The sequence below is a fragment of the Equus caballus genome, chromosome 22 (assembly GCF_041296265.1).
Source record: "Equus caballus isolate H_3958 breed thoroughbred chromosome 22, TB-T2T, whole genome shotgun sequence".
In the NCBI taxonomy this organism is placed as follows: domain Eukaryota; kingdom Metazoa; phylum Chordata; class Mammalia; order Perissodactyla; family Equidae; genus Equus; species Equus caballus.
The window spans coordinates 18,383,797-18,527,975 of record NC_091705.1 but is presented as its reverse complement, the minus strand read 5'-3'; the positions used below and the strand labels follow the sequence as shown (position 1 = coordinate 18,527,975).

The 144,179-nt window shown below is 40.9% G+C and overlaps 1 protein-coding gene and 1 long non-coding RNA gene across 23 annotated transcripts; both read right to left on the bottom strand.

The window, feature by feature from the left end:
* Positions 1-662: 662 nt before the first annotated feature.
* LOC102147763 (uncharacterized) lies at positions 663-8,866 on the bottom strand. Its single transcript, XR_289236.4, has 3 exons — positions 8,627-8,866; positions 6,191-6,578; positions 663-5,483 (listed from the first exon to the last, which is right to left on the bottom strand). It is a non-coding gene; the product is annotated as an uncharacterized lncRNA (long non-coding RNA).
* Positions 8,867-51,508: 42,642 nt separating this feature from the next.
* Positions 51,509-105,024, bottom strand: GPCPD1 (glycerophosphocholine phosphodiesterase 1). 22 transcript variants are annotated; one of them, XR_011430809.1, is made up of 23 exons: positions 103,768-103,854; positions 102,456-102,681; positions 99,393-99,469; positions 94,400-94,496; positions 90,043-90,127; positions 83,549-83,624; positions 81,638-81,679; positions 79,587-79,710; positions 76,281-76,512; positions 74,521-74,683; positions 74,094-74,226; positions 73,132-73,186; positions 70,616-70,708; positions 68,286-68,363; positions 67,532-67,571; positions 66,154-66,215; positions 63,779-63,844; positions 62,560-62,696; positions 61,940-62,075; positions 61,104-61,264; positions 55,355-55,485; positions 52,782-54,929; positions 51,509-51,883 (listed from the first exon to the last, which is right to left on the bottom strand). XR_011430809.1 is itself a non-coding variant. In XM_070247235.1 (21 exons), exons 5-21 carry the CDS (start codon positions 90,124-90,126, stop codon positions 54,737-54,739), a joined length of 1,875 nt encoding a protein of 624 aa, XP_070103336.1. In that variant the 5' UTR covers position 90,127; positions 92,218-92,493; positions 94,400-94,496; positions 99,393-99,469; positions 104,764-104,939; the 3' UTR covers positions 51,509-54,736. The 22 variants fall into 22 exon arrangements, 12 of the variants coding, with proteins under 12 accessions (XP_070103336.1, XP_070103335.1, XP_070103338.1 ...); XR_011430807.1 differs by lacking the exons at positions 102,456-102,681; positions 103,768-103,854 and adding an exon at positions 104,764-105,024; XR_011430811.1 differs by lacking the exons at positions 102,456-102,681; positions 103,768-103,854 and adding exons at positions 92,218-92,493; positions 104,764-104,917 and having other exon boundaries at positions 51,509-54,929.
* Positions 105,025-144,179: the final 39,155 nt, after the last annotated feature.

Here is a 144,179-nt window from a genome sequence, read left to right as displayed (position 1 = left end):
CATGGATACAAGATGGCATCACACTCAGGGCTCAGAGAACCAGTGTAGCCATGTGGGTGGAAGGAGGTTAAGGGCAGAAGGATTAGTGAGCAGATAGGGGTTGGGAATTACCTTTTTGATCACATTTCTGGCTTCAAGTCTCCTTTACCAACAGCAAGAATTTTCGGGCTGGTTTATACTCTAGATAAGGCAGGGGAGCCATGGATGGTATTTGAACCAGCAAGGGTGCTGGTAGAGCTGAGCTTGCAAAAGAAGAGGGAGGCATCCTGAGTGGCAAAACCAAACCCATTCCTTGCAGGATGGGACATGGTGTGCACAGGTCTGGTGGCAACTTCCCCGGACCTGATTTCCTCCTAACGGGGAAAGAATAGAGAGGAGCCCAGTGAGGCTCCATGGGTGAGCTATATCTGCAGGCAGCAGTTTGTTTGGTGAATGACACAGGGGACAGCGTATTCTTGTGAACAGGTGCACAGCTGCCTACCACTGTTGGCAAGGTCTGTTAATCTGGAGTTGGGGGTGTGTATTGATTCAGTCACTTTGGAAAACAGTTTGATCTTATGATTGAGTAAAATTAAACGTGGCTCTCTCCCATGAACCAGCAATTCTACCCCTAGATAGATAAAAGCATCATCTCAAATTGCTAAAAAGAATTCTCATATAAATAAATGGCAAGCACATGCCAAGATTTTATTTAACTTGTTAATGAAGTGAGCAGCATAATGCAAAATTAATTCAATGAGGACCTGAGTATTTTTATACAATCTATGGAGAAAGAAATGCTGAAATAAAATTGCTAAATTCAATACAAAACTGATTACTGTCCCCCAGGGCAATAATACTGTAACTTTTGGTGTTATCTCCTTTACTGAGTATTTAAAAATCAACACACCAAACCAGTTTTCTTTAGTTAACCTTTAACATTAGAGAGTTATAAAACAGAGTTCCAATTAACTGCAAACGCAAATCAACAAAGTTTCATTCCATGAGAGTTAGATGACCTTTAAGTAGACTTAACTGTCACACCATCATTTTTCTACTTTACTTCCAAATTTTGGATAAGTAGGCTGAATAGTTACGCAATCTATGGAAATTCTTGCACACCTTCCCCAGGACACATCCGAAGGACTGTTCAGAACAGCATTATCTTCATTCACAAAATCTAGAAACCACTCAAATGTTTATTAACAGAGCAGTGGAAACATAGCCTTTATGATGAAATACATCAATAAAAACGAATAAATTACAGCTATGTTCCAACATAGAACAATTCCGCAGTGTAATTTTAATATTATTTGAACTTTTGGCTAGAGAGTGTGTCTTGCTTTGGCCAATGTAATTAGTGGATATCACATAAACAAAAGCTGAAATGAGCTTGTGTATTTGGTCCTGTTCTCTTGTGCTTCTGTCTCCTGCCATCCGAAGAGCATGTGTCAGGGAGCTGTAGGTTCAAACAGACCAGAGACATGTGGACCAGATCTGGACGAAGCCTGGATCCTGGCTCTAAGCCCAGCTGAGCCCCACTGCCTCCTCAGTGGCATCCCACTGAGGTTTGGGATGACTGTTATGTAGCATAATTGAGCAATAGCTACATCAGACAGACATGCAGACCAAAACCATTTATATGTAATGTCCTGGGACATGCAAAAGCAGTTAATGATTGTGAATATACCCCCTAATGCAATAAAACCATGAAGAAAAGTGACTAATAAGCATAAAATTCAGGATACTAGTTACCCTGGGTGTAAGGGAGATATATTTGGGGACACACAGAAGACCGCAAGGATAGTGGTGGTTCATTTCTTAAGCTGGGAGGTGGGCACACAGTTTATCTTATTGGTACTCTCTATGGCTTCCTGTGCATATTATAAAGCCTCTCGTATATACTATCTATTTCATTTTCCTTCAGATGGGGAAAAAAACACAAAACCTTGAATCACAAGGAAATATATTAGAGCCTGAGACACAGCCCACATGAGACTTTTACAGGAATTTAGGGCAGGTAAACGCAACTCATTCAAAGATAAGTTATCAGAAAAGGATGAGCATGTAATATAATCAAAGATGAGACCAGAAAAAGGACAGGAAAATCATTTGAAAAAAAGGTTGCCATGAGGCAAATGAAAAGTAAGACCAAACATTTGCAATCAAATGACAGAATTAATGGAGCAGTCACCTCTAAAAGCAGGAGGCAAATGTTGAGATATGAGAGACTGAGGAAGAAATATCAGGGGTAAAGGATGAGATGAAAAGAGAACTGAAGGAGGTTAAAAAAATAGGAAAAGGTCAAATTATGAACAATACTTCGTCTGAGAGGAGACAGTGGGGGCAGGAGGAGGAAGTTCTCTGTGCGCCATGTGGAGCTATTTGCCTCTTAGAAGCACGTGAATTTGTCACTTGGGTTTTGAAAAATGATGAAAAGCACCTTTTCCTACCCATACCCCACGTTTGAGTCCCCTTGGCACTGTCCCTGCAGCAGCGTTTGGGCCTCCAGTGCCTTGCAGACCCCACGCTGATCCAGGTGTCTGCCCTGTTCTTGGACAACCCTCCAGCAACAGTCCTCCCTTGAGCTGGTCCTAACTCTGCCTGCTGGGGTCCCATGAACATTAGGATTCTCCAACTCATGCCTATATTCTTGTTTCCCAGCACAAACTTGGTCCCCAGTCTCCTGTTCTGGGTGCTGCTGCTCTTCTCCCAAGGTTTGAAGCCTCTGAACTCAGAGCCTCAGAGCTGCCAGCCCCTGTTGTGACTCCAATGCTGGCACTCCCAGGGTCTGGCCCCTCACCTTTGGGTTTCATTCCCCTTGATTCTGTTGATCACATCTGGAAATTCAGCATGGAATAGGATGAGAGGGGACATGGCAGCAATGAAAGCAGCAGGTGATGTTGATTTACCATCACCATGGAAACCTCAGGCCATGTGCTCGGGGTGGGGCAGCTCATTGGGACTCTTGGACATTAGGAATCCCTGGGAGGCAGCCCCGGATTATTGAGCCCTGGTTTCAAGGGTTTACCACACTGTCAACTCCATGTAATCTTAAGAAGACCACCCTTTCTGTGCCCAATTTTTTCACCTCTAAAGTGTGGGACACTTGCTGATTCCAGTGGGATGGAGTGAGAGAAAGGGCCAAGCTGGAAGAAGACAGGAGACATTAGGGATGGTTCCTTCTGCAACATGGACTCAGAGAGCAAGGGATCCATGGAGATGTCTGTGGATGAGTCACAGAGGGAAGGAATGGTTGCCAAGGTCTCACTGAGATCCAACCAGAGCAGGAGCTGGCTGTTGGCCAGGTAATCACTGAGAGGAGAGAAGAGTTTTGTGCCAAGCCCAGAGAGACACTGTCCAGCCTTGGCGCTTCTTACCCTACAAATTTGACTCTGCTATTGACTCCACTTGGGGCGACCAGGGCTCTGGGTGGCCTGGATAGCCAGGGTGGGAATGGCAGCTTCAAGAAGATGAGACACCCTGGGGATGAGGAAGGTGACAGGCAGTGCCTCAGTGGAAAGCTCAACTATTCAAGTACAAGCTCTCTTCAAGGGGGGGGGGGGGGCGTTCATGTCCCACTGGCCACTCCTTGGACCTTGGATAACAACTACCCAGTGAGACTCCCTAATCCACAGAACACTGAAAGGAGGGAATTGAAACATCCATAAGTGAGGTAAATGAGATCCACTACTCCTGGAAAAATATGAGAGGACATGAGAAAATGAGTCTTCAAATGGAAGTGCCTACACAAGGTCAAACTTGTTTGACCCCAAGAACCAGAAATACCAAAGCTTCCCCATAAGCTTAGAAGCCCTCTCATGTCTAAAAGTTACACACAGAGGGGATAATATTGGATTGCTATCGGCTACAGCCCCTGAAGCTCTCAGATTTGGTCAGTTGTGTTTGAAGTTTCAGGGGAGCCTATAATCACCATTTTTTAATTTTTTCACCCTCTGTAAATGATGACTCAACAGCGGCTTAAGCAGAAGCTCAAAAATGTCACCACAAAAAGACAAAAAGGGGTTAAAATACTATCAGATTATGAAAAAAGACAAAACCAGCAAGGAACCTTTTGAAAACACCAGTGTGGTTCATCCAAAGAAGCAGATTCCAGAAAAGAAAGAAAGGGAGGAGGTGAGCATAAGCTGTCAGGGGAGGTGAGCCACTGGAAGATAGTTACTCTGTAAGACCCTGTGAATGACCAGAAAGTGAGCCCAAAAAACAATGAGAATGGAAGAGAATGGAGAATAAATGAAATGGCCCAGCAAGAGAAATATTTCAAAGACCAAACCCTGTGATGCCATCTCCGGGAAGATCTGGTCATGAAACCCTTCCAGAGAGAGGTCCTCAAACCCAAATTAATGTTTGGGCTGAGCACTGCCACTGGCACGGTCCCGGCTACCCAGATCTTGTTCCAGCTGCCATGACCCTCTCCCCTTCAATGAGCGAGACCGGCTGAGGATTGAACTTGGGTTTGAAGATGGGCCTTCACTTCATCTCCAGGTGGTTACAACTTGATTACAACGTGAAGGTAAATGCAGCCCAGTCACATATTTCTGTCTCCTGTGATTAAAAACAAAACCAGACAAGCTCCCCAAGAAGCTCACCTGCTGAGTCTCAGGTGGGAGGTGGACCTCATGTCAAAAGGACTCTGACCTGGAGAGTCTGCAGGGAATTCAGCACACCTGGCTGGGGGGCCGTGGAAGCAAGCACTTGACCTTTACCTCATTTGACCCTCCAGACAGAGGCATGAAGATGGGGATGGCCAGGCTCTGAGAGGTCACCCTGCTCCACGTCTCCCCAGCAGCACATTGCGAGGAGGAGAGCCCTACCCAGAGCCCCATATCCCGCATGGGTCTTTGCAGAGGGATCAGTAGAGACCCCCACATGGCGTTGGCCTCGGTTCTCTTGTTATCACCCTTTGAGGAGCACAAAGGCACAGAGTAGTTTATGAAACTTGCCCAAGAACACACAGCCAGCAGGGGCCCCAAGTGGCCCTTGTACTCAGGCCTCTGCTGGGCATTATCAGCTAAATCCTGGCTCTTGGGCTTCCTCCCCTCCCAGCTCCCCGCCCTGCTCTCAGACTGTCCCTGGGCCTCACTGCTCAGGAGGAGGAGGAGAAGCCTGAGGCCCTAGAGCTCAGGAAGTGGACCCAGCCAGACGGGCAGGGGCTGCATTCAGATTCCAGCTTTCTCTCTGAGTCCAGGCCTTTTTCTGCAGGACGTGAGGGCCTAAGACCAGGTGGCAGCAGGGGGCAGCCCTGCTGGGCAGAAGTTCCCAGGAGAGGCTGGAAGATGCAGAATCTCCCCCGGGTCAGCCAAGTCCTGTCCTGCCCCCGGTGGGAGGTGGCATCTGGTCACCCACGGCCTCCCTCAGTGTGGGAGACGGAAGCTGAGGCCACAGGAAGGGCGCCGTTCCCCTTTCTGGGAGGAGGGAGCCAGCCACGCAGCCGCCTCCTTCAGCTCCCTCAGCATCCAAAGTGGGTCCACCACACCTGTGAACTGGCAAAGGAGAAGTGAAAGGCTTTCGTGATCCTATTGACTGTTGGTTCTCTGGGGTCTTGTTCTCTGTTCGTCATTTTCTGTTCCAAGTGAGAGGCTAAGATGGACGGTCAGGCGGTAGGGAGAGGAGATCCCACAGCCAGGCCTGAGTCTCCTCCCCTCCCCAGGCAGTGTGGCCGGGGCTACTGGCTCGGGCAGGAGTCACATGGGTCCAGCCTCCAGGAGTCCCCTCCCTGATGGTCCCTCTGAGAGTCTGACCACCTGATGCCTGCAGCTCAGTTGAGCACCAGCTGGAGCAGAATCAGCAAGAACAAGCTTGGTTCTGAGGACTACCTACCGGCTGACTGTTATGTTCGCAATGCCTCCCCTGTTTTCTTAGAATTTGGCTTTTCAAACATATGAGCATTATAAGAAATCATATCACAACCAACAGGTTAACAGAAGTTGCATTTTGTTTCCATGACTCTGGCTCCCTAAGGGGCAGAAAAGCAAGTGAGTGTATTTCTGTTATCTAAACTGCAGGGTCCAAGCCAGGTGGATTGCGGGGTGGGGGTGGGGGGCACAGGAGGGGTGGGGGACAGTGCTGTGCATCCTATGGCAGCCTGGTATTGCGGAAATCAGGTATTTTATCTGGGAAAATTGGTCCCTAGAGCAGAGTGGCTGCCCATCTGCACAATAGGGGAGCCAGGTGAGTGCTCAGGCCTTACCTGTCCACTGAAGACCCTCCGAGGAGTGGGCAGTGCAGGAGCAGCCTGGTGGGAGGGGCCGGGGAACCTGCAGGACCCTCTGAGTGTGTGAAGCCTGGTGACCCGATCCTTTAGTCCTGTCACCTCCTCTGAGCCTCTCAGCCCCAGGTCCAGGTGGTGGGTGTGTCTGGTTCTCCAAGTAACCATGGCCCTGTCAGGGGCCTCAGAGCTGGGCCTCCATCCATGTCTGTGTGGAGCTGAGAGGTGCTGGGGGAGGGGATGCTGGTCCCCTGTCCTCGTTCTTAGGGGAGCCTTTTGCTCCAGTGCCCCATCTCAGGGGCAGCAGCCCTGGAGGGAGGAGGTGGTAGGCTGGGACGGCTGGCAATGCAAAGGGAATCGTGGCTGATGGCTAGAGAAAAAGATGAACAAGACGTTACTCTTCTCCTGGTGAAGCTCAAATAGGAGCAGAAGACATATGCAGGCGTTCAGCCTGTGTGAGCCCCATTCTCAGTACTTGGCAGCGGATCCATTTTATTATTTCCTAGTGCTCTGTTGGAGGTGTTATGTGAGCCCCTTTTTCACATGGGGGTCCCTTTCCCTCTTTCTCTCCTATCCTCTTGGGGGTCCTTCGGGGTCCTGGTTGCCCTATGGGGCATTTCTAGGCAGTTTCCCTCCCCTCCTCTTCCACCCTACTGTCCCTACCACCCCTCTCCCTGCTCCACATACCCCATTGCCCAGCTCCCATGAGTTCATTATGGCCAGGGAGGGGAGGTATCTTGACAGGGACGTCCCCTAGAACATTCCTCCTGGATATGCTCCATGCAGGACCCCCTGCCACATGCAGCTTCTGGGCTGTGGGAAGGAGAGGTGGGTTGTGTGTAAATGTGGGTGTGTCTCAGCGTGTCCGTTGTCTGTGTGTACAATGTGAGTGTGTACCTGTGCCGCTGTCTGTGTGGTGCATGCTCAGCAAATACGATCCCTGCACTACGTGCCCCGGTGATCCTGCCCTTCAGCTGGACCCCTGGAGAAGAGGCAGGTGCTGGACGATTTCCTGTCATTGCTGTTCCCCCAAGGATGGGAAGGATCCTGAGCAAAACTGAGCAGTAACCAAGTTTGATTTCAAGATGACACTTTCCCATCTCCACCTCCACCCCATCCAAATCCTGCAAATATTTCCTATCAAATCTCAATATTTATTCTTTACTTTGTCAGTTCATGTTCTGCCTCCTCCGCATGCTGACCATGCAGTTTTGCGAAATTAAATTCACTTCACTAAGCCAACTCTGCCCCTCTGGGTGTCTACACTGGGGCTGCCGAGCCACAGAGGAAAATCCCGCAGCAGGGCCCACTAAACCCATCCACATCTGAGTACCAAGCTCACAGCCTGTTCAATGAGCCAACGCAGAGCTGCGTCATGACATGGGTGGGTCCGGACACTTGGGTCTGTCTGAGCCCCTTTCATAAAACACTCAAAAATTGATTTTATAACTTGTTGGTATAAATATGAATATATTAATACCACATATAAAAACATTTTCTTTCTAAGTTCATTTTTTTCCTCCTGATTTTAAAAGAAAGTGAAAGAAATTTTCATGGGCCCCATAAGTCTGTGGGCTGGGCACTGGATCTTTCATGCCCAGTGGCTAAGGGGCCCTCTGGCCATCCTGCTCATGGCTGTGCTGTCTTCACTCTCCCATTCTGCCCAGAGACTATTTCAGAAATTGCAGAGACTGTGACCGGCCCTGTGGCCAAGCAGTTAAGTTTGCGTGCTCTGCTTTGGCGGCCCAGGGTTTCGCCGGTTAGGATCCTGGGCACAGACACGGCACTGCTCATCAGGCCATGCTGAGGCGGCGTCCCACATGCCACAACTAGAAGGACCCACAACTACAATATACAACTATGTACCGGGGGACTTTGGGGAGAAAAAGGAAAAATAAAATCTTTTAAAAAAAAATTTCAGAGAGGACAGAGCCCCATATCTCCATGTCCAGGGATGGCTCCCAGGTCACCTCTGACTGGCATGTGTCTGCCCTGCTGCCAGGATGCTCTGTGCATGCTTAATTCCTTTACACCACCCGCCGACCTGTGTGGGTGCTTCCTGGGGCCAGGCAGTGCTATAAGTCCACTACTTTGATTAACTCTGGATCCCTGACTTATTCCCTCGCCACGAGGCTGTCATCACCCTACTTTACAGAGGAGGAACATGGGTGCTATTCTCATTCCCCTGGGGACAGGCAGCCCCCTCTCGACCCTAACAACTCGGATCCCAGGATCCTGCCCTAATCCCTGTGTCCAGAGCAGCTCCTCCTACCTCTTCCCAGGTCCCTAGTCTGTCTCCAGGATGCTCTGAAGGAGGCCTGCCCTCAGGTTTCAGGAGGGAGTCCAGCCCCGGGAGTCAGCCTGGTCCAGGAGGGGCGCTCATCCTGCCCAGCCCCACTGCATGCTGTCACTTCTTACCAGGCAGAGGGTGACTTTCCCCATCCTCACAAGCTCGTCTGGTGTCTGGACTTCTCCAAGGCTGAGGGCAGGCACACATTTTGTCCCTGCGTGCCCCAACCTGCTGACCTATCACTGCCACCCTGACCGTGAACTTTCCCGAACTGCCCTCCTGACTGAGCCTGATGAACAAACAGCCCTGACTCACTGAGACGCTGGGCCACCTGATGGAGCTTTGTCGGTTTAACTGATTCTGTCTCCAAGGGCCCAACTGCCGGATGATCCTGATTGGCCGAGCAGCGTGGCCCACCTGACCAACTGATGACCAACCAGCTGGGAGCCAGCTGCCTATCAAATGACAGACCCTCAGAGCATGGAGGGCCTAACAGACAGGAGTCAGACAGGAGAGAAGCGGGGTTGGAGGGGAGTGCCGGGGAGCTCGCCCATAGGCTCTTTGGGTCACTTTTCTTCTCCTTTTTTTTCTTTTAAACAGATTTATTGAGAAATAATCCATATACCATACAATTCACCCATTTAAAATGTACACTGGTGTTTAGAATATTCACAGAGTTATGCATCTGTCACCGCAACCTAATTTTACAACATTTTTATCACCCCAAAGAAAAACTCTATACCCAGTCATTGCCATTCACCGACACCCCAGTCCTAAATTTTAGCTCCATAGATTTGCCAATTTGGAAATGTCATCGAAATGGAATCATACAATGTGTGGTCTTTCATACCTAGTTTCTTTCACTCAGTCTGTTTTCAAAGTTCATCCTTGTTGAATCAGTATCAGAACTTCATTCATTGAATAAGCTGAAAAATATTCCATTGTAAGTATAAAACACATTTTATTCATCTGTTCACCAATCGATGGACATTTGGGTGTTTCCAGTTTTTTCCCCTCATGAGTAAAACTGCCACGAACATTTGTGTAAAGTTTTTGGGGTGGATATATCTTTTCGTTTCTTATGAGTATATACCTGGGAGTGGCATTTCTGGGTCGAAGTATAACTCTATATTTAATCTTTTGAGCTGCTTCCAAACTGTTTTCCAAAGTACCTGCCCCACTTCTCATTCTCAACAGCAATATATGAGGATTCCATTTTTTTCCCCATCCTAACATTTGTCTGACTTTTTGATTACAGCCATCCTAGTGAGTGTGAAGTGGTGTCTCGTTGTGCTTTTGATTTGCATTTCCTAAATGACTAACGCTGTTGAACATCCTTTCATGTGCTCATTGGCCATTTGTATATCATCTTCCAGAAATGTCCATTCAAATCCTTTGCTCATATTTTAGTTGGGGTTTTTATCTGTCAAGTTGTAAGAGTCCTTAATGCATTCTAGATAAAAGTCTCTCATCAGATATATAATTTGCAAATATTTGCTTCCATTCTGTGAGTTGTCTTTTCACTTTCTTGGTGGTGTTCTTTGCAGCACAAAAATTTTAATTTTTATGAGGTCTATTTTATTTTTCCTTTAGTCACTTGTGCCTTTGGCATCAAATTATTGCCTAATCCAAGGTCACAAAGATGAACTCCTATGTTTTCTTCTAAGAGTTTTATAGTTTAGCTCTTACATTTAAATCTTTGACCCATTTTGAATTAATTCTTGGATGTGGTATGAGACAGGGATCCAACTTTATTATTTTGCCTGTGGCTATCCAGTTGTCCTGGCACCATTTGTTGAAAAGACTATCCTTTTCCCATTGAATTGTTTTGGCATTGTTCCCAAAAAGCAATTTACCACAAATATGAGGGTTTATTTCTGGACTCTCAGTTGTATTCCGTTGATCTGTGTCTATCCTTAATGCCAGTACCACACTGTTTTGATTATTGTAGCTTTGTAAAAAGTTTTGGAACAGGAAGTGTGGCTTCTCCAACTTTGGTCTTCTTTCCCAAGATTGTTTTGGCTATTCTGGGTCCCTTGGATTTCTGCATGAATTTTAGGATCAGCTTATCAACTTCTGTAAAGAAGACAGCTGTAGTTTTGACAGGTATTGTGTTGAAACTGAAGATCAACATGGGGAGTTGAATTAGTCAGAGTTCACCAGAGAAACAGAACAGAATGTGTACACATATATATAACGAGAGATTTATTACAAGGAATTGGCTCACATGACTATGGAGGCTGGTGAGTCCAAAATCTGTAGTCTGGGTCAGCAGGCTCAAGACCAGGAGAACCAATCTTCTAGTTCTAGTCTGAAGGCCAGCAGGCAGAGCCCCAGGAAAACCAATGATGCAAATGGAGTCTGAAGGCTGTCTGCTGAAGAATTCCCTCTTGCTCAAGGAGGCCAGTCTTTTTTGCTATTCACGCCTTCAACTAACTGAATGAGGCCCACTCACATTATGGGAGAAATCTGCTTTACTCAAAGTTCACCAATTTAGGGGGCCGGCCCGGTGGCGTAGTAGTTAAGTTCTCACGCTCCACTTGGGCAGCCTGGTGTTCACAGGTTTAGATTCCGGGTGCAGACCTAGCACCACTCATCAAGCCACACTGTGGCAGCCTCCCACATAAAATAGAGGAAGATTGGCACAGATGTTAGCTCAGCAATAATCTTCCTCAAGCTAAATGCGGAAGATTGGCAACAGATGTTAGCTCAGGGCCACTCTTCCTCACACACACACAAAAAAACCCAAAACAGTTCACCAATTTAAATGTTACTCTCATCCAAAAACAAGCTGACACATAATATTAACCAACAGGAGAATATTAGTATCTTAATACTTAAGTCTTCTGACCCATGGATATGGGATGTCTTTCCACTTATTTAGAGTTTCTTTAATTTATTTCAACAATATTTTTTAATATTCACAGTATAAAAGTTTCATGCTTCTTTTAAAAAATTTATTCCTAGGTATTTAATTCTTTTAAAATAGAATTATTTTCCCAACATAATTTGCTTTATTCATTGCTGTTATATAGTAATACAATTAATATTTGAATATTGATGTTGTATCTTGCAACCTTACTGAGCTCGTTTGCTAATTCTTCCAGCATAATGGATTCCTTAGTATTTTCTATGTGTAAGATCGCGTGATCTTTGCATAGAGATAGTTTTATTTCTTCCTTTCCAATCTGGATCCCTTTTGTTTCTTTCTCTTGCCTAATTCCCTGGCTAGAACTTCCAGTACAACGTCGAGCAGAAGTAGTGAGAGCAGACAGCCTTTTCTTGTTCCTGTTCTTCAGGGGAAGGCAGCAGTCTTTCACTATTAAATATGATGTTAGTTGTGGCCTTTTTATAGATGCCCTTTATCAGGTCGAGAAAGTTCTCTTCTAGTCCTAGTGTCTTGAGTATTTTCATTATGAAGCAGTGTTGGATTTTATCAAACGCTTTTTCTGTGTCTACTGAGATGATTGTGTGTTTTTTTCTTTATCCTATTGATATGGTGTATTACGTTAATTAATTTTCACATGTTAAACCCATCTTGCATTCCTGGGATAAATTTCACATGGTCTTGGTGTATGATCTTCTTCATATGTTGCTAGATTCAGTTTGCTCTCATTTTGTTGGAGATTTTTGCATCTATATTCATAAAAGATATTGGTTTGTAGTTTTCTTGTTGTGTCTTTGTCTTTTGGTATCAGTCTCAGCTACTTCCTGGGACTTAGGGACACATCCAGCTCTCCTGTGCAAGACCCTGCAGTGCTCAAGTAGGAGCTGCTTCTGGAAGCTTTCTTGACATGAGATCTATAGATGAGCTTTAAAACAGAGACCACTGAGTCTCTCAAAATTTATTCAACATTGTGTGTGTAGATGGTAATGTACATTTTTCTGAGTTGAGAAGGTATAGCAATTATCTAGCTCTCAAAGATGGCCTTCTTAGACCTAAAAGATGTTGGGAGGCACATCTCGATGGAGACCTTCAGGAAGGTCAGGAAGATGCGAGAAGAAAACTCATCAAATCCCATTTCACTCCTGCTCCCAGAAACCCAAGGTGGCATGGAGGAACCTTAGTGGGTGCCAAGGCCTGAGCTGGAGGCAAGGGTGTCAGGGAGAGGGGATGGGGCCCTGGGCATTCCTCTGAATTCCAGCTGGGGTTCTGCACCCTTTAATCAGCAGTCCCTCCAGAGCAGCCCCTGCGCCTGAGGGGCACTGCCATGTAGGGGCAAGTCTTACTTCACTGTGGGTCTGAGACACCCGGGAGAGTGGAGAATTCCCACCTCGGTTCAGGTCTGAGGCCCCTTATCCTGAACTGGGATACCTGGCATTGCTTTTGGGGCAGGCGAGCTGTGCACCTGTGTGCTCGCAGGGAGGGGGATCACAGATGTAGGCATGCCCATAAGTGTCTCTGGACATCCACATGCATGACACATGCTGATACCTCCATGTGTTCCTGTCCCTGGTATCCCCTATTTATCGCTGAGAACCTGCAGTGTCTGCACAACGAGGTGGAGCCATAGACCCCCCACCATCCTTCTTATAGAAAGCTCCATAGGGTTCCTTCTGGCATGCTGCCTGTGACCATTAATGTGCTGGGAGAGGCAGGTACCAGGCACTCTGTTAACAAGCAGGTCCTTTGAAATCACCCCCACACATCCAAAGATTCTCACGAGGCCACTGGGTGGGGACCCCACATGAGAATCCCTGGCTGGTCTCTGGTACCAATGAGACGGTCATTTCCTTTGGTCTCTGATTTGGAATTTAAGGTTAGAGCCCTGCTGTACCCTGTGGTTGTCACCCTGGCTATGCACAAGGCCCACCTGGGAGCATGTCCGAAGTTACTGCCACTGAGACCTTGCTTCCCCAGCCCCTGAGACAATTACTTTGTGGTGCTGAGTGAACACCAGGAGTTTTAAAGTCTCCCCAGATTATTGCAATGAGCAGCCGTGGTTAAGACCCTCTGCTCCAACCCTTCATCCTTCTAGCAACAACTTCATCACCACTTGGCACCTCCCTCATCAAATACTTGTTGCCCCTGTGGTGACCAACTGTCCCAGTTTGCCCTGGGCTGAGAGCGGTTTCTCGGCCGTGGGTCTTCCAACACTAACACCAGCTCAGTCCCAGGCAAACCGGGGTGGCTGGTCACCCTAGCTGCCACACACAAATCCGAAGCCCCAGCCTCCCCTCCCCTCCACCAAGGCCCAGCTCTTCCTCCTACAGTCCAGCAACTTGTCCTCGGTGACTCCTCATTCTTATCCCAACCCTCAAACCTCATTCTTTTTTAACTCACTTGTGGTGATTTCTTTAGAAGTTGAATAGACACACTCCTCCTCACTTACTGAGGACTCTTTTCGCCTGTGATTGCCACACGCTTCCTGTACATGAGATTTCAGAGGGCCTCCGGGTTATTCCATGGAGCAGCCACAGTTGAGGGCCATGGTGCCAGCCCCATTTCCAGTGACCTCATCCCCACCTGACACCTCTCCACCAGAGAGTCTGGTGTCCCTCAAGAATCTCAACCTCAGCCGCTCAAACTCACGTAGTTCCTTGCACCAAAGCCTAAGAATTCTCCCACCAATCCTCCCATGCATCCTTCTCAATCCCCTACTTCCTTATCAACAGCATCCTCATCCTAAATCTCAAACCCCAGTTCTTCCCTAAGCCTCTTGCAGCTATCCCACCTCCAATCCCAGACACCCCCTCCAATCTAAAGGATGTTTTCAGTGCATTCACCACGTATTTCCTGTAGCGACTCCTGTGAGACTCCCCGAAGTTGCGCTCGCTGCTCTTGCACAGGCGCGCAGGGCTCCCCACACTCAAGGCTGGCCCGCCCTCTCCAACCTCTCAGCTCCTTGGTTTATCCCCCCACCCCACGTTCACATACATACTCAGTGCCGACTATGCCAGGCGCTGTGCTCAGCCCTGAGATACAGCCACAAACAGGGCCCACTGCACCCTTCCTGTGGCACAGACATTAAAAAGGTCAAAAAACAAATCAGGTATTTGGGAGGCTGAATTTGAGATGCTCATTAACATTTGAGTTTGAGATGCTCGATAAACATTAAGAGGAGATGGTCAGAAGCAGTTCACTGTTCAGGTCTGGAACTCAGAAGAAAGATGTAGACTAGAGGAAATCATTCAGGAGTGGTTGGTGTGGAGAGGGCAACTGAGGAAATGAGAGAGTCAGTGCGGAGAGGGCAACTGAAGCTGTGAGTGGGGACGTGCTTGTTATGAGAGAGGAGAAAACCTCAGCCTGATCCTGGAGATATGGCCATGTAAGTTCACGTACAGAGAGTTCGTGTGCCCAGTCAGATCTCCTCAGATCCTGTTTAGCAGTTTTGGTCAGTGTGTCACCCCCAAGGGCTAAAGGGCCTTGGCCTGGTGGCTCAGACCTACCACCTCCTCCAGAGGGTCACCCTTGAATCCCCTTGCTGCTGAGTGGGGGAGTTGCGCCAGCCATGTCCTCCTAGGCCTGTGGCAAAGGCCTGTCTGGAGTGAGGGGGACAAAAGCTGGGGTCCCTTGTCTGGAGCCAGGACAGACTCCATAGTGCAATCACACCCCACAGTACCCCAGGGTCAGGCAGAGGCCTGATTTCATAGCACCCACAAGCCGGCAAAACTCCCTGCTCCCTCCTTACAGTTTCTCCAGGGAGCAGCCCCCAGCGAGTCGTACGCTCCTAAGTCCTGCACCCAGGATCTGCTTGTCAGATCCTAAAGACATTCGAGGGGAAAAATCCAATGGGGGAAAACTAAAGTGGTAAGCTGGAGCTGTGGGAATGTGGTACCACTGAGGCCCAGGGCAAAGAGGAGTCAAGAAGAACAGAGTGATCACCCTGGGCACCTGGTCAAGAGGTGAAAGGTCAAATGAGGATAGAGACCTGGTAACCGTGGGAAGAAGGGGTGGGATGGAATGGTGGGTTCAGAGCTCAGATAGGGTTGGGCTAACACTGTTCAGAATTTGTTGCTGTCTCAAGAAATTTGCCAGTGAATGGAACAAGGAGTGTAAAGTGGGCAGAGAGGGATGAAAAAATCAGATGACTGAAATCTCTCAGTCCACAGCCAGAAGAGAGTTCCTGGACAGATAACTTAACCCATGCGTGCGAGGGAGACAGAGCACTCTCCAGGCAGGTCTGCAGATTCCTTTTTGATGCTGGGCCTCTTTACAAGTATTCATGTAATTTTAAGTCCGTGTAAATTAGTGTTTTTACCTTAATGATTCTGCTTTATTTCGTGTTTTTATTCATTTAATCATTTAACAAGTGTTTCTTGAATACCTACTACCTGTCGTCTCACACTGTTCCAGACCCCAAGGAACAGCTTTGAAAAGGCAAATTAAATCCCTGCCTCCTGGGAATTACATTTTAAGAGGGAGGAGAAAACAGCAGTAAATACAGATAGTGACATCAGGTGGTGAAAGTTGCTACTGCTAAGAACAATTTGACAGAGGAGGAAGGAGAGACTGATTCTTGTGAACAGCCTTACATTGCCTGTCACTGTCAGGTGGGTGAGAAGTAAAGGATTAATATTAGTGCAAAAAGAAATGTATTTGCAAGGAAGTAAAATGAACTCGTTTACACTGGGATTGGTGCAACCACTTTGGACAGGAGTTTGGCTTTATCCAGTGAAGTTGAGGATACAACTTTGGCCCTGCAATTCCCATAAACCTTTGTACGTGTGTTTTGGAGGATAGGTAAATCTGTTTTGGTTTTTTTTTTTTTTTTTTGCTGGGAAAGATTCACCCTGAGCTAACGTCTGTGGCCAATCTTCCTCCTTTTTGTTTTTTCCCCTCCCCAAAGCCTCAGTACATAGTTGTATATTCTAGTTCTAGGTCATTCTAGTTCTTCAATGTGAGCTGCTGCCACAGCATGGCTACTGACAGACGAGTGGTATAGCTCGAGCCTGGGAACTGGCCTGGGCCACCGAAGTGGAGGGTGCTGGCTTTAACCATTAGGCTATCAGGGCTGGCTCAGGTAAATCTTGTTCCAAGAAGCAAAACTAAAAACAATCCAAACAACCACTAACAAAAGAATGGAGAAATAAACTGTTGTAGAGCCAGTGTGGTGGAATACTTCACAGACATGGAAATGTGCAAATGACCTTTCTAGGAAGACCCCAATATGCAGAAAAGTCACAAACGAACTGTGGAGCAAGAAAGGGAGGCCAGAAAAACAATATTGTACAAAAATACGTGGAAAACTCTTCAGTGCGTCCTTTGCAAATACAAAGAATTGTAATCAGACTACACAGAAAGGCAATTGTGTGAGAACCATAAAATTCCTCATCACGGTTTCCGCAGCTGTGACTGGTGGCGGGTGCAGAGGGCCCTGCAGAAGTCACCCCGGGGGTCTCTTTATTTCTGGAGCTGAGCAACAAGACACAAGGAGAGATGCTGTGATTAGTTATCTTTCTGCCTCACATATGCAGTTTATATGTTCTTTCTTGTTTTGCTGCATTTCACTTTTTAAGATGGAGAAAAACACCCTCGCACAGAAACCTTGGCTTCCAACCACCGTTTATGAGAACCTGGGCCGCGGCATACAGTCCTCCTCTGGATGAAATTCCTGCTAAAAACCGATTTGGCAAGAACTTTCCTCGTTCAGAAATAAGTGAGAGCTGGAGAGGAGTACAAAAACTACACAAAGAAGAATGGGAAAGAAAAGAAAAGGAAAAGCAAGGCTGACTAAGAACACACCAGAAAAACATGACCTTAGAGCAAGACAACCGTGACCCAAATTGTGGCAACAAGTCACCATGCAGCAATGGTAGATCTAACCCCTCCCAGAACAGAAGGGGAGACAGCAGGGCGCCTGGAACTGGAGCTGGCAGAGCTGGGGGCATGGGGACAGGGAGGGGATGTGAGAGAAGATCTTTGCGGCTCAGCTCAAAGAGGAGAAAATGGCTTTCTGAGGAGGAGGCAATGGGGACAGGCCAAGGGAGGAGGGTGCTGTTTCCTGAAATAAAACTGCTTAGAGGTTATTTGACTGTTTGTAGTTCAAGTATATGTTGACTAATACATATGTTAATGTATATGTTTGATTAAAAATAATAATAAATAACAGAAAGGCATCTCTTTCCTGGCCGTCACCCAGTGCTGGCCCATTGACAGTATCCCCTGCGGGAGTCTTTGTCTCTGCTGGCACAGCGATAGGCCAGGAGATCCGCCTCCCCACCTGCCTGCTCCCTTCCAGGACGACCCCACCGGCACCAAGGTCTTCACAGACAGAGCCCCTCCAACCTGCCCCAGGGTGTCTTCCTCAGGCTTGTCTTAGCACTGGCCACTCAGGACCCAGGGACATCTGGGCTCCCTCAGCCAAACCTCCACTGACATTCCTCAATTGAAGTTGCTGAGACTTGTCTTCCTGTGTCCCAGTCACTGCCACCCGACCCCAGATCCAGAGCCCCAGGCTTTGGCACCTCTCTTTTCCTTGTCTGAGTCCCCAGGGGCTGCCCACGCACCTGGGAGATCTGTTTCTCTGCGTTCCTGCTCATTGCATCTGTGCATGCGGGCTGTCAACCTGTGGCAACGTTACTCTTTTGAACCTCAGTCATTTTTTTCTTGTGCAAACTTGGGACATATAATTACCTTCACACTGGACAGACGGGGTGGATGAGAGCTGGAGAGGAGTACAAAAAAGAGAGTGAAGCAGGAGCTGGGAGGAGGGAGTTGGGCTGGGACAAGTTGAGAGACGATTCCAGAATCAAGTAACCAGGGGAGGGGCGGTGATGTCATGAGGGCCCCATTGTGACACCCACCACACACCAGGAGGGGAGCCAGGATTGGCCAGGAAGCCTCAGAGGGAATAAAAGCCTGGTTGCCCAGCAATGAAATTTGAAATCTGCAACAGAAAGACAGCAAGAAAATCTTCAAAGCACTTGGAAACTGAAAAACACATTCTAAACAACCCATGGATCAAAGAGAAAGTCTCAAGGAAAATTTTAAAATAGAGTGAAATGAATAAAAATGAAAATACAACATATCAAAATGTGTGGGGCACAGTCAAAGCAGTGCTAAGAGGGAAATTTATAGCACTAAATGCATACATTAGACAAGAGAAAATGGATTAAATCAACAACCTAAACTCTCCCTCAAGAACTTAGAAAAACAGGAATAAAATAAGCCCAAAGCTAGCAGAAGAAAGGAAATAATAAAAAGCAGAAATCGATGAAATTGAAAACAGAAAAACAATAGAGAAAATCAATGAAGTGAAGAATTTGTTCTTTGACAAGATCAGTAAAACTCTAGCAAGACTGACAAAGGAAAAAAAGACTATTAATATCTCTTAGATTATAAATCTTAGATATTATAATATACAAATTACTAATATTAGGAGTAAAACTGAATATCACTACAGACCCTGCAGGCATCAAAAGGAAAATAATGGAATACTATGAACAACTCTACACACATAAATTTGACAACTTAGATGAAATGGACAAATTTCTTGAAAAGCACAAACTGCCCCAACTTATCCACATGAAATAGATAATTTGAATAGTCACATAACTATGAAGGAAATTGAATTTGTAATTAACCTCCTGAGAAAGAAATCTTCAACCCAGGTTGTTCCGCTGGAGAATTCTACCAAACATTTAAAAAAGAATTAAGACCCCCCTCTATAAAATCTTTTCTAGACTAGAAGAAGAGGAGGGAACCCTTCCCAACTCATTCTAGGAAGCCAGTATTACCCTGACACCAGAAAACATACAGACAGGACCAAAAAAAAAGAAAGAAAAGAAGACTATGGACAAAAATTCCTCATGAATATGGATGTGAAAATTCTTAACAAAATGTTGAAAAGTAGAATTCAATATATAAAAAGAATAATACACCGTGAACTAGCAGTGCTCGTTACAAGAATGCAAGACTGGTTCAATATTTGAAAACCAATCCATCAGTGTAATCCACCATATTAACAGACCAAAGAAGAAAAATCCCACGGCCATATCAAAAAATTTCTCAGCAAAATAGAAATAGAGGGGAGGTTCCTCAACTTGGTAAAGCATGTCACTGAAAAGCCTACAGCTAGCGTCATGCTTAGTGGTGAAAGACTGAATGTTTTCCCCTTAAGACTGAGAACAGGGCAAGGATGCCCACCATCCAGTGTTATTCAACATAGTACTGACAGCTCTAGCCAGTTCAACAAGACAAGAAAAGGAAATAAAAGGCATACAAATGGGAAAGGAAGAAATAAAACTGTCCTTCTTGGCAGATGACATAATATTCTATCTAGAAAATCACAAGGAATTTACAAAAAAAAGAACCTTCTAGAACTAATAGGCGAGTTTAGCATACAAGACCAACATACACTAGCAATGAATATGTGGACACTAAAATCTAAAATACAATACCATTGACAACTGCTCCAAAAAAAAAAGGAAGAAAGAAATATATGCAAATGTAACATAATGTGTACAGGACAGGTATGCTGAAAACTATAAAACATCGGTGAAAGACATCTAAGAAGCTCTGAATAAATGGAGGGACGTGTGTTCACGGATTGAAGACCCAATATAGTAAAGAGGTCAATTCTACCCAAATTGGTATACAAGTTTAACACCATTCCTATCAAAATCCCACCAAGATTTTTTTGTATATTTAGGCAAGATTATTATAAAATTTATATGGAAAGGCAAAGGAACTATAACAGTATAATAGTTAAAATAATTTGAAAAAGAACAGCAAAGTGAGAGAAATCAGCCTGATTTTAAGATTTCTTATACAGCTACTATGAAGACTGTGTGGTACTGGCAGAGGGATAGCGAAGGAAATCAAAAGGATGGGATAGAAAACCCCGAAATAGCCCCACACAAGTAAAGTAAATGGATTTTTAACAAAATCCGTTTTTTGTCAAAGCAGTTCAATAGAGGAAGGATGGCCTTTTCAACAAATGGTGTTGGAACAACTGAACATCTGTAGGCAAAGAATGACCTGGACGTAAGTCTCACACTTTATATAACAATTAACTCAAAATGGATCATGAACTTTAACATGAAATGCAAAACCATAAAACTTTTAGAAAAAAATACAAGAGAAGGTTAATGATCCAGGGCTAGGAAAGAGTTGTTAAATTTTATATTCAAATCCTGATAAATAAAAGAAAAAAATGATAAATTGGAATTTCATCAGGACTAAACTTTTTCTGTGCAAGAGAGAGTTTTAAGAAGATGAGTGTCTCCAGACTGGGAGAAAACATTTGCAAACTACATATCTTACAAATGACTTCTATCTAGAATACATAAAGAACACTCAAAACTCAATAGCTAAAAAATAAACAAAACCCATTGGAAAATGGGCAGAAGAGACATTCACTGAAAAGGATATACAGATGGCAAAGGGACACATGAGAAGATGCTCAACATTGTGAGCCATCAGGGCAACGCAAATTAAGACTACAACGAGATATCACTATGTATCCATCAGAATCGCTCAAATGAAAAATAGTGACAATAGGGGCCTGCCCAGTGGCACAGCGGTTAAGTGCGCACGTTCTGCTTCGGCGGCCCGGGGTTCGCTGGTTCGGATCCCGGCTGCGGACATGGCACCACTTGGCAAGCCATGCTGTGGCAGGCGTCCCATATATAAAGTAGAGGAAGATGGGCACAGATGTTAGCTCAGGGCCAGTCTTCCTCAGCAAAAAGAGGAGGATTGGCAGCAGATGATAGCCCAGGGCTAATCTTCCTCAAATAAAAATAAAAATAATTAAAAAATAGTGACAATAGCAAGTGCTGACAAGGACCCAGAGGAACTGGATTTCTCACACATTGCTTGTGGGAATGTAAAATGGTACAGCCACTCTGGAAAACAGTTTGATGGTTTCTTTAAAAAACTAAACATGTGACTTCTGTATGACCCAGTAATTACAGTCCTGGGAATTTATCTAAGAGAAATGAGAATTTATGTTCACACAAAAACTTACATGCAAATGTTTATAGCAGCTTTATTCATAATCGCCCTAACCAGGACACAACCCAGATGCCCTTCAGTGGGTGAGTGTCCAGAGCAGTCCAAGGGCAGATGCTGCAGAAGTTCAGACATGGACTGTCTGTGGCTTTCCAGAGAATGGGCACATGACAGGGGCAGGGTTAGGGTGTGTTGAGGGGCTGGGAGACAACAGTGACGACACACTAGCAGAACTGAGTTGTTCAGTATAGAGTTGGTAAATACTGAACTGCGTCTCTAAGGCCTTAGGGTGCCCAGATCAGCTTCAGTCCAAAGCAGTTAGGAAACGTGGTCTCAATAGGGCAGCTGCCTTGGGCCCGTGGAGGGGCATGTAGTTTTCTTTCTTTGGCTGCAATGTGTCTTGTCATCTGTTCTCCTACATTCAGAACAACCTGTGAATAACTTCATGAGCGAAGTGACGCACTGTGTGGAGCACAATTTTTTTGCATGGAGTTATGAGTGTCTACGTAATATGTATATGTATGCAATATGACGTCACATGTAATCCTGCTCAGAAAGGCTAGCTCTCAGCGAGTTGGCTAACAGCTCCAGAATACATCAGAGACATGTTCCCCAAAGTACCACAAGATGGCAGCACATGCACACAGCATTTAAAGCTCCTTCGCCCAGCGGCAACGGTGCAGTTGAACTGTCCTTCGGCAATGGCCCTGCCATCCTGGAAATCCCTTTACTGAAAGGTTTATGATGAAGCGTGTTTTTATGATAATGTGTTGCAAACACATGAATAATTTCTTGAGGTAGATCCATAGATTCAAAGGATGACAAGAGAGCATGTAGTTAAATTCTTCACCTTTTGGTAAAGAGTATCTTGCACCTGAAGCCAGAAATCAACGAGACTTGATAAAAGGATTTGTTGGGCACAGGTTTCCTGCTTGGGTTCATGGCTTGAGGTTGGCTGTGCAGGACACTGTCCTTACATCTCATAATTGCTGCGGTTCATTTATTGAGAATTTAGCTCGATGCTGGGCATATTGGCAAGGCCTTACATGCATTACGCATTAAACTTTACGGCGACTGCTGGAGTAGCGATTATAATTCTCATTGTACAGACGCGAAAAGTAAGATATGGAGCCGTTAAGAACCTTGGTCAAAACTCAGAGCTGGAAAGTCTGAGGTGCGCTCTTAACCCCGGCCTGACTCCCAACGCGCCCCCAGTACACGAGGGCTCCTGTAGGTGGCGCTCATGTCTAAGCTTTCACTGCTTCGTGATTGCTGACGTCTAGGATCAACATTCCAACCCAAGGGCTCTTCTCTCCCATCAAGAATAATTTTAACTAATATGATCATTGGTATGTTCAACCTAACACCAATTGAGAATAGCCCTTAGCTTGGAGTAGTGAGAATAGTAACCAGCAACTTATTATCGAGACAGCTGTTCATAAGATTCTTTACATGGGCACTTGACGGGGTTTTTTCCCACTTCAGTAATTGTAGGACTAAAATTACATTGATACCCAAAATGCCACAGGTTGGCAAACAACTTGTGGAAGTGGCACATCGCAGGTAAGCATATACGGTGATTTTACATGGCACACTTCCAGCCACATGGCTAGTTTGATGATGGGCAGGGGGCCCATGAGATGGCTGGACATGGATAGTTACAATTTTTTTTAAACTTTGGAAATTTGGCTTTTCCCAGTTCCTGTTAATGACTACCGGGGGTGGAAGGAGGAATCAAGATCCTCAATATTCCTTAGTACTTAAGTAATAGAATGGTAAACGGATGAAAGGACAGGTAGGCAGGCAGCAGGAGACAGGTAAAGTCTGTCTGAGGCACATATACCTCATCCACATGGAGGATGCCCATGGGGAATCCTGCCTCCCCGCCGCCACCGCAGGCTTTGTAGTTCATCCTCACCCACTTGACTCAGGCGTGGAGTTGGGGGGAGGGGAAACAAGGTTCAGTTTAGGATAAGGTAAACAGAAAATCAGCAGCCCCTGTCCTTTTCGTTGTTGCTGTGAATGCTGAGTCAATCTAGTGCACAGCGTTGTGATTGTAGTTAACAATACTGTATTAATACTCGAAAGTTGCTGAGAGAGTAGATCTTCAATCTTCTCACCAGAAAAAAGAAATGGTAGTTATGTGACGTGATGGACGTGTTAGTTGATGCTGTGCTGGTAATCATGTTGCAATATATGTGAGTCAAATCAACGCGTGGTACGCAGTAAAGTTACACAATGTTATATGTCCAATTATGTCTCAATTTAAAAAGAAAAGAAGAAAAGGAAATGCCGAATTCTATCAGAGCATGTTTGGCATGCAGATTTTCACTAAAAAATAACATCTATAATTTTCGACATGCACACTTTTACATGTGGTTTACGTAAGTTACGTAGTTATATAAAGCCTTCATATTAACCTTGTAGGTTGAGCATTTTCTCTTTCACAAATGAGGAAAATGAGGTCATGTGTAACTTTTCTAAGTGATATAGCTAGGAAAAAGTGAATTTAGCTGATTGGAAGTCTTTTGTGCCTTTATAAGGAAAGTAAAATATCATCTAGGAGAATGGGAGGTTGAGTGGATAGCGAACTGTCATAGATTTCAGGCCAGCCCTGCGGATCAACTGAGGTTGGTTAGTGGCCATGGATGTAGTGAGGCTGGTTAGAAGTGCTGCTTGTTCTCCTCCAGCCATGTTCGGTTATGAGGGTGTGGACGCGGACTTGGAGGTGGGGTGGTTGTAATCAGTGGGGTGTGATGAAGCAAGACAGGGCAAGGGCCTTGAGGGCAAGCAAAAGGAAGCGATTCCAAGAACAGACCATCTAATTAAAGCTGGGTGAGGCAGGAAGTGACGGTGTGAGAGGAGGTAGGCTATAGTTCAAGGAGATGGTCTTGTTGAGGGGAGGGTACCAGAGAGAGCGAGCAGTGACAGGAGGGTGGGATGCATGAAGCTTCTGTGATGAGGAGACGTCAGTACTGGACAGGACAGGTCTGGGGTGTGACCACGGGAATGGATGACTGAGGAGACAAGATCATTGGTGGAGAACTGAGAGGCTAGTATGTTGGAAATACTGTTGACAAAGATATTGATATTACCAAGGATCACGACGGGAGAGTGTTAGAGAAAGTGACAGCGAGCCAGGAAGTGAAATCTTCAAGGAATAAGGTGATCTATCTAGACTTTGGTTGATGATTGTAACCACAAGGATGGTGGGAGAAGTAGTTTGTCGTGGGAAGGAGGGGAAACGTTCCAGGAAAGCAGCAATGAATGTCAAGGAAGACACCCACCCCATCTTCAGGCCCACGGATCCACGAAAAGTCTAGAAAACACCCACACCTTGAGAGAGCCTCAGGGAAAATGAGGTTTCACTCAGACCCGCTCAGTCCAATATGGCAGCCGTCAGCCACATGTGGCTACTGAGCACCTGAAATGTGGCTGGAGTGACTGAGGAAGTGAATTTTTAATTGAATTTAATTCAAATTAAGTTGAAAACTAAAGCAGTATAAAATATTTTTCCACTAAACACAGCTTTATTGTTTTGGTAGGACTGCATTTCACTTTGTTGAAACTCCAAATTGAGATATGCTCTAAGTGTAAAACACACACCAGATTTCAAAGACAGCATGGAAAAAAAGATGTAAAATATCTTGTTAATAGTTTTACACTTTTTGCCTGGTGAAACATATTGGGCTACATAAAATATGTTTTTGCTTGTTGGATCTTTTGTGCTAGATAAAATATATTGGTAAAGTTAATTTTATCTGCTTCTTTCTATTTATCTTAATGTGACTACTAGAAAATTTAGACTTACATATGGCCTAGAGAACGATGATGGAGGAATCGCCTTGAGAAAAGGTGGAGGAAATAGGGCAGTGAGCTGGCAATGGATCAAGCCTTCCAGAAGGCACAGTGGAAAGGCTTCAGGGTTTGGCGGGAGCTGCACGAATGGGTCAGAGACGCAGACGCACAGCCATATGAGGGCAAAGGTCTGGGGGCTGAGGGATCTCCAGGGAGTCCTGGGATTCTTGTGGTGCCTGGAGAAACCAGAGTCAAAAGAACTAATTTTCTCAAGGCGGCTAGTGGTGGCGAGGCTGTGACCGTGTGGAGGTGAGGAGAAGATCTGGTTCCAGTCAGGAACCCCAATTCACTCTGCCAAAGGAGGCAGGGAGAACAGAAATTGTACCGTATTTAAAGCTATGGGATGTGCATTCTGAGATCGAAGAATTCTAGCTCAATCTGGTCGTTTCCCTATAGCTTGCTGAATCACCACAGCGTAAACAACTCTCAATTCATTTTTCAGGGTGCACATTTTCGCAGATGTATCTTCCTATTGACATCTGGCCCAATCTAACATTACCCTGAGCACCTACCGGCTGATAGAGAGCACAAAGGTCCAGGAGCCAGACTGATGTTCTTACTTTTGATGACAGAGAGAATCTATAGCTACCCATCAAGAAATTTCTACCCTCTACTTGCCCTGCTCACAAGATGCTCCTGCCTCGTTGCACATATTTCCCTACATTCCTGGAATTTTGTTACAAAAAATAAAATGTTGGGCAAGAATCTTCTCAGTTGAACCAGCCACCTCACCCAGGCTGAAGAAAGCTGGTCCCTCTGCATCAGGCCAATTGGTGAACAAGCCATTCTCCTGTCTAACCCCTTGGCATAGAGCCTTCTGCACAGAAATAAACCAACAGGATGCACTGCAAAAAAAAAAAGAAGAAGAAGGAAATTGCCTCAGATGAATCTCTTCCCTTTTGTAGCTCCTCGGTGAGCCAGAACAAAACACAAATAAACTCGATTATCACCAGTTAACCCTGGGCAGATTACGCATTCTGCTTCCCTCAGGAACACCCACGCAACCCACAGAACCTGTCCTACGGACGCCTCCCCCCATGGACATAACTGGGAAGGGTTTAAAAATGACTCCCAAGTTGAAGAGATGATACAGAATCACAGAAATCAGGAGCTGGAAGGTCATCATTTCCATGAACTGATGTTAGTGATAAGAAACCTGGAGCCCAGGAAGGGGAACTGATTTGCTCAAGTTCAGAGCTGATTAGTGACAGAATCAGAACCGGAGCCCAGACCCCTTTTCTACCTTCTCTTTTAGCTTTTTGTTATAGAAAATTTCAGACGTATACAGAAGTAGACAGACTAGCATAATGAACTCATACATGCTCATCACTCAGCTACAACAATGATGAGCGTTTTGCCGTTTTATCTATCCTTCTTCTGTTTGTACTGGATTGTTTTAAAGCAAATGCAAGGTACTATGTCATTTCTCTTGTAATTGCTTCAGCTGCTTCTCTAGGTGATAAGTATATTAAATAAAGAAAACCCATGTCATTAAACGTTAAATGAAGTTAACAATAATTCCTTTAATATCATCTACTAGCTGTATGTATTCATTTCCCTGATTATCTCAAAGGTGTCTTTAGAGTTGGGTAGTTTGAATCAGGATTTAGAAGGTCCATACATTGCATTTGGTTGTATGTCTCAAGTCCCTTTTAGTCTACGGCAATCTTATCTCTTTTTGTTTTAATGCCAGTGATTTCTTAGACAGGGTGGATCAATTGTCTTCTAGAATGTTCTGTGTTCTGTGTTTGGCTTTTTCTTCCTATGGTGTCATCCACGTCCCATGGTGCACTTCTGTTCCCTGTGTTTCCTCTACACCGGAAGTCGAGTCTAGAGGCTTGCTCAGATTCAGATTCAGCTTTTTAGGCAAGAAGAATTGATAGGAGGTATTGTGCATTTGCTGTGGCCACCATTGGGGGGCGTATCTCGGCTCCTGGCTACTTTCGGTGACGCTAAGACTGCTCAGCAGGGTCAGGTGGTGTTGGCTTGATCCCTCCATTAGAAAGCTCCCCATCAACTTTCACACTGCGGTTCCAGCATCCATGATGACCGTTGCGTACGCGCATTGTTTCATTAATGCTTGCGAGAGGAAGATTTTTCCAATTCTGTCATTCCTTTTGCTTCTATTATCTGGAAGTCTTCTACAAAGGGAAACTTTTTCGTATTAACTTCTTGGTCTTCCTGAAATACAGCTGATCCAATAAAGGCAGGATAAATACTTGATTCTGTCCTTTTATCGATCAGTTGTCAGAGCACTGGGTTGTGACCTGGAAACTTCCAGCGGTGACAAATGCAGGTTTTTCTGTTGTTTCATTTTGTCCTTGTATCATTATGATATGTTTCAATCCGTTGTAAACATTATCCATTTTGGTGCTGAAACCATTGTATCTTAGGTGAGTGAAAGTCCCTTCAGACCGTGTTCTTTTGACTTCTTTCCGTCAGTCTTTGACACCTTCCTTGCTTTTGGCATGGTAAGATGCTCCAGGCACATCTCCTTCATGCCCTGCCCTAGACCTGTGAAAATCTATTTTCTGCTGGTCCGGAGGGACTTGTGTGACATTCTGCTGCCCCTCCTGATGCTGCCTATTCCTTAGGGCTTCTCTGGGCCTTTCCTCTGGCTAACAGTTGTGGTCATTAGAAGCTGGTCTGAGTCACCTCTTCACTTGGCAAGACACCTTGAAAGTTGTGCTCTGAGATTACATACACCCTTTCTTGTAAGGCCTCTGAAGCCCCTTGCCTGCCCACATCTCATGCTTTGCTTTTTGTTTTGCTTTTCCTCTTAACATGGCTGCTTCATAACCACATAGGCAGAAACAGAGGGGAAGGGGGAGAAAGCAGAACATTCTAGAGGTTCAGGTCAGCCCTTGGAAGAATCCAGTTTTGATTCAGGCACCCCCTTCCCCACTCCTCTGCAAACACTGGTTCCTCTGGTCCCGCGTGGATGGCTCAGCTGAGGCAGGTTCTGGAAAGGCTTTTTGACATCCAACATCCAAAGAGCAAGTTCCCACCTGCCTTACCTACTTCTGACTCTTTCTCCATCTCTGCAGGTCAGAGATAAGGTGAGACTTAGAGACAGGAAGCAGTGGTAGGAGCAGGAATGGGTGAAGCTCAGAGCTGGAGGTGAGGCTCAGGGCAGGAGTGGGATTCACCATTGGGTGAGGCTCAGGGAGGATGGGGAAGAGAAGGGGAGGCAGAGTGGGGCAGGGTGAGGCTCAGAGGTAGAGTGAAATTACCTACTGTCCACGTACTAGCTGAAAGTTCAACACCTTGTTTATTTAGTATGATGAAGTGGTTGTGAAACCATTTTGTTCTGAGATTGCTCAGGACTTGGATTACATCCTTTGCCATTTGCACATCAAAATATCCACATCTCCGAAAGGCTTAAGACCGTCATGGCCCCAGTTCAGTGTAACCCAGGGAGCCACGACACACTCACTGATGGAAGGATGGCAGGCTTGGCTTGGAAGAATGGAGAGAACTTGGAATTAGATGGAAGGTATGGGGCTGTGGCCCATGAGAGCCCAGCAGCCAGGACTGGGATGTCCCAGTGGTGACTCGCCACAGCGATGGGTCATACAGGAGAGGCCTGAAACGGGGACATGGGTGGTGCCACCAGACCATTCAGGAAGCAACTGGCCCCAGACTGATGTGTTCCTTTCTCATGACCTCTTGCCACCTTTCAATCACCCTCATCCAACTCTAGAGGGAAGCCCAGAACTTGTTGTGACACCATGGATGAAGCTGGCTGGATTATGGAGTCAGAACAAACCCATGAATGTTTACAGCAAACACTCATTAAATTTCAATATTGACTTTGAAAGTCATCTCATTCAAGAAGGTGGTCGTTGACAGCATCCCATCTCATGATACGGGAGTGGGCCCTCACTACCCCTAAGGCAGCTCGACCTTCAATTGTTCAGACGGTTAAAATGTCTTAAAATATGGATGAAATATGTTTACCACCCCGTGGTACCTGGGACATAATAGGAACTCAGGTAAGGTTTGTGGAATAAATGAAAGAGTGGATGAAAAACCTCTTTTCTTGGTAGAAGCAGAAGCTAGAGACTCCTCCTGATATAAGTGTCAGGGAAGTGTCCCTGGACCTTTAAGTTTATTCCAAGCATCCCATCTCCCCATCACCCCATGGGGCCCCTAACTGCCTGCAGCCTAGACACAGGCTCTGAGGGGCTTCAGACAAAGTACAAAGAGAAGCACAGGCTGTCACTCCCTGGCCACAGGGCGCCTTCCCCAGGGCCAGTGCTGGGAGGGGGATGAAGAGGTAGATGTGGCCTTCATGCCCTGGGGCGACACCACGGTTCTGAAAGGAGATCTTTCACAGCTGCAGAGAGCCATCCTTCCTGCTTCCAAGAGGGGAAGTCATTCAGTCCAGGGTACAGAGGTACGGAGCGACCTGGAGGGTCCCAGACTGTCTCTGCAGCTCCCTCGGAGCAGAAGACAGGTGGTCAGCATCACCCACATCCCCTCGTCCTGCTGTTTATTCGTGCCGCTGCCTCCTTTCTCCAGTGGGGACTCCCAAGGGCAGCGGAGCCCCTTATGCCCAATCTGAAGTCAGGTCCTCAGTGGCCTGTGTGAGAAGCTCTTTCCCTGCAGCAATAATGACCAAGTACTAACTGGCCTTTTAAAATGATGCTGAAAAGGCTACTAAAGAGATTAAATTATTCCCCAAATTTACATTTCAGTGGGAATAGGCAGATTACAAGCAATATATACCCTGTGAGCATATACACACTCACGTTTTGAGAAGGGTCTGAAATAGCCTAACCAAGGCAGTGTTATCTCTCAGGGATTATGTGTGGCCTTTATTTTTTAGATTTTTGCTTATTTATATTCTAAATTTCCTTAAAGTAATAAAATCAAAAGATACTTTTTGGAGGAGAAAGAGAATGAGATTTTTCTTCATAAGGTACCATCCAACCCAGGATACCTGCTGGGAGGTGTGTTTCTGAGAAGCCTGGCGGAGAGCCCTGCTCCCATCTCGCTGCCTCACCAGGCTCTCTGGGGCCCACACCAGGCCTTCGGGAGCATGGGGGAGCTGCACCTGCCATCGGAGTACAGCCCCGAAGTGCTATACTCAAGTCATTTTTTATTTATTCTGAGTATCTACTGGGGCCTAGTGAGTGTCAAGCTCTGAACTAAGCATTGGGGTTAAGCTCTGTTCCGGTAAGGAGAAGGGTGCTAGGGACTTAAATGTGTCCCCCAAATTCATGTGTTGAAACCCTAACCCCAATGTGATGAATTTGGAGATGGGGCCTTTGGGAGGTAATTAGCTGTAGATGAGGTCATGAGGGTGGGACCCTCACCGTGGGATTAGTGCCCTTATAAGAAGAGGAAGAGAAAAAGATTACTCTCTACATGCAGGCATAGAGGAGAGGCCATGTGAGGACACAGCAAGAAAGAGGCTGTCTACAAGCCAGGGAGAGAGCCCTCACCAGGAGCCGACCATGCTGGGACCCTGATCTCAGACTTCCAGCCTCCAGAACTGTGAGAAATCAAGTTCTCTTATTTCAGCCCCCAGTCTGTGGTGTTTTGTTACAGCAGCTGGAGCAGAGTAAGACAAAGGGCATATTGGTCAAAAGGACAAAGTAATGTTCCAAGGGCTATAGGTGGGGTGATGATGCCAGAAAGTTCTAGATAAACCCCTACTCTTCTGCAGGCTGCTCTGTTCCCTGGGGCAGGGACCTAACTGGCCTGGAAGGGTGGCCACATGGTGCAGGGAAGGCTGACCAGAAACTGGGTGGAGATGCAGTGGGGAGGGGAGGGGATTTTTGCGTGTTGGGCTTTGATCATTCTTGGCACCAGCTACTCTTCCATCAGCACAGGTGCAATCTGGAAGGACAAATATGTTGGGGTGGCTTAAGGGATAGTCTGGGTAATATAAGGGTGAGGATAACTCAAGGCTGTTGTTCTTAGAGAGGGAGGAAGGGAGCCCCCTCCTTTTTCCCAGGGCCTGCTGGCCCCAGCTGTGGCCTGGTACCAGCAGAGACAGTGGCTGGAGTCTGAGCAGCATCGTGGCCTCGTGCTCACCCACCCCTGGGGTTCTCCATAGCAGCACATCACAGGGGTCCTTGGAAGCTTCCCAGGTCTCAGCCCTAAACACTTCCCACCAGTAGATAATATAAGAATGATCTCCAATGACATGTATATCTAACCCACACCATACTCTGCCAGCTTGGGACTATGACTCCATTTTCCAGACAGGGAGGCTGAGATTTGGACAGATAAATTCACACAGGTGGAGACAGGATTCCGATGCATTAGATGGTACAGATATTGAGCCTCCCATGGGGTTAACCATGTGCTCACTGCGGAGGCTCCAGTGCCTGGCACAGCGCCAGCAATGACTTCATAAAATTCTAGGTATCTGTGGGTGTATCCATGTTGTGTAAAATCAAGAGCAGTCCCTGCACCCCAAAGTTTTTGCATTTTAAAAATAGGCCTATGACTCTCATAAACTGGTAACTATTGGAATTTCTGACTGTGTAACAAATCATAAAGGAACTTTCCCGGCTTGCGTGTGTGTGTGTGTGTGTGTGTGCGCGTGTAGCTGGGAAACAATGGCAGGCAGATCTACAATGCTGATGACTCCAAATTCTCTACCCAGACCTCCTGCTCAGTTCCAGACCAATATATCCAGCTGCCAGTGGGACTTTCCCCTTGGGTGTCTCCAGATACTTCAAACCAGACAGGCCCAAAGGGGAAATTGCTAAATTCCCTTATGTCAGCACATGGCAGTATCATCCACCCTGTCCCTGTCTTGTGTGGTGGCTGGCTTGTATGTTTGGCAACTTTTTATTGCATGCTAATGTTGGGCTTACCTAAATTCGAAGGACTTCTCTGGCTCCTGGCCGAGACTGACTTCTTCCAAGTGGAATTTGCGTTTGTTTCTGCAGGCTGCCCCAGGGCACGACCAACCAGGAAGCGTTTGAAAACCATTTCTTGTCTGGGTTTCTTCTGATCATGTGCTCAAGTAAATCCAAACCTGGAAGTTGTGTGAGGATAGACCTACGGTTCAAAATTTTAGGGGAGACTTTTCTTCAGCTTTGGTTTTATCTTTTGTGGATTTTTCTTGATTTCTCCAGAGTTTGTCTGTTATTTTAAATAAGTGTTTTGTGGTGAGAAGCTGTTTCGGTATATCTAACCTGCCCTATGGCTGGAAGTGGAAGTTTCCCTCTGAGAATTAAATAAATAAGTAAACAAAAAAACCAAAACAAACCTTGATCTTGGACTTCCTGCCTCCAGAACTTGGAGAGAATAAATTTGTGTTTTTTAAGCCCCCGGGTCTGTGGGCTTTTGTTTCGGCAGCTCTAGCCAATGAATACAGTATGCATCTGCCAACTTCAACAATTATTAATATTCTGCCATTCTTCTTTCATATATGACCACCGTAGAGGAGGAGAAATATTCCCCCGCCCTCTAGGTTCTTTTGGCTGGTCTAAGAATTAAATCAACATGAGACAGAATAACAGGAGAAAATAAAACAAATCTAACAACATGTATACATGGGAGAAACCCAGGAAAACTGAGTAACTTGCTAACACGGTCAGAGCCACTGCCTTAAATACCATCTTCAACTAAAGACAAAGGAGGATGTTGGGGGTAGTGGTGTGGGACTTCAAAGGGCAGGAAGGAAATTCACATGGAGATGGAAAAGCAAATATTTAGTAAACAATGTTTGCCTTGCCTTGCAAAGACAATGAGACGTGGGGAGGACTTTGATCAAATGGGCCTTGCTAGGTTCCTCCCTGTCCACCACACCTAGTTTATTATACTATAGTCCTCTATGGTATTAGCTTCTTCCTGGAACAGACCTTCTATTTAAATTCTTTTAGGCAGTTAAGGGGGAAGGTCAAAGGTTTTTTTCTGAGTCTTTTGTTCTTAAAAATAATCAAGTCAAAGAGATTTTTCCACCACATTTTGGGGTGGAAAATTCTGATTTCCCCACACCACTTCCCCAACAGTCACTTCTTAATTTTTTGCTGGGTTATTATTTTAAAGCAAATCCATGACATAATATCATTTTACCTATAATTACATTGTTATCGATTTCTAACAGGAAAGAACTTTTTAAACATAGCTACAGTATCCGCGTGGCTTTTGACTGAGAATTCCATTTCTAGGAATTTATCTTTTGGGGAGGGAATGGCCTCCAAGTTGTGGCTTGTTGACAATGTCCCTGCCATCACTGGTCACCTTCTAACCAGCCAGGCTTCTGCTTCTCCCAGGACCTCGTATCCCCTCACCAGCTAGCAGCTATCTGTTGAAGCCCCTGCTTTCACCAAGGGCCCTGGACTGGAGAGGTGCCACCTGCCCCCGGCCCGTCTCTGTGCGGCAATGGAGCCACTAGTTTTGCGTTCCTCCACCCTCGTCAGGAGGCTTGTTCAGCCACCTTCCCACGAGGACCCTGGAGTCTCACCTGCTCACTCTCTTTCTCTTTTTTCCTCACTTGGCTGGCTTGGAGTGCTTTCTCTCGCTTGCCCATCTTGTCAGGAAGGGAGTTCCCCTGCTTCTCCCTCCCAGTGGCCTCGACTCTCACCCGCTCACCTAAGGCCGCAACAGCAGAGTGGCTGCTGGGAAAGACGATTTGTGAGGCAAAGACGAATACCTAGTTTTATGGTTCTGAACTGTGGTCCTATCACAAACTTTTGTACATTTGAATTTTCTGTTGCATGTGAATATTGCTTTAAAAAAATCACACAAAAAAACAAAAATTCCAGTAAAACATAAGCTTTAGAATTCACTGCAATGGTGCTCTTCTATAGAAAAAGTCTGTATTGTAAGCCTACTTATTTGATGCTAGCAAATTACTACATGCTCACTTCTTTTTGATCCAGAGTAATTTATTGTTTTTATTATTATTTTGTGTGTGTGAGCCTGGTTTGTCTAAATCAATCAAACAAACAAAAACAATTTTTTTCAGGGCTGGGGAAGGGAGATTTGCAGCATCGGGCGTCTCCTTCATTCCACAGCAGTGCACTGGGCTCCTAGCGGTCCACACATGGCTGTTTAAGGAGCCTGGACCACACGAGACCGAAAGTGTGTTGTGAGCAGGGGCTGGCTCATGTCCACTGTTAGTCCCTAGTGTGGCACAGGATCTGCTGTGGCATGGTGCTGGACAAATGTTTATGGAACTCTTATTAAGTGCAACTAGCTGTTTCCTTCCCTACCACAGACAGTGGTACCTGCTAAGCTAGACAGAATCCCCCTTCCCTGGAGCCCACTTCCGAGTAGGCAGCCAGGCGCCTCTAGCTGGTTTGATGGGAGCCAGTGGGGACAGACAAAGCCCCTCTGGGCAGAGTGGAGTGGCCACTCTCTCCAGCAGTAAAGGCAGCAGAGAGACCACCTCGGCTCAGAGATCTGGGGCCCCGTTAGAGAAGCAGGTCTGACTCTGCCAGCTGGCCAGCTGCCATGACGTTTCACATTAATTCAACAAATAACAAAGAGGTAAAGTACTAAGAGACAGGAGAGGAACAAGAAGAGACATTTTCCTCCATACTTTAGAATTACTGGTGTTTTGGTAACTGTCATCAGCAAAAATTGAAAAAAATTCATTCCAGAGTAGCAGGAGGCAGGCCCAAATATTCGTCCTTTCCCACTCATTCAACATTTTTGGGAAAGGGATCCCATGAACAGCGTGGCGTCAACTCAGAGAAGCAGCAAGAGAGGGGAGATGAAGTGACTTGAGTCTGCTGTGAGTTTTTTCAACCAACACCTGCCCATGGAGCTGGCCACAGGCCCCCACTGTGGCTCCTCCAAAGCTTGCAGCGAGGCCACCTGCCCTCCCTTCCAGGCCCTCTCAGCACGAGCTTGATGGGTGGTGCTATGTCCAGGTCCAGGAACCCAGCCGGAGAAACCCTGGGCTGCCAAAGCAGAGCACGCGACTTAACCACTCGGCCACGGGACCGGCCCTGACGTCTTTCCAAATTTTAAAGCAGCAAACAAAGTGATTGAGGAAGATTGGCAATAGATGTTAACTTGGGCTTTGGTATATTTTTAACTTTTTATTTTGAAATAATTATAGTTTCACAGAATGTTGCAAAGAAAATACAGAGAATTACCTCTTACCCTTCACCCAGTTTCGCCCAGTGACTACATCTTACATAATTATCCTACAAATATCAAAACCAGGAAATTGACATTGGTACAACGTGTGTGTGTATAGCTCAATGTATCACATATCTAGATACATGTAACCACCACCACAGTCAAGATCAGAACTACTCCATCACCACAAAGATCTCCCTGTATAGTCACACCCAGCCTCTCCCACCAACCCTAACACCTGGTAACCACTAATCTGTTTTCCATCTTTCTAATTTTGTCATCTCAAGACTGTCGTGCAGGGCTGGCCCCACGGCCTAGTGGCTGTGCTTTGGTGGCCCAGGGTTTCACCGGTCAGATCCTGGGCGTGGACCTCACATCGTTCATAAAGCCATGCTGAGGTGGCATCCCGTATAGTAGAACTAGAAGGACCTATGACTAGAATATACAACTATGTACTGGGCTTTGGGGTGAAGAAGAAGAAAAAGATTGGCAACAGATGTTAGCCCAGGGCCAATCTTTAAAAAAAAAAAGGGAATGTTGTACAAATGGAGTATATGACATTTTGATGTTCGCTTTTTTGACTCAGTGTAATGCCCTTATTATCCATGCAATTTGTTGCCTATATCAATAGTGCCTTCCTTTTTACTCCTCAATAGTTAGTTTTTCATGGTCTGGATGTGTCACAGTTTGTTTAACCATTCACCCATTGAGGGGCATTTTGGTTATTTTCAGTTTCTGGCTGTTACAAATGAAGCCACTATAAACAATTGTGTATGGGTTTTGGTGTAGACATAAATGTTTAGTTCTCTAGGATAAATGTCCAGGAGTATAATTGCTCGGTCATATGTTAAGTGTATGTTTAGTTTTTAAGAAACTTTCAGGGGCTGGTCTGGTGGTACAGCAGTTAAATGTGCAAAATCTGCTTCAGCGGCCCAGGGTCTGCGGGTTCGAATCCTGGGTGCGGACATGGCACCACTCATCAAGCCATGCTGTGGTAGGCGTCCTACATATAAAATAGAGGAAGATGGGCACAGATGTTAGCTCAGGGCCAGTCTTCCTCAGCAAAAAGAGGAGGATTGGCAGCAGATGTTAGCCCAGGGCTGATCTTCCTCAAAAAAATAAATAAATAAAAAAGAAACTGTCAACTGTCAAACTATTTTCTAGAGTGGAGGTACCATTTTATATTCCCACTAGTATGAGAAATCTGCTTTCTCCACATCCTCCCCAACACTTGGTATTGCCAGTATTTTGTATTGTGGCTGTTCTAATAGGTATGTGGTCATATCTCATCGTGGTCTTACTTTGCATTTCCTTACCGGCTAGTGATGTTGAGCATCTGTTCGTGTTTATTTGCTACTTGTATATCTTTTTCAGTGTAATGTCTCTTCTCGTCTTTTGTCTGTTTTCCCATTAAATTTTATTTAATATTGAGTTTTGAGAGTTCTTTGTCTGATATGTGGTTTGCAAATTTTTCCTCCCCGTCTGTTGCCTCTTTTGACTCTCTTAACAGGGTTTTTTACAGAGCAATAGTTTTTAATTTTGATAAAGTCCAGCTTGTCAATTTTTTTTTTTTTATGGATTGTGCTTTTGGTGTCCTGTTCTAAGAACTCCTCACCAACTCCTAGGTCCTAAAGATTTTCTCCTACATTATCTTCTAAAAGATCTAGAGTTTTGCATTTTGATCTATGATCTCCTTCAGTTACTTTTTGTAGCAGATGTGAAATTTAGGTCGAGGTTCACTTTTTGGCCTATGCATGTCCAATTGCTCCTGCATCAATAGTTGAAAAATCATTGATTCGCTTTTGCATCCTTGTCAAATATCAGTCGGCTGTGCGTGTGCAGATTCTCTCTTCTCTTGTTACGTTGATTTGTGCTTCTAATCTTTCACAGTATCACACAGTCTTGATTCCTTCAGCTATATGAGTTTGAAATCAGGTAGAGTGATATTTCCCACTTTATTCTTTTTCAGAATTGTTTTTAGCTATTCCAGGTTCTTTGCCTTTCCATGTAAATTTTAGAATAATCTTGTGAATATCTACAAGATGTTTTGCTGGGACTATGATAGGATTTGCGTTAAAACTGTATCAGTGCAGTTGGGAAAATCAACATGTTTACTATGCTGAGTCTTCCAATCCATAAACCTGGAATCCCTCTCCATTTATTTAGATCTTTGTTTCTTTTATCACTGTATATTTTAGCATACGAACTCTATGTGTTGTTACATTTATACCTGAGTGCTTCTTTTTTTTTTTTTTCAGCAATTGTAAATGGTACAGTATTTTAAATTTTGGTGTCCACATGTACATTGCTAGTATATATACAGTAGATTTGTGTATGTTGATTTTTTTAAAAAAATTTTCTTGATTTTTGTATGTGGATCCCGTGACCTGCTGAACTCACTTATTAGTTTTTGTAGGCTTGGGTTTTTTTGTAGATTCCTTGGGATTTTTCTACGTAGACCATCATGTCATCTGCAGATAGGGAGTTTTATTTCTTCCTTTCCAATCTGTATGACTTTTATTTACTTTTAAAAATCTATTCCACTGGTTAGAATTTCCAGCATCTGTTGAATAGCATTGGATGGTGGGCGTCATTGCTCTGTTCCCATCCTTGGGGGAAAACATTCCATCTTTCACTATTAACTATGATTTTTTAGGTTTAGGTTTTTTGTAGACATTCTTTATCAGTTTGAGGAAGTTCCCTCCTGTTCCTTTTCTTTTGAGAGTTTTAATCATAAACAGATGTTAAATTCTTTTTTTCTGCATCCATTGATATGCTCATGTGATTTTTCTTTTTTTTTTTTCTCCAAAGCCCCAGTACATAGTTGTATATTCAGTCCTTCTAGTTCTTCTGTGTGGGACACCACCACAGCGTGATTTGACGAGCAGTGTGTAGGTCTGCACCCAGGATCCGAACTGCCGAAACCCCAGCCACCAAAGCGGAGTGCACAAATTTAACCACTACGCCACTGGGCTGGCCCCTGACTCTTCTATGTTAGCCTGTTAATATGGTGAATTGCACTGTTTGATTTTTGAATATTATTTGAATATTATTGCTTGGCATTTGAGTATTTGTTTTGCATCCTAAAACAAATTCCACTTGTTCATGGTGTATAGTTCTTTTCATATATTGCTGAATTCTATTTGCTAACATTTTAAAAGAATTTTTGCAGCTATACCCATGAGGAATGTTGATCTGTAGTTCTCTTTTTTTGGTACTCTCTTCATCTGGTGTTTGGTGTCAGGGCAATAACTGGCTTCCTGGACTGAGTTGGGAAGGGTTCCCTCCTCTTCTATTTTCCAGACTAAATTTTGTAGAGTTGGTCCTAATTCTTTTTTTTTTTTTTAAAGATTGGCACCTGAGCTAACAACTGTTGCCAATCTTCTTTTTTTTTTCCTGATTTTTCTCCCCAAATCCCCCCAGTACATAGTTGCATATTTTAGTTGTGGGTCCTTCTAGTTGTGGCATGTGGGATGCCACCTCAGCACAGCCTGATGAGCGGTGCCATGTCTGTGCCCAGGATCCAAACCAGTGAAACCCTGGGCCACCAAAGCAGAGCAAGAGAACTTAACCACTCGACCATGGGGCTGGCCCCTGGTCCTAATTCTTATTTAAACATTTGGTTGAATTCTTCACTGGAACCATCTGAGCCTGGAGAGTTCTTTTTCGGGAGGTTTTTAAATTTAATTTCCTTAATAGTTATAGGACTATTCAAATTACCTGTTTCATTTTGGATGAGTTGTGGTAGTTTGTGTCTTTCAAGGAATTGACCCATTTCATCAAAGTTGCCAAATTCATGTGCAGAGTTTTTCGTAATATTGCCTTTTGATTCTTTTGATGTCGATAAGACCTGATTCATTCCTGATATTAATAACTTGTGTCTTTTCTTTTTTGTTAGCCTTGCTAGGCTGATCAATTTTATTCTTTCAAAATGACTAGCTTTTTGTTTCATTGGTTTTTCTCTATTCTTTTTCTGTTTTCCAATTCAGTGATTTATACTCTTTATTATTTCCTTCATTTTGCTTGCTTTGGGTTTATCTTGATCTTCTCTTTCTGGTTTCTTGAGATGAGAGCTCAGGTTATTGATTTAAGACTTTGCCTCTTTTCCAACATGTGCACGTAGGTGCTATGGATTTCCTCTCAGCCCTGCTGTAGTTGTATCCCACAAATTTTGAAACGTCGGTTAGATTCTGTTGGTTGGTGGTATTGTTGAGTTCTTCACATGCTTGCTGTTTTGTTTCATTGTTCCATGGATTGTTCAGAGAAGAGTGTTGTAGTCTCCAATTGTAATTGTGTATCTATTTCTTCTTTCAGTTCTACCAATTTTTGCTTCACATATTTTGCAGCTCTACTGTTTAGTATATAGGCCTTTAGGATTGCTGTTTTCTTGGTAATTGACCCTTCTATTGTTATATAATGTCCCTCTCTGTCTGGTAATTTTTGCACTGACGTCTACCTTATTTAATGTTAATATAGCCCTTCCCACCTTTCTTTTAACTAATGTCTGCAGGGCATATCTTTTTCCATTCTCTTACTTTCAACTAACTATATCATTATAGTTGAAGTGAGATTTTGCAGATAGCATATAGCTGTATTTTTTTATTCACCTACCAATCTGTCTTTTATTGGTGTGTTTAGACTATTTACATTTAATGTAATTATTGATATAAGACTTGTCTGCTATTTTATTTTTTGTTTTCTACTTGTTCTGTTTTTTGTTTCTTTGTTCTCTTTTTCCTACCTTCCTGTGGGTTAAACATTGTTTACCATTGTATTTTGTCTATAGTGTTTTGAGCATAAGCTTTTCTGGTGGTTATTCAACTTATTCCCTTTTATATATATAACTTATCGAAGTCTACTGGTGCCATCATTTTACCAGTTTGAGTGTAGAAACATCTCCCTTTACATCCTTTCTCCTCTCACATTTATAATTGTCCTAAATATTTCTCCTACATACATTGAGAGCCACATTAGACAGTGTTATAATTTCTGCTTCCATCTTCAGATATAATTTATAAAACTCAAAAGGAGAAGGGAATTCTATGGTATTCGCCTATATTTTTGCTATTACCAAGTTCCTTTTCTGTCCTGGTTTTCCAACAGGTCTTCTTTTACTGTTTCCTTTCTGTTTAGAGATCTCCTTTTAGCCATTATTTCAGGGTAGGTTTGCTGGCAACAAATTCTCTTACTTTTTCTTTATCTGATAATATCTTGATTTCTCCTTCATTTCTGGAGGATATTATTTCTGTTGGATATAGAATTCTGGGTTGGCAGTACTTTTCTTTCAGTACTTGAAAAATGTGTCACTTCCTTCTGGTCCCCATGGTTTCTGAAGAGAAATGTACCGGCATTTGAATTGTTTTTCCCCTGTAGGTAACGGACCATTTCTTTCTGGCTGCTTTCAAGACTTTTAGTCTTTAATTTTCAAAAGTTGAAGTATAATGTCTTAATGAGGATTTCTTTGGGTTTATTTGTGGTTTGTTCAGCTTCTTAAATCTCTAGATTTATTTTTTCCTCCAAATTTACGAAATTTACAGCCATTTTCTCGTTGAACACTTTTTCAGCCCCATCTTCTTTTTCTTCTTCGGGGACTCTAATGACACAAATGTTAGATTTTTTAGTTTAGTTAGATTTGTTTTAGTCTCATGTGTTCCTGGAGTTGTGCTCATATTTTTCAGTCTATTTTCTCTTTGTTCAGATTGGGTAATTTTTATTCTGTCTTCAAGTTCTCTGATTCTTTCCTCTGTCCTCTCCATTTTGCTGTTGAGCCCATTCATTGAGTTTTTAAATTTAAGTTGTTTATTTTCACCCTGAAAACTTTTCTGTGGTTCTTCTTTATATCTTCTATTTCTTTGACGAGACTATTTTTTCATTTGTTTCAAGCATGTTTGTAATTTCTTGTCAAAGCGTTTTAACAATGGCTGGTTTAAAATCCTTGTCAGATAATTCTAACATCTGTGTCATCTCGGTGTTGGTGTCTGTTGTCTTTTCTCATGTGGTTTGAGATCTTCCTGGTCCATGTGACAAGTGGCTTTCGATTGAAACCTGGAGATTTTAGGTATTATGAGACTCGCGATCTTATTTAAATCTTGTGTTTTAACACGCCTCCTCTGCCACAGCACTGCCTCATTACTGCTAGATAGGAGAAGAAGGTTCCTGTTGCCACCTGGGGACAGGAAGGGTTGGGAGCTCAGGCTCCACACTAGACCTCTTCTGAAACCACCCAGTGGGGAAAGGGAGAGGCACCTTGTTACCACAGGATGGGATGAAGTCCAGGCTCCCTGGGCAGTCTCCACTGGACTGCGGTGGAGACAGCCTTACCACCATGCAGTGGTGAAAACTCTGATTCTGCATTGCCTCCTCTGCCTCCATCCAAGAAAGGAGGGGGAGAGGCGCCTCATTACTGCAGGTGGGGGTGGAGTCTAGGCTCTCCACTTGGCCTTCACTGGTGGGGGTGAGGATGGGCTGCAGTCTTCCCTGTGGTATTTGATTGGAACAGAGCAGTCATTGTCTAAAAGATTTCTGTCTTGCTAGATGTCCTTTTCCCTGTCCTTTGGCTGGAGAGAACAGGCTTTGCTGTTTTGCTTTTTGTCTATACCTGTTGGTGTTTCCTGGCTGCCAGGTTTTCCAGTATTGCCTGGGAGAGATGAGGCAAAAATAAAACCCAGGGATCTCACCACCATGTTGTTCCCTGAGTCCTGAGGTCCCTAGCACTCTGTCTTCTCTCCACCTTTGAATCTTATATTTGTTTCACCTCTAACGTTGAGAATTTTTAGTTGCACTAGCAGGAGGAATATGGGAGGTATGTCTAGTCCATCTTTCAGGGAGAAGTTCAATTTTTCATTATATATTAATTCAAAAAATGAAAAATAAACCCCAGTAATTTTATTAAGAATAAAACATACTATTTGCATAGGGGAAAAAAGACTAGAAATATATATAGTATAGCAAACTACAGTAATGGTAATATTTTAGTAGTGGACCTCTGCGTATTTCTTTTGGTTTACCTCTATTTCACATTTTAAAAATAATGAACATGTGTCACTTTGGAAATAATAAAAATTGTTTTCCCACAAGTTGATTTCCACTAGTGTCTTCCCTTCATACGAACTCCCCCAGGTTATGTTCACTTTTGCTATGTGAGTATGGGTTCCAAACTACTGAAGCCAAATGGGATTCAGATCCTTGTTTTAGCGTGTTTTTTAAAACTCCCAATAAGCTGATGCTTTACAGACTCATGTCTTGACCCCTAACCTCCAGGAACGGATCCTCTGGGCTCTTTCTGCCCAAAGGAATCAGTGGAGCCAGAGGGTAGAGAAGGTCGTATCTTGGGCAAAGGTGTAGGCCCTCTGTGATTGCTACCACCAATGAATGACACTTGTAAGCGGGCTAGCCAGCCCGGACAAACATGAGCAACTCCCACCCCCCCCACAGGAACCTGAAGGATTCCTTAAGAGTCAAAGTATATACTTTGCTACCCTACAGCAACATGTTCTGCTCTGGGGATCAGTTCTAATGACCTTTCTTGTGAGATCTGGTTTATTTTATTTAGATGGAACTGGGGTACATAGAATAAGCTTTTTAAAAAAAAAAAAATAAATAAGCATTTTCAATTAAGATACTGAATATATCCATCACTCTCCAAAATTTCCTCGTGCTCTTGCATCCATTCCTCCCTCCTCCACCTGCATTCCTCTGCAATCACTGATCTGCTTTCTGTTACTGTAGGTTAATTTTCATTTTCCAGAATTTTATATAGATGGACTCATGGCATGAATTCATTTTTTGTCCTCCTTCTTATTCTCAGCAAAAATATTTTTGAGAGTCATCTACATTGTTGTACTGATAGTTTGTTCCTTTTCATTGATGAAAAATATTCTATTACATGGATATACTACAATTTTTCTATCCACTCACTTGTTAATGGACAGACAGGTTGTTTCTAGTTTAGGGCTCTAACAGATATACTGCTACGAACATTTATGTAAGAGTCTTTATGTGAACTTAGGCTGTCATTTCTTGTGGGTAAACAATTAGGAGTGGAATGGCCAGTTTTATGGTAGGTGTATATTTAACTTTTAAAGAAACTGAAAATGGCTCACACAGGTCAGAAGAAAATCGAGTCATTGTTCATTCTCTTGTTTTATGGGTCATATGAGATTTTAATCCATTTCAGCCCAGAGTAGTCCACTAATTAAAAAAAAAAAAACCCTGCTACCTACTCATGTTTGATAACTTACAACAGGAAACCTTTCCTTACTGCCAACATAAACCCTTCCCCAAATCCTTTCATCTTTTCTTCTTGGTTAGTCTTAGCAGAAAGCAGCCATTTACCATTCTCATCTTCAGAATATTAGAAACTCTTCTCTTCCCAGAGACTTAATATGTCCAGCTCAGTTCACTTCCTATGGATATTAATTATTATGAAACTATTTCACTTGTTATATTAAATATCAACATATTGCTGGGCCCCTGGCCATTTGAGAAGTCCATTTTCAAGAGACTATTACCACCTCTGATTGAGGTAGGCTGATTTTGGCTTTTGTTAGTTCTCAGAAATTAAAGTATCTGCATGTTCTTGCTACCAAAACAAGAAATTTATTTGATGAAAAAAGTTCTCTATGTACTGTAAACAAGGTATTTCTAGGGGCCACCCATAGGGGCAGATGTGTGACCAGAAGTCCAGGTTCCAGCGGTTGAGGACATGCAGGACCTTGGTCTCTCCAATATGCAACCCCCAACAAAGTTTTTGACAGCTCCTTAAGAACTAGCTAGAAAAACTTGGCCATTCGTTGTCACCTGTTGGCTAACTCAAGGCTAACAATGCTGTCCCCTCTCCACTCATCAGCTACTGGAGGGGCAACAAAGATTCCTAGGGACAAGGGGAGGTGTGAAGAGAAAAATTGGCATAGAGAAAGTGAGGGGCCTCACGCATGAAAAAGGGGTGAGAGATGCTGGGAAGACAGTTACATCCTAGAAGTTTCAGTGCCGGAGCCGCCCACCAGTCAGCTAAGCCTCTACCCAAGGACACGGTCCGGGAGAGAGATGAGGAATGCACGGCAGACCCTCAGAAGATGGCGGTCGGCCGCTCCTGATCCTACTCATGCTACTAATCTTAGCAATAGTGCTCCTGCTGTTCTTCTTCTGTACACGGGGATATCTTGGGGAAAATCTCTCCAAGCAGGGGGAAAGAAGTTGATGTAACCTGGCCTTCTAGGGAGGGTTCAGGGAACAACAGCCTGAAGGGAAAAAACGTTCTGACCCCTCCTGGAAAGGCGGGAAAGGGAGCTTGGACAGCCCTCAAGGAGGAAGCCTTCTGATAATCAGACTCTAAGGAGGACATTCCCTCCTCAGGTCCTCCTGGGAGGCAGATATTCTCCTAGGCCTGTTAGGACAGGAGGTAAATGGTGGCATCCACCCAGGAGAAAGATATGCAAAAGGTACACTCTCCTAAAACAACCCGTAACCCTGATAAAGTTGCAGAAAAATATAATATATTGACACAGAGGAACTGGGAGTATGATGAGGATTGGGAACCCTATAAAATAGTTAATGGTAAAAGAGAAACCCCAAGCACTGTGCCTGTGTGGCTTTCGATCAGACGGAGCTGGGGGCCTGTGTGTACTTGGTCCCCTTATACTTTGCAATACTTCTGCTTTCGTTATTATAGGAATAAAGATAGAGGCTTAGGGCCATTCGACCCATGGGGAACTGAGTCTAGACGTTACACCCCGTTTTGCAATCAGTCTTAGACATCTAGACGCCTAGTAGACATATAGAAAAGGTCAATATCTACAATTAACAAAGGTTGCTTGCTTCTCATAGACATACTGTGCTAATATTACAACAAGATATGCTTATGTACCCATTTTGTTTGCCAAAATTATGTACTGGGATAATTCCATGAAATCATAAATGTGTGACCTGGACCCTATATAAGTGCTTGAATGCTTTGAATAAATCAGACTTGGAAACCTCACTTCCAGTCTCACTGCCTCTCATTCGCTGACACCGTCCATCCCTCAGGAAACCTGGACTCTGCTGGAGCTGGACTCCGGCATTTCAGGATATAATGCCATGATGGCCACTCAAAAGACAGAAGGCAAGTGTATGTGTATCAAGTACCAAGACAATCCTCTCTGACATGCCCTCAATGTCTCACTGTCCTTTATATCTTGAACTCAGACACATAAATAACAAGGCAAGCAACTGTCAAGTGAACACCAGTCAGCTTCTCTGGGAATTCAGCAGGGAAAGGAAGGGCACTGCTATGTGTCTAGGGTATTCACAAAAGGTTTCAGGCCATTGAACTGGTCTTGCAGGAAAAAGTGAAATAATACAAAAATGGTGACAACAAAGACATCAAGAAGAGAGAGTGTAAGTGCCTTCTGAGACAGTGAGTAGAAGAGTATGACAGGAGAGGAGGGCTCTGATTGAGAATGGTGGGAGACAAGGCTGGGAGGCAACAGGGGAGGAGAAAGTTCATGAGGATGGACAGAGCCACTCTAGCCACACTGTTCACAAGACAGCAAAAGCACAGGCTGGGCTCCTGACTCACTGATTCACTTGTTTGGTTAACTGGGATATAGTCCACTAGTTATTCATTTATCCCCATACCAAGTCGGATTAGCACCTACGTGAATTACTTCATAAATGCTTCTTGTTTGATGCTACGTTCAGGAAGTATCTGATGTGTGTGAAGAAAAGGCAAGCTGTTGAACTGTAAGCATAGTATATAAAAATTATATTCGAACATTTAGATGCTTATAGATGCACACACATCTGTAAGGGCACACATTCCATCAGTCAAGTTTTCCTGGTGTAAGCAACAGAATCTGCCTCTAATATAAAAAGAAAGGAATTTACTAGACGGCTATCGGGGATCTCACAGAATTGAAGGCAAGGCCCAAGAGTCAGGTCAGAAAGAACAAGAATCAGGAAGATTCTATGGGCCTCACTGCAGAAACCACTTCAGTTGCCCTGGAATGGAAACAGTCTCAACACTTGTTCTGTCCTCTGGTTGCTCTGATTAATATGCGATGAGCCGGGAGAGAGTCCAGATAGTCCAGCTGGCCTAGCTTTCTTCATGTGCCTAGTCCTTGGCTGAGAGAAAGGAAGATACTTTATTTTACAGCTCCCCAAAGACTGTACCCAACAGGGGAGAGACGGTTCCCAAAAAGGAAATGCTGCTCTCAGAAGTAGGAGGTGGGCACTGGGCAGGTGAAGGACGACAAACCCACAGCAATACTGGTCCCCGCTGGGCACGAGGAATCTACATCACTGTCCTCTGGGATGGTGGGGATTTTTACCACTGTATGATGACTCCCTGAATTTATGCCAAACTCACAAATCTTTGCTCTAAACACACAAGAAAAATGGGCAAACTAAAACAACAGAAAGCAAAAAAGAGTAAAATAGAATATAAAAATCTCCTTGGACCAGAAATCAAAATGACATCATCTGGTGACTCTGGGGTGGGGTGAAATGTCCCCACTGTCCTTCTGGGCATTAATTACCAGGTGCGATCATATAACTGGATTTAGATTGAGGTCCTGGAGCTCCTAAGAGAGGCAACCACAGACCATCAGAGAGGGTGGAAGAGGGAAGAAAAGAAACAAAAACACAAATTTGCGTACCAAAACTCCAAAACACGAGAAACTCTATGCTAAGAAAGCCCAAAAAATCAACAAAATCAGAACAGGAATTCATTCCAGAACAGACTGAAAGGGGTAAAATAATAAAATAGGTTGGAATGTTTAAAGTGATAAGTGGGAGTTATACTTCCATTAAAAAAGAGCTGTAGGGGCCGGCCCGGTGGCACAGTGGTTAAGTTCTCATGTTCCACTTCTTGGAGGCCTGGGGTTAGCCAGTTTGGATCCTGGGTGCGGACATGGCACTGCTTGGCATGCCATGCTGTGGTAAGCATCCCACATATGAAGTAGAGGAAGATGGGCACGGATGTTAGCTCAGGGCCAGTCTTCCTCAGCAAAAAGAGAAGGACTGGCAGTAGTTAGCTCAGGGCTAGTCTTCCTCAAAAAAAAAAAAAAAAAAAAAATAGCTGTAAATCATTTAATAGAAATAAGACTGAAATAAAATCAGATGGACATAAAGAATAAACTAGAAATCTTAGAAATGAAAAATACAGTTTTAAAATGCAATATATAAAAATTTTAAAATATACTTTAAAATGCAATAAACAGAGTAAGCTGGATATAGTGAAAGGGTAAATGAGTTGGAAGGCAACACTGAGGAAATCACCTAAAATTCAACACACACACCCCTCGACTTACATGTTTAATAGCATCTCAAGTATTTGTGTGTGTGTGTGTGTGTGTGTGTGTGTGTGTGAGGATTGGCCCTGAGCTAACATCTGTTGCCATTTTCCTCTTTTTGCTTAAGGAACATTGTTGTTGAGCTAACATCTGTGCCAACCTTCCTCTATTTTGTATGTGGGACACTGCCACAGGATGGCTTGATGAGTGGTGTGTAGGTCTGTGCCCAGGATGCGAACCCGTGGACCCCAGGCTGCTGAAGCAGAGTGCACGAACTGAACTTAACCACTACGCCACTAGGCTGGCCCCCATCTCAAGTAATTTTAAGCAAAGGAACTCCATCCATCCTCAAATCACATCTCTACTAGGAGAAATCACACAGGTCAGAGCAGAGCCACACGGCTGAAGTGGAGGTGCAGGGCCTAATCTGTCATTAAACGAGCATTAGGGTATAGCTCGGTGACTTTCCTTCTATTGCTTTCTTGGACAACTGCTACAATCTTGCATTTTTTAAAACACATATTACCTCAACTAAATAATGAGCATGTTGAAGACAGAAGGGGCTTTATTCTCCTACCCAAGCCCTCAACAAATACTTGATTTAGTTATGCTTTAATAATTACAGTAATGTGTCACTTGACGGGGATACATTCTGAGAAATGTGTCGTCAGGCGATTTTGTCATTGTGCGATCACAGACTGCACTTACACAAACCTCGATGGTACAGCTTACTCCACCTAGGCTCCATGGTGCTAATCTTACGGGGCCACCGTCATATATGCCGTATGTCACTGACTAAAATGTCATTATGCAGTGCATGACTATATAAGGAAATTCAGTTCAATCACACTAGGCAGAACCTAAGAAATAAGGTTTCTACTTTATATTGTGCATAGTTCCATTATTATAGAAACATTGGTTCGAAGGAGTATAAACTTTTTTTTTTAAAGTTCTTGTTCTACTCTCATTAAAACAGTATTTCTCTAAGGTCAACTCCATCATTCTTTTGTTATGGAACCAGAACTGTATTTAATGCTGAGGTAGAGCCAACTCAAGAAGAAAAGGTATGAAAAAAATCCAAATTAGGTAGAATTTTAAAAACTACGTTTAAGAGCAGTAATAACTGAAATGGTAAAAACATTGCTCAATACTACTAGAGCCTAGTTAAAGAAAAAAGTTCTTTGGCCATCTAATCAAGAATAATGCACCCTTCACCCCAAAGAAAGCATTAAGAGAAAGTGGTCACTTAGCGAGATGCACACACACGCTAAATAAGACACATAGCTTTACATACAAGAAATTTTTCTAAATCTAGGAAAACGGAATGATTTCCCAAGGAAATATAAATTTAATTTAAAAACTAGGGAACATGAACAGGCTATAACTAAAGAAGAAACTGTAAAGGCAGTAAAAAACACTTGAAGATATGCACATGCACATAGTTTTATAGGAGTTTATCAAACCTTCAATGAACAGATGATTCTCACATTATATAAACTGTTCCACAAGGGAGGAAAACCTGAAAAGCAACTCATTTTACAAAGCTATCCTAAGGGTCTCTAAAACTAGACATAAATAGCATAAGAAAACTAAGTCAATCTCATTTATGGGTAGGTAATAAATCATAAACAAATTAGCAAATCAGTGTTGAAAGAACATTCATAAATAGGTTTTATACCAGTTATTGAAGGGTAATTTAACATTAGAAAATATATTAACATCATTCACTCCATTAAAATTAACAGATAATAAAAACTATTATTATTTTCTAAATCCTCAGAAACTCATTGGATAAATTCAAAATCTATTCCTAGGGGTGGCAGGGAGGAAGAGATTTTTTAGGAAACTAAGAAAAAAGGAAATTTCCTTAATTTGATAAAGGTCATCTATAGAAAGCTCAGCAGCCATCATACTTATTTACCATGACAGTCAGGAAAGAAACAAGGATGCCTACAACTGTTCTTAGCTAATGAAATAAGATAAAGAAAGCTGTTATTAAAAATTAGAAAAATGCACTTGCAGGTAATATGATCAATCATCTAAAAAATCCCAGACTTAAGTAACAATTTTTTTGACTAATTGAACTCTGCAAAGTAGCTAAACAAAAGTTAAGTGCTTATTATTGATGAAGAACAAAGTATTTAAAGAAATGTAATAGGAATTTTAGAAAAACAATTCATAAGTAGTTTCTAAAAATATAGAAATAGACCTTAAAAAGTATACAATACCTAAACGAAAAAACCCATTTTACTAAAAGATGTAAAAATTCTGAATAAATGGAGACAGTGTTCTGGATAGAAAGATTTCCTATTTTTAAATCCTTCCCACACATTAGTCTAGAAAATCAATCCAACATTGATCAAAATCCCAAGGGGACTTTTCTGGTACTTTGATAAGGTGATTCTCATGTTATTAAGCAAAAAAATATCTGTAAGAATTTTTTAAAAATTGAAAAAGAACAAATGGGCAACTGACCTGTCATATATCATAATAAGAAATTATACTAATCACAAGTTTTCAGTGAGAGAAAAATCATGGAAGACTCCCAGGTGCCACTTAATGAGACAGAACACTGGAGGAGGTGGGATGGGAGCAGGTGTGGTGGAAGAGGGTGACTTTGTTAAGGTACACTGATTGTGAGAAGCCCATTAGACCTCCACATGGAGATGTGGACAGACAGCTGGATGTGTGAGCTTAGGGGAGAGGTCTGGGCTGCAGAGAGTGACATTTAAAACCGTGGGATGCATGGAGCTTTTACTAGATGTTTGGTTTCCTTCATGGGAAATTATATAGTTTGAGTTTGCAAGTAAATTTCAGAAGTTCACCCATCCCATCTGCATTTGTTTTCTGAGGAAACAGGCAGAGGTATATTTGGATCAATTTAGTAGAGGATTAGAAAAATTAATCTCTGTACTTCTTTTATTATTCCTGTAATAATTTCTTCATTATTTTAAAGTACTTTTCATTTTAATGGCATTTCTCTTTAAAATCACTAATAAACTTTATCTCCTACAAGGAGGCAAAGCCTCTGACATTCGAAATCCCCTCTCCATTGTCAGATGGCTCCTTCATTCCCCCTGAACACACCACAAATCCCGCCTTGGTCCTGAGTTTACAAAGGCTGTGCCCCGAACTGGCTTCACAACTACCCTGACCGCTACTCCATCTCTAACGACTTGAGAGCTCCATGAAGTCTGTTCCAGCCCATGATCTCTCCTCCCTACCCCCAAAACATACTCACGTGGTCTTAATCATACACTCTCTTGTGCTTTAAACATTTCTAATCTATTCCTCAAACTATAGGAACCCACTAAGAAATGTGAATGAATTTCCACTTACGAACACCAAAATAATGCACTATTTCTAATTACATACTTTGCTTTTTACCTAAAAAGTACATGATCCAACTTAAAATCCACAAATCAGTTGCAACCAAATCTAAATTAAGAGAACTCCATTGTCAACCTAGAGATCAAACCAGTAATACTGGGAGACAAGATGCGGTCAAGCTGTGAAGAGAGCCAAGGCACACAGGACAATGATGGTCCATCAGGACTGATGACACAGCCCCCCCGACAGGTCACACAAGTCCTATCCAAGGCAGCACCTTCTTCACTATGAGGCCTGGCTGCAGGATTTAGGGATACTGCCCCAGGAAGGGGCGGCCAATGCTGGGGGGAAAACTGTACCTTATCTTCACTTACCTCCTATAATTGTCCCCATTGAGTAAGGAGTAGAAAATTGGTTTATGGTAACTCATCATATATGTGACCCCAAGCAACAAGGGGAGAGTGAGAACTCCATGTGTAAACATGCAAAAACACACATGCACACGTGAGCATACACACTCCAGACAATATGGCCAAGCATGCTATACAAAATTGTATGTATAATGTGAAACAATCTGAGTTAGGAAACTGGGATTGTTGCCACCACCATTTATTTATCTAGTTCATAACTAAATATAGAATACTATAGGAGTGGTAGAATGCAAAGAAGTCCCTGCCCTTAAGGGGCTTACAATCTTATTAGGGAAATAGGACAGGCACATAGTAAGCTGGACTCTAAGAAAGCATATGCTAAGAAATGCCCTAAGAATTCAGAAGGCAGAGTAGTTTAAGAACATAGGATTAGGAGTCACAAAACTCAGTTCCACTCCCGGCCTGGTAAGTCAGGGGACTTCTCTGGGTTTATCACCCCAGCTGCAAAATGGAGTAGTGAGATTTAGAGGCCGTCTGCATCGTGACTGATCAAAAGCGGAGGCAGTTTTATGGAGGAGGTGGCACTTGAGCTGGACACTGAAGGAAGACAGAGAAGGCATTTCAGACAAGGAAAGCGGTACTGAGGTAGCCGTGAGCGTGGGGTCTGGAGGGGAGAAGAAAGGGAAGGGTCACATGGAGCAATGGGAGTGAGGTAAACGGGCGGCTGTGGAGGCCTCAGGCACTACCACAGAGGAATGAGTATGTTCCTCACATTTACATCAGTCAGTTACAGTACATAATTCCAGAGAGTAGAAAATACCAGAGAACAATGGCAGCATTTTATCAAACATTTCACTCAATTTCCAGAAAATATAAAACAATTAACGTTATACCTCTACATTTAAAATTGACATCAAGAAACTGTCCCAACTGTCAAAATGTAAACCAATTCAAAGTTTACCTTCTTAGTAAACATATCTAAATCTCTTAATTCAAAAGGGCATTTGATACAAATTATATTATCCCAATAATTCCAACATTTATTTTCTACTATGTTCCACGCACTGTGGAAATAAAAATGAGTAAGACAAGGTCCCCGCCCTTGAAGAGCCCGAAGCCTGGCAGATGAGACAAACATCAACCGTGCCCACCCAGAATGTGCTAAGACGCACGGCGTGATCAAGATATGAACACATGGCTATGGAGTAAAAACGATCGAGCCATCCCTTCCGAAGGAGTTTCAGCAAGGGCTCAGGGGAGAGAGGTCAAGGGCTCAAGGAGAAATGAGTTTGGCAAGGAGAAAGCATCTGTGGGGAGGTCAAAGCTTCTAGGCCGAGGGCACACGGCTACACACAGGGAGAGTGTAGGCGCATGGTGTGGCCAGGGCCTAGCACAGGCGCAGAGTGTACACGGCAACAGCTAGTGACATGGAAGCCCAGGCTTAGTCCTATAAAAATGGGGAGCCACTGTCTGTTATGTTTTAATCAACACTAACCCTGGCTTGTAAGGTCAGGAAGAGACAGGAAAGAAAGTGAGCAATGAGGTTCTGTCTGTGTCATGAGCAGTCTAAGTCCTTCTCAGCAAATTACACTGTTCAGGAAAACTCCACACCCCCCATCACCTCCTTTCCTCATCCTCTCTTCTTTCCCTTTATCATCTGGCGAGTCTTCAAAATGAGGCTGGAACTGGAAAAGCATAAAACAAACAAAGAGGCCTAGAAATGTGCATATATGGCTAATTAAGTGACCAGAGGTAATGGTACTTGTATTGTACAGAGGTCTACAGATGAAGAAAACTAATTTTTTCAGAAGATTTCTAAAAGTGCCTAATTCACACCAAAGAGTTGGAAAATCTCATTCAACATGGGAAAAGTATATAGAACCCTTGTAGAAGACTCCATTTCCAACTATTTTCCATCAAACATCAGTGTTACAAACATGGTACCACAGGATTTCAAAGCCTATCCTCACACAATTAAGATCTGACCCAAACTGGATTGTTTGACTTAAAAAATAAAAAGATACAATGCGTAATTCCAAGTCTTAGGTTCTCAGCTACTACCAAAATATGTCAGTACATGAATAAACTGCCTAGTGAAGAACATGCAGTAAAATGGAGACGCAAACAAGCCATCCCTTTAGGGTAGGTACTAAATTCCAACTTCTCATAAGAATATTATAGAACCAATTCCACAAAAGTAACACCTTTTTAAAATTACATTTTATAATGAAGAAAATAAATCTGTGTATTTTATTTAACATTCATTCTTAAATTACAGTTATGCCAAAACAAACTGCTTCTGATGAAGGAAACATTAGTATAATCCTAAAAACATGCATATACACTTAGTAGGATCTTCTACATTCCTAAATAAATTACATGCATGATATACATTAACCAATAAAGAATACCAATACGAGAATTCAGGACATTTATTTTTCTGCATGGAGATTTAACTACTGTACAAGACACACACACAAAACAAACCCACAAAGCAACTGTGTGTAATAGGTAGTGAGAGACACTTAAAATAAGCGTATTCAAAATGCCTACAAACAGAGTTTTTTTTTTAGGCAACAAAATATCTTCAGTCCTTGACATCTTCTCACACTCACCTAGCACCACAGATGCAAGGACTTACAGTAAACGTGAACAATCTCATGCTTGAAACCTAAAGCATGCATTGAATAGAATTTATACATTATGATCTACTCTACTAAGTATGCAATACATACTTCTAATATTTTATACATTAGATTACCCTGCAGCATTGTGAAATTTTAACATTTATGCAAAACAACTTTTGAAAGACGCATGAAACAAGTTTTTAAGGATCACCCCCAGGCTGTTTACACAGGCATTGGTTTGGTTAAGTGGGAAGATGGCAGCAGCCTCAAGGTTCATACTGAATGAAAATGGTATATGTGCATGTCAACACATGTAAAAAACACATATATACACAGATGGCACAAAGATTTGCGCAGTTGGAATCACCAGTGCAAATGCATGCATTTGAGGTACTTATTTCTTCCATGGTCAGGTATAATTATGCACAGCCACGTTCCTCAAGTACTAAATATTTCAGGCCTGATCAAATGAAAAGCTGTAAGAAGTGTAAATATGAGATATTTATATAGTTAATTTCAAAGTGCTATGCTTTTAATGAACATTTGTTTAACATTATACGTTTACATATTTAGTTTAAAATATTTACCAACCAATAAATTTTCTCATTGTAAAGAGAATGACTGGTAGTTATACCTGGCCAAGTGATTTAAATAGCATACTTTTGAAATTCTAGCAAGAACAGTAGTGAAATAGTAAAATACTTCATTATTGCTTCATTGGACCAAGAAACCTAAAAGACATAGAAAAACAATGCTTCACTGATGAAAACTGAATATCCAGAACAGCGGTACATGCCCCACAATGGCCTCTGTCCAATCAAAACTAAGCACTCCCCACGTTATCGATGCCATTGGCATCCACATGGATGTCAGGCTCCCCACCACACAAAGATGAGGGAACAAAGCGGCTAACAGTGGGACACAAACAGCTCTTAAGCTCTGGCAATTCTTGCTTCAGGCGTTCCAACTGCTCCACTTGGAATATATTTGGCTGTTCAGGCATCCAATCATATATCCTATGATGAAACAAACACAAAACACATAAAATAGTGTAATTTTATGGTTTACTTAAGACTCGTCTGAGTTAACCTTTTCAGGAGACTTTGTTTACAGAATGCCGGGAACATCCATATTATGGGTTTTTTCCCTAAGATACAAGCATCAGTTCCATTTAAAAATATTTCTCTTCTCCCCAGCCTTTCCAATAATCCAGAAGAGCAGCATCTCCTTTTGTACCCCTGATGCAAAAGAGCTGATTAAAAAGCAATTGAATCAGAAAACAAAATCAGTACCTTACTAGTGATTCTTCAAGTAGCTTCTCTCGAAGTCAATCAACGGGCAATGCCTTATTTTACAGATGGGAAGCTATTAAGAGGCAGGGCTGGGATTCACACAGTTCTGATTCAAAGCACTAAAGATCAAGATGAAAAGGACTGCTCACCAGTGTGAGAATTATCCTAAAGCTGTGCAGTACAGGCAGAGGAATCCAGAGTTGAGAGCCCAGAAAAAGCGCCATGTGACGATGGCAGCACTGGCACTGCCCATCAGCAGAGAAAGGAGGGCCTTTCGTGCCTAAATGTGAAAGCCAGGCAACTTACGTGAGGCACTACAAGAGAATCTTTACGACATCACAGTAGGAAAGAATTTCTTAAACAAGATAAAAAAATGTATTGACTCCATTAAATATTTGACTATATTAAAACAGACTTTCTGTTAAAGACACATGTAAGAGAATGAAAAGTGACCTGTGGGTCAAAGTATCAGACTGAATAGAAGCCTCTAACTTTAGTCTCTCCCTATATCCCGTTAAAAAGAAAATAAAGCAGTTCAGAAAAAAATCCACGAGCATGAGGAAAAACCAAAGAGACATGGCAACAAAATTCTGGAAGCTGGAAAACAGATGGATAAGTAATAAAAAGTGTTTCAGTTAGCAGAACGGAAAAGGCCAACTCACAAGGCAACAGTGGAAAAAACAAAAAGGCTGAGTTAAAAGCAGCACCAAATCCCTCTAGAACTGGGGTGAAAGAGAGGGGCTGCAACAGGGAGGACAGGCGCAGGCTCTGAGCACAGCAAGCACGCCCCTTCCTGCTCCTCCCCGACGCCAAGCGAGGCGTACTTCGAGAATTACAATCTCTTGGAACGGAGGACATGACCACGTGAGGATTTAGGCATTTTACAAAACCACCAGCAGCACCAGGGGAACTAGAGACAATACACACATCTAACAAGTGCTAAATACAGAGAGAGGCCCCCTTCTCCAGCTCTCTTCTGTCACCTGACTCCAAGAACCTGGCAGCCAGACCTGGATTCTCTAGGTAGAATATATAGATTCTTCTATGAGGAATCTGATCAGACAAAACGTAAAGTTCTAAATCCACTGACACCAGAGGTATGACCAAACAGGCTCCCTGATCACCCCATCGTGAAATTCTAGTCAACAAGCCCCATGCACACACTCAGAGCTTCCAACAAGCTTTGTAGATCCCGATTCCTTATCGCGAGAAGCAGCCAATGATTTCCAAACATCTGAGAAAAGCTTCTAACTTGTAAGATAGTGAGCAAAAGACAAGAAAATTCCAAAAAGACAAAAAAAAAAGTTTTTTTATGCCTTCAGAGAAATAGTACTTGCATTGAATGAGAACAGGCTGTTATAAATATAGAAAAAAGAGCATTTCAAAGAAAAAGGTTCTTGGAAATTAAAAACACAGTAAGACATGAAAAACTCAGTAGAATGGATGGAAAATAAGGCTGAGGAAATCTTACGAAGTGGAGCAAAAAAACAAAGATAGACAATAGAAGAAAAGATAACAATTAGAAGTTTGGTCCAATAGTGTATAAGATGCAAACAAAAGGAGTTCTATAAAGAAAAAACAACCTCACAAAAATGGAAGGGATAAAAGTTGAAGAATGCACAAAATTTTCCACATCATTGAGGACATATATCAATAGACTAAGAGGGCTACCACGTGCCCAGCACTACGTGTGAAACCAGATCCACAAAAAGACCCATCTCTCTGAAATTTTACAACACTGGTGACAAAAAGAAGACTCTCCAAGCTCCCAGAGAGGAAACAAAGAAATCATATGTGAGGGAACAGGAATCAACATGGTTTCACACTCCTCAACAGCAACACTGGAATTGTAAAGATGACAGAGAAATGCTTTCAAACTCTAAAGGAAAATGATTTCTAACATGGAATTTTATGCCTGGCCACAATACTTCCAGACATGCAAGAGCTCAAAAACATTTACTTTCCGTGTCCTCCTTTCTCAAAAAGATAATGAAGGATGTGCTCCATAAAAACAAAGAGAGAAAACAAGATAGTAAAACAAGAGAAAAAAGGATTTGGACTATAGGAAACAGGAGCTCTGACACAGGAACTGTAAGGGAGCAGTCATCACTCAGGATGGCAGTTGTGCCCAAAGAAGTCAACCAATCTGTACTGGAGCAGTCTGAGTGAAAAAGAAGGCGTGCGAAGGGCTATCACTCCAAGTGGGCCACTGCTACTCTACCAGCTTTGTAACCTAAGGACAGAGTGTTCTAGTGAGACTGAACCAGAATCTTGCTGAATATGGTTTGCCTTAACTATGTGCCGATGAGTTTCCACTCTGACAGGTTCATTGTGCGCTGGGCTACTCCTGAGAACTGATGGTGGGGTATGATGAGCACAGAACCAGGAAAACACAGAACAGCCTGTTCCACGTGACCATATTCCTGCTGTGCTTCCAATGCCTGACCACAGACAAGATGCCTTATCATGCTGAGCTAGAGACCTAGTGGGTGGCAATCAGTTCAGAAAGTAGCATTTAAAAAGGTGAGGGCCAGTGGTGCAAGGAACGAGCACACACATGAATAAGAAATATCCAAGGAGCATTATTGTTAAAATTTTGTTTCAGGTACACACTTGTAGATATACATATCTCTGTGTACAGTGGATTGCAATGTAAATGCATTTCTAACCGGGTTGGGGTCAAAAGGTTTGAAAGTCATTGCCCTAGAGAAACTTCATACACATATTTTAGGAGACACTATTATGTAATATCAAAAACTTGGCAACCACCTAAGTGTTCTCAAATAGGAGAATAAATTGTGGCAGAGACATGCAGCCAAGCATATTATCCAGCCATGAGGATGAATAAATTATAGCTATATGCAACAAATGGACTCATTTTAGGAACATCAAAACACATGGAAAAAAAGTAAAAATAAAGTTAAAAGCCATGCAAAACTAAATGGTACATGGTTTAGTGATACAAATTAGGAATTTAAAAAACTTTTAAAAAGAATACTAATTTGATAAGCAGTTATACCTGAGGGAGGAGATAGGGGAATAGAATTAGGGAGAGGCACACAAGGGACTTCAAATCTAAGGATAATGAAAGTTCTTTACTTTAAAAGTGGTGTCTGTTATAGTATTTCTTTTAAATCATTTGAGCAGACAGTCATTTTTATAAAAAGAGGGAACGGTGCCAACTTACGAGGCAAGTACTTGGTACCCATACCAAAATTAGATAACCATTTGAGAAACGTAAATTAAAGGCCATCTTACTCATTATCATAAATGCAGAAATCCCCAAATATCAGCAAATCAAACATAGTGGTTTATATGAGATAATATATCACAAAACTATGATTAACTGTAAAATCTACTGTGTTAACACCTTTGTAAAAGAAGAGAACACAATGGTTTTTGACATACTAAAACACCCATCCTCATCACACTTCTCCCCAGTGTAAAATGAATCAAAGGCTCACAATCACTAATCATTCAAAACCTTCTATATAATGTCCAAATTTGACAATGACAAAAATAATAGCATAAGCACATTAAGTACCAGAAGAAACAGCTAAAAAAAATTAGGACACAGAACTCAGCTGGAGACAATGAAAGGGATAGTGGACGGCTGGTTTTTATTGTAAGCCTTGTAGACTATTTGATTTTTAAAATTATATACGTATAGTTATGCATATATATGTAGTTCTTTGATTAGAATTAAATAGAAAGAATTTGAAGGGTAAAAAGCAGCTCTAACACAACCCACCGCACCTCTCATCAAACCCTAGCAGGAGCCGCTGCTGGGCTGTGTCCTCAATGTCCTCTGCGCCCTCAACGTCCTGCCCCATTTGTGCTCTCACCTCTGCCTAAAACGCAAACCCTGTGAAAGCGAATTTAATCACACCGCCCCCAAATTCATCTCAATGCTTCTTTTTAAAAATTATTCTTATTGACCGTGGGCCTGAAAGAACTCACTTTCTTCAGGGCCTTTTATATCACATAGCATCTTCCTGTTCTCCACCACGTGTTCATATTTGGCTCCAAGCAAGTGAGGTTGTTGAGATGAAGGATCTGCCTAAAATTTGTATATCCCACAAAACTGTACATGGTATAATCTCACAATACGCTTTTCTTGCCTGAAAATATCTGCAATCATTCCTTCCTCCTCCTTAAAGAAATATTCTTCAAAACTTTGCTAAAGCCGGAATTTCCTTCAAATTGTTCCTTTAAAATTTTAATTTTCCATCAGTTAGGTAGAAATGTCTATTAAAAAGAGCTATGAATCATTTGCTGCTTAATACAAAATTAACCAAATAGTTAAAAAAAGGAAGGCAGGCATTATCTGGGCTGTAATTTTAAAACCATACTAATTCAGACAAAATAGTGGAAAAAAAAGTTTTATTAAGGAAGAGATATAACTGTATAGAACAGAAATATGAACTAAATTCCAGGAAAATATTTTTCAAAGCAGGCCTGGTAAGAATTTTATCACTTTCTCTTTGTATAATGCTGTTCAAGTATTAACAAGCCTGCTCATCCCTCTAACTCATGCCCTCTAACGACAGCCCTTCTAACTCAAAGTTCCTTTATGCTAAGCAACCTTTCCGTCTCTCAGATTAGTGGCTCTCAAACCTGCATCATAAACTCCCGGGGAGCTTATAAAAAAGGAAAAGAAAAAGATCTGTTCAACAAATATGGGAGCTCCTACTGTGTATCCCACATTGTTGTGACCTCTGGAGATAGGGCAGTGTATGAAACAGGCAAAGAGCTGGTCCCCATGGAGCTTGTTGGGGGGAGGGGGGAGGCGGGGGCTGGGAAAGGTGGTCAGGGAGAATGTAAATTAAGTAGGATATAATATGTACATGGGTATATCAGATGGTGGTGAACACCATGGAAAAAAGTCAGGAAGCACATTGTGAGCAGAGTTGTTATCTGAATTAGGATATTCAGGGAAGGGCTTACTGAGATGGTGACATTTCAGTCTTTCCTGGAGAGAAACAGCGGGAGGCCAATGTGGGGGTGGCTTGAGGGAAAGCTGTAGGAGAAGAGGTCAGAGACAGAAAGAGGGCAGATGTAGTGGTGGGGGATTGGATGGGAGTCAGCCCACACAGGGCCACATAAGGAACTGGGATTTCACTAGAGGTGACACAGAAACTGCGGGAGAGTTTTACCCAGTAACCTGACTTCGGCTTTAACAGGCTCCCTCAGGCTGCTGTGCTGAGAAGACGGAGCAGGGACGCATGGGTGGGGCCAGTCACCAGCGAGCAGGCTACTTGACTAATTCACCTGAAAAATGAGGTGGCTTAGGAGAGAGTGACAACAGTAAAAGTGGTGAGTGGATGGAGTCAGGATATGTTCTGACAATATAATCAACAAGATTGTGTCTGGCTGGATTTGGGGTATGAGATAAATAGAGTTATGAAAGACTCTGAGGATTTGGCCTGAGAAACTGGAAAGACGGAGCTGGCATTTATACTGAAATCAGCAAGTCTTCGGAAAAACAGGTGTTGGCAGCTGGATACAAACGTTTAAAGGTCTAAGGAAGGGTCTGAGCTGGAGACATAAAAGTTCGGGAATATACAAAGGTAGGAAAAGCCACAAAACTGGAGGACCTCACCACAGAAGCTGGTGCAGACAGAGAAGAGGTCTGGGGCAGACAGCCACTCCCACCCACAAGACGACTTAGCGCGTCTGGGTTAGGGCCCAGTCACGCGAATTTTTAACAAGCTTCCCAAATGACTGTGGTACTCCAAAGTTTGAAAAGTTCCAATGACAAAAAAATGTTCAGATAAATCTCAGGCCAAACTACAGATTTTTTTAACTTAACTAAGTTTAATATTATTTTTCATTTTCTAAGATGTGAACTACTGTTTTCCTAACATTCCATAGAAATTTTTCATGAAAAACAAATACCTATCATAAATTAGACCATTAACTCCAAATTCCTTCAATTTCTTTCTGTTTTCAGGGTCGTTGGTATCATCACCCCAGCAGAATATGACTAGTCCCTTAGCTTTTGCCTCTTGAATGTAGGACGGGTTTCTGAGCAGGTCTTCAGTATGTGCATTTATCCCCTAAAAGAAGAAAAATAGGTTTCTCATGAAAAAGTAACTTATTAACTGCAGATGCTAAATGGTCATACTCTAGATCAGTGCTCTCCCAAGTAATGGGCAGAAAAAGAAAACGTGAGAAGTTTTTCTTACAATTTATTTTATTGAACAAGTTTACAGTCTAACCATTTTAGGTGACTCATAAAATCCACTCAGAAAACTAAACTATAAACTTTACTTAGCCTAAGCCTGCAAGAAAATATTTTTTCCCCCTAAGAAAAATTAGCCCTGAGCTAACTACTGCCAATCCTCTTCTTTTGCTGAGGAAGACTGGCCCTGAGCTAACATCCATGCCCATCTTCCTCTACTTTATATGTGGGATGCCTGCCACAGCATGGCTTGCCAAGCAGTGCCATGTCCGCACCAGGGATCTGAACTGGTGAACCCTGGGCCACCGAGAAGCGGAACGTGCGAACTTAACCACTGGGCCAACGGGCCGGCCCCAGAAAATATTTTCTTTTGTTCATTTAACTGCTTTTCATTCTCAGATCTAATATCCTCATTTTTAAGTAGAGCTCCTGCTTGTTATACATAGGTCAAAACTAAAAAATTAGATGTATAAAGTAACATGAAACCTTATTTACTACTGCTCTAAAACATTTTAAAAAATTAAAATTAAAAAATTCAAACATAGCTTACCAGTAGATTTTCAAACTGTGCAAAGCTCATTGCAATGGGGGTTGTCCGAGACCTGAGGTCCATGAGTTCAGGATAAATATCAGACTTTCCTTGAGTCAAAAATAATATGGGATATTTGTTCTGCTTTTGCCGAACCCTAAGAAAGGCAATTTAAAAGATACTTTTCATTGGGGAAGTAATTATACTGTTTAGAAATTTTAGAAAATTCTAAACATACAAAGAAAACAAACCCAAAAACCCCATAATTTCATTACTGAGACATAACCACCATCAACATGCATTGCCTTTCAGTCAAAATAAAATTTTTTTCTTAATTATTCTACACAAGAGCTAAAATATTCTCAGAAATGGGGAACAAGAAAGTCCTTGTGGGCTTATAATTGGGTAAGGAGGACGTTACATGCCTGTAAAGTGAAACACAGGGCAGAGGTAGACCCAGGGGGCATGGAGGGCACCCCAGCAGGTAGTCCTGAAGGGATGTGAGAATATGTATAACCTGACTGAGAGGAAAATTCAAACGCGAAGCCTGGGCAACTTTCCCACTTCCAACCATGACCTTTCTATCCTAAGTCCTAGCTACAGTCTAAGAGTATAGGAGAAAAAAACTGAATATTACTCACATTGTGCAAATATCTGCATCAAATGAAGAAAACACTATTCTCCTCTTCCCAGAATTTTCTAAGACAGTTTTTAAAATTATATCCAAAAACAGATTCATGTCAAAATATGTTGATAAGTTACCATCCCACATTCCATCCTATGTGGAAGAAATTAACAGGAAAACTAAAGTCATTAAATACCCTAAAATTACAGTGCTGGAAAAAAATCTTGATAACATCTAGTCCAACACTTATTTTACAGATGAAGCCTGAAAACATTCACTTGCCCAAGACCACACAGCAACTTAGTGATGGTGCAGCTATCATAATTCAAGTATGGAGAACTTATATACAAAGTGACTATATTATCAACAGACTTTTGCTTTAACGAATTAAGGTTAACAAAGTAAAAGCTAAAACTCTGGTAATTTGCAATCAACTATGACTTTAAAATATAATCTTCATAAACTAAAGGACCAAAGGACTCCACTTCACCTGCTTATTCTGTAACTCATTACAAAAAACCCCTGGTTATTATGAATTAACAGTTAAAAATCTCATTCTGTGGGTCTTAAGCATATCAACTACTCTCAACAAATAATAAAACTAAGTCTCCAAATATAGCTAAGATACCAAGAACCCTGTTGATATTCAAACATTAAATGTTTTAAGTATTAGTCATTAAAATAATCTAAAAGCTCAGAAAACTAAAAATCACTTATTAGGAAAACCTTGGTTCAACACTCACTATGTTAACCAGAACCAGCTTATCATAAATAGCTACTTAGAAGGCATGATATCTGCGGAGATTTCTTTTCCTAGTTAATTATTACTAGCTAATGCCACTTAACAGAAAATTAGGAAATTATTTAAAATACATGTTTAGATGGGGGATAAGAAAACAAAAACTAACCACAGAGTTATGAAGTTGACTGTCCAGAAAGTTCTCACTGTTCACTTTGTAAGTATGCCCAGAAACCATCCATATTAATGTGCATGAGAAACATGTAAACTGAAATTTCTACTATCATACATTCATCACTACTTCAAGCACTCTGCGTTAGTAAAAGTGTAAGACAGACTTTATTAATAAAAGGACCAACAAGCACTGTGTTTGCTAGAAGAAGCCACAATAAGATTTCAGTCTCACTTATTCCATTAAAATGAAGAGACAGGGATGAATGCATTTAAAGAAATGGAGAGGGAGGAAGAAGAGGGTGTTACACAGAGAATTACTTACCCTCTGTTGGCAGATCCATTTTATTTCTATGTTAAACCCTACGTCTTCTGGCAAAGACTCTAAAACCTAGAGTTTTGTTTGTTGGTGGTAAATTTTGTTTTGTTTTTCGTGAGAGGAATGGTAGGATAAGAAGAAAAAAAGGAAAACAATTACTACAAAAAGAAATCTATAAGAAAACATATCACTAGTAAGGATAAAAAATGTTATGTGCTTTCAGCATAACCCACTATCTTTTCTCATACTCAAAAACTGGCAGCCTGGTTAATGATCAAGTTAAATAAGAAAGTCAAAAAAATTAAATAGCAAAAGCAGTAGTCTCAGGCAACATCTGTGGTAACTGATGACTACTACCACAAAGATGAACCTTCAACCTAAAATCCTTTCACCATCACTACTGAACATGCCAAATCAGCTGTAGTAAGACAGGCGACCTCATGAATTTAAGAAGACGTTTGTCATGCTTTCTGAATTGCATTCAGGCTTGCCTGAGGCTGCCAATCTACCATACTAAGAAGTGGCTATATGAAAAGCCACGATTTCTAGCTTATTTCCAAGGCGGTGATGCTTAACAAACACTATACTGAGAACCCCCTGAAAAGATGTCATCTCCAAATGAAAGAGTATGCCGAGGCTCATTAACAAATAAGGCACTATCTATATAAGCAAACAATAAGTTGTCAACTTATCCAGACTAAGTTACCTGGACATTTTGCAAAAGATCATTTTGGCTGCATAACTAGAAAGTCAAATTGAAAATATGAAGCTTGAATATTAACGTACAAAGAGCTGACTTGTTGAGTCTTCAAACATGAAGACCAGGCAAACACATAAACATACTCAGGGCAAAATGAATTTCAAACAGATTGTTTTTTAGCTCAATTTATTTCAGAAGTTTAGAAATCATTTAACATGTATAGGATATACAGTATTTAATTGTATAAGAGCCAATAAAAGCATACTAACAGATAACACAGTGGTGAGAACACAGTTGGGCGTAGGCTGACCTGGGATCTAGCCCTGGGTCTGCACTAACCAGCTGCATGGAAATACAGCACCCAGACCAGTTTGTCTCAGTTTCATGTGGGGCTTCTTTACTTTCTTCTCTGATATCTTTAGCCTTATTTATTTTTAATGTACCTGTCACATTTTTACTGCACTAATGCAAAATTAGAAAAATAAGGACACTAGTGTATATTAGTGTTGACTACTAAACATCAAATTTGCAGATTCTCCTTCATACTAAGATTGGATTTGGCCTTTCTTTAGTTTTAAAATTTCTCTGTGATTAAATTATAGTGATGGTAAAGTGGGTGAATAAATGAGTGTGTGTGTTTAACTTCTTTGGCTAAGTAAATGTTGTCAAACCTCTGAGACACAATTTTTTCTTAAGTGTTTTTCTGTTCTATGAAATCATGAGATTTCTAAGAAGCAAATGATTTCAGAATTTTGGACTAGAACAAATGACTTTACTTAGCTGGGCTTCATAAATATATGAAAAATTATTCAAATCATGTTTTAAATACACTAGGACAACGTCCATTGCAAGGACAAGGGGCTCTCTGGTAGCATCCTTTTTGTAGGGTGAATAATCGCGATAAATTGAAATTACCCAATTTTGCCTAAGAAATCTATTGTACCTGACATCACCAAAAAAGACAATGGAGAAGAGTAGAAGTTAGGAAATGGAGCCAGTAGGAACCAAAGCAGACCCAGCATGGTCAAGGAAAGTGTCTGGTATCCATGTAGGCTTGCCTGATGCTGTCAAAGGGATTCCTGTATGAATTGTGCCTAATTTTTAAATCGTCATGCTAGTTTTCGTTATGCTTTTTCACAACAAATTCTTGAAACTCGTGGCGTATTTTAAGTAACCAGGGCACTTATTTTCTCTGCTTGGAGAATTTCATTTCTCTCTAAAAGCTAAGGAACAGTTTTAAATATTGTAAAAATGCCTCTCCCATCATTACATCTCCCTCCCACCCCTTTTTATGAGCCCTCTCCTTCCTGTTTATATACAGAAATATGTGAATTTCCTATTCTTACCAAATTAACCCATTGAGGTGGGAATTTTTATTCATTTGAGAAGATACGTTACTCTTAAAAAAAAAAGTAGCACCACAACTAGAAGGACCCACAACTAAAATACACAACTGTGTACTGGGGGGATTTGGGGAGATAAAACAGAAAAACAAAAAAAAAGTAGCATAGGTACACCACCCAAGAATGTATCTTCTCTGAAAACATCAATGATGACAAGTTTACATTAAAGCTGTCTTTTACACAGCCTTTTTAGTGCCCATTTAAAAGACCAAAATAAATTATTCAGATATAACAGAATTAATGAGATAGTCTTGCTCTAGTTTTCCTAAGGAACTTACCATCTTAAGAGAAGGAAATGGCTGATTTTCAGAAAAAGAATTTTCTTCCTCAACCACAGATTCTGAAATTTTAAATTTAAAAACTCAGTAGATAAAATACCATTTTATCACCAAGATCTTTTCCTAAATTCTTAGGGCAAAAAAAGAGAAGCTGAAGTAATTATGAGATCATTTCGTATGTAGTATTTTTTGGAGGCTCTTGTATTTATTATTTTTAACCATTAAGACTCCCATTTTTGAAATAAGCATCCTTTATGAAGACCAGTTTGCAATACTTAATAGAAACATCACAGTTGATGGCCCCAACCGTGATTATTTTATTATAAAAATGTAATACTTTTTAAAAAGTAGTCACAAGTAGTGATCTGTTATTTCTCAGTGGAATTAAGAGCTGTGTCATCTTGCTAAGCCTTCTATTTGAAATATCAAAATCAACTCAGAAGTTAGAAATTAAGAGAATCTATAGCTACCATTGTTCTTTTTTACCATTACCACTTATCTCAAGAAACACAAGAATTTTTTCCGAAAGAAAAAAATATCAAGCTTTTCTTAAAACAAATCACATAAAATTTTCCTGTTGAATAAATTAAAGGTAAATTCATTTTATTACTAATAGTCATGAAATATCTACGAACCAAGAAGTCGTATTTATGTTCTGGGGTTAATCTTTGGAGTCTTTAGCACTTCACAATTCCTTCATAAAGGCATTCCAACTATCCTGTTATTACAACTGCAGATAAACATCTAAGGAGTAACTACCATGGGCAGAGCCCTGTAAATGTCTTGGGGAATATGAAAACAATTCCCCACCCTGGAGAGGTTTACATTCTAGATGAAGAGACAGGACATGTACAGAAATAAAGGGTTACAAAAGGGCACAAGAAGCCTCAAATGAATGGCAGAGACTATTAAGTTCTATGAAGTAAAAAGAAAAGTGGAATTGCAAAGAGATTTTGTAGGCAGGACAAGCTTTGAGGAAACTGAGCCACAGAGCATTTAAGTAAAGTAGGTCACAGCTGGTAAACGCTAGAGATGGATTCAAACTCCCAGCTCTGGAGCCAGATTCTATGCTCGATACAGTTTCCACTTTGTAATGGTTAAGAATGTTTGGAAAGATTGATAGGTATAAAATTATAAAGAACTTTGATCATCAAGCTAAGAAAACTCACAAAAATAAAAAAATCACAGTTACTATACATACGACATACATGCATTTGATAATTAATATGCGTAAAAAGCCTTCATGTTTATAAAATCACACTGAGAGAGCCCAGTATTATATTTACTCAAATGACCAAGAGTATGTTAAAATGGATAAGGAAATATTGTATATATGCTAACTACCAAATGAAAACAGTGTTTCCATATTGGTACATACCTTTCAGATCTTTAGATTTTAGTGCAGTCACATGAGCGAGCTAGAAAACACACACACACATACAAAATGCAATCAGAAAAAAAGCCTTAGTTCATGAAGATATGGTTAATAGAACTGTAACTTGAATAGCTAGCAAGTTAGAGAAAACTATAAAATGTAGAATTATCAGTTTACTAAGAGTAAGCACTAACCACTGTATATATTTTATGTGCATACATACAGAGAAGATCATGATCAAATACCCAAATACGGAAGAAGAATATAAAAATTCTTAAATTAGGAAACTCTTTATACTCAACCATTTATTTAGGTATCTAATGGAAATAGGAAGAGGGATCATGTAAAATTACATAGCATAACAAAACATACAAAGACCTACCATAGTAACATAAGTATAAAAACCAACAATAGCATAAAAGGCCAATTGTAAACTAGTGACAGCTATATGAAGAAGGGCTAAAGGAGACCAGAGGCAGCCTAAGATTACGGATGAGAAGGGCTAGCCCCTATCACCTACAAAGACATGGGCTAGCCCCTTCACGAATGCAAAAACAACAGGGTCCATGGAAACTGTTAGAGAAGAGATGGATTAGCACAAACGTATGCTTCCTAACAGAACAGAAAACCAAAGCATACACTCTACGCATGCTGAATAGACAGTCATCTCCATGTGCAGAGAACATTAGCACACACAGACAAGTATAAATAGTCCTAAAACTAAGAGATAATTTACATTTTATGCTACTATGACTACCTTTAACAACTGGAGCTGGTCAAATGTTAATTCCTTTACTGGAATTTCAAATAATTCAACTGGATCAGCATCAAATTTCTAAAAAGAAAACAAAGAGAAAAACAGGCCCCCAATTATTACTGAACGTTTACCCTAGACAAGACTAATATCTCAATTTACTGAATGATAAAAACAATTGTTTTGTGGCCACATCGAGCCTACGCAGGGGAGCCTTTCTTACTGAACACCACCTCCCAGCTCTTAAAATCTGGCTTTTGTTTTTAATGTAGGTGGGAGTGCCTGAAAGAAAACAATGGCTGGGAGGAAGCTGTGGCCCTGAAGACACACTGAGAACAAAGCCAGAAGTCAGCCATTTCCCCTATTTCCTGTCATGCTGTATACATCTTATCTGACATATATCCATGCTACATGACTAGGAAATCAACATGCAAGTACTATGTAAGGATTAATTTCTGTCAATAAGTTTCTGATCTTTTCTAAATCTTTTAAACTTAAGTTTGGTTAAAAATGGCCACAGAAATCAACTGTCATGAAAAAAATTGTCTGATTAGCTATAAGCAGTAATACTTAACTGGAACTCTAATCTGTTATAAACGTTTTCCCCATGTGAAAATCTGTTTTATTAGATTTTAATACCATATCAAATGTCACAATGCTATGCACCTCTTTCTTAAGGAAATGAGTTAATGTACCACCAATAAATCATCAATCTAACAAATATACTAAAATACATTACATTTATATTCATTCATGTATATATGGTATGAGCCTGTATATGCATAGTTTCTCTGGAAAGACACACAAGAACTACTAAGAGTAAGGGAGTGTGATCAAGGAGAAAGGGGAAAGAAGATTTATTTTTCATTTCATAATCTTCTAAACTATCTACAGTTTTATAATGAACATGAAATTGGTTTTTTAAGGAAAATACCAGTTTAAAAATTAAAACTCAACCTAAAAATATATACAATTCATTACTTTCATTCCCTGATTAACTCACCCAAGTTCAACTTAAGAGTAAGACAGAGTCTGGTGAAAACGGGGCTCAGCAATACTCTTCAATTACCTCTCAGAGTTTTAGAAATTAGAGCTAGATTCATTAACCTCAGTCTTGGTTAGTAAGCTCCTTTACCATTCCATTCCTTCCCATTTCACTTTGCATTAATGTTTCCCCAAAAGCAAAAATAAGCTGTTCCATTTCTATTAAGTTATTCTACTTCTGTCGTCTAAATAGGTACATTTCCTTCCTTCCCTCTCCTAATACCGTGAAACAGAAGGGTTCTCTTCTATACATCACAGTAAGCCAAAACCAGAGGACTGATGAGAATCGACTAGCAGGCAGAGCCAGGTGCTTTGTTATATATTTACAGGACAACATGCAGTGACTGGTACAGTGTTATACATGTTAGCAAACTAGCCTTTACTTTAAATCAACTCAGTGGAAAATGCCCACCACAGTTTTAAAGAAAATACCAAATGAACCCTCCTAGTTTAAGTCCTGAGAAATCACTTGGTTAATTTGTACACTGAACTTTAACTAATATATAATTATCACAATTATCCTTATACAGCAACAATTACAATTTTTAAGAAATTATATGCATTTTCAAATCTCCTTCTGGACTTGCTCCTCTATCCTGTCCTTCTCTCCACCTGTTCCTCCCCAGTTCAGGCTTACTGTACTTTGGGCCCACGTTACCTCTCCCTCACCTCCAGTCTCCATCCTCTTAAAGTCCCCTTACAACAGGTACCAAAATATTAATCCGAAGTTTAGTTCTGAACATTTCTCCTCTTGGCTCAAAAGTCTTTCCTATCTCCCTAGTTCTTCAGTCTAAACCCCTTCACTGGGGCCCTTCGGTATCTGGCTCCAAAAGCATTTTTACAATTTCATTTTTCACTCTGGTTCTTCCCACTTTAGCCAAATCACAGTAGCCTATTAATTTGATAAAAATCTTGAAGAAGAAATAGAAAGGAGCCTAGAAAACAAATACTCTGATAGCTTTCTCTACTGCCTCAATATAGGGACAGTGGCAGACGGACACAGAAACCTCTTGGAATGTCCTTTCGCTAGATAATATAAAAAAAGGCAAATTCCGCAATGGAGATCCTACTCTAGAAAATTAATATTCCTCTCTCTTCACCCTCTCAATATTGTAGGAGCTTGAGAGAGGAAAGGATAAGCAGTAATTCACCAAGAAAACGAACTGAACGACTCTACCTAGTAATAATTAAATATATATATATATATATATATATATATATATAAAAACACCTGTTTTTAAACCTTTTATTTAACTGTAAGAGTTTGAAATGAGGGAATTTCAACATACCTTTTTCATAGTCAAACAACAGGTGAGATCATGATACACCACAGGCACAAAATCTTTTGAAAGATGTACATCAAATTCTACAAAGGCTGCACCCTGACAAAAATAAAGAAAACATGTATTTAAAAAATATCATCTGGCCCAAGATACATCTAAAACTATGAAGACATAAGAAATTTACTTTTCACTATAAAATTATACACCTGTACACAAAAACATAAAACTTCTTCATGAATTATTTACTGCTACACTTTAAGCTTTTTCTAAAAAGTAATTTCTCCCTTTAAAACAACTGTGTAAGTATTTTGTTTTTTTGCAACAGCACAACAATTTTTTCCTGGCAAGAAAATGGGCATTGATCCACTCAAACACAGCCCGAGGCCCCTTCTGTGACAGGAGACAGCCTTCACAGGTGTCACCTCTGCTACTGCTATTAGCAGAAATAGAGCCTAACAGGAGCCTAGAGCTCAGGGCTACCTGGTACCTTCCTGCTCTGCATACCTTAGCTGGACAGCCGAACCTCAAAGACGAGGTGGGAAATTGAATAAGCTGTAGTCTCTTAGCTCTGCTCCTTGCTGCACTGGAGCAGCACACCTTACAGCCTTTCTTAACAAAACCTCAGCAATCAGATTAAAGAGCAAACTACACCTGTTCAAAAGACAGAGAAAGCAGAAATGGGCAACAAGAATGTGCACATGCTGAATTCTCTGACAGAGGCCTAAGCAGAAGAAAAGAGGACAAGAATCCAAGTTAAGAATGTATTTTTAAAAGTCAGATCCATTCTGACACATGAATTAATCCAAACAAATGCTGAGAACATAAACTGACATATAAATTGTGCGTTCACTGAAAGAAAGCCAGCTAGGCTCAAAAGAAACAAGGCCTGAGAATTCTGTAATGTTACTATGGCCCAGGGAAGTGATATATAAGAATCGATGGCCATATTTCCACACCCTACCCCAGGTTTAGGTCAAGGAAGGTGCTCAACTTGTAAGTACACATGGACCACAGACCAGGACCAAAGGAGCCTACTTCCTTGATGACTTTGGAAACAGGAAATGAGCTTAGCTTCTATTACTGTAAACAAACACAAACCTAACACCCCTAAATAGTTATAACAACTAAATATATTAAATTATAGCTTTCTAGTTTAAATGTTTAATTTTACATGATCATCATCCTTTAGGAAACTAATTTTACTAAGAGATAAAACTTGATCCCAAAATTCATGTGTGAGCTTTAAGAAATAAGCCAATACACCAAAACCTCTTCAAAGGTATGTTTTTAACATTAAAACAAACCAGCCACTAATAACTAATAGAAGACATTCTAAAATGTGATCCATATGAGTTACAACGGATTTCATCAGAATACAGAAGAAAAAAGCTTACTGAAACCCTCTCTCCAAAAGCAGAGGCCCTGAAAATTCTTTAACAGGGATCTTCTCGTGTTTACAGCTAATAAAACAATGTTATATTAGTTGGCTACAATGAATTAACAGGGGTTCCAAATAATGAACTACAGCCCAATATACTCATAAATTTAATATCATCCTTTCAACACAAAGGCAAAACTAGTCATTAATATTTTTAAACATTAAAATAAATACAGTAATCAACCTAAGATGTCATGAATTATAAAATCCATCATTATTTTATATAGCACTCAGACAGGAAAAAAACACTGCCAACCATACCACGATGCACAGCTAAGAATGTTGTAAAACCCATCCCAATTTTAGAGATGTTAAAATATGAAAAAAGTTATGTCTTAGAACAGATGTTTGCTCCTCTAAGTGATAAACATCTGACAAATCAAGTTTACTTGCTGAACTATTTTTAAAAAAGCAAAGTTGAAGGCATGTGAAGGACAAGGTGTAAAACTAGAAATAAAAGTATGAGATGTTGCTCCATTTTTTCCCCTAGTTTAACTCTGAAACATGAGGCTTTTTTGTCAGGTACAGAGGAATGGGGGGAGGGAGGGGAATCTCAGGTTCTTGATTAAAAATGTCAAGTTGCAGTTGCTGAAAAAAAACTAAAAGCTAAAAAAGCGGACCCTAATCCTTTATAATTGGATAAAAGGAGTTAAGAAATTTAACATAATCAAGCTGATACGCAGGATCTAAACTGACAGAGTTTTTTAAAAGTGTTACATAAAGTCACTATCAAATCCTTCTATGAGCATTACTTCTCAAGTGAGTATCTGAATGAGCATGTTATTCAGTTGATGAAAACCAACGCTTAATGGGGAATGTTTTTCTTGCCCCAATCACTCAAAATCTGTTGTCTCAAAAAAGGGATGCTTATGATTCCATTGTTTTCATCTTAATCTTCACCATGAATCTAAATACAAATGCCTAGAGATACTTCATCTTCACTGAGTGACATATTCAGAAGTATAAACATTCCCCCTTTTAACCTATTAATGAAGGCTGGAGGAGACTCCCCAGACCCGCATTTCTCTACTTTTCTACCTTTGGACCAACAGTCCAAAGTTGTCCAAAGAAGAGATTCACTTACATGACTAGCAGCATTTCTTAAAGAAGCAATAGTATTTTCTTGAACTTTAGCAAGCCTGAAAGAGAAGAAATATATACTATAGAAAAGATAGAGAAAACAAAAGTAATAAAGAAGCCAACTGTATTTTCGACAATGGAAATAGTACTTATTCTCTATTTTGAGGTTAATTTTGCCATCCTCAAAATAAGACTGTAGTACAACCAGAGGCACTCACAACTAGAATATACAACTATGTACCGGAGGGCTTTGGGGAGAAGGAAAAAAAAAAACGACTGTGACAATCACTTGGTTGGTGTGTGCATTTATTCCATGGATGAAAGCTCTAATGATTACAGGTATTTACAAGCTGACTATAAACATATCCTATACCAACACATACCTCCCCCCTTCAAGTGAGGTGAGCAATCAGGGAAAGTGATCCTTCGCAATGGCATGAAGTAGTACAGACATAGAAACTTGCTCCTTGCAATGAAGCCTGAGATGATTAATATTGGCACACTTAAAATATTATAATATTATATACTAGAATATAATAATATATTTTTCCATTCGTGAAGGGAGAATGGGAAAAGGCTGACACAGCAATAGAATGGAAGTATGGATATACTGAAAACAGGTGAGGAAACTGAGACCCACAGAGGGCAACATGCCTAAAGTCAGGACCACAACACAACACAGTGATGTCATCAGGCTGACTATGCCTCAAGCTTTCCCTCTTGGCTTTCTAGTTTTAACGTCTCTCTTGCCACCAATTCAGTAGAATATTAAAAAGAGTGACCGGCCAAGAACCTTAGGAGAGAGTTAGTCTCTAATTAATTTGAATTGGGAACCTTAATTACCAAATTACATTTAAATCCCAGGGAAATAATGAAAGGATCATTTGACCTTTGGTTGGTCAAACAAGTTTAACCTTATCAAGCATGAGCTACCAAATGCAAATACTACTCAAATATTCAACCTACTGAGCAGTTGTTGTAGAATTCCCTGCACCTCGATGCCCAACATCCAATGGTATTCTTGGCTTCCAGTACTTGGAAAATGAAGATTTCATGTCACAACTGTATCCTGGTAATGGCTTAATAATTATATAGTCAACTTTCATAGAAAAAAAAAAGAGGGAGAACAAAAATAAAGACAATTAAAAAGGCCATGATGAACTCAATTATATTTAAATATTATTCAAACAAGCTTTATCAGTCTCTATCAAATAGAAAAAAATCAACAAGTCAAAACTGAGTCAAAGTAAAGCTTCCAGAAAATTTAGCTAATATTCTAAAACAAATTACTAATTTAATCTTTATCATTTTAAAAAGCCTCATTTGAAACTAATAAAACTCTAACTTAACCTTTGCTTATTTGTAAAGGGGCGCCCTGCTTCACCACGCTTACCTCTCACTTTGCCTATTGTTTTCCTGGAATTTCTGCTCATGATGGGAAGAGTAAGGATTCCAGCACTCTTCCCACTCTCAGCAATGGTGGATGATAAGAGGCACGCTGTACCCACATGTCCAGGAAGGGCATCGCCCTGAACTATGTGTTCACTGAGATCTTCCTGAAAAAATGAGGTTTAGAATAATCCAAATTCTTATACTTCATTATTTTCCATTTAAAGATCAAAAAACTCCCTTAAAGTCAACTCAGAATCTATGGAGGAAGATCAATAAGAAACAAAATCAAATTTATATTCAGGCAATTTAGATAGCTTCTTTGTAATAAATAATATTTTCTTCTAGTATATAATATTTTAAGATTTTTATTAAATCTTAATTTACACTTTATTAATCATAACTCTGATTTGCACTTCTGATCCTCTAATATTATTAGGTGAATTTAAAGCACTAACTGAAAGTTTCTAAGTACTTTTATATTCCAAGACTAATTATACCTGTAGTGAGCTTTTAATGGATATTATATTCTCTAAAAAGGCATCTACACAGGTGACACAGAAGGACAGTAACTCTCTAGGAAACAGAATACTTACTTTGAGATTACACTGGGTATTTTATCAGCCTCGTCTATGAATAAAACAGTATTTCCCAACTGCTAATCTAATGAAAGTTAGGCTGTTCAAGAGATTATTAAAAGGTAGGTCCTTAAAGAACAAGGAAACATTCCACCAAAACTTCCTATTTTTATAATAAAGTGCCACAAATTTTTAGTACTTAGGTAAAATCTAATTACAGTTTTTTATTATGGTTTTTTGAAAGGAAATACTTTAAATTCCATATAATGCAAGGTAGCCAAAAAGCCACTCACAAAGGCTATGTCTAAGGGCATCATCAAATTAAACAATTCAAAGATTATAATAATTTTAATTATGTGTAACAAGTGTTACTCAGTGGTTTAAACCGATCCTGAATTCTGTTATTTTCAAGAAACTGTGGCTAGCTGCTACTGCTGGGCAAGGAAAATTCCCCACCCTCAAAGATTGAAAACTCTAATTTAGTGGAAATGGGAGTGGAAGCGTCAAAAAGTAAGAGTCTAAGGAAAGCAGTACACAGAACTACTGAGCCAGCACAGCAGAGGAAGGACCTTAGAGGAAGACCTAGGATTATTTGTGGGGAGCATCTGAACAGCCAGTAAGCCAGAGAGCTCTAGTGTAAGTGTCACAAGCAGCTCTGGAAAGTTGGGAGCACAGATTCTGAACAACCTGGCACAATTTTCATAGCAACTTTTTTATTACATATTTATAATACCAAGTAAAGTTGCAAAAATGAGTCTGCTATTACAAAGAATTCTTAAAATGCCTCATTAAAACCAGACTTTAGTCATGAAGAGGAGTCAGTCATTCTAGTTACATCAGGTTGTCCACCAAGAGTTTTAGAACCTGCCCATCCCTCTATTTACCCTTGGAGGCTCCTTTGGGTACAATTCATTTATATTTAGAACAAACACAGGCATCAAGACATCTGGTCTCGATTTGAAACATCAATTCTGCTCAAGTTTTCTTAATTATATTCTTAATAGTACTTGAGTCTGTCAACTCCAAGTTTTTTAAGCCTGCTAAAATGCACACAGGAATAAACATCTAAACAGTTGTATGAGTCATGGGTTCACACAAATTAGACTAAATTCAAAATCAAAACATCTGTAAAAATAGGTTCATGCCTGCATTCTTTCTCAACTCCTTCAGCGAAATAACTACTCACCTCAAAAAAATCGAATATCAGTTCCAGGTTATCCGGTTCCATTGTCTGTATGCTATACTCCGTCCAGCGATCAGGCTGTAAGCCATACCCACACTCCGGCTGTGAATGCCTGCACTTGAACTCATTGTCACTTATTAACGATATCTCCAGGCTGTTGGACATTTTGTGAAGAACAGTGGGAGACACCCTATCATCGTCATCTTCCTCCAGACCTTCTAGTGTCAGCTTTACCCTACACAAAAGTAAAAAATAATGAAATACAAAAAATGCACATAACAGAAGAAAAACCCATAAAATGTTACCCGAATGCCACATTTTAAAGTGCTCCCTGAATATGCTAAATCTTCAAATAACAAAATAATATATTATACAAAAACTACATATATATGCTGCAGGTGAAGGCATTAGTTATGCTTTATAAAATACTGATGTTTTTATCCACAAATATTTCTGCAAAGTATTAAAATGAGATAATGCTTGTCATGCCTAAGGTTGTTTTCATTTTTTTTTTTAAATCAGTCTAAAGAGATATTTACTATTATCCCATTTATAACTGACTATCTCAAATTCTTTTGAGAAGTTTGACAAATGTATATACATAAAATAAGCACATAATTTAATTATATTCTGTTAGTGTGCATTAAAAGACTGTTGGAGTGTGTAAATTAAAAATTTCCCCTTTTCTTCTACCTTACCTCAGTGAGTCCTGGTACTTTGTGCAAAGTATATTATGAAAGAAAAATGTATTAAATATATATCTATGTTGTATAAATATACATATATGTATTAAATATATATACTTATATGCATTTTTTAATGTGTGTGTATATATTTATAGGTATACACTTTTTAATGAAACAAATGAACAAAAAAATAAACCAAGCGTCTAAAACTCTTACAGACCTTGCAGCAATGAAAACAAAGACTAGTTACCCAAGTCATAAGGCCAAAAAGACTAGTCTACTCCCAACGAGAAGCAATTACTTGCACAGAGCACTTGTAATGCTAAAAAGTCAATTCAATTCTACAATATTTCTTGCACCAACTGAAACGTATACATATTCAACAATTTTAGTACTATTAATGGAGGAAGCAACCTTATTGTATAGAGTAACAGCTGAGCTATGGTAACTTTTCATTCTAGATTTAAATGGGATCTGATTGATAACACAAATAATAGAATTGCATTAGTGGGGCCTGCTCTCTCTGCATGACCAACTACGGCTGAGGCTTGTCTTACAGCTACGTAATCCTGAGCTCACCCAGAGGGGACATTTACCAGATTATTCACTTAGTAATACTGTTCCGTAATCATACTATAAAATCAAAAGTAGCACTTCAACAATCCAAACAAAAATCATCATCTCATCTCAGAAACCAAACTCTTAGGAATAGTTCTGGAAAATTTATTCTGTCGCTGAGTCTGAAGGAACAAGCATTCTCTACCAGGATGTATGAAGAGACCACAAATAGACACTAATGAACAGGCAAGAAAGGCATGGAAGATAGAAAATGGCTCTTCTGCCAACAGTAATGCACATCTACCAAAAAAAAAAAAAAACCATTTAAAGGGATCTATGAGAGAGTTTTCATTTATGCTAAAAGTTTTCTTCAAATAGCTATATAAATGTTACAGTCTATCATAGAGACATTGCTTTCCACTTAACTGATGGAGTCAACAGAAAGAGAAACTGCTGTTTAAAACTTGGTGGTAATGAGATAGAGCAACATGCCTAATGTTTTATTTAAAATGCATAAGCTGGTGCTGAAGTTTTTAAAATCCTGATATCCTTGCAAATAAATTTATTTCCTCCCCCATGAGGGTTTAGTTCTATCACTAATATCAAATTGGGGGAAAAAATGGTCAGAACAAACACCAATTTCTAGCTATGCACTATTATTTCAATAGGCATCAGTCACTTAATTTGTGGAGCCCAACTAAGTATGGTTATATGAAAATACTGCAATTTGAGCCTAAACAACACAATAATATATACAAACACTCAAAATAATTTCTATATAAACAAGAATGGTATAGGACTCAGTATGCATTTGTAATCCAATCAGAACCCTGACCACTATCTATCTATTAATTTCTTAACTATAGTCAAGGAAAAAAATCCTAATAAGCCCAACCAACCAAGGCTTTATCTTCTGCTATCTTTATTTCAAGGTCTTATGCTAAAAACACTTTACAGCTCTAACACAATTTACTTGCTTCTTTTAACATGTAAGTAAAATATTCACTTATGTATGACTAACTGGTTAGAGAATCTCTGCAGTCAAATGGATCTTGCCAATCGACCATGTGGTCCAATTACCTCGGCTTTTCAGAAGCAAAGCACAGGCCCAGAAAAGCTAATGCACAGAGACACAGGACTTACTCTCAGAACAGGCAACGCAAAGGACTGTGAAGTGTAATTCATCCTTTCCGTTATATATTTTATGATTGGAATAAGTAAGTACTATAATATTTAAGCAGTTATTGTAAAACATTTATGGATTTACAAACTGCAATATCATTATGAATTGTATTATAAAGATAAGTAGTATATTATTAATTACTTCAGTTACTGAAATGGCCCTTTCAACCCAGCCCTGACATTTGTCAGAAAAGGCTGCATGACATATCAGGACTTAGAACTCTCAGTCCCAAAGTTATAAAAATTCAAATGATATGGCTGTCTGGGTCACTGAGAAGCCAGCTCACTTAAAGGTATACAAGATAACACTACAGAAAAATAAAATCACTCACTATTTAGCTACTTACACAAAGCTTGACACCTATTTCTTAAATTAATATAGGATTCAAAAAACTAATCTGGAACTTTTATGATAACTGCTACCTTTCTTCATAGAAAGGTTTTTCATTTTCAAGCCACAGGAAAGTTTAGGACACTGAAGAATATTTCCAACAATCATTTTTCTCTGTTTAAGCCATTCTCCTTTCATTTAGCACAAAATCATTTCCATTATATCAATTCTAAAACAAACTATTGCTACACTAAGCAATTTTAAATGATAGAAACTACAAAGATACGTAAGCTTGGAAATCACTTTAGAAAAACAAAATTTTCTGGTTTCGACTTAGAAATCAAGACTAATATAAGTATATCTAACTGCAGCAATCTGAGGCAGGGAAGCAGTTCACCCTCACAAGATCCTGTATTTATTAGGAAATGTGACATTATCTCTAAGTGTGTTATCTTCTTAGTTTATATACTCGATGGCTAAAACCAAATGGGTCAGAAATGTATAGCATTAGTGAAAATAAATGGCCTAAGTAACAAATACACATGGTCATACCTAAATCTAGATTTTTTAAATTTCTTCTTGGTTATTGAGACAGGAGGTTTTTCAGAATAATGCAAACGTAATCTTATTTCAGTCTGACATGTCAACCATCCAGAATCCAGAGTCTCAACACCATCTGGTAGAGTAAATATGAAGAACAGCAATTATTATACATACTTTTTGAAACAATCCAATAAGTACAATACACAATGACAATTCTAGTTCAAATTTACATTTTAATACACTCAAGTTATATCATCACTGGTACTTCTCTCCAAAGCAAATACACACACAGTCTTAAATTTGTCATTGAGAAGAGCTTTTACATGAAGTAGGGGGGAAAAAGTTAAATGAATGTTAACAATTAGCCATACTTTAACAACCTAAGTAAATTAAAATATTCTTACTGAATCCATTATTGAAGTAACACAAACCCATTTCAGAAAGAATACATGTCCCAAGATGGCTTCTAACCTAGCAGTTGTTTCACTGGGGATCACTATTATACTTCCAAAACCTCACATGAGATAATTCAGAGGAAACTAGTTACACCACTAGTGTGAGAGGTTGAGATACAAGAAAGAAAGAACAAAACTGTGAGTCAATTCTGTATTCTCACATTTATATATTCTATAAATAAACTGCACAACTGTAATAACACTGTGTTAGCATTGTTTAACTTGAAGTTTCCTACCAGCGTAGGTAATAAAATTTTCATAAATATTGGAGAGCTGTCAACTGTTTTGAATCTGTTTCATCAACAGGACTTAAAAAAAAAAAATCAAGAAACTTTTCTCCTTAGCTATAACTTAAAAACGTTTAATAACTATAAGATTTTAAAAATACAGAGAAGCCACTATCATCTCTTAATTTTAAACTGTTTTCAGAAACGGACAAAATTGGAGAAATGGCTTTCTATCCTGAAAGCTAATGAATGCTGAATTTAGGATGACAACAACAAAAAATGAAGAAAGAAATGCCATGCGTTTATAACCATGCACAGTAATTAACACAAAATAGAGGGATATAATATCACGCATTACAGTTGAAGAAATGAGAAAACTACTCCTCCATAAAGAAACCTCTTCAAAACATGAGCATAAATATCATCTTTTGTAAATAAAGACGACAAGATTCTAAAACACTTAACACTAAAGTTATTCAAGTATTTTAGACTACCTCATGATGTAATATTAATAATCCCAAACAAAATCAAGAAAAAGAAGTTAAACTCCTATCAAAATACTGTCGAAGCAAGTACATTTCTAAAGTACACAAACATATCGACTAAGACCACAACTAAAACATTCAGGCCCTGTTCCTGTACACTTGACAGGAAAGCAAACTGGTTATCAAGCAGTTTATCTCGGCAGCTTGCACAGTCAGTTCAAGCACACATTCTGCCCACCTGCTTTACACCTTTTGACTCCTAAGGTAAAAAAGTATCTAAAATGAAAATGCAGTTTAAAAACGCAAGATAACACTGATACACTGTGAGAATTCCTGTCATCCAAGAAAACTTGAATCCTCAAGATAAAATATTTACTGAAGCAGAAAAGTATACGAATGCGTAACATTTTCAACATATTCAGAAGTGAAAGGATTTTCTACTCTACTGTAAATTGTGTTAAAGACTCAGCCAGAATTACTAGAACATTCTGCCTCATCTGGATTTTACTATAAATACATATACAAAGCACAAAATACACAAACTTAGCTTAAGAGTAAAATCTCACACTTTAAATGCTTAAAACTATTCATATCATTTTCAAACATAATAGCATTAAAAAGTGATATATTAACAGTTAAATACAATATTTTAAAATTAACTATATTAACTCACACGCCTGAAATCAACAGTCAAATGAAAACCAAAAGGATACAATTTTAAAGCGTAAGAATTATATTGGAAACTAATATTTAACAGAATGTATTTGTTTCTTGGTAATCTAGTTTCTATTTTCAATATCATTCTGTCATATTTCCCTGCGCTGTTTCTAATGAAATGTAAGGTAACGTCTCAATCATATCAGTAAAGATTTTCAAAACTCAGTCTCACTTACTGTGAATTCCAAATTGTCCATCGTCAATAATAATTTCGCTTTCTAGAAATGAAGGAAAATAGAAAACCTAGTTAAAATTCATGATGTACACAGAATGAACAATTGAGAAACTACCCACCTTAAGGATTTTTTAAAAATATTAAATCTAAAATTTAAAAGCAGCCCAAAGTGAATAAGCATATTTATTGTAGCCCTCAATAAAGAATTTCCTTTTAAGGAGGCTATCGAACAGTAAGAGTTCTTACATACTTGGTGATTATTCACAATGTTACAAGGAAGAGAGAGAAAACTCCTCGGAAAGGTGCTCTAGAGGCACTGGGACAAACTTCTACACCTACCAATGTGTGAGACTGACAGGCTGCTGGACAACAATAGCTCCTGGTTGATTTTTCAAACCAAAGGTCTTGGCACAATTAAAATGCTTATTCTTACGCGTGCATATTCTGAACTTATCTAAAATGTAATTCTCCCTGAATCCCAACTATTCTCTACAGCCAGCTAAGAGCTTTCCAAACAGCATAAACTTACCTGTGCATACAGAGCTGTGAGGAACTACCAAAACAAGAGTAAGTGCTAGCACATTCCCTTCTAACAGAAAGGTCAACTGAAGAAAAGCTGGTAAGCCCCACCCTCTGACTAAAACACTAATTACCTTCCCTAACACTTCCTTGCGCAGTTTACTTCAAACTAAGTCTAAAATATTTGTCAAAAGAAGTGTGACAGTTCCCAATAAAGATTCTCTGGTAGATTTCACACAGCTCTTAAGTTTAGAAGTTATATTTTCCAAAAGTATAAAATAAATTTCTTTTTAAAAGACCAGAAACAAAATCATCCCACTTCTCACAATAAGAAAACATATTTAACTGCAAGACGCTTCCAAATGCAAATTATTTTTTAAATGTTTAATACCTAATAATTTCCAACCTCAGTATGGGACTATTATAATTCTAGAGTACACTACCATAAAACTTCTAAATGTACTACCAAAAATGTACTAAAACATATAAAAAGAAAATCCAATAAAGAGGATGGAAGGAGATATCTGTTTAAACAAGATGTGCCCTTGCTAAGGGGTAAAGTAGAATTTCTCACTACTTTCTAACCCAAGCTACTAACTAGCAAGATATTTATCATCTTTAAATTCTAATTTTCTCTGAAAAGTAAAAGATACATTTCTCAGCACTGAGTCAATTTACAGATGAATCCAGCGGGTAATTTAATGTTTGTGAAATGAACTTCAAATTTTAATCTCAGTATGGAAAAGAAAACTAAAAAATACTAGTATGAAGAGAAATGCCATTTTTAGGCACAAGAAAACAGTAACATTTTAAAAAAAAACCTATCTGAATATCAATTTTAACACAGCCAGCAGGGTAGTTAGGTAAATTAGGAGGAAAATACGTCTGCTACAACCAAGAAATTTGAATTCATTCATATAAGTTTATTTAAGGAATTACTACTTTAAAAGAAACACACAGAATAAATAGAATAGTCTATTATCTTACTATTCAATGTTAAAAATTTAAGAATCTTTGTTTTGGATTAATTCTTTCCTCAAATATTCTCTAAGTTCTCTGAGCAAGTAAAGCCATGGGTGCTCAGTCAAAAAGAATGTTATTTTATACACTTTGTAACTACTCCAAATGAAAAGAAATTCCACAATAATTTAATCTAACCCAAGAAAATAAAAATAATTAGGCAAGCATTTCTAATACAGTTTCTAAAGAAAAGCAATTAAGAACTGTTTAGTTTTGGAAGTAAGATCCATGATACACTAAGTGAAATCTCTAATACTGACAATGCATTGACCTTAAACTTGAGAATAAAAATGTATTAAATCCCACTAAGCCATTGTGCAGCATATTAGTAACTTTATGCATATGCCTCAAACAGATGCAGTAATGCCCATACCTAAAGGGGTTATTGATCGTGGTTGTAGATGAGTCTCCCACTTGTGAACTATGACTTGACATGGACCACCGATAGTCTGCAATTTAAAAGTTACACGTCTGCAATAATTTCTTATATCTTATTTTCTACCCATGACTCCATTAGATGTTTGTGGCCTAAGTCTTATACTAAATATGAAACCAAGAGATTCATCTTGTTAATTATCAATACTATATGTCAAAAATCAGGAATGTACCAGGTCACAAAACATGATGAGTGCTGGAAGAAAATGAGAGGCAGTAAACAAAAATGAGATGAACTGGCACACAAAACCATCTTAAATCCATTCTTAAATCTGCCTACAATACTTAATTTTTTTCAAAGAAATTTTAATCTTTGATATTCTGTCCTAAGTTAAAGTTAACACCAAATATACTTTATGTTTGTTATGTCAGTAGTCAACGAGGTTTTACTGGATGAAGTATCCATCTTAAGTACTCTCCAAGTGTTTGGAAAAGCCTAAACTCTAAGATAGTAAGAACACCAGGAACAAGTACTTCAAGAAGAATTAGCAAGGAACTAGAGAGCGTAATAAAGTTCCTTATTATATATATTTAAGAAGAGTTAAGTAGACAACAGGAGAACATCATATTTCTCATATCATAGTAACCAGTGTTTCTAAAGAGTGCAGGAAACCCTAAAAGAAAGGACAAGTTTGAAGAACAAGTTTGATAAAATGGGAACTAACATCCAGTTTTACTCTTATGCTTTAGAGCTTATAAATCCATACAGTGTGACAATTCCTAACACTGTCTTCTGCTGTCAAGTTCTCTAACTAAAAAAGAAAATAAAGCTTTATGTGTTGTTGATAACATTTACAGCAATTTAAAAACAAGAATGAACTACCACCAGAGAGTCCCTGCGTACGGCAAAGGACCGAAGTATTAAATGCTTTCTCGTTTTCCTTTAATTATTAAAACAATAAAAACTTGACTAATTAAACTTATGTACCAAAATAAAACCCTTAAATACACATTTTCAAAGCAAAGTTTCAAACTGTAACCTTATAAGGTATTTTAATTTTTTCTTCTTTACTTGTCTTCTGAAGAAATTGAGTAAAATACAGAGAAGCAAAAAGAAAAAACAAACATCACCCATTATCACACCACTTAGAGATAATCACTTGCAACATTTTCATACATAATCTTCAAGTCCTTTTCTTGGTGTATATTATATATACACTTAAAAAGCCTGGAACATATAAGCTTATCTCTATATATTGCACATCTTTAGATGTTATTAAATACTCTTCTATAACATTTTACAGGATTTCAGTATTGATTCTATTTAATAATAAATGTGCCAAACGATAAAAAATAAGTATGTGACAAACTAGGTACATTATTAAGTAATGTACATTAAGTAATTAAACACAAGAGATAATTCTGTCACTTCAAACAACCAGAGGTTAAAATGGTTTTCAAAATATGCAAACTTTTGAAGTTTGAAAACTAAAATAACATTATTCATTCAAATCATTAATCCTGGGTAATACAGGAAATGTTTATTTTCTCTAGTTGAATACTTCCTTGTTATAAGGGTTCACTTATAAATTGGTAGACTGGGAAAATGTGTTAAAAAATGTAAATGTGAAACTGCTCGTGTTAAAATATGGTGAATTTCATTTCTGTGACACTAAAAAAGACGATACATTTAATTCTACATCCGCTAGATGTCTTCTACTACAACTTCTTCCTGTCACATTCTCCTAAATTTGTTTTTTAATCATTAAACTTTCTAATCCTCAAAAGATGCAAATATATACATTAAAAATAGGAACAATGTTTCTTTTTTCTTTTTTTTAAGCCTGGAAATTGATGGTATAGTTAATCTGCATGTTTAAGATTTTAATGAATAAATAATTTACAAAGCTGTGAGCAGAGTTAAGCGACAGAATACCACAGCAGTAAACCCCATACTTCCTTTAAATGCAGTTTAAAATTGCATTTTAAAATTCTTCTAAGATTTCAAAATTAAATATATTATAATTATGCATAAAAAAATAAATGAAATAAAATGCTAGGAATCATGTAGCTTAGCAATAAGCAGCCAGAGAGAACTCATCTATTCCCTTTCTCTACTCCTCCCAAGTCCTCAGCATTTCTCCCTCCCCCCTAAAAAATCCTCTTTGCTACAAAGATGATAGGAATCTACACTATTATAAAAGTTACTAATCAAAGGTGATTTGAAAAGGTGCTATGAATATAATAGTAAATGTTAGGCGGGATAAAAGGTGAGTAGAGGAAAGGAGAGAGTTTGTTTTTGTTTTAATTCAGGTTGTCAGGGGAACTTTACAAAGTGTTGAATGCAGTATCTGTACTTAATCATGTAAGACTAGCCCTGTGGATTAAATATTTGATAGGGAACATATTTTAGAAGCAATTTTAATAACTCCACCCTCATCTGTTTTAGTAACAAACCCACCAGTCAAAGCATAAAACCACCTAGGTTTGAACAGAATGTTGTATTTGAGGAGCAGTCCAAACGGCCGGTTCAACAGATGAATTAAAATTGTGTCTATTAGCATTCACACTAAAAATCCATGTTGGTTGGTACATGAAGTGTTATAATATTAAAGATTTTATTTTTCCCTTTTTTCTCCCCAAAACCCCCCGGTACACAGTTGTTTATTCTTAGTTGTGGGTCCTTCTAGTTGTGGCATGTGGGACGCCGCCTCAGCGTGGTTTGATGAGCAGTGCCATGTCCGCGCCCAGGATTCGAACTGACGAAACCCTGGGCCGCCTGCAGCGGAGCGCTGGAACTTGACCACTCGGCCACGGGGCCAGCCCCGAAGTGTTATAATATTTAAAAAAAAAAAAAAATGAACCAAGTTTTAAAATATATTGACTTTCCAAAACTGTTATGTCTACTTTATTAAACTTTAGAAGGTAATCTTAAATTTTAGCTTACTGAAGTTCTTTTAAAAAAAAGAAACAAAAACAATTTAAAATATTAAACACTTGAGCACTGAGAAATTAAAAATCTGTGGTGACTCCAAAATATGCAATCTTTTTTAATATGCCAAATGTCATAACTCATTCTTCAAGATCTTAGAAAAAAAGAATAGTTCCTTTCTGTAAAGGCTGCCACAGTTTTAAGCATTTTGGAGTCAAGTGGAAGGTGGATCTTTGGAGAAAAAAGTAACAACATCAGTATAAGACAGTATTCCATTAGCAATACTGGCAGAATTATTTCACAATTTAGCACACATTAAATCAGATGATTGTTGGAATGTACTAACAAAATACAAAAAAAGAATCTATGTTTCCGCAAAAAAAAAGAAAAAAACCAACCACCAAACAGTCATAATAACTGTTTTCTTAAACAGTTACCGACATAGCTCAGCTACATCAAGCACTGGGAGAAGTAAACAGAATTACCCGACATGCAGACTAGGTTTTTTGTGTTTTTTCTTTTTTTTTTTTTTAACAAAACACCAAGCAAAATTATCAACTAGTCATGTAGTATCACTGCTTTCAAATATCATGAAAAATGTAAATGTGAACTTTTAAAATTTTAATGATTGTTTTCTTTCCACAATTTTGAAAAAATGTGCCTGTGAAAGGGGTTCTGAGGAATTTTTATCTATGATGTCAGAGACCAGGCATACAGTTATTTAAAAATCACTACTTTTAAAAAGACTGATGTGAAAAATGGTCTAGGAATGAGTAAAGTGAAGAAAACTAGGCCATCAGACATCTCTGAGATGGTTCAGATTTGAAGGTAACAGCTGAGGATATTTGGCCTCCAGAAGAATTTTACTATATTAAGAAACCACCATACAAAATGACAACCTAGGCATTCTGAAAATAAACGATTATCTGCCTATCACAGATGATGATTCTTTTGTTAAGAGATTTAAATGAAAATCAAGGGAGATTAAAAAGTAATTTACAAAGTAACAGTCTGTAAAGAATCTAACAATGAATGAATATTAACACCTAGAACAATTAGAAACCAACATGTTACTAAAAAATAAGGAGTTATTTCCACTGAAATGAAGGAAAAAATTCAAAAACAATATAATTAAAAACTGGCTAACATTTCAGTATGAAGTAACAGCCCTAATTCCAGCCACAAGAGGGCAGACGTGAATTTAAAAATGTTTAAATTACATATTAATTCAAAAATTATCTTTGGTGAAGATGTGAAATTAGTGGACTATCTGCAGACTCACACCAATGTTTTCATTCCAGGAATATCTACTATCTTCGTTTGCTATGTTTAAATAAGATAACATGTTGATTTGTCACCTGTAAAATTATTTAAAATTCAACATATTAACACTTTATTCTAATTCTACAAAGTATAAGAGAACACGTAGCTGTGAAAAATTAAGAGAAAAATGCTTTCAGGACTCTTAACTTCTAAACTAAAAGGAATATGCCAGAAAAAATAAAATATGGAAGAGAAAATATGAATGTAAAATTTTATTTATTTACAATAAAATTTTAGCAATGGAAGGGACCTAAGAAATCTATAGTTCAAACTCCTCATTTCATAGATGAGAAAGCTGAAGTCTGAGGGTCAAGTGACAAGACGACAAAATTTTTCGCTTAAGTTCTACAACTGCTTGGGTCAACTAGCTCCTAAAACTTTCGGCCCAGGAAAATTCATCTTATTACTCATTTCAGCTTTTCAATGCTTTCATAATTACTTTGCTTTCCTATCATTCTTTATATTCACAAAATATATATTCCAATAATTTACATCATTTCACAATTTAAGATTCCTTGTACATTAGTTCTGTCATTTGACAATGCACAATTGAGACAAAGTTTCATAATTACTTCTCTGAAAAATTGTTCCACTTAAAAAGCGCCACCAACTTTTAAAAGAAAAGAAGTGTTACTTTAAGCTGGCATGTGGGGAAAGAAAAAAAACCTCTAGTCATACCCATGGAGTTTTATGTAGCTATTTACTCTATTCCATGAAAAACATACTTACCATGGCAGCCCCTGCATCACACGGTACATGTGTACGCGATACAGAGCACCTACTCAAAGAAACACACTCACCAACACATACTGTAAACTTTTGCAAGTATTACAAGGGGAAAAACTTGTTTGTTACTGTAAGCAGACTTCTTGCCAATTTTTTCAAAAAGGCATTTTGGACTGATTTGCTGCTTTTGGTTACATTTTCAATGAAGAGTAAAAATACTATAGGTTGGCTTAATTTGACCTGTGTTGACAATAGTCTTACTTTAGGAAACTATGTCCAAAGGACTCATGATTTTTCTTGTCCAAATGCCCCTTTAAGTAAAATTTGGTTGACTTCACAAGTTAGCAGGTTAAGGTTCACATACCAGAATCCTCAAATAAGCTTTCAATATTATGAGTGCTATGACCTACATATCTACACACAATTGTTCAATTTATACTGAAAACCGCTGCCACAACATATGACCTCTCCGCCAAATAAATGATCTTTTCTTAAGTCATTAAAGTGAGACTACTGTCAAGATAAGCCAACACAATGATCAACCATAATGAAATTTAAGTTTAATTACTGAGTATTTATAATATATTCTTGGATTAAGAAACGTAATAAGTGCAAAAGACAGCTGAAGTGGGTTTGTCAGTTTTTTCTTTTTTATAATGGTGGCTAAGAGAATGACGTAACAGTGGCTGCTTGCATTTGCACATGTAACAAGTATTCAACGACCCCAAAGAGAGAAATCTTTTAAAAAGGTCTAATGCATGTTTTGCTTCCTAGACTCCTCCCTAAGCCCTTGTTCACAGGCAGCCTAAGTGTGCTCAAAGGTAAAAATCTGAAGGAAAAGAATCCTTTCAGTAAATAAGTATCTTTAAAATTAGAGGGAAAGAATCAACTTTTTTCTTTTCTAAACATGAAAATAATCCCCAAATAGTAAATCGTTGTGAGCAAGCAGATTTAGATTTACTAGATACTCCAAAGGCCTTCAGAAAAGATCCTGGGCTATGAACACCATTGGTGAAAAAAATCCAAGAATGACTTCAGTTTTAATAGGAGTTAAACAGTGCAGCCACTAAGAGACGGCAGCAGTGAAATAAATTTTTCAAACAATTACTCACTTAAAGCTGGCTATACACTCCTCTAAATGTATTTATACCACATAAGGATTAAAAATGAAACAAAAAGAGAAACCCTTGGAACTAGTTACTAGTTTACAAAAGTTACAGAAAATGCACACCTATTGAGAACATTTATCATTGAAACCAATTTCATGATAAGAATATTGCAGAACATACTTACTATTGGTCTTTTAAAAAATTCCATTGCAGACACTGTCTGCCTCTGAGGTGGCCACTTCCTTGCTTTTTGGTACTAAAATGTTACTAACCTAGAGTTCTATTTTCCTTATTCAATCAAAACAAACTCATTTTACTTTTAATGTTTTCAAACCTAAGTTAGTTGCTTTTGAAAGAAGTGAGTTTACTAAAGAAACTGGAAACTAGATAAAGAAAACATACCTTTGGTTCTAAAAAGCACCCTTTGAAGTAGCGATACTGAACAGATACTCCTCTACTGAGTACAATGGTAGCTTTCCATAACATGCTGTGAGGAAAAAAAGTAAAGCAGCAGCATCAATATCAAACTGAAATGCACAAGGACTTCATAATTCATAAAACCCCTCAAGCAAGGTCTGTGACCAATACCAGTTATTTATTCATACACAAAATTTTCCTCGAGGCCTAATCTGCACCGGGGAATGGGAACGCAGTGATGAACAAGGCAGAAAGAGCTCCATCTTCAAGACCGCTTTCTTGTGTGGGAAGACAAGCTAATAACCACACAACATACACAGCAGAGCTATCTGACCTTTCTGATGCGATGGGAAGTTTTGGAGGAGTCTTCTGGAGTGGAAGCCTCAATGAGGAAGAACTATCTGAGCTGAGACCTAAGTGATGGCAAGGAACCAGCCATGCAAAGAGCCAAGAGAAGTATTCCAAACAGAAGCAGCAAGTAGCGCAAAAGTGGAAGCCAGAGTCAGAATCTTCTCTGACTTCACACTTAGCAAGGGATGTAACATGGCTGCTAAAGGCTTTGGGGCCAAGGCTGGCAAGTTACACTCAAGTTCCCAACTGTTCCTTGTTCTAACTGTCCTGTCCAGCCTCTGGCTATTCCCCTAGCCAAGCAATCAGTATCTTATTTGTTTCAACTCAGTGTCTTCCACTGAACTACGCTATTCTAACATATTCTAATGCTATTCTAAAGCTTAGACTCAAGAGTCAAAGAATTCACTAAAATTCATGATAACTGATTTTTAGCTGCAAATTATGGACCACTGGTATCCAAAATGTGGTCCCAGGACCATTATTACCAACTTGGAGCTCTTTAGCAATGCAAATTATCAGGCCACACCTAGACCTACTGAGTTAGAAACTCTGGGGGTGGGGCCCAGCAATCAGTAATTTAACAAGCTTCTAGGTGACTCTGATGATGAACACTTCAGTTTGAGAACCACTGTCATAGACCATTACCCAACATTAATTAAGCATGAATAGTTCAGTGATTCAGTGGCAGCTCCAAATGCTCTTCCATGATACTAGACAGCTAGCACTACTCCCCACCTGGCTCTGACAAAATAGGTTTTAGGGTGTTATTCTCACTCTGACTCAATCCTGGTTCCTAACAAAAGATCCAGAACTGGCTGTCACCCATGGTCCTAGCTTCAACAATCAGATTAACCTGGTATGCCCTGGCTCCACTCTGAGAGACTCTGATGTCACAGGCCTGGGCTGGAGTCTGATACAACCTCACGGGGCATCCAGATGTACTGTACGTGGCTGGTGGGGAATCACAGCTGCAAAGCAAGGACAGCAGAGGCTTGGCACATGTGCCCCTACTGCTTTTCCTTGATAAGCCTCAGAATCCTCTTCAACACAGGGCTCCAGATAGACTCTACTAACTCTGAGGTGAAACTTATTTCCCATCTCTGCTACCAAAAAAATGGTAAATTTCCAATACTATTTCATCTAGAAAACAGTCTAGCAGAGTATGTGAAACTGGCCCCAGATGTGCACAGAATTAGTGGGAAGCTTTGAAAAACACGCTGGGGCCTCTCTCTCATGCACTATTTCTCAGTCTCCAGCAGGAGAGTCTACTAGGCATGTGTATTTTTTTAAAGCGCTCATAAGTGATTCTAACGTGCACCCCTGGTTAAGAACCACTAAACGAAGAGATGCAGAGAGCAAAGCAACGAGTCTTTCTTAATCCACTTCTCTAAGCAAACGCAGCAAAGTTAAAAATGAAGCAGAAGTGTTCAGTGAGGTCAAGAATGAACAAAACCTGCTAAGATTTAAGAAAAAAGAGGAAGGAGGGGCAGTGAGATTTACTGCACTGCCTGATTTTGAATCGCCTTCATATCTTTCCCCAAAATACCATAAAATCTACAGGGGGGGCAAATAAAAGCAGAAATGACCCACATATTCTGCATTAGGAAACAATACCACAATCTTCAAATTATCTATAAGTAGAAAGAAAGATCCAACAGAGCTCTTGTCATCACAAGCCCATAGGTATGGAGAGGCTTCAGAGACTCGGTGAAAAAGAGGCACAGAGGACCCAGATGCAGAGCACACTGAAATCCCAAAGAAACACAATTCTAAAACACGAGAATGTTGACCAAGGGCAGATTTGTTTGCCTTTTGTCTCATCTACTTCCTTTCTCCTTGTGGAGCACTGTTTATCTGCCATATATGAATCAGGGATATTTCAGTGTACATCAGCAATGTAAAAGTGGCGGGCCCCTAAGGTCAAGTAGTTAAGTTTTATCTCATTCTGTTCACATCACTTTGACCAGGTTGGCTGAAATGGACTTCAGACAGGTGACAGGGCAGCTCAAGAGTTCAGAGCAGAGGTCTGTTTTAGGAACAAGTTCAGAAAGACATGAGGTTTCACTTCAGACAGGAGTGGCTGATCTGAAAATCAAGGAAAAGATAGCCATTTGAAGGGAATAAAAATCTCATTCCTCCATGATCCCACTATCATTTATCTATAGAACTTTACTTATAAAAAAAGATGAGAATTGGCTGAGAAAATGTGTCACACTAATGACAAATGTGCAAAAGGGAGTTCCATGAACGTTTCTTGTTGGTTTTCTTTTCCTTAGCCCACATCATGGCACAGTTTTGCTTGTCTTGTTGTCCTTGGCTTTGCCATCAGTACTCCTCAAACCATCTGCTGGGAAGGACCAGATTTTGTTTGCTTGCTTGTTTTACCTGACCCGTCCTGTGACCAACACTTCTGGCCCATGTACCCAGTTCAATGAGATGTGTCCACCATGACATGCATGGATATCCCACCAATGTCAAATTGCTATAAATATTTCTAAATGCTTCCTCTCAGTTTTTGTATTTCTCACATCATGCATGGAGAAAAAAGTTTTTTGTCTAGCACTGGTCCACAGCCATATGTGTAGCCATTTTTAGTAGCACTGTGCTACAGGAAAACAGAATTTGAGTTTAATAATCACCTAATCTGGTGTTTCTCGCTAGGGGCACTGCATGTATTTGTATACTATTCAGGATCTGAAGCTCTCCTTACTCCTGCCCCTCCCCACATACATCTTTTTTTTGAGGAAGATTAGCCCTGAGCTAACTCCTGCCAATTCTCCTCTTCTCGCTGAGCAAGACTGGCCCTGAGCTAACATCCGTGCCCATTTTCCTCTACGTTATATGTGGGACGCCTACCAAAACATGGCGTGCCAGGCAGTGCCATGTTCGCACCTGAGATCCAAATTGGCGAACCCCAGGCCACCAAAGCAGAACGTGCGCACTTAACCGCTGCACCACCAGGCCAACCCCCCCACATACATCTTGACAACCCATAACACTTCCAAATATCCCCAAGTGGAGCAGTACCACCTTTGCTGACATTCACTGATTCTATCCTACCCCTTTACCGAGTAGATGAGCTAACCGAGGCCTAGAGGTGTTCGATCTGCTCAAGATCACGGTTAACTGCAGAACTGAAATCGGCACCCAGATCCTCCTTTCCTCAGCACAATGCACCAACACATCCATGCTAAGTTTAGTGCTGTACTTAATGTCCGCAGTGAACTCACTTAACTACTTTAGCTAAGATATCTTAGAGTGTATTCCACTCTCTGCTACTTTTTTATTTTCACTCTCTGCTACTTTTATTTATTTATGTTTTTTAAAGATTGGCACCTGAGCTAACAACTGTTGCCAATCTTTTATTTTTTTTTCCTGCTTTTTCTCCCCAAATCCCCCAAGTACATAGTTGTATATTTTAGTTGTGGGTCCTTCTAGTTGTGGCATGTGGTACACCACCTCAACATGGCCTAATGAGCAGTGCCATGTCCACACCCAGGATCCAAACTGGCGAAACCCTGGGCCGCCGAAGCAGAGCACACGAACTTAACCACTAGGCCACGGGACAGGCCCCCTCTGCTACTTTTAATAAACACTATGTAGATCTCCAGAATATTATTTTATAGGCTAAAGCAAAAATAAGATCTTTTATTAAGAATATGTACTGAGAAGTCAAAAGATAATGCCTCAAAGTTGTTTTTTTCTTAAATGAGATATACCAATGTAAGCCTGTTATTTAGAAATACGTTGGTAAACACCAAAAGAACCAGCTAAGAGTTGAAAATGTGTGTGAGAGTTGGAAATTGAGGAAGACAGAAACTTGTTTCCCCACAACTAATTTTGTAAAACTATTTCACTCTTTACGCACATGTGTTAACTGTGATAAAAACTAAAACTAAAAGAAGAAAACTGTATCAAGTTATCTTAGAATCCCCCACACTTATAATCTGAGTGTCACAATGAGTCTGTAACCTGACATTCCCATGCTTACCTTTCACCTGTCTCATTCTCTGGAAGAAGAGCCACGGCATTTTGAGGCCTCCAGTTCCCCAAAGCATCACAGCTTCCACATATTGCAAAAACTTCTCCTGAGGAAACAGAACAACCAGTTACAGCGGGACAAGTAGGAGCGTTTCAGATTTTAGTTCTAGGAAGCAAGAAAAGAGCAGTCAATTGCATTAGTTCAGTTGGAAGCAGAGTCCCCTGTAGCAGAGATGGAGGAATCTCACTAGAGATGTGGGTTTGGACCCAGGTACCATACTTAGCCCCCGCGTTATTAACTTGACCCACTTTTACAGAGCTAAAGCTAGAGTAAGGAGGGATGTGGAGGGATGGACTTTTCTTCATTTGTTCAACTACTTATTGAACCAATAGCAAGCACCAAGAAGACAAAGTGATCAAACCACAGTCCCTGCCCTCAAGGCAGCTTCCAATTTAAAGGGGCAAAATGCTAAATGCGCATAAGTATTCTAGAGACATAGTAACTGATGTTTTCCAGGAACTCAAACAGGAGCTATTAATAAGCTAAAGATCAAGAAAATTATCATTGGGACAGAAGCAATATAACAACAACAAAAACAGTCCCCCAAACAAAGACTTATATAGTTAAAAACCTAGTATTCCCTAGTAAAATAATGACTATCATTTCATCTGAACACTTCTCATCAATAGACAAACCAACATATAAATGTCACCTACATTTGCTAAATTTTGTATATTTAGCAAGTCTACAACTTCTTGGATATAAGAATGCAGAAGTCTTTGACTTATATATCAACACATCCTGAATTACTATAATTAATATTCATAAAGAAAAAGATAACAAACTGAGCCCAAATGAACAAAGTTCAAGACAAACTTCTCCACATTCCGAGAGTGGCTTGCCTTCCAAGCTTTAGGCACTACTTTAGCAAGACTAGAATTATAGTTGGCTTTGGCCACCTGCATGAGCATTTTGTAAGCATGGACTGTCTAAAACTTAATCAAAATCCAAGTGTGGTAGTCATTCAGGAGCTTTCAGGGTTCTAAATACATGCGTGTGAAGCATAGGGTGATTATATAGACAAATTTCACGTCAAAATACTCACCAATCCTTTAAAGTAACCACATTTTTTTTGCAATAACTTGTTATCACTATGTTTTCTGATTTTAAAAAAAGGATAAACACTGTCACTATACAAGGCACAAATATTCATTCCCAAGGTGTTGCTATGCATATGTATAGCATATATTATGGCTCTCAGCTCAAAGTAGATTACCATAAAATCACTAATTTGGGCCCATTGTGGAGTCTCACTAAAACTTTTTCATGGAGTCAATTATTTCTTATCCACAAATAAAACAGCAGTTACTCTTTGCTCCAGAAAGAATATGTACCCCACAGGGAGGAGAGTGAAAGGGGTGACTGGGCACGTGTGTATGGTGACGCATGGTAATTAGTCTCTGGGTATTAAACACGATGTAGTATACATGGAAATTGAAATATAATGATGTACACCTTAAACTTATATAATGTTATAAACCAATGTTACCTCACTAAAAAAAATAAATATTAATTTTTTTAAAAAAGAACAGGTACCCCGAATGGAAAAAGTGAAACTTGGACAATGGGTGGTTCACTTTTCTCCTCTAAGTGCTCCTGTCTTTTAACAATTCCCTCCTGCAATGTTACTTTGTCTTCCTGCTGACTGCCTTTGAATATGGCTTCTATGAGGGAAAAAAGGGAAACTTCCTACTAGAACAAACAGATCTTTCTTTAATTGGCTTTTATTTATAAAAGATTATAAAGACTTGAATGATAACTAAACGGATGTGCAAATAGCACCCCCACATATTCTTTTGACTTGTTCCATCTAATGTCACCCCACTCTGCACTCCCTACTCTCTCCACATTTAGCAGAGAACACTTCCTCCTGCTTTGCTGAGGAAATCAAGGGGTGGAGGGAAGTCCCCCCTCACATCCCCTCCCTGTCTCTCTACCTCCTCTCCTTCCCACCTACAGATTCATCTACATTCACATCCACCATTATCTTCCCTCTGGTCCCTGAGAATGAGAGTTCCCCTTGTCAAGCTGACCGTTCTGTGGCTAATTGTGTGGTCAGCCCATTTGTCTGACATGGCCAGCTCCTTCTAGTTTAAATTGCCGGTGTACAACTCCCAAAAAGGGTACAATATAGTTGTGCAGTCTCCCATCCACAGAAGAGGCTGCACACTGGACTGGAGGTGAGCACCTGACCCAAGGGAGCCAACCCACCAGCTGACTAGCAATCTTCAATCTGCAGAATCTTGCCCAGACATGGAACTATTCCAGAGCATCTTGGCTAAGAATTTGAACTTGGATACACACACATTCTGTCAACTGCTGTGATGGCTGCTAGAACAAAGATGCTGCTGGATATAGAGTGAATCATTCGTTCATTCTTTGAACACATATTTACCCCTGCTCTGAGTCAAGCATTGTCCTGGGTGCAGAAATTCAGCATAAACAAGACAAAGTCCATGTTTTCACAGAGCTTACGATCTATCCACAAATAAAATTACTCAAATAATTCCATAAAGCCTGTAAGAGGTGCTCCAAAAAGTCTCAGAACCTTGAATTTCACAGGGACTCTAACCTAGTTGAATGTGGGAGGTGGAGCAATGGAGGGAGAAGGGCACAGAATCAGGCAGAGGAAACAATTTGAGTGAGTCCCAAAGGAGGGAAAGACTGCAGCAGATCTGAGGAATGGGCCAGTACAGCCAGAGTATATTTAACAAGGAGGTACATAACCCAGGTGTGATCCTGTTTCATTTTGCTTTTGATGAGAAAGACTGGCCCTGAGTTAACATCTGTGCCAGTCTTCCTCTATTTTGTATGTGGAATGCCACCACAGCATCACTTGGTGAGCGGAGTGTAGGTCTGCACCCAGGATCTGAACTAGTGAATCCAGCCACTGAAGCAAAGTGTGTGAACTTAACCACTATGCCACCAGGCCAGCCCTCAGGTGTGATACTGTTTTGATATGCTATTTTACACTAAAATTATTTCACACTGCTTTAGTAGACAGCAAAAAATACGATGAAGATAAAAAAAATATTTACAAGTAGGGGACAAAGTTATTTTAGGCAAATATTTCACCAACTTTTTGCACTAGCAAAACTTCCCTTTTTCTTTTGGTTTTTTTTGCTGAGGAAGATTTGCCCTAAACTAAGATCCGTTGCCAATCTTCCTCTTTTGTGCTTGAGGAAGATTTGCCCTGAGCTAACATCTGTGCCAGTCTTCCTCTATTTCATATGTCGGTTGCCACCACAGCATGGCTGCTGACAAGTGGTGTAGGTCTGTGTCTGGGAATCGAATCCAGGCCAGTGAAGCACACTGAACTTAACTACTAGGCCATGGGCCCAGTCCTCATTTTCACACTACTTAAAAATCATAGCCCAACTATCTCTGTCCTGTGCAAAATTAAATAAATTCACAGCTTTCTTGGAAGACACTATTAGGGAGGTATTTTTTTTCTTGAGTTTACTGTGCTCTAAGCATATTTCTGATATTGGGAAAGCTCTAAAAAAAATTTTCATCTAAAAATCAGGCCCACTCTAATAACAACTTCATATTTAAGTTACTCCAGATAAGAAAAATGCTCATTTAATTTAAAAAATTATTTTAAAAGTAAAACTTTACCATACATCTATGGACAGTTAATCTTTGACAAAGGAGCCAAGAACATACAATGGACAAAGGAAAGTTTCTTCAATATACAGCGTTGGGAAAATTGGACAGGTACGTGCAAAAGAATGAAAGTAGACCATTATCTTTCACCATACACAAAAATTAACTCTAAATGGATTAAAGATGTGAATCTAAGAACTGAAACTATAAAAAATCTAGAAGAAAATATAGGCAGTACACTCTCTGACATTGGTCTTAGCCATATCTTTTCAAATACCACGTCTTCTAGGATAACGGAAACTAAAGAAAAAGTTAACAAATGGAACAACATCAGACTAAAAAGCTTCTGCAAAGCAAAGGAAACCATGAACAAAATGGAAAGACAACCCACTAACTGGGAGGAAATATTTGCAAACCATTTATCAGACAAGGGGTTGATCTCCAAAGTATATAAAGAATTCACACAACTCAATAACAACAAAAAACAACCCAATCAAAAAATGGGCAGAAGATATGAAGAGACACTTTTCCAAGGAAGATATACTGACGGCCAACAGACACATGAAAAGATGCTCAACATCACTAATCATTAGGGAAATGCAAATCAAAACTACAATGAGATATCACCTTATACCAGTCAGAATGGCTATAATTACCAAGACAAAAAACAGTAAATGTTGGAGAGGATGTGGAGAAAAGGGAACACACATACACCACTGGTGGGAATGCAAACTGGTGCAGCCACTATGGAAAACAGTATGGAGATTCCTCAAAAAACTAAAAACAGAAATACCATATGACCCAGCTATCCCACTACTGGGTATCTACCCAAACAACTTGAAATCAACAATCCAAAGTAACATGTGCACCCCTATGTTCATTGCAGCACTATTCACAATAGCCAAGACATGGAAACAATCCAAATGCCCATCATCCAATGATTGGATAAAGAAAATGTGGTGTGTGTATACATATGTATACACACACACACACAATGGAATACTACTCAGCCCATAAAAAAAAGACAAAATCATCCCATTTGCAACAATATGGATGGACCTGGAGGGTATTATGCTAAGCAAATAAACCAGATGGAGAAAGACAAACACCATATGATTTCACCCACATGTGGAATATAAACAAACACATGGACAAAGAAAACAGTTCAGTCGTTACCGGGGGAGGGAGATGGGGGGAGGGCACAGGGAGTAAAGGGGAGCACTTGTGTGGTGACAGACAAAAAATACATACAACTGAAATTTCACAACTATGTAAATTATTATGAACTCAATAAAATAAATAAAATAAATAAAATAAAAGTAAAACTTTACAATACCTGGTAAAAGTGTTCCTCTTATTTCAAAGGTAACCTGAGAAGGTGTCATTCTGATAGATTTATTTTACAATGTCGTGCTAGGAAGAAAAAGAAAAGATGTCATTTACAGTACATGAAAATATCAGCTCCAGACAGCTACCACCAAGAAACAAGTTAAAAAGCAAAAAAAAACAAAAATGAATCTCAACTGTAGCAAAGATTTCAGAAACATTACATATAAAAAACCCAAAAACTACTATAGATAGAAAAAAGCTTGGCTCAAGAGAGGACTTCTACTTTAAAAAGAAGGTTTCAGGCCAGCCCAGTGGTGTAGTGGTTGGTTTCACACTTTCCGCTTCAGCAGCCAGGGGTCTGTGGGTTGATATCCCAGGTGCAGACCCATGCACCATTCATCAAGCCATGCTGTGGCAGCATCCCACATACAAAAACTAGAGGAATATTGGCACAGATGTTAGCTCAGATCCAATCTTCCTTACACACACAAAAAAGGTTTCAACTTTCATAACAAGAAAACACTCAAAGAACTTAAGCACCATCCACTGAAACAAACTAGCTGTGTTCTGCAACAGTTTGAGAATGTGCTTCTAAAGTAATGAAATGACTTAAAAAACCCTTCGCCCATAAATCACTCTTCCCGGATTTACTCTTAATTGACCACAGGACCATCACTACTCAGTTCTGTAGACTCGAATTGAGAGTCTCAACTCTGCAATCTATTACCAAATCCTGTGATTCTAATTGATCTTATATACATGCCTTTCTTTCTAAAGTTTGAACTTCACTCAAAACCCTAAGTCTTCTCCCTCTACTTTGGCTTCGAAATCTCTCCCTAATAACACATTTTATCAATTAGAATATTCTTCCTCATGTCCTCAGCTTAGAATCATTTTGGTTACTTGTAGAAATCTAAACCCCTAAGCCTGTGATGTCCTTGACCACTTATCCACATTTTCTCTCTAGCTGACTTTTCATTTCTTTCCTGTTTTTACCAGCCAAACCAACCTGTTTACCATCCCCTAATTTAAGTACCTAAGGGAAGATAGGAAATAAATTATTTTTAAAAATATACATTAAGGGGGCCGGCCCCATAGCTGAGTGGTTAAGTTCGCACGCCCCGCTTTGGCGGCCCCAGGTTTCGCCGGTGGGGAGCCTGGGCACGGACATGGCACCGCTCGTCAGACCACGTTGAGGCAGTGTCCCACATGCCACAACTAGAAGGACCCACAACTAAAATATACAACTATGTACTGGGGGGATTTGGGGAGAAAAAGCAGAAAAAAAGGAAAAAAGAAGAAAAAAAAGAAGATTGGCAACAGTTGTTAGCTCAGGTGCCAATCTTTAAAAAACATATATATATATACGTGTCAATTCTCAAGGTCATATAATTTAAATATAGAAAGAACACATACTCCACAAGAGGTTACATCATATTCTACATAACTTCTCCAATACCCCCAAAAAACTTTTGCATGCCAATCCACCAATGTTTTCAAAAGAATTCCAATCATGTCTTTACTCTGTATCATTTCCATTAATTTACCAACTTAAATTTTATTTGCATTCATACATTCATTTAAAAAAAATCCTAAAGTACTTTTCATAACTATTCATTCCTTTATTTCCTTCTGCTCCCTTCCCCTCCCATGAACATATGCACAACTCTACAAACGTCATTTAATGAAGACTAATACCCAGTTAACCACACTTCTGAGTCAAGGCAGATAGATCTATAGGAGGAGTTCTCACTGGAGGCAATTTTGCCCTCCAAGGGATAGTCGGCAATGTCAGGAGACATTTCCGTTGTCACAATTGGGGGCGAGGCTCCTGACATCTATGGAGTAGGGGCCAAAGGCGTTGCTAAACACCATACAATGCACAGAACAGCTCTCCACAAATAACTGTGCAGCTCCAAATATCAATCGGGCTGAGGCTGAGAAACCTGATCTGGAATATCTACCCACAGGGGGCTGCTATGAGGATCCAGAGTCCAGGCTCACTGTTAGCTCTAAACTACGTATCATCCCACTTACATCGATTATAAAATATAAACGTTGAATATATATATTAAGCAAGACCACCAGTCAATGTGGTTTCATGTCACTTGGATAAAGAATTCCCTATTTGGCAACTCTATCATTTCAGTTAGAAAACCCAAGACTGTACTGGAGAAAACCTGTCCTTGATCAAAATCACTTCTAAGACACCTTAATCTACTTTCTGTGTCTAAGAGTAAACATGATCTATTTAAAGTATATACATCCAGTTCTAGCACTGACAAATAAAGGTCTAAATCTAAAAATAGCTTTGGATTGTTACCCTCCCATTAACCTATCATTATCCAAACATCTTAATAGTTGTCTTTTAACAAGAGATCTGATATGAATCTGAGTATAACCCTAAGAGTACAAATATTTCGTCTAATAAGTAAAACGGTTCACTGAAGCATGGCAATCTTACATTTATCTATATTATATCAAGAGAAACCTTAAGGCTAGCAAAAAAGCTTGGCTTTTAGTTATTGAGTTAATTCTGAGACACAGCAAAAAGCCCCATCATCCAGCAAAACTGGTGAATAACCAGCTTCAGTTAATCTCAACCTATAGCTCATACTTTCACCCAGTGTTTACTGCCACAGTTCTCAACTAAGGACAATCTCGTCTACATAATTAATACTTGGTACTCAACTATTTGTTTGTCCATTTTAAAAAACTAACCAATTTTAGGGAAATCTGATGTAATTATTCCTATGTATTAACATCAACAGCTGGTATAAAACTAACTCTAAACTTCTACTGCATTAAATGGGAAACATAAATTTAATAAAAGGGAAATCAATTGATTAATAAAATCGAGGCGTTCATTCTTAAGGTTGCTTGAAAGAGCAGTACAGTAACTTGCCTGTAAACAGCTGCAGTAAATGTACTATACAAAGCTATATACGCAAGCACAAAAATATCCCCCTAAAACCTCCTCAGATGTCAACAAAGCATCACCTTCCCCAGATTGCCAAAAGTCACAGAATGTAGTTTAATTTCCACCACTCTCCCCCAATTTAATACATACCAATAAAAGCCTGCAGAGCTGCTCCTACAGCAGTCTACTTGATGGTGGAGAGAGGTCAAAATTCTGGTGCAAGATTGAAGCGCACAATTTTGGCACCCAGTTGCCACCAAACAGTAGTGACAAAACACTGTTGTGTTCTGCTGTAGAAGGCAAAATTTACATACCCAATACCACTTCCTCTTCTTCTAAAGAAGCAAAAAAAAATCCCAACTTGGGCAGGGGAGGTCTTCCAGACACACACAGAGCAAGAGTAAGATGAAAAATGCTAGTCATTTTTATGTATGTAAACTGACTGTATATGCAATTTAACCAACTCACCTATTACGTCATGTACAGGCTACGCTTCCTGAGACAGGTTTTTGGTTGTTTTATTTTTAAACATAAGCTCCATTTTTTGCTTTTTGAAGATAAATATTAAACAGCATGCTCATCTGAGATTTTCGAGTAGCATTTGACACTATTTTAACACTTTTTTAGACTCAAGCAATTAGCCAAAACATGACATTGTAATTTACACTTAAAAAATATTTCAGAGTTTACACTACCCGGTAAAACAAATTCTACTCTGTTCTTTTTGTGAAATAAATTATTCCAACACATGGCCTTACTGGTTTACCAAACTGGGGAACAAAAGCGAGATTTAAGCAAACCAAGGTACAGGAACATTTAGTTTAGAGCTAAATTGAAGTCATGGATATTTTTAGCCAAAATGGTTTTTTTCTGGCCAAAAAGAACATCTCTCACTGTTTTCCTTCAAATTTTTTCAAAGAAAACGGCTGTTTCCAACTCTCCTTGCTCTTTCCTAGCCTCCAACAGCTTTGATGCTCATAACCAGCTGTAAGAAAGGAATATATGAAATGCCTAAATTTTCCTGAGTTAATTTCTGTTCATCCTGCTGGAGGATCATTATGACCCCACTATGCTGACCCTAGTATATGTTAAGCCAATATTTTAATCAAACGTATACAGACACGATTGGGTTTTTATTAAGCAAGCATTTCTGGAGATTTCATTAAGCCAAGTTAATTCCTTGATCAATTTTTTAAACAATAAAGTAAAATTTTTCCAAATGTTTTCCATTTCATCTTATCTTGATATTATTTTCTTCTATTTTTCCTGGTTACGTTATACACAAAGATTTGATTCATCAACCTACTTTTTGTACATATCAAATTTTACTCTGCCACCGTGAGATTTCTTTGGTGGTCATTACTTCTCTAAGCCCAACTTTCCTAAGTCTTGCTGTGTCTACAATATTGGTTCTCCTTAGTTCTCAGGTCAAGAATGCAGTGGGCCCTCCATGCAGTTTTACCTGTTTGCTTTATCTTGTTACTTGTATCCAGAATGTTAGGAGTTAGAGAAAGGACTGATAGCTTGTATTTACTTCTTAGCTAAGTCACGACTGTCAGAAATGTAGCAAGACGGAGAAACATGAAAGGGTAGAGTAGTGAGCAGGGCTTGGGCAGAAAAAAAGGGAGGGCGGAGGGTGACGGCAGAAGATGAAGATCAGGTCCAAACATCCTGCTGGGTTCGATCAGTTCCTCTACGTTGGTGCTACCTCCGATTCGACAGCTGCCTCAAGGTGAAAGAGAATCTCTCCAATTTCATGCCTGATTTTCTTTATAACCGGCAGAGGTTATAAAGAGGGGGCTGATGAAGCACCCGTTTAAGGCTTTCTCCCAGAAGTCATCGAAGCAAACTGAAGAGCTTTGGAAAAAGTAGAGCTTTGGAGAGGAGGAGGCAGCTGTTTCAAAATTTTATCGAGGGCACTGATGTCTATTCCTGGAACCTTTTCCTAGGAGAGTAAGGCACTTGGGTTTCTTGGAATAACTGCATTATACAAGCATGCCCCAGACTACGTGGTTAGCAATTTCAGAAAATAAGCAGTTGTCAAAACACTATGAATTACTTATAGAGATGGAGAGCGGCGGCGGGCTCGGGGTACACAGACTTCAGCTGCCCGTGTGTATCTTTCGCGCTGCAACTCCGCGTCCTCGTGGTGGTCCCGCGCTCCGTGCACGCGGGCGTATCGAAAATACTTTACACATTTTTCAGAGGGGAGCCGCGGCAGCAGACAATAAGAGCCGAATCAATAGGTGCTCCCCACGGACTTACCGCAGCGAACGTCCAGGCCGCTGTCTCCCCGCCCGGCACTGCCCGCCCGGGCTGGGGTACCCTGCCCGGCCCTCCGCCCCGCCGCCGGGCCCGCCCGCCCGCCGCGTCCCCCGGCCGCGCCGCCCTGACAGCTCGGACCCACGTGAGCGGCCGCCGAGGCCCCCGCAGCTGGCGCCAGGCCCGCCCGCCTCACCTGCCGGGGCCGCGGGTCCGCGCCGCCGCCGCGCCCGAGAGCGAGGGCCGCGGGCCGAGGTGCCAGGAGCCCGCCGTCGCGCCTCGCCAGCGCTCCCCACGGCGGCCCGCGGCGGCGCCGAGCAGCAGGAAGCGGCTCCGCTCAAACCGGTTTCAGCTGCTCCAGACCAAACCGCCAGGCCAGCCCGCGGGGCGGGGCCGGAGGGCGGCGGGGCGGGGCCTGACGTCACGCCCGGCGCCGTCCCGGCCAATCGGCGGCCGCGCGCAGGGGGCGGCCCAGCGCGTCCTGGAGAGGGACCGCGTCGGAGGCAGGAGCGGCCGCGCATCTCCTGGGGTCCCGCGGTCCGGTCCGCGTTCCCCGCTGTCCCGCAGCCGCAGCGGGCGGCGGCGCCCGGGACACCTGGCATGGGGTCACAGACGCGTCCCTGAGTCCGTAATGACACCTTAGGACAACCAAGTGTGCAGGCTGGAACTGCAATTCTGAATCACGTTTTTTCCCATTCGAAAATGAGGGAAATTAGCAGGCCTAATGTTTGCTGGAAACTTTCTTTCGTTTAGAAAACAAGGAGCACGCTTGGACAAGCTCTTTAAAGTTGGAAACGAGGATTAAGTGATCTAAGATGGTTGAGAGGTTATAACTTTGCTACGCAAAGGTATACCGGCCAGCAGCATCACCTGGGAGCTGTCAGAGTGGCACTTTGATAGAGAGATTAGATTGGTGGTTACCAGAAGGGGAGCGGGAGAGGGAGGAAGGCGAGAGGGGTAACAGGGCACATGTGTAGGATGATGGATCATAAGTAGTCTTTGGGTGGTGAATATGATGTCTACACAGAAAGCGAAATACAATGCTGTAGGCCTGAAATTTATGTAATGTTATAAACCAATGTTACCTCAAAATTTTTAAAAAGCTACCTTCCTGGGGTAGAGGAAAAATTTTCAAATTGTAGATTTTTTTATTTTCTGTCTCAGCAATAAGAAAAAAATAATTTGTCAAGGTTACAAATAGGTTTAGATTTTCTTTTCATAGAAATGCATATTTTACTTCAAGTTTTCCCTTCATTTGAAAATCGTTCATTAAAATCTCTGTGGCTCGAGTTCCAAAAAGAAAAACACAAAAAATTGCACTTTGAGGACGATCCCAGACCTGCTTAGTCAAGTCTGCATTTAACAAGATGCTCAAGTTATTTGTATGCAAATTAAAGTTTGAAGGAACTTTTCTGAAAGCCAGAAAACCCCTCTTTGCAAAAGTTGTAATCTTGTTTTCTGAAAAATCGGCCCTCCCAGAAAAAAAGGTGGAGTTTTTTCTCTACTTTTATGGTCTTAGAAAAATTAATCAGCATTTGCCATTTACCTAACTTAAACTGTTACCTTTCCAGCATCAAGGCCAGAGGTTAACCTCTAATATAAAATTATCAGATTTCACTTAGATCAAGTGAGACATTGAAGATTTAAAAAGAACCACCTTTTTAGTAAATGTTGAAGGACTCTCGCAATAAGAGATAGCTGGAGTTGCAAGTTGGTTGGAATGGCCCTAAGGCATTTAAATTAGATAAGCTCTAGCTTTAGAAAGAGCTTCTAATTTTATAAATTGGATTTTTCACGACTGCATTTGATATTTGAGCTTAGATTAGACCCCAGGGTATTTCTGACAATGTCATCTATTCAGTTAATAAATAATTATTAAGTGCCTGCTATGTGCTGGCCAGAGGATGCAGTGGTTTTCTGATGGCACTCGTTTTAATCCCAAATTTCTTAAAGAATTAAAATTTCCTCCTAATTGTTGACCATTGTTTGCTAAAGTCTGCTATTGCACATTTCCTAACAGCTTGGTGTTTATTTCGCTTGTCTGCTGTTAGTCATACTTCAGTGATGGATTTCTTTTGTACCCATTTGCTTCCTTTAAATGTTTATAATAGATCTTTATTTTCCTGTAATCACCACTTAGTCAAGCTATTACTTGCTTAATGTTCATAGTTCAAGTTGATGGACCCAATCCATGCTCCTCCCCTAAATCCTGTTGAAATGGCAGAAGAATTATGTATATTCGAAAGATACCATCAGTGGGCTAGAAATTGAGGAATTTCTAGAAGATACGAAACAAGCCAGCAGCATTAGGTAATTGGAAAAATAACAAGAAGAGAGAAACCTGGACCCACACAGGGGAAGAAATGACTCCTGGAGATGCCATTTTACACAACCTTGCTTAGAAACTCTTTAATAATGCAACATTTTTAGATGACAATTTACACACCCCATTCTTTGGGATATGAAGTAGAATATAGACAATACATCCCTTCCTCCTGCCACATCTATGGAATGCTATAAGTTTTCAAAAACATGGTTAATAAGATTGCTTTAGGTCTTACCTCATTATTTCCGAAAGGTTCCATATGTATTGAATTTTACAAAATATTTAACTTGATTTGATTAAGTAATGAAATATGTTATCTCATTTGTCTGAAATCAGTGCTGCATGATCTCACTTTATACCTTAAGTTTTTTAATGGTGATGTCAACCCGAATAATCCATAATCACTTTATAAATCAAAATTGGGGTGAGTTTATTATGAGCCAGATCTGAGGACTGTAGCCTGGGGCCTTCTTTCTCCAAGGAAGGAAGGGCACAAAAGAAGTGGCGTGTACAGAGTGGCTGTATACCATCTTGGAACAAAGAGCAAACATATGATAGGAATGTGCCTTTTACAATAGTCACAGCAGATTTTGCTAGCACAGCAGATTAGTGCTCACAAGGTGAGCACAGCAGGCTGGTAATTAATTCTTAGTTTCTAGGAAGAGATGCTTATCCTTAAGGAAATGCTCCTATGGTGGAAGATACATCCCTATCTTTAAGAACATCATTCTTGTCTTCGGGACATTGTAAATGTTTAAAGCAGATATACAATGCATGCTCAGCAGGCCACATCAGGCCCTTTTGGAAAAACAGAGTCAGGACAAATTAGTTTTAAACCACGTGGCTTCCTCATATACTCCAATATATCCTATTGCTTTTCATTTATTTATCGGTGATAATGACATTGATGTAAAAAGCTTTAGACTTAGGAACCAGACCTAGACTTGAAATATACTCCTCACTGTCTGTGACATTTTGAGTACAAATCTTTGGTAAAATTCTTACTGCTCTTGTCGAATGTGGAGACTTTATTTCTGGAGAAAACTCTATTGAGCCCATTTAATTTCTTAATTTTTCTAGAAGGTACAGTTAAGCTGTTGCTAATTTGTCCCATTTTCATTTTACTGAAATTATTTTTATTGGATTCAAGTTTTTCATGTACATTTTACCATAAAAAATTGCTTTATGTTGATACCAATTTTTTTGTAACTCATCATAGCTTCGACCAATGAGAGTTTCCTTTCTGGCCATTATTTTACCTAGTCTAATTTTGCAGGTCTATATTTTGTCACAGAGTATTGATTCTTCCAACAGTATTTAGATAATAGCACATTTTATCTTGGCAGTTTTAAGTTTTATCAGCTTTGTTTTGTGTTGACTCTTCTCCCAGAAATATTCATCATGACATGGATAAAAGACTGATCTTTTGCATTAATCTCTTGGTCAATCCATGGAAATATTGAGAGTATTCTTCTAAGATGGTCCACAATTTTTCTACTGTCAGAATACTTTTATCAGACTCAAAACGCTATCAATTTTGTGTGTTTCATCCACCTCACTGGTGGCCCTGCTCCTCACAGGTGGTACCCATGCCTTCATTCCCTCTGCATGAGTCCATGAAGAATTTCTCATATTATAGTAATAACTACTTATTCTCCATATAGGTGACAAAATTGTTCCAGTTTAGTTTTTGCGATTGATTTTTCTTTCATTTAAAGATCAATTCTATATGGAGAAAACCAAGGAAATTGCTGACTTCCAAAGCTATTTAGCTGCCTCAAATATGAACCTTTAAACCAGCTTCAAATTGGCTGCAGGTGTACAGTTGGCCTTCCATAACCATGGTTCTGTGGTCAGTCGTGGATCGTTTACCATCCACAGTTGGTTGACTCTGCGGATGATGTGGAACCTGAGAATAGGGAGGGCCGACTGAGGGGCTTGAGCTTCCACGAATTTGGGTATCCTTGTGGTGACCTGGAACTAAGCTGCCACAAACACCAAGGAAGGATTGTCTTGCTTTCCAAGCTCTCAAATGCATCATAGGATCAGAATGTCTGGAGCAGGAAAGATTCGATTGGTAGGATCAGAATGTCTTCCTTGACCTGTTCCTACATCGTGAAGTAGGAATTTAAACATCACAAAGGTTATTTCAGATGAAGTTTGAGAAGGCACCCAGCACCTAGCACAGTACCTGCTGCTCCCTGATGCTTACCTCCCTCCCTCAGAGAAGGACACAGACCTTCTCGGAACCTCAGTTCTATGCAGGAACTACCCATTTCATCAAATCTAAGTTGATTGTAAAATAATGCTAAAAATAAAAAAATGCTGCCCTTTAAACTGTGCCATAATCCTTTCTTATAACTTACAATGTTTCATTTTGGGGCCAGCCAGTGGCACAGTGATTAAGTTCGCATGGTCTGCTTCGGCGGTCTGGGTTCGCCAGTTCAGATCCCTGGTGTGGACCTATGCACTGCTTGTCAGGCCACGCTGTGGCAGGCGTCCCACGTATAAAGTAGAGGAAAATGGGCACAGATGTTAGCTCAGGGCCAGTCTTCCTCATCAAAAAAAGAGGAGGATTGGCAGCAGATGTTAGCTCAGGGCTAATCTTCCTAAAAAAATAAAATAAAAAATAATGTCTTGGGGCCGGCCCAGTGGTGCAGTGGTTAAGTTTGCACATTCCACTTTGGTGGCCCGGGGATCGCCAGTTCGGATCCCAGGTGCAGACATGGCACCGCTTGGCAAACCATGCTGTAGTAGGCATCCCACATATAAAGTGGAGGAGGATAGGCATGGACGTTACCTTAGGGCCAGTCTTCCTCAGCAGAAAAAGAGGAGGATTGCAGCAGATGTTAGCTCAGGGCTAATCTTCCTCAAAAATAAAATAAAATAAAATAATGTCTCATTTTACTTATTGAAAGTGTTCTTTTACACCTATTTAGACATAAATTTTATTTATCATTCTTGTGCATACATGGAGAGGAAAATATAAGTGAGATAAATTGTTTAGGTATTCCTTAAACTTCTTCACATTTGTAGTTCAACTGTAAAAACATTGCAGTGTCCTTGTTTTTCTGAACAATATTATTCAATAACATTACTGATGCAGCATTTTTTTTTAAGTGCTCAGATATTATCCCCAAGATTTTCTCCAAGCCACTGATACCCATTGGGCAAGTTTTGATGCCATTGCTATTTTTGATCCTAAGAGAAGGTATCGACAAATGTCTACAGACGACAGCCAGGACTCATACTCCATCCTCGAATGGTCCTCAGATGGTTTGTTCACTGAAACACCCAGGAGTTGCAGCCATTGGTCGTGCCACCGGGAAAAAGAGCCACATTCAAGTGTGCCCAGGGGATGACAGGTATGTCAGGACTTCTGCCCGGCTATCAATGATTTCAGAGGGGTTAATTTTGAAAGGAGGACCTTGGAATGAATGAAATAAGGTAATACCCACCCTAACTTACAGAATTGTGGCAATTAAGCTAATTGCATACATAGATAGATAAACAGGTAGATGATAGATAATGTACAGTTATTTACCCATTAGATCTCCTTCCCCATATTTTAAATCTATGTAATCAAAAAGGGAGAGCTTCAAAAATTTTTTTTTATTTGATGGAAGAATAATCTAGAAAGACTGGTCAATTACTATGTATAGTCTCCTTCCCCACAAAAAGGAAGAGTAGAATAACCCTTTTTCATAACTGATTGGGAAAATCTTCCATTCAATTTTGACTAAAGTAACTTTTCATCGTAAATCAGGCATTTGTGGACATCCAACCCTGTACAGGTGTTAGTTCAAATTTTCATGTTTAGAGTGGTGGGATGCTCTTTGTAAATGACTGGTTTGCTGGTGAAACTGGTATCATGACGCAGTCTCTAAAGAAAAATTACCGCAGTTATATTTTTCTGTGAACTCTCATAGGTATATTAATAAAAATACATGATAGAAAAGGAAAAGAAAAATTACCACGTGTAACATAATTTAACATAATTGCAACTCTGAAAGGCAACTGTCCTACGGACTCTTTAAGAGTCAAGATCTTATAAAACTAGGAAGCACAAGTTGTATCAGAAAATGCTGAACTGAGCCATTTTGTGTTCAACCTATTCCACTTACCATTATTTTTTGGCTTTCCCAATGCTTCTCAGTCTTGTGCATTCTGCATTAAAATGGATTCCCCGAGGGAACTCCCTTTACTGCTCAAATGGTTCAACAATTGATTGGCTATCATTTCACTGAGAGTACTGATGACTATCCGCAGAATGAGCTGCTGTTTTCAGGGCATATCCTTATTCTGAACAAAAGGACTTTAACAGCACTGTTACCGCATACTAGGCTCACAACCCAGCTGCTCACTCCAGGCTGGCAGCGGGCCACAGAGAGCTGGGAAGTCAGCAAGGCAGAGGTTCTTGGCAATGGTGGCACATTTCTTACGTGAATGACTCAGACGGGGAGATTAGAGGAAATGATTCTGCTGTCTGTTCTACTCTCAGCTTGCTGGCTTACACCATACCTTTGTTATTTTACCTATAAAACGAAAAGGAGAGTGAGAACTAACACTTCATTGCTTTATCTGTTTGATCTCTATTTTGCTCTCCTATAATCAGGTCCTCAAGGGCAACAGCTGTGTATTATTGATCTTTGCATACCAGCATAGTGCCTGGCACGTAGCGGGTATAAACATTCTTATAGAAATCATTGGGAAAAAAAAAAAGGAATCACCCAAATTTCAGGAAAAAGTATTAAGTAAGTTTGTCAATTCTAGATGTCGATATTTAATAATAACGATGCTGTCTACCCATTGGAGAAGCAGGGAGTCAACTACTGTGGGTCCCGTTACATGGCCTCCCCTTGCGCCCATGTCGCATTGTCCTGCTCTCATTATCAACAGTGACATTTAGTCAGATAACGGATCTGACCCACAGCCATGGACATGGGCCCACACAGTGATTTTTTTAAATTTAATTTTGAATGAACACCCTAACTGAACACAGATCCCACCACACCCTGTTACTCACCCCTTGTCCTAGTCATACATTTCATATGTCCTGCCCGGCCCAGATAGGCCTCTGAGTTTGGATTCCAGGACAACAAAACAAGCTCCTGATGATCCTAGTCCTCCTGGGTTACAGGGGACCTGTCTTTCTTTCATGAAAATAGGTGGATCCCGTGGCTAATGTTCCTTACTGCATTCTCCTGAGCAAATTTAAGTCCCAGTTCAAGAGGCATGGAAAGAGGGCGGGAATCATCCAAACCGTTTCAGATTCATCGGCATGACCATGCAATCAATTAATGGGACTATACATGAAAATACTGACATAAAAATAAAAGCAATCAAAATATTTTCATAAAGAAAAGGAGAAAACCCCAAGGACCTATGAAAGTGATGGCAGTTAGAATTCTGAGCTCATCTTTTTTTCTCCAGATTTAACTAACTACTAGCCTTTTTTTTTTTGAAATCTGAATAAGTGGCCTTCCTTTATTCAATACAAACATTATATCTATGATTCATGGTTAGAGGACTAAAGTATAGTGTGTATACTCAACCAAAGCCCATCAGAAGTGGAAACTCTCCCAAGTTATTTTATTACCCAGGCAACTGTAGAAATGAGCACTGAAAAATTCAACTAATTAGTTGCTTTTGGAGATATTTATTTTACTGGGTTTGGGGAGAGAAGTTCCAGGTAGGGCATTTATTACAGAAAAGTTCTGTAGGAAAATGGCATCACAATCTCATGAAACTTGTCATTGAAATCAATGATTATTTCCTTGGGTCCCAGATCACAGTCCAGAGAAGCCACTGTCAAGTCACCAATTCATGATTCAAACCATAGAATTATGGCCAAAGCAGGGACCTGTTGTGTAAGGCAAACAGCCAAAATTCTTTTCGTAGGAATCAAAGCTCATCCTGGAAAGGAATTCAGAGACCTAAGAATCCTGTAATAGCCAGAAATCTCTTTTTGTCTTCAAAATAGTGCTGATTCCACAGTACGCCAAACCCAGGCAAACCACAATGCCCTCAGGACAACCTCTCTTTTTAAGTAGTATTGGTTTATGTTGTCAGTGTTCTATATGCCAAGTTCATGTCATAAACTATATTATGAATCTATAGTTTGAAAGATTTTATTTTTCCCTTTTCTCCCCAAAGCCCCCTAGTACACAGTTGTATATTTTAGTTGTGGGTCCTTCTAGTTGTGGCATGTGGGGTGCCACCTCAGCGTGGCTTGATGAGCAGTGCCATGTCCATGCCTGGGATCCGAACTGGTGAAACCCTGGGCCGCCGAAGCGGAGTGCGCGAGCTTAACCACTTGGCTGTGGGGCCGGCCCCTGAATCTGTAGTTTTATAAGTTTTCCCCCTTGCTTGCTTCAAATAATTCTCCACTTTTATGGACTAAATGTAAGATGAGGAGAAGAAGAAGGAGGAGGCCGTGGAAGAGGAGAGAGAGGGAGAAAGAGGAAGGGAGAAGGGAGGAGAAAGGAGGAGGATGGGAGGAGGGAGAAGGAGGTAGGCAGGAGACATCCTCCACAGCCTGCCTCTTTGGGTTAGATTCCACCACCTTCCCCAATTAATCACTCCTCTTTTTAGTCTCCCAAAGGCTCTTCATAATTAGATAATTATTCTTTAGCTGGCTCCCTCCTGCCTCTCAAGTTTTATCTCTGACCCAAGCCACTCAGCTTCCTTCTCAGCCATACTAAAGGATTTAGGGCCTCCTTAACTTAGAACTTTGCCATTCAATGTGTGGTCCTTGAACCAGCAGCACTGACACTCCCTGGCAGCTTGTCAGAAAGGCTGAATCTTGGGTCTCATTCCAGACCTGTTATATTAGAATCTGCATTTTAACGAGATCTCTAGAAACTCATGTGAACGCAGTTTGAGAAGATCTGCCCTAGAAGACCCCTCTCCACTGGCCACCCGCCCACCCACTTGAACCACTGTGAAATTAGCTCCAAGAAGCAACCCAGTGATCTGCAACTCATCTTCGAAGCATTTCCTTGCAAACATCCTCCTCCCTTTTTCTTAGTTCTTCCTTTGTGGGTATGACAAAAACTTACGTGGGTAAATTTGCATGGGCAAGTGGCCATCGCGTCTGGACTGAACTCTATGGGAGGTAATGGTTTCTGGTTTTCAATTTTCTCCGCCTTCCTCAACTAGATTGTGAATGCCTTGAAGTTGTGAATCTTATCTTATTTCTATTTTGAAGTCCCAGTATCTGGAACAATGCCTCTAAAATGGACTTGATAAATTCTTTTGCCTAAGGAAATAAAGGATTGACTTCTAAAGCCCACCCTCTCTGCTAATTAGATCAGCCACCTGCAGGATCACCTAATCTTTAGTAGTGGAATCACGAATCACTAATCTCACATGATTATTTAAATTGGCACAGGGCTGAGCATTGAACTACTCTTAGAGATGAAACTCCTTCCCATCCGGTTTCTAGTACAAAGGATGCTGCCCGGAGCCAAAATGAAGGGATCTACCATCTTGTTTACTATACCACACTAGGCCACAGCAGGCTTACACTGTATGCAATCCTCTGGTCCTTCAAGTCTGAAGGAGGGCATGAGTCTCCTCCTGTGCAGATCCCGGGATGGTCCCCTTTGGCTCCTTGTCCAAAGACCTCTCCTAGCAGCCGACAGAGCAATCAGCTCCACCATTTCCCTAGTTCTGTGGCCTGCAGCCTCCTGGGTTTCCAAGAATTCTTGACAAGGAGAAAACCACAGAAGCTTATCAGTGATAAAAGCAAGGATTTGTACCAGCTGGTTTTAGAAGGATGTGAGGAAATGAATAATCTGGCCCATTAATCCTAAGAGTGTTCATTGATAACAATTTTTTGGAGAATATTTGGAACATAGCTATGAAAAATTTAAGTGCATAACTTTCAACCCAGAAATTGTACTTCTAGAAATGTATATTTACAGAAATGCTAATACAAGCACATAAAGATATACCAGGAATATTCATGTAGCATAGCTCGAAATTGACCAAAAAACCCCAGCAACAACAACAAAATTAAAAAGTAGAAACAATGTAAACACCCCCCAATGGGAAATTTGGCAATGGTTACATAAATGAGGCTTATTTCTTTACTCACGATATACATAGCTGCTAAAAGAATGTGGTTACTCCTTACATACCCATTTGAAAAGATGTTGACAGTTTATTAAGTAAAAAAAGCAGATGATAGAGTGTATCATATGAACCCACTTTTTAAAAAAGTATATATTGATATATGTGTATATTTATAGAGATATATGTTGCTATAGCATTTTTTTAAAGGAATGCATGAAAAGGTATTGGGGATATGTGAAGTTGTTGCTGTTTTGTGTTTTTCTCAGTTTTTCAAATATTCCATGTGAATGTGTGTTAATTTTTTATCGTGCCTGAGAATGATAGAAAAGATTTTTCATCTACAAGCAAACTAGACTACAAGCCCATCTTCTAAATACTGAATTATGGTAACAAAGGAAACAAAAATGAAACAAAAGTATGGGAAATTTTCAGGACAAAAAAAAAATATCACTTCTTGTTTCCACTGGAAATCCTCAGTCAAATCAGATAGAGAACATTCTATGGAAGATAGCAACCACTGGGCGTGCAAACCACCACTCCGCTTCCTCTGTCCATGATGGGTGTGGTGCACACGTAGCCCTGCTTCACCCCCCCAGAGGGGAGGCCCCACTGTCCTGTTCAAGGAAGTGCTCCAGGGAGCTCTTACCGCTGACTGGGCTTGGAAGAAACACTTGAGCTCTTCCTAACTCTGAATTTCTCTGACTCAGCTCTCTCCTTATCTCTCTTGCAACATTCATGAGGGGTATACTTTGCCGACACCATGTGTCCCCGTGGGTTTCCCATGCATGGTTATTAAATGCCCTGTGCCTTGGCTGCATCTCCTTTTTTAGGACTCCCACTCCAGAGAGAACATCATAGCACACTTGAGTAACAATGACATTATTATTCTGCTCTAATTTATTTTTAAAAGTAATTTGCCTGTGTCGGTATGCAGGCTAAGCTTCCATCATGATCTGAACAGAATTGCACTCAACAATTGCTCCAATGCTTCTTCACTGAAAAAGTATTTCGTGTGTTCAGACTGCCCTTCATGAGTCACGTTAAGCTAGAATCAGAATTCTGCACCAAGATTCTTAGCAGTGAGGACTATTTTAAATTTTCTTCTGTTTTTCTTTTCTTTTCTTTCTTTTTTTTTTTTTTTTTGAGGAAGATTAGCCCTGAGCTACTGCTGCCAATCCTCCTCTTTTTGCTGAGGAAGACTGGCCCTGAGCTAAAATCCATGACCATCTTCCTGTACTTTATATGTGGGATGCCTGCCACAGCGTGGCTTGCCAAGTGGTGCCGTGTCTGCACCCAGGATCCCAACGGGGGAACCCTGGGCTGCCCAAGCGGAACGTGCACACTCAACCGCTGCACCACCGGCCGGCCCTTCTTCTGTTTTTCATGTTGGTGCTTTCTAATGTTCTACAATGAATATTTATTGCATTTGAAATAGAGAATAACTGCTTACCAGGCAATATGCTAAGAATTTTATGTGCGTTATCTTATTAAATCCTCCCAACCATCTTTGAGGTACTGTTGTTAACCCACTTTGCAGAAAAGGAAACAAAGGCCATTGGGTTAGATAACTCAACCTAGTTCAGTTCCGCTGTCTGGCTTTACAAACCACTCATTCTCTTAGGCTTTCAATTTTATGGCCTATAAAACTGATAGTATCTACCTCATCGAGTGTAAGGATTAAAAAAGAATGTCAACTATGAAGGAGTTCTTATGTAAAGCACCTGGTATAAAGAAAACAAATTTTTTTAAGTTCTCTGCAGATGTCGTACAACTATTAAAATAAATTCCTGAGCAATAGCGTGCAGGAGCTGGTTCGCGTGTGGGCTGTGCACATCTCCTCCCAACTTCCAGTTCACTGTCCTCAGGTTCACCTCAGGTTGGGGACTTGAAATTAGCTGAGGTGGGAGTCAGAAACCAGCAAATGCTGCAAATAAGGGCCTTTCCCCCTGGAGGGTTGGTTGTTGGCTATTTACCGGCACACCACAGCTCCTACATTGAAAAATAATGGATTTACTGGTCTAGCTCAAACTTAGGTTTTCTTTCTTTATTTAGGGGGAATGATTCATAACTTGGCTATGCATGTCACGAGGCCTCCTTTCCCAGCTCCACCATGTGGAGGAATTCCAAGAATGGCAAAAAAGCCCCAGAAAAAGATTTTTCCCATTTCAGCTGTTTCAATCTGATTATGGAAACACAAAACACCACACACCACATCTTTGGCGTGTTGATGTGGGCTTTTTTTATTTTAATTTCTATCCTGCCTGTTGCCATAAAGGGCCCAGATTAATAATTTTGTGAATAGCCCATTTTGTCTGGCTTACTTGTGCCTTGGAGTAGCTAGTTCACTAACCAAACAGTGTTTCTTCTCCCGTGGAATCATATCTTGCAAGAAAGCCTGGCACGGAGAAATTAAGATATTTTGCTAAAATAAGGCAGGATTAGCCAACATTATTTCAGTGGTCAGTGTGGAAGCTGGAAATCTTCCCTCTCCTCCATGATAAAATATCAAGACTCCTTCATCATGGCTGAAGAAATGGCAAACTTTCTGTCGCGGTTTGTTGTGCCCTCCTGGAAGTCAAACTTCAGGCCAATGGGGAATTGGAGTAAGAGTCCTGCTTCCCCATCTATGTCATCAAGCCACTGGCCACGCTCGCTGGCCCTTCTCCAGTGGGTCCTAGCCTACTCACTTCCTTTATTAGACGTGTAGGTATAACTGCCCCACTCATAGTCACCCAGGCTGGGAACCAAAGCTAGGCTGGCCTCTGATTGGACCAGAGTTAGACATCTGATCAGAGGGAAGCAATCAGCTTCTCTCAGGGACTAAGTTCAGCTAGGATACTGTATTAGTTTCCTAGGACTCCCGTAACAAGTACCACAGTCTTAGTTGCTTAAAACAACCCACATTTATTCTGTCACAGTTCTGGAGGCCAGAAGTGCAAAATCAAGATGCCAGCAGAGCCGCGCTGTCTCTGAAGGCACTAGGATAGAATCCGTTCCGTGCATTTTTCTTAGCTCCTGATGTTGCCAGCAATCCTTGGCATTCCTTGACTTGTAGGTGCATTACTCCAAACTCTGCCTCTGTCCTCACATAGCATTCCCCCTGTCTGTCTTCACGTTGTCATCCCTCTGTGCGTCTGTCTCTGTTTCTTCTCCTCTTCTTCTAAGCACACCGGTCATATCGGATTAGTGCTCACCCTAATGACTTCATCTTAACTTGACTGTATCTGCAAAGACCCTAATCCAAATAAGCTCATGTTCACAGATATGGCAGTTGGACTTGAACATATCTTTTTGTAGGACACAGTTTATCCCCTAACAGATACTGAGAAGGAAGTCCTCAGTACATGCTATACATTTAGGCCAGGAGGTTGTAAATAACCAGGCCAACTCCAAAATGAGTCAACAGGGGAAGGCAATGGGAAGAGGGAGAGACAGAACGGATGTACAGAGGGAAGCAGAGGGAACAATGCCTGAAAGACGGAGAGTGTGGTCTCCTCTGTATCGCTTCCATCACATCACTCATTCCCTTTTTAAATTTTTGTTCACCTGAGACACTTTCTCCTTCTATCCTGCAAATCCGTTAGGACCCTGACCAGAAGACTGACTTCCCCAGTCAGTGTGGAATGGGTGACAATTCCTAAAGGCATGTTTACCAGCCACAGGAAATGTGAGAGATACAAAGGAAATGTTCTAAGTCTTCCATGGAGCCAAATTTATCCCAAAAAAAGATATCCTATGGTCAGTGTCATTTATTTCTGCTTTTTAAAGGTTAAAATATCCACTAAAATGGAAACGACAGGAGTTTGTTTTGTTTCATCACGTTCTATTTGGCAAAATCAAAAGCTGGCAATCCTATGTCTAGATCCAGAATTTTAAAAACTTTACTTTGTTGGACCAAAATTTCTAAAATTTGATCTAGAAATTGACTTCTTACCTAAAGTACTCTGCAGCCCTTGAGTTTCACACCCACGACACCCACAAGCCTTGCTGAGTAGAGAAGATTCGATTCCTTTCAATTCCACATCAGCTTCTTTTCCCTCAAATGTCTCCTTTCATGTACACTTTCACCAGGCCGAGAGTTTCTTTAGGCCTCCCTTGCAGTTACTGTGGGGCTCCCAACAAGTCTTCATTGCTTGGAAACTGCACTCATTTATAAGGGTGGGTACTCAGTGGCCAGCTCTGTGCCAAGAGGCCCAGCTCCCTGGCTGTAGCTAATTGATCCAGAGATGAGCAGCAGCTTCAGCCTGGAACAGTCAGAGTTTTCTCTCCTATTGTTTTAGTTTGCATTTCTCCAAAAGCAAACTCTGAGACGAAGATTTGTGTGCAAATAGTTTATCTGCAGGGTGATCTCAGAAAGTATTCTGAGGGAGTAGGGGAAAGGAGAAAAGCCAATAAAGAATGGTAAAAGTTTAACAATTGGCTCTCCAAGAAAAGAAACTTCTGATGTGCAGCATTTGCCAGTTTCCATGATGTAGAAACTCCCACCATGGTCATTTTCCAGCTACCAATGAGACGTCACTGAGTGTTGAGCTGGGAAGAGATGCATAATTGCACACCATTATACAGTACTTCCACCGTACAAATATAATAGACGTAAATAACCTCAAGAGCAATTAGGAAGTGAGTTTTGAGTGTTTATTAGCTTTGTTTTTAATACAATTTATTTTAGTAACGTCTCTGGGCTTGCGAAATATCTGAAAACTTCACAATTGGCTCTTGTGAGCCAGTACAAGGTGGCTGCAGCACACCACACAAGAGAGAGAGTTACTGCCGTGGTCACCTGGGGCTCACCCCTGCTGGGACACAGCAAGGGGCAAGAGGCTGTGTAGAACACGACGCTGCTCCCCTCAGAGGTGAGGAAGCTGAGGCTTTTACCCACCAGCTCCATCTCTTGTTCTTTGAGGGCTATTTCAGGGGGCATGAACTTTGTGTACCTGCTGGCTTGCCCCACTTGAGGCAGTGGCCAGAGAACTCCTCTGGGCAAAGAGAAGATGGAGGAAGCCGTAAACATATAGGGGAATTGTGGGCAGGTGGTCTCCAGGGCAGGCTGAGGACCATGGATGGGGTACCAACGGATCTGCTTGGCTGGGAACTGGGAATTTTGACCTCGGAGACCAGAGCTGGGGAGTTCTTGTGCTGGGTCGTATTAATAGTGAGCTCAAACAGGAGCAGTTGTGTGTTCCTGCAGCCCCTGCTCTTACACATCCAGAAAGTTCTTGGATTTCTCAGAGCTTGGTTTGCAGCTATGTCTCTGCAGCTATTTTCAGCTCCTTGAGACACCCACTCCACCCTACCCCACATCAGGGCTTCTCACTTTAACGTGCAGGTGAGTCACCTGGATGTCTTGTTAAAAGGAAGACTACTGTTTGGCAGTTCCAAGGTGGGGTTTGAGATTCTGCAGCTCCAACCAGCTCTCAAGTGATGCTGATGCTGTTGGTCCAGGGAATACACTTGAGTAGCAAGGCTCCAGTATGTTCCAATTAGTATATTCCAATATATTCCCTTTCTTACAAGGTAAGGAGAACCATGTGTTTTTATTTGTAGCCCAAAGAACATCAGCTAATACTAGGGCCCCTCGTTTCTGATGAATCCTCATATTCCCCTCCCCAAGGCCACTTAAGAAGCCACTGCAGGGCTGGCCTGGTGGTGCAGCAGTTAAGTGCGGACATTCTGCTTTGGCGGCCCAGGGTTCATTGGTTCAGATTCTGGGTGCGGACATGGCACCGCTTGGCAAGCCATGCTGTGGTAGGCGTCCCACATATAAAGTGGAGGAAGATGGGCACGGATGTTAGCTCAGGGCCAGTCTTCCTCAGCAAAAGGAGGAGGATTGGCAGGGGATGTTAGCTCAGGGCTGATCTTCCTCAAAAAAAAAAAAAAAAGGAAGCCACTGCACAGCCATGGCTTTGCCGAGTCATGTCTGTCAAGAGTCTAGCCCCACAAGTTTTCTACATGTTCCAAGTCCATGTTGATACCTAAAGGGGAGACTATTTTCACTATTGCACAGAGCTTTGTGGCTGTTCCAACCTGGATGTGAACGTATTTTAACCTACAGGGGAAAGAGTACTGGGATCGAGAATCTGAATTTTTTTTTTTCTTGGAGGAAGAGTAGCCCTGAGCTAACTGCTGCCAATCCTCTTTTTTCTGAGGAACACTGGCCCTGAGCTAACATCCGTGCCCATCCTGCTCTCCTTTACATGTGCGACGCCTGCCACAGAATAACTTGCCAAGCGGTGTCATGTCTGCATCCGGGATCCGAAGCAGTGAACCTTGGGCCACCAAAGTGGAACGTGCGCGCTTAACTGCTGCGCCACTGGGCTGGCCCTGAGAATCTGAAATTTTTATATTGAGTCCTTAGTCTCAATCCTGCCAAAACATTTCTTGCAGGAACTTTCTAAAACTCACCAATTGTAGTTTAGAAAAAACAAAGGTAGAAGGGCACAATAGCACACAGGATATTCAAGCCAAAAATGTATAATCTGAATCTAATAATAAAAAAATAATGATTGGCCTATACCATTCCAAAATGTCACTCCACCTTTCTTTGCCTTTGGAAGACAAAGAAAAGCTGAGGAAATGTTCCAAATTAAAGGAGACTAAAGAGATGTGACAATTAAATATGACATGGACTCGTATACTGGATCCTGTACCAGAAAAAAATTCCTATAGAGGACATCTTGGGACTACTGACGAAACTGGAGTATGGACTATAGATTAGACAATAGTGTTATAACAATGTTAAATTTCTGAATTTGATAACTGTACTGTGATTTCATAATAGAATATCCTTGTTCTTAGCAAACATACACTGAAGTACTAGGGGTTAGGGATATTAAAATTCAGAGAAACAGAGAGTAGAGTAGGGTTACCAGGGCCAGGGTAATGGGGAAATGGGGAGATATTAGTCAAAGGATGCCATCTTCCAGTTATAAGATCTAATGTACATGGGGATTTAATATACAGTATAGTGATTATAGCTAATAACACTGTATTGTGTACTTGAAAGTTGCTAAGAGAGTAGAGCTTTCATGTTCTCACCACAAAAAAGAAATGGTAATTATGTGACAGGATGGAGTAGTTCGCTAATGCTATGGTGGTGATCATATTGTAATATGTAAATATGTCAAATCATCACTTTGTGCACCTTAAAGTTACACAATGTTGTATGTCAATTATATCTCAATAAAGCTGGGGAAAAAAATCTGTATTCAAACCAAAAGCCCTTGTCAGTTCTCCCTACAGACATATGAAAAAAAAAATTAAAAGGATGACATGGTATTTAAGCAGGCATAGGGGAAAAAGCAAACAAAACTCTAAGTAACTCTAAGAGTGGAATCATGGATGAGGCAAGCTCTTTAACATTGTGAACTTTAAATTTTTTTCTTATTAAACAGTCAGTATAAATTGTCTCCAAAATCATAAAACTCAAACCACAAGTTTTAGAAAATATTGTTCATTGCTCCCCTACCCCACACAAAAAAAGGCTGGGGGGGGGTAAGGGGCATGATGGATACAGCCTACTCACTAATGGTTCAGATAATTAATAATTTGCATGTATCTGTGTGTATACAGAGAGAGAAAGCAAATATGACAAAACGTTAAAAATGGTGAATCTGGATACAGGATATACAAGAGTTCTTTGCATTGTTTTTGCAATTTTCTTTGACATTATTTCAAAGACAGCAAGAGGGCAGAACCACAAGGCCTTGCCTTCTCTTCAGTAGCTTCAGTAAGTGATGAGACCTCAGAGACCCACCTCAGGCTAGGAAAGGAGGGGGGTAACACCCACATCTTCCCGCTTCCACCTGCATCTCCCCTCCTCATTTGCTGCACTGAAGACAGAGCAAGCTCAAACTCAGAGGAGGGAACTATAACCCCATGTTCCCCGGCACCTTTCCATGACCCAGTCTCAGCTGCTTTACAGATTTACGCTCCGTGTAGGCTGACTTATTTGGTTTTGCGAGTATGCATGTGTATGTGTGAGTTGAAGGTCTGTATTTTCCTAGCACATGTTCTATAGACGAGAGAGAGAGGAGAAAGAGGAAGAGGGGAGAGAGGGAGGGAGAAGGAGAAGAAAGAGGATAAAGAGAAGAAAGAGAAGACAGAACAGAGGAGAAGTGGATAAAACGGAGAGGGAGAGAGGAGTCATGAGTCATTTGGATAATTTGCAGAAATACAATTATGGGCCTAGATCAGTGCCTCTCAAATAGTAACTTACCCTCAAAGCACCTAGGGATCTTGTTAAAGTGCAGATTCTGTTCAGCAGGTCTGGGGCCTGAGATTCAGAATTTCTAACCAGCTCCCAGGAGACGCTGAGGCTACCAGTCTCTTTGAGCAGCAACTCTTTGAATAGCAAGGCTGACCACAGTCTAGCCACAGCGGAGCGATGCTCAAGAAATATATTTTGTAGGCCTTTGCCATCTGTGATCCATTACTCACCTGACGTTCTTGGGGTAGATCAAATATTTTCACGAGCTCTAGATGGTGGAACACTAACCACACTTCAAGGTGATGCCAATAGGAGTCATCGAAAATTACATGGGCATCTAAAATCATAGGGTTGCCACATAAACAAAAGCGCTCATCACTGCACATGACCTGTGCTGCAGTCCTGGATTTAAATTGCCTCCCTGGCAGGCGGAGGCCAGCTGATAACCCACACCCTGTAGTTGTGCAGTCGCTTTTACATAATGACTCATGAAAGCAAACCAAAAGTGGGAAAGTGTTTGCATAGAAGGTAAATATCAAACATCAAGACTATTTTCAACATCTTTGGTTCCAATTTCATTTAACTTTTCCCATATCACATTTGTGGAGACTTCAGATAAATCACCTAACTTCTTATGCTATTTCTACAGCTAGTAAGCAGAGAGAATATTTACAACCCACCAGAGATGTTGTGAAAAAGTGGGTTGGGTGATCTCTCTCCAAAAAAAAAAGCCCTGGATGCAGAAGTCACAAATACAGAGGAAATTCTACAGATTTCCCGAGTCGAGTAGAAGTTAGGCAGAACTAAATTACACCATGTCGTTTTCATTTTCCCAAATCTTTCTTTTGAGTGTGCCGATCTCATTCCTTGATTATTTGGGAAAAATGTCCTCCCATTTCCAGTCTTAGTTACTAAAAGAACAGCTATTTGTATTAAATATGTATAATTGTAGCTTAGAATTTAAACAATTACAATTTGATGTATTAAAAAATGTTATCGATCAAACAAATGGAAAGATAATTAGGTTGAAAGTTTATTTGAACACTTAGTTCACAACTTTTAGAATTCATTTTACTTAATAAAAATTTTTGCCTTCCAAAGATATTTATCTGCATTTTGATGATTGCCATGAAGATCTACCTGTTTTAATTTCACGATGCCACTTTTTTCAATAACAGAAGGATTAAAAGCTATTAACAAAACACATATGGAAGAGACATATTGGTCCCTCTTTAAAGTGTTATTTAAATGACCAAAAAGAGCTTTCCAAGTTGAATGATAGGTTCACAAAATATCCTACATATTTATTTGATACAATAAGGTTGTAGAGTTACAGCTGCTTTGGTATTTAAGATATTAAGTCATCTAAATTTTTTTTCAAGATATGTAGAAAATAACCTTTGTTCTTTACCTTTTTAGGGAAATGAAAACCAGTGTTTCCTGCTCCTAAATCCTCAGGTTTTTGGTGGATGTAGTAGGGTATTTACATTTGACTGCCCCTGCTCTAAATCTTTTGAGAGTTTCTAGATATTTAATGAGATTAACCCAGCTCTATAGACATCTGCATATTCCCTATTCTATACCCAGTCAACACAGCCATGGGATAAAATCTAAAGCTTTATCTGCATTTACTTTTCTCACTTTTGTGAAATTGCAGCTGCTTACCAGACAGATGGGTTCAGGCTTGTTTTAACGGTTTGGGAGTGGTGGTTGGGGAGTTTGTAACTTATCAGCAAACATTGAGACTGCTGCTAGAGAAATGCCGACAATAAGTCTCACTCTTTGTTCCCCAAGTAGAACAGCCTCAAAATAGTGGTGGTACAAGTCAACAGAATAAAATTGGCTCCTGTTAACTCTCTTAATAGCATGTCCCTGCTTTCTGAAAATAAATCCCACGATTCTTGACTATCTAGTAGAAACCATCTGCTTGAAAAGCCTAGCAATATGCAGATCCAAAGCCCCTTCTCTAATCTCTCAGGTGCCCTCTCGTTGCCAGCCAGAGGCCCTGTCAAGGGCTCATATTGAAAAAAATCAACTTCTCTTTCCCTAGCTTCCTTTAGAATATGCGTTTTCATGATTAAATGGTATACTTAACATCCGAGTCTGAAATATTGGCCATTGGAAGCCTTCACCAAAGTCAAGACCTACCCTAAGAAGGAGGAGGTTGACCTGACCAAGAGGAGTCCTCAAAGTTACCAAAGACAGTGATGGAAGCCTATTTGGGGGTTTTGAAAGTTTCTAGCATTCTGCTTGTGATCAAGAAAAATCTTAACAACAGGAAGATGTTGATGTTTCTTCTTAAAAATTAAATACCTACCAGCACCATGAATGTTTATTGAAGGCCTATTTGAAGTATAGAACAGGAAGCTACAGGATGTTCAAAAGAATCAGATCACCCTTGCCCTGTTGTTACTGCACAAAATGGGATTCTCCTATGACACACATTGAAAAAAAGCCAATTAATTACAGCATCAGATTTTGGGAAAAGAAATCAGCTTTATTCCGTGAGATTGATCTGCAGGGAGACAGGGAGCGTGTGCCTTCAGGTCTGTCTCCTCAATTCAGGATTTGGGGTGAAATTTAAGAGGTTAGGGAGAATAGGCTGGCACATGGAAATGCTGGTGGCTCAGCTTTTGATGGTGGGCTTCAAGCACTCATGGTAAGGTTCTAAACATTTATGATAAGATTTTACTCATTTATGATAAGGTTCTAAACAGTTACGGTAAGGATTTAAACATTTATGGTAAGGTGAGGAAGGAATTTTAACACCTGAGTGATGGGTTTCAAACATCTTCCTGAATGCCAGACCCCTCACTTCTGATGAGTCCAACTTTTAAGTTCCGGTCATGTCCTGGTCATCTGGCTCCATGGGGAGGAGAATCTTTGGTTCTACCTTCATTTTAGGTCAAGATTTCTTCTTCTGCACATGCTCTGGCTATGTGACTCTGCAAATTTTCTGAAAGAAAATTCTTAATCACTTTGTTGATAAGAGATGGGGTCTGTTGGAACTGGCTCTAAATGGGCCCGTAGTTACACTATTCATTGTCACCATCTCATAGCTGGGAATAACTCAAATGCCAAAGTAACTACATAGAAGACACAAAAGTGTGGATGAGGCAACATGGCCAAGAGTTCAGAAGAGAGGACAACTTTTTAACAACTGATAAAGAGAGAAAGCACAGGTCCAAAATGATGGCACTTGTGTTAAAGCCCGTGGTGCCAAATCTAGATTTAACACTCAATTGCAGTTTCGACCTTCCCCAGAAATCTAATCTTAATCAACCAGTCTGGAATCTTCTCGTCAGTGCCAATGAAGTAATCCATCAGGGGGTGGGGGGTGGGTGGGGAGGCAAGGTTGGGGAGGCCTCTCCCTCCCCCAAGGAAGAAGAGGCAACCTGCATGAGAACACCCTTGCCCATTCCTTCCCTGCAAAGAGAAGATGTTCTTGCCCAAAATAATCCTTTCTTTTCTTTTGGTAATAACTTCCTTGCCCCATCCTCCTTCCTATAGAAACTTTCCATTTTGTATAATTCCTTGGGGTATCGCTCTGCTCTCCAGATGAGATGCTGCCCAATTCATGAATTGTTGAATAAAGCCAATTAGATTTTCAAATTTACTCGGTTGAACTTTGTTTTTTTTTGACACAACCTAGTTCTTTGGGCAACACTGGCCCTAGATGGCAAGTCTTTGGGAACCACATCTCCGTTTTCTGGATTTCTTTTCTCCTTTTAAATCAAACCAGTCCAATTAAATGCCCATTTATCACCCCTTGGGTGTTTGATGTCTCTTCATGCCACGTGGCAAAACAATAATCTTGCCTAAGCCCTACTGTTCATTTTCTCTGCCCCTGAACGTGAGAAGCTGAGCTGGAGAAAGTCTCATAGCCCCTCAAATGGCTCCATTACAAACTAAGGATCACCAGCCTTAACAAGCATTCCTAGTGTTTCTCTGATCAATTCCCTCTTTTGTTGTTCTGATTATTTTTGCTGCAGAACAAACCGTTCCAAAACATGGTGGCTTAAAACAACCATTTTATTATCTTGCTCAGTTCCACTGGCTGACTGGGCTCCATTGGAGGTTATTACTCAGGGTTTCCTAGGCAGTTGCAGTCAGATGGCAGCTGGCGCTGGAGCTGGCTGAAAGGCTGTCCAAGATGGCTTCTCCACTCGCATGTCTGGTACCTCAGCTGGGATGGCTGGAGCAACTGGAGGCTGGTGAGGCATCTCTCGCTTTTCAAGTACCTCTCCATATGGCTAGATTGGGCTTCCTCCCACCATGGTGGGCTAAGGATAGTCAGACATCTTGCATGGTGGCTGGCTTCCCTCAGAGTGGCTATTTTTAATCTGCAACAAGAATCTACTTCAATGGAATACTTTTTTTCTTTTTTGATGAAGATTAGCCCTGAACTAACTGCTGCCAATCCTCCTCTTTTTGCTGAGGAAGACTGGCCCTGAGCTAACATCGTGCCCATCTTCCTCTACTTTATATGTGGGATGCCTACCACAGCATAGTGTGCCAAGCAGTGCCATGTCCACACCTGGGATCCGAACCGTCGAACCCGGGCGCCAATGCAGAACATGCGCACTTAACTGCTGCATCACCAGGCTGGCCCCAATGAAATACTTTTTTAAATGGAAGGGAGGAAAGAAGCTCTGACAAGAAGTACAATCTTGGGAAGGATTTGATCTGAAGCCAGGCTATCAGGCCCTACTTAGCTATATATTAACTTCTTCTGCCCTTTCCTACTTCCCCAAACACACATATGCACAGAAGAATAACCTCCTCTCCTTATTCCCTGCCTTGAATCTTTCACTCCACTTTTTCTGTTTTCTAAAATTTATCAATTACATGTTTGAGTTTAAAATGATCCTCTCTAGAAACTCTTCTGGAAGGTTGTGGAGCTGCTTCTAGTATTTCAAGCTCAGTGATATACTGGTTATTTATTTCTATATAACTCCAAAACTTAGTGCTGTGAAATAATAAGCATTTTATGTCATAGTTTCTGTGGGTCAGGAATTTAGAAGCAGCTTAGCTGAGCGGTTCTGTCTCTGGGTCTCGCAGGAGGCTGCAGCAAGTTGTCTGCTGGAGCTGTAGTCATCTGAAGGCTTGACTGGGCCTGGAAGATCCATATCCAAGATGGTGCACTCACATAGTTCCGGTCATAGGCATGGACCTTCTGATCCTCCACAGGGGGACCTCTCCAGGAATTGTTTTACCATTCGCGTGACACGGTAGCTGCCTTTTCCCCAAGTAAGCAATCCACGAGAGAGCCAGGTGGAGGCCACAATGTTTTTTATGACCTAGCCTTGGAAGTCATCCTCTGTCATTTCTGTAAGATCCTATTGGTCACAGAGGTCAGCCCTATTCAATGAAGGAGGGGACTACGCAAGGACAAGAATACTAGGAGGTGAAGATCACTGGGGTCCATCTTGAAAACTGAGCTCAGTTAAGCCAAGGAAAAGATAATGTTGAGAAAAGCAGAGACAAAAGAGGTGTGTAATATTGGCTCCAGGAGCATTCTGAGGAAAAGTCAAGTGTTGATTTGGGTCCTGAAGCTGGGAATGGGGTAGAGTCTTGAGAGCTGGTAGTCCCTGACACATCTCGCCGAAGATAAGAGGTGAAGCAGAAGCAAGGAGAATGACAAACCACTTTCTCCTCTTTCAAAGTTATTCCTGCACTAACAACAGGAGACAAGCTGCCCCGCCCTTAAAATGTCATTTTCCGTTTCTTGGCTGAACCATGAGAGGAATATTTCTCCTGAATAATTAATTGGTTTTATGAAAATGGAAAGATATTTTCAGCTTCTAATAAGAAATGAGGGTCGCCTAAATGATATCCTTACCCAGCAAGGACACAGTCTTTCAGGAAGTTTATTTTTGCCAGCACAATTAGTAGTTACTTTACAGGACAATAAAGTCCAAGTTTCACGCTGGGATGAAAGACGGTGATTTTCCAGTTCGTGCTAAATGAAAATGGAAGCAAATAGAACTTTGCAATCAAAACAGGAAGGGAAAACCAGACTGTAATGTGACAAGAACTTAGAGCTTTGTTCTTTCACAACACATAGGGAAGCAAAGAGTTTTTTCACTACTTTCATCAGAGCCAAATCTCTTGGAAGAATGCCCTCTACGTGCTGTGTCTACTTCACCTCCCCCATTCCCTCTAGGCTGGCTTTTGCTCCCACCATTTCATTGAACCTGCTTTCATCATGGTTAACAATGACCTACTTGTTGCCCAATCCAGTGGACATCTTTCTGTTTTTGTGTTTACTGATCTCTAAGCAGCGCTGACCCAGTTGACCACCCTCTTGTTTCTGGAAACACTCTCCTCCTGGTTTCTGGGATCCCATTTTCTCCTTGGTTGCCATCTCCTTGCTGTCTACGTAAGCTCTTTCTCCACTATCCAACCTCTAAATGTTGGGGATCCTGATCATTTTGTCTCTTGTCTTTCTGCATGGTCTTATCTAATCCCATGGCTCCGATACCATCTAGGTGCCAACAATGTTGACATTAATATCTCCAGCTTCGATCTCTTCCTGGAGCTGACTCCTATATCAAACTGCCTTCTTGATACTTCCCCCAGGGAATTTCTCAGACGTCACAATGTGTCTCTTGGCTCCTAGTCTCCCATACCTGTGGCCCCACCTTCAGCCTTACCTGTTTTGTAAATGATACCACCTCTTGATTCTTGATTCATCCTTTCCCCAATTTATCAGAAGTGCTGTTGATTTTATCTTCAAAGCCCATTTCAAACCTGTCCACTTTCATTACCACCAAATCTCCTTGCCCTGTACGACCCATTCTCCAGACAGAAAATAGATTGATCTTAAAATAAAAATCAGATCATGCCACAGTCTACTTAACATCCTTCAATGGATTCCTACTACACTTAGAATTAAATGTAAATTTGCAGTATCCTCTAAGCTGTTACACGACCGACCAGCCCACCTTCCCAAGCTCATTTCATATCATTGTCTTTTTGACTCACTACTCCAACCATGTCCAGCTTCAGGGCCTTTGCATATGCTGTTTCTTTTTTGTAGAATCTCCTCCCATACTCTCCTTTTGCTGGCTCTTTCTCCTCCTTTGGGTCTTAGTTTAATTATTGTCCACTTGGAGAGGCCTCCCCTGACCACTCTATCTGAAATAAGCCTCTTTGTTTCCCCTATTCTCTTCTTAGCTCCTTTTTTCTTTCCATCATCACAGTTATTCCCATAGTTATAATGCCAGCCCAATTTTTCCGCAAATAAGGACACTGAGAAACTTTTAAGGAACTTGTTAGATTTAAAACAAATCAAAGGCAACATCAGCAAAGAACTGCTTCTCCCCTAACTGAGGATCCTGTTGGATGTGACCAGTCACACCCAATAGCACCCATTTCTAAAAGTTGATAAAGTGGATCAGCATCTGAAACCAAAAATGAAGACACTCTTGAGACTCCTTCAGTGGAAAGTGTTTAGCTAAACAGTTCCTGTTTTGCTGTGGTCTTGGCCCTTAATGACCCAGCAGCATTTAACTTAGCATGCAGAGACTGGAAGAATTTTCTCACAACAAGTCTCATTTCCTGTGTTTCTCATTGGAGTTTATTATTTTCTTTTTTCCTCCTCTAAGACCAAAGTCCTAGGAGATGGACATTGCCTTGCTGGAGTAAGAGAAGAAAGTTTAAACTCAACTTTCCCTCTGTATGAGTGCACGAATGAAACTCCAGGTTAGATTCTGGCATTTAAAATTCTTACATGCATAGAAAATAGCAACATTAAGAAAATATACCCTTTAGGGGCTGGCCTGGTGGCGCAGCAGTTAAGTGCGCACGTTCCACTTCAGCGGCCCGGGATTCGCTGGTTCGGATCCCAGGTGCGGACATGACACCTCTTGGCAATCCAATGCTGTGGCAGGCATCCCACATACAAAGTAGAGGAAGATGGGCACGGATGTTAGCTCAGGGCCAGTCTTCCGCAGCAAAAAGAGGAGGATTGGCAGCAGGTGTTAACTCAGGGCTAATCTTCCTCAAAAAAAAAAAAAAAAAGAAAAGAAAATATACCCTTTAAAGTACAACTTCTCACTTTTGTTTTTATGGCAAGTCTTTGTGTCTCATACACTGAGCTGACAATAGGTCTCCTAATAATTATATGCTTGAAGTTGTCATCTGCTTGGCTAGAACTTACTCAGGAATTTGAATTTTGTTCTAACCCCTTAAACAGCTTCTCTTCTGTTTTGTTAATAAATCATTAAATATTGGGTTAAGTCACCAGCAAGTTTTCAGTGGAATTTAAACCACTGAAGCTCCTACTTTCCGACATTCATAAAAACCATAGACCACCTTTGTCGGGTTGCAGCTCCTGAAATTCTAGCTCACAAAGGGGACTATATTCTGTTCCGTGAATTCAGATCATTCCCCAAGGAACCAAAAATGTTTCAAGTGCTTCAAAATAAATCACAAAACACTGAATGGATGAATAAAATTCTCTGGGAAGGAGTTTACTTTGTAGGGAATAGGCTTATATTAGCAAATCTTCTTAGGATAACTAAAATAATTTTTGCACGCAGAAAGTGTGCCACCAGATATCACGAGGTCAAAGATTCCGGGCTCAACTGTCCCTGAGGAAAGTTTGAGGAGAAAAATGTGCCTTGCTGTTCCTATTTGTTTCTATGAGGAAGAAAACTTATTTCAGAACTAAAATGCCTTTTATATTTTCTTCTACCACTTTAATACAATCCCTAATTAGGACCCAATTAAAAAATTTAAATGATACGGAGAGAAACACTTGTTTTTGTTCTTTGAACTGTAAGGATCAGAGGATCCGGCTAGGAGATTGTCCTAAGCCATCCAAGCATGTTGTATGTGTTAAGGGCATTTTCTTGGCTGCTTCTAAAGGGGGTCGTTTATAGTGAGCCAGGCACCGAGTTGTCCGGCTTAACTTCTGTGTAGAAAATTACATCAGTTCCATCTCTAATTCACAGTGTCTGCTGAACTTCTGGAAGAAATTATGAGATGCCATGAGCTGCAAGCCACAGCCCTCCTTTTATTGCTCAAGAAATGCAGACAGGGTGCATTTCTGCTCTCGATGAGTCAGCCAAATTGCCCAGCCCTGAGCATGGTGTCTTCTCCTTTAATTGGGTCCTGTGGCCACAGGCCTCCATCAATCACCCCCACTTTCAGAAGGAAGGCACGACACACAACCAAAATGTTTCAGAGCTGAAGGGACCTGGGGAGTACCTCCTCCATCGCTGTCATTTTTTTTTTTTTTAGTCATTGATCAATCTTTTATTTTGGAGTTGACAAAACAGAGTAGTACTTTCCTACATTCTCAATAAGTGACTTAATTAGAAAATGACCACTAGACATCATTTTAGAGGGGAAATCTGAAAGAGAGGAACAGATTTGCCCACTCTGATGTGTACGTGGCAATCATACCACAATCCAGGAAGAAACCTGAGGAGGATGATTTTGTACACTGAGGTTTTAACCAGCATTGCTAGCAATCGTTTATCAATGGAACAATATTTAGTAAAACCCAACTCTTGAACTGTGGTGGTATGTGAGTAAATTCTCCTTCCCTCTTACCTTGACATGGCGACACTGTCAAAACTCTTCATTTTTCTTCTCTTAGCTGATTAGCTCTAACCAAAAATGTATGTGAGCCCGTCCGACCTCCCCTTTCTGTGCTCCTTCTCCACCTCAGTGGTCCTACATCCAGCCCTCTTCCAATTCTCTCTTCTCTTCCAACAAAGGCTGTTCTTGAATAAGTTCACTTTAGCATAAATACCTGATATGGTTTCTGACAACACTCTTAGGCGTATGTGTATTTTAGCAGGAGGAAACACTCTAGGCCAAAAGAATGAATTTCTAATTGTGGAATTTGCAAACCTCTCATTTTAAAGAAGAGAAATCTGAGGCCCTGAGAGGCCAAGGAGACGTGCCTGAGGTTACCCCGCTGGCTGGTGATGAGTTGAAACTGGAACTCTTGGCTTCCTATCCCACACCACTCTCCTTTCTTGCTACCAGATGTCCTGCCATGCGGTGACATCCACAAAAAATGTACTTGGATTTCGTGGATCTGGGGTACTTGTGTAAAGAACCCTCCACAGATAGTGATGTCAGATCCACTCATAGTGAATTTTTAAGAAACACACCGTTCCCACGACTTCTACAATCAGCTGCTAACAGTTTTGCATTTCCGCCACAGGAAATACAGAACAAATATTTTCCATTCTGCAGAGAAATGTTTGGAATGGACTTTTTTTTTTATATATATATATATATTTTTTTTTTCCTTTTTCTCTCCAAAGCCCCCTGGCACATAGTTGTATATTCTTCGTTGTGAGTCCTTCTAGTTGTGGCATGTGGGACGCTGCCTCAGCATGGTTTGATGAGCAGTGCCATGTCCGCGCCCAGGATTCAAACCAACGAAACACTGGGCCGCCTGCAGCGGAGCATGCGAACTTAACCACTCGGCCACGGGGCCAACCCCAAGGAATGTACTTTTGGTGACTTTGCTAAGGAAAAAAGCTTATTTGATCCCACTTTTACTTAGAACTCAAGGTCAGTTTTCTGGACCCTTAGGGGCCAGCACTTGCTTTAGGACACTCAGGAGGTCCCTGATCCACACATCATGGATCCTGCCAGACCCCTAGCTCCAAGGGGCCTGTCTCTCCTTCCTCTGCCTTGAACCACCACATCCTTTTGCAGCCTTTCCCCTGAGGCTGGTCCCCCCCAAATTGCAGCAACTCACAAGGTATGTAGGTGTGTAAGGTTTCATTATACAGTTGACGAAAACTCAGACCATGTGTGAAACACGGGAAGGAAGGAATTTAAAATGAGGCGATGTAAGAATTTTTCTTTACTTCAAGGGAAAACTTTCCAAAAGTTGAATTCTTGACTGGGGTTCCTTGCTGGCAACCCCCAGTTCCTAAATCTGCCCCTAACAACTCAACTCTCTGTAAAAGATTCCCCTTTGCTGCCACGCATAGATCTTCTGCTTGTTCAAAGCCCCAGGCCCTGCCCACAGGACTTGGTCTTGGGTCCTCATCATGTCCATCCCTGAGTGGTACATGGCCCCAAGGCTGATTTATTTGGTCTGGATCAACAACCAAGGCGGCAAGAGTGTCAGGACAGTTCTCGAAGGCTTTGGCATTCCAAGTCCTTTTGAAGACTCCAGTGTGGACGTGAGTCCCTGAATCCTAACCCTCAACTCCAAACCTCCTTACCAGTGTAGTTTCAGATTAAACTCTTAATTTCTAAGCCAGCCCTGATGGCCTAGTGGTTAAAGTTCGGCACACTCCGCTTCGGCGACCTGGCCTGGTTCATGGACATGGAACCACACTACTTGAATGTCAGTAGCCATGCTGTGGTGGCGGCTCACGTAGAAAACCCAGAAGGACTTACAACTAGAATATACAGCTATGTACTGGGGTCTTGGGGAGGAAAAAGCAAAACAAAATAAAGCAAAAAACTCTTCATTTCCTAGTTGCCCGTCAGGGAACCAAAGGGTCACACACACACAAACACACACAGTCTCCCAATGGCAGACACATGCAGTGTAAACTCAAAAGGAGGAAGTCAAACATTTTCCTAACACATCCCATAATTTGCACAGTTCTCTCTCCCCAATGGTATAAAATTTCATATTTCTATATGAGCTGGTACTCATTCCTTTCCTTAATCTGCCTTCTTCTCCCCTTTCCCCTTTCAAATTGTTTCCTCAGGCCTGTTTGGAATCTGAAAGGGGTCTGTGATGAGCCCACTGCGTTTCTCAACAACTGTTCTCAGCTACACAAAGACCCAGCTAAAGCTCTGAAGTGAACATATGTGAGCGTGTATAGTTATTACTTTAGGCTATTTGTGCTGTATATATTCTATTTCCTGATTTTTTTAAAAAAAAGTCTTGTGACCCAAAGCTGGATTCAAAGTATCCATTATTCAGAGTAAATAAAGAGTCATAGTTATCAAATTCCACATGGGATCCTCTGGACTCTTGTAAATGCATTGGACGGGCTTCCCGAGAACCACAACAGAGATAATAATGGAGCACATCTCACAGCGTAGTTGGGAGATTTTAGTGAATTCACATATAATACAAGCATGCACATATAACCTAAAAGCAAAGAGCTAAACACAGCACCTGGCACGTAGCAAGTACCCAACACCCTTTTTTGATTATTATTATGTATATATATCTATGGTTTCCATAGGAGATTTCAGTTTTTAAAAATGCTACTGCTTAAAAATTGAAAATCTTGGGGCCAGCCCGGTGGTGCAGGGGTTAAGTGCACATGTTCTGCTTGTTGGTGGCCCAGGGTTCGCCGGTTCGGATCCCGGGTGCAGAAATGGCACCGCTTGGCATGCCATGCTGTGGTAGGCCACCCACGTATAAAGTAGAGGAAGATGGGCACAGATGTTAGCTCAGGGCCAGTCTTCCTCAGCAAAGAGAGGAGGATTGGCAGTAGTTAGCTCAGGGCTAAGCTTCCTCAAAAACAAATTTAAAAAAAAATTGAAAATCTCAGCTCTGGCTGGAAGCTTCAAACTACAGGTTGAAAGAAAGTCTCACATATTGTCCAGTAAAGACCTTTGTATCTTTGAGGAACCTGTGCTTGAGGGAAACACGTTGTCTTCCATCATGTAAATCAGCCATGGGTTTTGAAAGCCAATCTATTCTCCAAAACATCCTCATGAGGTAGGTTCCAGTATCATCAATGCCGTGTCACAGTTGCGGAACTTGAAGTTGACTTACACAATAAAGTGAACTTGTTGGTTCACAGGTTGAGAAATCCAGAGATAGGCTGGTTTCAGATGCAACTGGTGTAGGTGTAGCTTGAGCCAGCGCTCAGATCTTGTGATTGTTTCTTGCCTCCACTTTCCCATGTTGGCTGTAATTCCAGCAAGCTTCTCTCATCATTTTAAGATTTCTGTCAATAACTCAAAAGCCACATGCTTCTTTGCTCACATCCAAAGACAGCGACCATCTCTTCTGGCAGATCCTTTGGAAAATTAGGAAAGCTTCTTTTTCAGAAGCCTCCATCAGACCTCCTCTCATTGTTTCAGTGCCTTAATTCAGAAATCAGTATGGGGGCCTGCCCCTTGGTTCAGTGGTTAAGTGCGCACGTTCCGCTTCGGCAGCCCGGGCTTCCCCGGTTTGGATCCCGGGTGCGGACATGGCACCATTTGGCAAACCATGCTGTGGTAGGCATCCCACATATAAAGTAGAGGAAGATGGGCATGGATGTTAGCTCAGGGCCAGTCTTCCTCAGCGAAGAGAGGAGGATTGGCAGTAGTTAGCTCTGGGCTAATCTTCCTCAAAAAAAAAAAAAAGAAAGAAAGAAATCAGTATGGCTTGGAGGTGGAGGAGCACATGGGCTTTTCCAAATGGCTTAAACCTGAGTCTGAGTATGGCATGAATCACCCTAAAACAACACTACAAAAATGGGAGAGGGGATGTCTCAAAGGAAGTCCAGGGTTGTTGCAGATTTTTATCACAGGACGCAGATTCTGAGATGGACGTTAACATACAGGGGTATTAGGGAGTGCCCTTGTGAGCAGCACCCTTGGAAACGAAGGAGGATTGAGCAGAGAGAGAAGTTGGACAGCAAAGATACCTCAAAAAGTGCTCCACGACCAGAAAGACCTGCAACTAAAATATACAACTGTGTACTGGGGGACTTTGGGGAGAAGAAGAAAAGAAGAAGAAGAAAAAGGCTTGGCAACAGACGTTAGGTCAGGTGCCAATCTTAAAAAAAAAAAGAATACGTTGCTTGCATGCAGTTGAACTAAAAAAAAAAAAAAAGTGTGCTCCAGCCAAGTCTACAGGGGGCTCTGGAGCTGGGAAGACCCTTAGAAGTGTCTTGAGTTGGAGCAAGGTGGGTGGGAGTGAAAGGCTGGGCTTTATACCTCCCCTTCTCCCAAACCAGTTTTGGTGTGTAGGATGCCCAGGAAGGAAGCATGGTCCCGAGGGAGCCAGTTCTTTTTAGGAGAAGCCAATTCCTGGAAAGGGACCCAGCTGCCAGCTGACAACAGTTTCAGCAGCTGGGAGAATAAGTCCTTCCGGCCGGAAGAGGAAGCTGGGCAGTGCATCCCAGTAATCATGAAGCAGTTGTGGGAAAGAAAACAAGTGCCTCAGCCTCTAGGACGCAAAGCCCAGATCTGCACGCACGCCTTTTAGACGGCATCACCCAGCTCTCACCTTGCTGCTTACTGTTCAGTGTGTGCTGATTTCTACCCACTGACCACTGCAGAGCGTTCCTGGAAACAATCCCAGACACACAGTATCTAGGTGTCAGCTGTCCATCCATGTGTGTCATGTGAGTAACTAAGAGGGCTGAACGCCAGGAGGAAACCAGTGACGCTACACCTCACTGGGTGGTTAGGGAGACAAGATGTCTGGCCAGATTCTTGTGAGAGAACTGTTCGGTTTGAACAAATGAGAAATGTGAAGGACTTGGAAAGGTTACAAAGAAGTCACTACAATGATGAATGTTTTTCTGAACCAGCACAGGCAGGAAAAAGGAAAGACTGCAAATCAGCGATGGCCTTGGTGATCTCACAAAGTGAGACGATCCGTTTTACATTGTGATGCAAAATTCAGCATGCAAACACATAAGATTGGCAATTACAGTCTCCTTCTGGCAAACATGCCAGATTATTTCATTCCCGACAAAATAATCAAAATCTTACAAATACCAGGTTCCTCCATTTAGACACTTCAGCTCAGACGTTTTGCATGTTCCTATGGACAGCGAAATTAAAAATACACTTATTGGAAGAAAACACCCTGGCAGCTTTAGAGCAGCTAAAGTGAGGGTGAAACACTGACCCAGCTTTAGAACGTTGGTCCACGGAAGCTGCATCCAATAAACTTCTTAATCATGTCTGGTTCCCATGGCAACAGCCACTGAAGCAGCTTCCCTGAATAAGACTGAATGTGATAACTGCTAACATGGAAATATAAATCCTCCCCTGTTCTCTGTGTTTTTCAGCATTTCTCTCTCCGACACGTTCTGTGTTACAAAGCAGGGCTTGGAACCCTGCCTGTATCTCCCTTCTCCTGCACTCAACAAATTTCCATGGCAAAGCCCCCTCTCCACTATGTTTTCAGCATAGAACATAGATGTGAGGGGAGGGGAGTATTACATGTATTCTAAAAGACGAGGAAAGTGATTGCAAATAGTTTCTTACCCATCTGTGTCTCTCACTAAGAGCCCTATTTTTTCTTTCCGGCACTAATGCTTTTTTCTGTCGGAATCAAATGAAAGCATATTTGTGTTCAGGAACAAGACAGATTTCCTAAGTAACAGAGAAGCTATTTTTAGAGGATCTCCGGAGGGGGAAGATCTTGGAATCCACCTAAACTTAGATCCAGCTTTTGGTACGGTATGTCTCCCAGGGTACACGTGCACAAACATTTCATCCGGCTTATTATAAACTTCCTGAGATGTCCTCAAAAAGGCCAGAATAGGATGGAGCCTGGAGCTGCCAAATGGAACATCACACATCCTTTTCCTTTAAAGCATATTGTCAGTTTTTTAGCTCTTGAAGAACCCTACAATGAGGTCAGATTGTGCTGAAAATGATCGTAGTGGTGGTTTATCTGGGTTGTCTGTCAATACCTTTGCGTGAGTTAGTTTTGAGGGGTCAGCATCTGTAGTAGTTTGTGGTTAGGTCTTAGCCTTGCAGATATGAATGCAGACTATACATTTGCATCCCAGGTGTGTGGCCTGAGGTGTACACAGGGGCAGACAATACCTTGGGATTCAGCCAATGTGGTAAGGGATGAGCAGTGGATAAATATTATACATGGCAATTCAGGGGAATAACTAATGCATTATTTTGCAAAATGTGAACTCTGGATCTTGATTCAAACAAATGAACTGTTTAAATTATTTATGAGACAATTAGGGAAACTTGAACACTGATGAAATATTTGATGCTATTCCATCATCAAATGGAGTTGAGTGATGGGTGTGTGTGGGTTCATGTTACTGTTCTTTCTACCATGGCCTATAGTGAACATAAAAGGCACATAACCAGCCCCGGTGGGGGTAATCTGAGGTTTTCCGGAGGAAGCATCTTCTAAACTGAGACCTCAAGGATGAGAGGAGCTACCAAGCACAAACTGAGGGTAAGGGGATGAGATGTGGCATATTGGGTGGCTAAGTCTTCCAGGTGGAGGGTGCTGCATGGGCACAGACCTGTAGATTGAAGGAGAGTCCCTGGGACAGAAAGAAGCTCAGCAGGATTGCATCAGAGTGTGGCAAGAGAAGAGGCTGGGAGACAGAATTGGGGTCAGAAGGCACTGATCAAGAGTCTGGACATCTTCTTAAGAGCAATGGGAAGCTGTTGAGCAGGGAAGTACCTGGCTGGATTCAGGGTTTAGAAAATCTCTTCTTAGGCTTGATGGTCCCAAGGGAGTCCCAACTTTAGAAAGTCTTTTTTGAGCACTCCAGCTCTCCTCTTTCGGAGCTGTCAATGATTCCACCTTCCTCACCAGATGCTTTTTCTTCCTGCATTACAGGTTCTATGGTGGATAAATTGAAAGTCCCATGCTGATACAAGGGCAGGGCTGCTTACTCTTTGCTATGGACTGGATTGTGTCCCCTGCACACAATTCACACACACATTGTATGTTGAAGCCTTAACTCCTAATGTGACTATATTTGGAGATGGGGCTTTTATAGGAGTAATTAAGGTTAAATGTGGTCCTAAGGGCAGAATCCTGATCTAATAGAATTGGTGGCCTTATAAGAAGAAGCAGAAGAGAGAGAGGTCTCTCTCTGCCTCCCTATGCAAACGTTGAGGAAAGGCCATGTGAGGACACAGTGAGAAGGAAGCCATCTGCATGCAAGGAAGAGAGCTCTCACTAAAACTGCACCATGCTGGTCCCCTGATCTCAGGCTTCCAGCCTCCAGAACTGTGAGAAAATAAATTTCTGTGGTTTAAGCCACTCAGTCTATAGTATTTGTTATGGCAGCGCAAGCTGACTAAGACATTCTTCCAAGTCCCTCTCCACCCAGATAATCCTGAGCTGGGACAAGCCTTAGACATTTCCAAAGTTCTTAACCCACTGAGTTGATCAATTATTAAAGACCATCAGCATTATAGTCCCATTATAATCACAGTTTCATATTTATATACTCAGGTGCTTTTCCTCACTCTTATGCAGCCAAGCTACTGTATAAGGAGATGGTTCTACTGCAGCTGTAAATAGGCATAATAATTTGATGTTAACATAATCATCCATCTCTCCGGTTTACTCTGAAAAGGCACATCTTAGGTTTGTTGGGATTTTTCCTACTTGAAAACTCTCAATCACTACATCAACATGCAGTCGCTAACTCCCAATTCGGATGAGCTGCACATGGTATTTACGGCATGTGTTTATAAGAAGATAGCCTTAGTTTATATTTATGCAGTCCAAAATTATCTTCTTTAGCTATCTTTCATAGGCAAGGCAACTGTTCAAAACAAATTGTCTGGCAAATGACAGGCTTTGCAAATCTGGACACGATGCTTAAGTTGACTTTCAATTTCCTACATGACAGACTACTGAAGTATGTTCTTTGCAAAGTCTCTCCGTCCGAGTAAGTGAGTCTTTTATGAAAGCAGGATGAGAAGCACTAGCTGCTCTGGTAAGATCGCAAGGGAGCTAGGATCTCTGTAGCTGCCAAAGGGTTCTCCCACCACCTCTCTCAGTGCCAAAACCACCTTCAGTCATCCTTTCCTGCGAATATTACATCTTCCTTAACATCACTCTATTGATAGGACTTTATGCTCATGGATATGAATCTGTGTGAATTTGTTCCATGAGAATCAAACCTAAGAACTGTCATCTTCCTTTCTGTCTTAAATGAAACTAAATCTGGCTCAACCTTTATTGGCTTTAGTGGTGGAGATATCTAATTTTGGTGAAGAGTCCTGTCTCCACTCCATTAGGATTGTACCCAGGACTTACTCAGTCCAGATATCTTGTCTTCTGAGCCGTTGGAAGAAGTGGCATTCTACTATCTCCCTCCTTTTTCTCCTCCCTCATTAGGGTGGGGGCTCTTTGCCAAAGCTCCTAGGTAGACCTAGGTTCTCAAACCCTTGGCACACTTGCAGCTATTCCATTAAGAGCCCCTATCTCTGAGGATCTGGAAACTCTTCCTACTAGGCTTTAGGAGAACTGACACCCTCCATCCTGACTCCACCCATCATCCTTGCGCAGTGGAGCTGTACCTTTCAACAAAGAGTTTAACTGTCACCGCAATCAAGATACAGAACATTTCCACCACCCAAAAACGTTCTGACATGTCCCCTTCCCTGACCCTAGGCTTCAATCAACCACTGATTGATTTTCTGTCTAGGATATACCACACTATCCATTCACTAGTTGGTTGACATTTGGATGGTTTCCAATTTTTAACTTTTATGAATAATGCTGCTATGAACCTTCCCATGCAAGTTTTTGTGTGAATACGTCTTCATTTTTCTTGAGTAGATACTTAGGAGTGGGATCATGGATCATAGGGTAGGTATGTGTATCACTGCAGTAAGTTTTTGTTTAACTGTATAAAAACCTGCTCAAGTATTTTCCAAAGTAGCTGTGCTCTTTTGCACTCCTACCATCGATGTATTTGAGTTCCAGTTGCTCCACATCTTTGCCGACAATTGGTATTGTCAGCCTTTGCAATCTTAGTCATTCTAGTGGGTGTGTATTATGTAAAATTTTAATAAATCTCCATTCCAAATACTCTTAGACATGACTCCATGTTACAGTACTAATGCCTCTCAAAGGGGTATCAATTTAAGGTGCTACCAGTTAACATGTTAGCTATAGTTGTTCATATAGTCGTTCCAGTTCAGGGCCCTTGAAACTCAATGACTTCCTAGAGGACATAACAGTGGTTCCTAAAGCATTCTAATTCAAAAAATTTAGTGTTATTTCTTTGGAATGGGAAGGTGGAAAATGAATTATTACCGTTACTAGAGAAGACAGACACTTTTCAAACATGGGAAACCATTTATAGTGATTCTTTCTTGGGAAAACCATTAGAGATTATGAAGATGAGAACTGGTAGAGAGCAAAATCTGGAGAAAAATGTTGTTACTCTTATCAACTACTTTGGCATTACTTTAGTTATTAGACCCATCACTAGATCTTGTTGAATGGGTTACCGTAGAAATGAATGTGTTATCATATCACAAACTTGTTTTCTGAATATTTTGATTTCTTTCTTCCACTATAAGCAAATTCTGCTGTAAATGTATGCATTTTATTTTATGCGTTTAAAAATGTTATTCTGAGGAGTCCAGGGGCCAGCCCCGTGACATAGTGGTTAAGTTTGCATGTTCCGCTTTGGTAATCCAGGGTTCGCTGGTTTGGGTCCTGGGTACAGATCTATGCACCACCCATCAAGGCATGCTGTGGTGGTGTCCCACATACAAAATAGAGGAAGATGGGCAAAGATGTTAGCTCAGGACAATCTTCCTCAGCAAAAAGAGGAAGATTGGAGGCAGATTTTAGCTCAGGGCTAATATTCCTCCAAAAAAAAAAGGAAAAAAGGAAAAAATGGTATTCTGAGGAGTCCATAGGCATCACCAGATGGCAACAAGTTCCATGGCATATAAACAATTCCAGTGCCTGGGCCCATCCCTAGAGATTCTAATATGGTTGATCTTGCTGATCAACTAAATGATTTAGTTGATTCCTTGATACCAAGGAATTTGTATATCTTTTTAAAGCTACTGTTTGCCAGGGTGGGACCCTTCAGGGTTGACACCTGTCATACAAGAGGTAGGGATCAATTCTAACATGTCATACAGAATGGGTTAATGTGATATTGTGATTTATAGTAAGAAATATATATTTGATCTTCATCTCTGTTTGGGATACAGAGCTAGAACCTTTGGAATTTCCTGAGTGAAGAGAGTGACAAAGGTGTCTTCTGTTATGTTAATGAGGTGACTTCTGGGCTGCACCTAAGGATGGGGGCCAGTTGCCAGTGGAACCAACCTTGTGATCAGGGACTTTCAGTCCCATCCCCTGACTTCTGGGGAGGGCAGAAGGGCTGGAGTTTGAGTCAGTCGCCAGTGGCCAATGGTTTAATTAGTCACGTCTATGTAATGAAGCTTCCATAAAAAGCCAAAAGAATAGGGTTCAGAGAGCTTCTGGGTTGGTGAACACGTGGAGATTTGGGGAGAATGGTGCACCTGGAGAGGGCAAGGAAGCTCAGAGTCCTTTTCTCACACCTTACCTTATGCATCTCTTCTGTCTGGCCATTCCTGAGTTTTGTCCTTATATACTAAACTGGTGATCTAGTAGGTAAAATGTCTCTCTGCGTTCTGTGAACCACTTTAGCAAATTAATTGAACCGGAAGAGAGAGTCCTGGGAACCTCCGATTTATAACCAGTCTGTCAGAAGCACAGATAACAAAGTGGACTTCCAATTGGTGTCTGAAGTTGGTGTTAGGGGTCAGTCTTGTAGGACCGAACGCTTACCTATGAGATCTATCTCCAAGTAGATAGTGTCAGAATTGAGTTGAATTTTAGGACACCCAGCTAATGTCCGGAGCATTGCTTGGTGGTGGTTTGGGGGACACCCCCCAGGCACACACTCATGAATCAGAATTGGGTGTAGACCCCAATTAGTTAAGGAATTGGCTTTATCAAGGAAGAGAAAAACTAGCAAATAGAGAAGCAAGCAGTCCCACCTCCTTTCATATCTCAAGGAAAGTATGCCAGGTACAGGACACTGGTGGACACACTATGGGTTCTATCCTAGTGGAAAAAATCCCCTCCCTCTTCTGGCACAGACCCGTGCCAAGTGGTCTGGATTTGGGATGTCAGCTGTTGAATGAAGTTGTCTGGGAATGCCAAGTGCTTTGCAGCTGGGGCATTTGGGGATCTTGTAATACGAGGGCTATTGCATTCCCCCGCTGGCCAAATATTCCAGTCCAACAGGCATCCAAGCTTGGGTGCTGTCCTTCCACTGGAATGGGCTCATGCTGTGTCCAGCAGCTGTCCTGGCTCTGG

Bases quoted from the DNA above. Each gene is read 5' to 3' on its own strand.
- GPCPD1 (XM_023626150.2), bottom strand. From the start codon at position 99,441: ATGACACCTTCTCAGGTTACCTTTGAAATAAGAGGAACACTTTTACCA. The intron at 76,513-79,586 runs GTATGACCATGT...ACTTTTGTGTAG, and splicing joins TTTAAAAAATCTAGATTTAG to GGTAAAGCTGACACTAGAAG. The intron at 73,187-74,093 runs GTAGGTTGAATA...CTTCTCTTTCAG, and splicing joins AATTCTACAACAACTGCTCA to GCTTGCTAAAGTTCAAGAAA.